This window comes from Armigeres subalbatus, chromosome 3 (assembly GCF_024139115.2).
Source record: "Armigeres subalbatus isolate Guangzhou_Male chromosome 3, GZ_Asu_2, whole genome shotgun sequence".
Classification (NCBI taxonomy): domain Eukaryota; kingdom Metazoa; phylum Arthropoda; class Insecta; order Diptera; family Culicidae; genus Armigeres; species Armigeres subalbatus.
Window position 1 is genome coordinate 366,234,871 of NC_085141.1, and position 144,179 is coordinate 366,379,049.

General features: G+C 39.2%; 3 protein-coding genes and 1 pseudogene across 3 annotated transcripts; 2 read left to right on the forward strand and 2 right to left on the reverse strand.

Moving 5' to 3' along the window:
• Positions 1-837: 837 nt before the first annotated feature.
• LOC134226340 (sorting nexin lst-4) lies at positions 838-49,028 on the reverse strand. Its single transcript, XM_062707056.1, has 2 exons — positions 48,758-49,028; positions 838-3,100 (listed from the first exon to the last, which is right to left on the reverse strand). The coding sequence occupies exon 2, from the start codon at positions 3,097-3,099 to the stop codon at positions 1,342-1,344; it is 1,758 nt and encodes a 585-aa protein (XP_062563040.1). The 5' UTR covers position 3,100; positions 48,758-49,028; the 3' UTR covers positions 838-1,341.
• Positions 49,029-54,609: 5,581 nt separating this feature from the next.
• LOC134223487 (uncharacterized) lies at positions 54,610-55,974 on the forward strand (annotated as a pseudogene).
• A 4,614-nt stretch (positions 55,975-60,588) lies between these two features.
• On the forward strand, positions 60,589-61,791 carry LOC134223488 (uncharacterized). Its single transcript, XM_062702648.1, has 5 exons — positions 60,589-60,679; positions 60,734-60,913; positions 61,181-61,314; positions 61,390-61,556; positions 61,623-61,791. Exons 2-5 carry the CDS (start codon positions 60,748-60,750, stop codon positions 61,675-61,677), a joined length of 522 nt encoding a protein of 173 aa, XP_062558632.1. The 5' UTR covers positions 60,589-60,679; positions 60,734-60,747; the 3' UTR covers positions 61,678-61,791.
• A 9,572-nt stretch (positions 61,792-71,363) lies between these two features.
• Positions 71,364-94,226, reverse strand: LOC134226349 (copper-transporting ATPase 1). Its single transcript, XM_062707069.1, has 4 exons — positions 91,432-94,226; positions 91,217-91,366; positions 72,619-72,848; positions 71,364-71,975 (listed from the first exon to the last, which is right to left on the reverse strand). The coding sequence occupies exons 1-4, from the start codon at positions 94,144-94,146 to the stop codon at positions 71,828-71,830; spliced, it is 3,243 nt and encodes a 1,080-aa protein (XP_062563053.1). The 5' UTR covers positions 94,147-94,226; the 3' UTR covers positions 71,364-71,827.
• Between the last annotated feature and the right edge of the window lie 49,953 nt (positions 94,227-144,179).

Consider the following 144,179-nt stretch of genomic DNA (forward strand, 5'->3'; position numbering starts at 1 on the left):
ACAAGCCGCCATTACCGAGCGTGGAAAGCTGGATACTTCTGCTCTATTAGATACCATAAAGGTTGTAAACCAGGTTAAGTAAACCAAGTTCGGTACTGCTTAAGTATTCCATCAAGCTGGAGCCTCTCAAATTGATATCCGAGCTACCCCAGATGATGTGATGAGCATTAGCATTACTGCCGAAAATGAACGATAACCTTTTTGAAGTGCAATAAATGACAACTTGTTCGAAAGCATCCGTAGGGGTCAATAAACCGAACAGCAACAATGAAACCAAGTCGTTATCGTATCAAGACGAAAACGTCAAAGACGAAACACAAATTACACTGTGAAAAACGCATAAAGCGAATCCATATAGGAGACAATTTAATAATTGAGATTGTACAAAAGTAGCCGGTTATCTCGGAGAAGCAAAAAGTCAACTACACCATAGTCCCGGTTATCGCAGTCAGGGCTCAATATTGTGTGAAGGGTGCCCTAGTGCTTCATAGGCTCCGTTAGCAGTTAGGTTTTTATTAGACCCTCCTAACCATTCATTCGTAGAAAGGGTAAGCATAAAGCTGCATCACACCAATAATTAGAGGATCACCTGTATGGTGGACTTTTACCACTGAAACAAAAAAACATGCGACTTTATTATGATGAGTAGACAACATTTTATGAAGGAAAAAAATGTATTTTTGATGTGAACAACGTTTCTGGTGACTATCCTTGCAAGCTATCTTAGCGCAATTATAACAGACACACTCGAATTCGCCTATTGAATATCACTGAGCCAAAATAAGAGAAATTTGAAGGAAACATGATATTACACTACCGATATTCATACTTCATGAGTAGGGTTTGCGATAAAATTATTTCATTTAAAAAAGACCTTAAAGAAACATGAAGTTCCTTTAATATATACAAAGCGAAGGATATTCGTAATTAGCGCATAGGGTTTTAGATTTCATAGATGAGCTAATGTGAAGTCAATTAATGTAATCAAATTGATACGATCTTGCGTTTACAATTCAAGCAATTTCGCGTACAAAGAGCAGAAAATGGAATGCTTCCGCTCGTCTATGAAATCTGAAGTGACTATAGGATAGATCGGAAATATAGAAGACAAATATGAAAAAGATTTCATTCTTTCCGCCGTGTACTTTTTGTTATTTGTAAAATAAACTAGGACCGAATAAATACAACGAATCATTATTATATGTAATTTGCTTTTCATGTAAGGCAACTCTTTTCTTCTATCAGATTGCTTGATTCACAATATCATAGGTCATAACTAAAGTGAGCTTAACTATGGGCTTAGAGCTAGATAATAGTAAACATATTAAAGAACCCACTCACTTAGAAATGCGACTGCGCTTGTTCCAACCGACGTACAATTTTCTGGTAGAACTCAATCTGCGCACCGATGAAGCTCCGCAGGGTGTCCTTGAGGTGAGTATCCCGTTCCTGACGGAAATGCGCCATCTCGGCAAGCATCGCATACGACATCACGTCCACCCTTCGGTTCACTTCCGCCAGTTGGCTGTTTTCCATCTTCTGTTCGGCCGTCAGCTTCTCGCAATCTTTCCGCTTCTGAACAGCGTTCCGGTATTCGCCCAAGCTGTCCGGGAATGTGTTCAGCAGGCCCCGATAAATGTGCAAACGGTCGGAGAAGGGAATGAAATCGTGCTTAGGCTGGTCGGCGTACATTTGCCCAATACTGATAAAGATTCCGGCCGCATGTCCGACCGAGTTCGACAGGCTGATCTGAGTGACCTGGCGTCGTTCGTCAACTTCGAGGGATCGAGCAAGCTCCGACATGCCCTCACCGAGTCGTTGATAGTCCTGTTTCCATTGACCTTGGAACTTTTTCGTTTCTTCGCTGCAGATCTGGAACAGGCTTTTGACTGCGGAGTTCATCTGAGGTACGAACAAAGTGCACGTGTCTACCTGGGGATCAACTTGCGAATGGAGGAGTGTTTTATCCGGTGGAAAGATGGATGCACAGAAGGTGGTTCCCACCAGGGGATCCTTCTCGGCTGTTCGCTTTCCAGTTTTCCACTTCTTTTCGTCGGTGCAAGTTAAAAAGTGCATCCACACGGCACAGGTGGACAGCACCGGATGACGGCATACCCAATCGACAAATTCTTGCAACTGAACACGACGATGCTCTACGAACTCCTCATCGTATCGCCCGGAGATTTGCTTATCTGGTAGTGGTGGTATCGGAATTAAGCAAAATTTGTCCACTAAGCGCTCGTGAAGCCAATCGAAATGTTTGTAGCGGCGAGACACCGGTATGTTGTTGAATGAAGGCGTCAGTTGATAAGCTATGAAACTTTTAAGGCCATTGAATTTTTTCTCTTTCTTTGGTGAATCAACCGTTACCGTGTACCCATCACGCATCGGCTTCCAAATGATTCCGTTTTCAGTTTGTAGGATTTGCACTCGGTCGCTTTCGGAAACGGCAGGCACAGTCAAACCCATCAAATAAGCGTCACTGTTTTTCGAGAAAATTTTACCCGATGAGGTTGTTCTCCTGGTTCCGCCCACAACCGTCGAAGCCAGCGAAATTCCATCCCCATCGTTGTGATGTGCTCCTGCAGGTGGCGCCGGCAGATTGGCATTTGCATAATAACTACTACTTTGGAAATTCCCATTCTGATTATTGGCAGCGCTCGCCGCAGTTGCTGCCGAACCACCTCCACTGGCTGGACCAATTTCCGAGTACGTATCATTATCGTCGTCCCAATCGTCCTCCCAGTCGTCCTGCTGGTCCCCCCAGTCATCCGAGGTCGGATCGTATCGATGTCCTTGCTGTTGAGCTGACTGCTGCTGCTGTTGTTGCGACATTTGTTGTTGCGGTGGTGGCGGTTGCTGCGTAGCCGCCGGAAGCAAAGGCGGAGGAGGCATTTTCGGTGGTCCAGCAGGATTATTTGGCATGACTTCCACGTAGGCAGCTGGGAATAAACCGCGCTGACCGCGGGAGTTGGTTCCCTCCCACCATCCTTCGCCGACGTCAGTACTTGTGACGGTCAGGATTTCACCGACGGTTATCGTGATTTCCGCCGAGTTGGGCTCCGCCGAGAAATCGTACAGCACCTGTACGCGAGACATTCTGAAATTTGAATGAGAGGGAAACATTATTGTAGGTGAATAATCACGTTCAGCTTTTGGCAAAGTTTGTTATTTTCGAGTTTAGATTAGGGAAACGTGTTAATATTTGATTCTACTAAATAAGTATCAGACACTGCGTCAGGGCTAGTAGTGAGTCGGTCTCAGAAGAATTCAAAATTTTAACGTGGCAATCGACAACAAATTTTCAAAGGTTTTCTGTGCGATTTTTTTATGTATGATAAAATCTTTTCTTGCTTTAAACGAAATTTTCATGGAGCAAAATTTATTAACGATGATAACGATCCCCGATGACCATAAAGACGTAGCCGGCACCGTAATTGACCATTGAAAAGTTTAGATCTCTCGGATTCTGCACATTGAGGTTGCCAAGCGAATTCATATGCTCCATCCATTGGTTCCCTGTGCAATTACGATTGTCAATCACGGAGTAGCAACTACGAAATGTAGGTCATCAAGCATGAAAAAACTTTTTCCCTTATTTGGACCTGGGAAGCTTACTTTGTTGGATACATATCGTGCTTCTTTAAGCAGGAATTTCAGGAATATCAAAGTGGTCCTAAATTATTATAAAATCGAAACTTTAGTAAAATTGATCAACTTGCTGCTGTCTTTCGAATTTATTTATTGATTTATTACCAGACTAAGGCCGGAGTGGCCTGTGCAGTACACAAAAGTCTTCTCCATTCAGCTCGGTCCATGGCTGCACGTCACCAACCACGCAGTCTGCGGCGTCCGCAAATCGTCCTCCACCTGATCGATGCATCTTGCCCGCTGTGCACCTCGTCTTCTTGTTCCCGTCGTATCGTTGTCGAGCACCATCTTCTCCAGATTACTGTCCGACATTCTGGCTAAGTGCCCGGCCCACCGCAGTCTTCCGATTTTCGCGGTGTGAACGATGGATTGTTCTCCCAACAGCTGATGCAACTCGTGGTTCATTCGCCTCCTCCACGTACCGTCCGCTACCTGCACCCCACCATAGATGCTCGGCAGCACTTTCCTTTCCAAAGGTCCCAGTGCGCGGTGGTCCTCCACGAGCATCGTCCAGGTCTCGTGTCCGTAGAAAACTACCGGTCTAATAAGCGTTTTGTAGATTGTCAGTTTGGTACGGCGGCGAACTCTATTCGATCGGAGCGTTTTGCGGAGTCCAAAGTACGTGCGATTTCCTGCCATGATGCGTCTCCGAATTTCTCTGCTGGTATCGTTATCGGAGGTCACCAGTGAGCCCAGGTACACGAATTCTTCAACCACCTCGATTTCGTCACCATCAATACAAACTCGTGGTGGGTGGCTTACGTTGTCCTCTCTTGAGCCTCTCCCTTACATGTACTTCGTCTTCGACGTGATGATGACTAGTCCAATCCATTTAGCTTCGCTTTTCAGTCTGATGTAGGTTTCCTCCATCCTCTCAAAGTTACGTGGCATAATATCAATGTCGTCGGCGAAACCAAATAACTGGACGAACTTCGTGAAAATCCTGCCACTCGTGTCAATCCCTGCCCTTCGTGTTACTCCCTCCAAAGTGATGTTGAATAGCAGACACGAAAGACCATCACCTTGCCGTAACCCTCTGCGCGTTTCGAAGGGACTCGAAACCTTACTGAGTCCCATCGAAGGGAAAGTGGTTACCTCAAATACATTTTTCAAATCAATATCTTCCACATAATGTACATATTCACATATAATTTCACAACATTGTAAATTAATGTCCAAGTCGGGTGGTTTATCCCCGGAATTTAGCCAATTAATTTTGAATAAAATAAATTGTTATTTATAATGGACGGGGCTATGTATGGATCGTGATATGGTACATGGTCTTTGCGATATGAAACCAGGAATGTGTTCCGCTCTATGCGCAAACTCATCCAAGAAGTTCCTGAAATACGGCCTATAAGACCAATAAGACCACTTTTTGACCCCGGAACCACAAACTCGATTTCAGAAGGAAACCGGCATCAAACCCCAGGCTGCTGGTCTAGAGCCAACGGCAGCCTCTGGGGTGGGTGCGAAAGACCTCTACTCACGGCTACTCACACCTTAACGGTTTATGGCCTTCTCGCAGGGTTCGTAATGCTCACTCAATCTCAGGAGCACAGGATGCTCCCTCACCAAAATTTTCGGGGAGAAATCGCTTTTCGGGAAAGAAAAGCAGCCTGGAGAGTGATAACCATTTTTCGCTCACTTCGACTGCCGCCAAACGTTGGTTTGCTCTTTTTCTTTCATATTTGAGACTTTTCGTGGCATCATCAATTTAAATGGTAGTAGCTTATGTGGAACAAATATAACTTAATGCTTTCATACAGATAGCGCGGTGATGTGGCTAGAGTAAGCGCATTCCTACGGCTATTATTGTTACTATTCTGGGATCGAATCCCGGTGCGGCCATACAATTTTGTAATTGTTCTGCGATAATTCTCGCGAGAAGTGAGTGAGATGTAAAAGTGATGAAAAGAAAAAGGATTTTCATCTAATAGGCAAGATTTTCGTTTATCTTCCAAGGCTAATTCTAGAGAAAAGATTGATGGGTGAAAGATGATCCTCAAAATAAACCACGAGAAAAGATTCTCCCTTGGCCTGAAAACACTTGCTTTGGTCTCACTGAATCGAAAAGTTGAAACCCTGCCTTCTCGGTAGAAGTGGGGACTGATGTTAATGGATGGTGAAGACTTCGGTGACGATGAAATGGAGCGTTGGCGGGGCGTCTTCCGCCGAAATTCAATTGCGGGATCTAGGCGTTTTGATTTCGTCTACAATGGCGATGAAGTGGCAAGGAAGTAGTGCGCCGGCGAGGCGCTTCCGTCGTTAGCATTAGCATTAGCATTAGCATTAGCATTGTTACGGTGTAATTCGTAGATTGGACACTAGTGATACTCATGTTTTACTTTTGAGATCCTTATCTAGAATGCTATCAGAAATCAAGAAGGGGAGTGGTCCTTGATTCCAGTTTTAAACAAAAATAACAAAAGCATGAGGATTATTACTCCTGGCCACGCCCATCTTCACCGTAACTAGGGAGAGGAAGGAAGTGTTGATGTAGTACTTACTTAACGAGAGGCCACCGACTTAGCGACACGCTCATAAGTACCACGGAGTTGGATAATGAGGAAGATATTCGTTAGGTCAGGATTTGCCTGTAGCTGGCAATGTAACCGTGGTAGATCTTACCCCGTAACACACCACGTAAAGGTGTCTACCCAGCATTACGGGTAACGCCGGCGAGGCGCTTCCGTCGTGGTACGATTACCGCGTCTAGGCGTTCCGGTTTCGTCGATGGGCTTGACGATTACAAGTGCCTCCGGAGTGGTGATTACCATACGGAGATCTCGATTGGCGGTCGGTGAGGCTTGAGGAATGGAGTTTTCCCGAGAATGTCGGCAGTAGCGAATGAGGAACGGGAGATATTTTCGAAGATGGCGTTACGACGTGGATAGGTGGCGATCGAGTTGGATTCACAGCGGGGTAATGACGGATGGTAGACAGCGGAGGCGGCAATAATAAACTGCGGGCCGATGCTTCGGTCTCTGACTGAACCCACGAGGGAGGGGGATGGATCGAGCTCAAACTCGTGCTTTAAACCGGTCCCGATCTGACGATGCCGGCAACGAACGGACCCAGCAGATTAGCTACTAGCGGCTCCGCTAGCACCTGCACAAACTGGGGTTATCACTTCCCTAACTTTTCGTTCCAGCCAGGAGCCCTCGGACCGCGTAGACTGTGGACCGTGGACCATGGACCGGAGTCTGTTCCAGAATTATCACACTTCTTGGATGTAACCGCCCGAGAAAACAGTTTGAACTCCAATGGCTTGGAGTGAAATCACTTTTCGCAATGGCCACTATACTCTTCGTATGGACGAATCCTGATGTTACCGGTTTGAGGATCTCGACTGTACTGCCGTTCACTCTCCCGATCAGCGAGTCACTTCCCGCCATCCGAACCAACGCCAATTATCACATTCTCTCATTCGCTTTGATTTAGTTTCGTGGATCTCTCGTCTAGTCAACCATCCATTTTTGCTGCTCCAATCTGGTGCGCTTCTTCCAATTTCACAGTAGCCGGGCAACCATTGGAAAATGTTGAAAGCTTCCAATATCTTGGTAGCCAAAAAGCGTCAGAAGGCAGTACCAAGATTGTCATATGCGCACGTATCAAGCAAGGGCTGCCTTTGTGAGTTTAAGAAATATCTGGAAAAACAGGCAGATAAGTGAACGCACCAAAATACGAATTTTCAACTCTAACATGAAATCTGTGCTGTTATACGCTAGCGAAACATGGTGGGTATCAGTGGAGAACACTCAACGGCAACAGATGCCTGCGGTATATAATTCGGGCTTGGTGGCCTCACAACTGGATCTCAAACAACGAGCTCCATCGTCGTTGTCACCAGAGGCCAGGGTTTGCAGAAATCGCTCTCAATAGATAACGAACAACGATAAAAGAGAGGCAAAAACTATTCCGAATCATAACAAGCCATGATAACAAATTTATCAAACTTGTATACAAGCGCGAAAAAAACAGAATCGGATAGGCAGCCCCCACAGAAAAATGGTGATTCTCGCTTTGTTTTTGCTCCTTTCGTGTTGGTTACTGCACAGCTGTATATAACAAGTTGAAATGCATCATCAGAGCCAGTGCTCCCCGCATTTGGAGCTTTTTAAAGAAATTTATCATGGGGTATAGCACCCCGAATCAGTTCTCTATCATGGCAACTTGCGAAAAAAGTCTCTCGCGGGATGCTACATATCGTATATGTATACAGAGATGATAAGTGAGAGACTTGCTCATTCTCTTTAGGATTCAATCCCTGCCAGAGGCCGATAGCAACAGAAATTCGGGATCGGAAGTGGAGCTGGGTCGGCCACACTCTACGTAGGGGCGGAAACGATACAAGCATTAGACTGGAACCCAGCGGGACATCGCAGCAGAGACAGACCCAGAGGTTCATGGCGGCGAAGCCTAAATAAAGAAATAAAATAATTCGACCGAAATCTAACCTGGCAACAGGTTAAAGCGATAGCCAGGCAACGCTCAGGATAGAGATTTTTCAAGTCGACCCTTTGCACCAGCAGAAATGTACAGTACAGGCAGACTACTAGCAGACCCGACGAGCTTCGTTTCGCCTAAAATTGATTTATTCTCTGATTAGCTATGCAGAATTAGCATTAGAATCAGCATTAGTTATGCAGAATTTAAATGTCGGTTTCATTTGTATGGGAGCCCCCCTTTCCAGAATAAGAAGGGGTTTCGAATTTTTACAGGTCCTAAAGTCGAAATGGACCCCAATGCACTAGGAAGGTTAATTTTTAGTATTATTACTTTAGTATTTTACCTCTTATGCACAAGTTCATACCAGTGTAAGGTATCAATAACAGAATGAAGTATTATTGAGCTATTTTCTCCTGCTCAGGTCAGTTTTTCAGATTTTCGCAGCGTTGACATCGCATGACAAAAATTATCAGAACCAGGATGGTGGATCTCAGAAATAGTTATTTTTCCCACGATATCAGCGCTCTGCTAGACCTTTTCAAGCCAAATTATAGTTTTTTATTTAAGTTCAAAAATCTGTTAGACTGTGCCAAGATGCCATTCTGGAAGATAACAATAATTTAAAAATCCATTTATTATATTCGCTCCAAAAATGAACTTTTTGACAGACCGGACTATGGGCTCAAAAAGTATGTATGGTAAAAAGGCACTGTTACCTCTAGGTGGATTAATCAGGGTTTCTATTATTTTGACCCGATTAAATCTTTTTTAGCCTTGTGCCTTGTGTTTTAGGGATTCAGTTTTTAACATAGAGTCGCAGTCGTGTTACTTAAAATAAAGGGCAACCGGGAAATAAAAGTGAAATTACAACACGCGTCAACGTTTGGATGGTTTGATCAATTTCCACAATGAAACTGCAATTGAGAAAAATTAACTTTTAACTACGTTTTTCGCTACAGTTTAGAAAATTGTAGTAGAAAAGTTAAATTCAAAAGAAAGAATTGTCAAATTAAACTAAATTTAACCTTCGAAGGTTCAAACCGTTGTAAATAGCAACAAAACGTCGAAAAAGGACGCTTATACTACATCACTCCGACTGCTTACTAAACTCAGGACTGTGCAAGTCACAGAGGGGTAGAAGACACAATGTGGTTCCAACTAAAATACAAGATTTGCTCACTCAAAACTACCCATGTTTGCAAATAGCTATACTGATTGCTTTTACATTGTGGTGGGTCAGTGCTTGTTGCCTACGGTAGTTATTTTTTCAGCTCTCTTTACTGCCTATGATCGCATATTTGTAACACTCGCATTTTCGTTAATTTTGTAAAAAGCCAGTAAATCGTTCAGACAGCTCAATTTACTGCATCTTATCCCACAATAGTAAAATAGGCTTTACTATCTTGCTTATCTGTGGTAAGCTGGAAATGATTAAGTTTGTGGAGAGGATTGACAAACGATTTACAAAATCAACCAAAATGCAAATGTTACAAATATGCGATCATGGGCAGTTTAGCTCAGTCAAATAAGATTCTAATTTTGCTTAACTGGAGATAGTTGAAAATGTTTAAGGATGGATCAAAGACTGAAATCAAAACTATCCAAAAATGAAATGTAACAAACACACGATCGTGGGTAAAACACTCTTGTATCAGCAGAACTCGCCTTTTCCTTACTGACCCTGTCGCACGTGTAAAAGTACTACCGCTACAAAAGCTACAAACATTCAGTAAAACCACGTGTGGGTTTACAATACAACCGATAAGAATAACTAAACAAGCACCAGCAATGTAGTAGTCAGTAGCCCAACGGGGTCACATTACATACCCAGTAGCTAGAAGCTACTATCTACATACATACTTAGCTAATGACGTTCGCTGGGAGGTGCAATGTTGACAAGGTGGAAAACCTATCCCACCGGGATAGGAATGGATCCAGCTGGGAGATGAATCGAATTTGCGGACACGCAACCCCCCTCAATAATAGTGACGCCAACTGTATCCACGAACTCACGGTCTGATGATGATGATGGTGGACGCTAAACGAATCCGCTTTCCGCCAGTCCATCAATGGGCTAAAATTGCGAACCAAATTGCTTCGGTGTCATTCAGTCAAAACCGAGCAACTGCAAACAGCTAGTGTAAAGCTTTATCGCAGTTTGGGTAGACTGCTGTATACAGTCGCAGTGCACTCTGCTGGGGTGTTAATCTGGCTGGTTGTTGTTCCGTGCTATCAAGAATACGCTATGAAAGCTATGACGATAACACAAGCAAACGACGATGTAGGTGACCCATACCGCCAATTTGCTAAACTTGAGTTAGAAGTTGATATGTTATCTTGCAAATCGTTTAACCTTCTTTAAATTTAATGCGGTGTATTAAAATAATGTCCAGTGTGGAATGAATACAACAGGATCATGAGCAATGCATAAGCTATGGATAATTAAAATTGCCTGTGATTCAACCGGTTATTCTTTGCGGATAAAATGACTATTCGGCGAAAAAAAAAAACTGTGCGCTGCGAAGAGCCATATGAGGATGTAACGTTTTGAATATCCTATAAAAGAATAAAGGATCGCGAACTTTTTTTTCGTAAAGGCCACTGCTGTAAAACAGTCATAGATTGGTAGATAAAGGTACAGCCAGGCTAGAGATAAGAGGGACATTAGATAATATTGAACAAAGAAATAAAAGTACGCACGCCCTGACAAAGTCATCGCTCCTGCTCCGGTAGGATTGCCAAACCGGAGATGGTGAGTTCGATTCTCGGACTGGTCTAGGATGTATCTCAGGAATTGTATTTGATTTTTTAGCATACTGCTTCTATTATTTATTCAATCAGCATTGAATCAGTGTAAAATCCAGTTGCTATAAGTTCACACAAAAAATGAATTTTTATGCAAAAACTGGTGAATCAGAGCTTTGTTGTTAATTTAACAGAAATGGGTCGAGTCCTTCAATGATGCATGTCTCTTTTCCTAATAAATCTATCCTTAAAACTTCTGATTACATACCGTAGTCGAATGATTTTTGGAAAATGCCGATAATGGCGACAGCAAAGACAAACGAAAGCGGAAAAGCCAACTCACGACGAAATATGGACGAGGATATTTTAAGGAAGCAGTGAACGGAATCATAAAACCGTGTTAGCATTGAACGGCTCAAATGGCTCAGCAAGCACAGTTTTGTAAAGCGACGAAATATGAATAGCTTCAATTTGTCTAAAAAGTACATTCCCTTGACAAACGAATTGATGAATGTATTGTACATCCTATATCCTATGGTTGTGAAGTTCAACTTTCATGGTCTTGATGGTTAATAATACTGTTTGTACGATCTGCAACAAAAACCGGTTGTCAAAATTAGCCGGTACTTTGATGATGCTGTCAGATTTTTTTTTTCATTTTGGGTAAATCCATTCAGGTCATCTATTACCAGGGAAAACCTGGAAAACCTGAATTTTTTTCCACCTGGAAAAATCCTGTAATTATCAGGGAATTTCTGACACAATCAGGGAATTTCACAACCCGGTAAGCAATACATAATGAGTGGAACTCTTTCAAAAGATGAAAATGATTCACAACTTTGAAAAAATGTTAAGTGTCAAGTAAAAATATATTGACATTTATGGATTATTGTTTCGATCTATGGGCAAAAAAAGGTTTTGCCATATTCAAAGGAATTCCTGTAGAACTCTAGGAATTTATTCAGGAAATCAATTAGGAATTACTTTGTGAATTCTTTCGAGAATTCTCTCCGAAATTTCTTTTATATAATAAAAATGAGTTGAGATATCCTTGCTAACGATTGAACGGATTAACCCACGGTATACGGTATGCCGTGGGGTTGACCGATTTCCATTTTTTTTTCCAAATCGATTCGTTTTGGGATCCGCAAGATTTGTATATACCGTGGAGGTACCATATACTGCGCATTTAAGAAAATTTCGAAATAAAATCGTTGTTATCGAGAAACCATAATGATTTATGAATACATTAATGTAGTAGTTGTGTAACTATAATCCACAGAAGACTATGAGTCATGAAAATTTTGATTAAATTGGTTAAGAACATATATTATTAACGGATTTGTAAATGGCCATATGGTTCCTAATTCTGCGCACATATTTTGAAATGTTCCATATTCTGCACACAATGTTCCTAATTCTGCGCACAATAATAACAACTCAGTTTGGGTAATTTTTTGTCTCATGAAATGGTTTTGAACATTTATACAAATATTTCATTACTTTTGCACATTTTTAGTACAATGTATGTTTTCTAAAGTCTATCTGACTACAACGTTTTACGGTTCTTGTACGCTAAGTATACGAAAAAACGTCCGTCCGTTCAGAACGAATTTTAATATATGTAAGTCCGGGCGAATTAGACCCAAACCTAATCGACTCAGCTGCAATGAATTGAGATGATGCCTGTGTGTGCGTGTATGTGTGTATGATGTATGTGCACAAAGATCTTATTCATTTTTCAAGTCCATTATCCGATTGCTCGCCATCGCCACAAGTTGCTTTTCACGATCCATTTTCCGTTAGACAACTTTCCAGATCGGTTATTGTGTTCATGTCAATGGTCAAGTCACTGTTTTGCCTTGTTTACTAAAGTTCGGCATTGATGAAATGGCATTTTTTTTATTCCGTCAAATCGGATATTTATATGGAATGGAAATAAATGTAATCCAACGCGACTTATAAGGCCAGTCCATAAGTACATAAATGCTAATATTGCCCAAAGTACTATTTTCTCAAATGTCAGAATACCAGTTCAACCTAGGAAATCTCCGAGTGGGGAATTATGTCGATTTTTCAGGGAAAATTATTCGTGCTAGTCGTGTGATACACATTTTTAGATTAGATACCTCGAAGTTTAAAAAAGGCTCAGTGGAGCTGTGGTAAGGCCAAGTAGCAGATATTTTCGCATTTTTTTTGTTCTTCTGGTTTTATTCCAGCATTTTGAAATATGTTTCCTTGCCAAAACAGTTGCTACGTCCAATTTGGGTTGACAAGCCAGGCTTATTGTTCCTATCCATTCCGCGCGCACAATTAGGAACAGAAAGAAAATTTTGTGCCATATTCTGCGCAACATAAATTGCTTTCTATAAGATAGAGATTACACTCTGAAAGCCGATTTTCATCATATTGAAGCAACAAATAATTTGCTGTTGCACTTCGCTTTAAAAATAATGGGTCCGATTCTTTTTTTGCTGAAATTTTGAGAAAAAATTGTTTACGTGCGTTTTAGCGCTGCTGCTAATGGAGGCCATTTTTCGACATTTTTCGATTTAACCGATTTTGTTTTTCTTCATATTCCCGTTATCAATTCATTGCTTTATTATCTGCCCATGACAACAATAAATTCCGAACTGTTTGATGACATGTAAGTAAATATAATAATAAACAGTAAAGAAATTTAAAAAAAAAATGTGTTAGTGTGCAGAATTAGGAGCCGCGCAGAATAAGGCACGCTCACGGTACAAAAAGTTATATACTTAACGGGAAAATCATAAGAATACAATTTTGGGTCAGCTGTTGAGTGCTGCAAATAATTCATTGTGACATTTCCAACAACCGGGCAAAGCTGGGTTTCTATCGCTAGTATATACTAAAAAGACTTGAGTGAAATTTTACTAGTGTGTGTTTTGTATAAAACCGTATTTTAGCCATAACTTTTGTCCCGTTGTTCGATCTGGCCAATTTTAAATAGGAAACAATGGGACAGGATTCCCCGTTGAATGCAAATTGTTGTAAACAAATCGGATAAGATAAGTATCTAAAAGATGAGTGAGTTTTATTTCACGCACATACATACACACACGCACACATACACATACAGACAAACATCATCTCAATTCGTCAATTCGTCAAGCTGAGTCGATTGATATACAACATTATGGGTCTCCGGGCCTTCTATCACAAAATGAATATATAGCCGTTACACCTTGGTATATGAGAAAGGCAAGAAATACGAAATAAAGGATTTTTCATAGCAGGAACATCCGAAGAAATTTCTGGATAATTTTTCAAGGGAATTTTCGGAGGATTTTCCAAGGAATCACTGAAAGAATTATTAGCGTAATTTTCAAAATTATTCCTGGAGGAATTGCCAAGATTAGTCTCCGAAAGAATTGTTGGAGGATTTTCAAAAGGAATTACAGCAGGGAAACCTGAACGATTTTTTTAAAAATCTAAAGGAATTTTGAAGGATTTTGGTTGAACAGATTTTCGAAGGATTTCAAAATTGATTTTCCAAAGGAATTCCTAAAGTTAATTTCAAAGGAATTTTCAAAGGTATTCTCGAAAAAATCCTAAAATGAAATCCTCAGAGGGATTCTAAAATAAATTTCTGATAGATTTCCAAAGGTTCAAAGGAATTTCTTAAAGTTTTACTGAAATAAATTGTCTAGGAATGTCCGAAGGAGTTTCCGAAGAAGTTACTGGAGGACTTTCCAAAGAAATACAATTTCCTTTTAAAATTCCAGAAATAATTTCCAAATTACCGTGGGGCATCGAAATCCGTACACTTAAGCACCTTAGTATATGAAAAAGTCATTAGAAAATTGGAATCAAATGTTAGTAAAACGTTTGTCATTGACACAGGCGCATGAAGGCTTTTACTTTTGTAGTGTTTTACGCTTACTCATTACAAACTAAGAAAAACATGATAAAATAATGAATTAAATCAACTACACCTGACTCGAAATCCGTCCACCGTGGACGGATTTCAAATCAAAGTATCAAAATCCGTACAGCTATTTCTTAACTTAATATTTAAATTGAAACAGTCTGATTGACTAAACTACCACTGTAAATAGTTCGATATGCACCTTAAGAAGCGATCCCTTCGATTTGTATTCCGCTTATCTTATGTAATGATTTGCAATTAGCAATTAAAACAGTTACTTTTGGTGCAATTATGCTCTACCCGAAAACAAAATGGCGGCACAAACTCCGCGTTTGGTGGGTGGAGATTTGTTTTTGATTTTTGTGGGCCTTCTTTCCAATTCTATGCCCCAAAAGCTTAGTGTCAAGTATCTGAACAGGATAAGATTAATTATTCTTACATTAATTACCTTTAACCTCCTTTAATTTATTGATGGACGGATTTCGGTGCTGTACGGATTTCGGTCCCGCACGGTAGTTCCTGAAGTAATTTATTAAAATTTCTGAAGCAATTCGTATACGAATTTACCAAGGAATCGGAAGGGAATTTCCGTATGAGTTCCTAAAAAAATCCAAAAGAATTCCAACAAAATTTCCGAAAGTATTTCCAGTAGAGGGGTCTAGTACTCATATGCTAGTGGCGCTATAACCATTAAAATTATTTTTCCAAAATATGCGTCTAAAAGCTTAGCATTTAGGCTGTTTATTGTCCATCATGTTGTAGTGCATGTTTACGTTTCATCACCAAGATTGTGTTGACACTACCGGTACTGGTACTTTGGTCCACACAAACTGAATGTTGAGCAATCTTATACTTTTAGATCAACTGTATTTCCGTAAGAATTTCTAAAGGAATTTTCAAAGGAACTCCTGAAGGAGTTTCTAAAGGACTTTCTCAAAACAATTTCGAAGAAATTGCTACAAAGGAATTCTAAAGGTCACTCCTCACGGAATCCAAGTTTCAAAGTGCTCGCGTTTTCGGGGGCACACCACTCGATACGGAGGCAGCGCACAACTGTCATTTTTGTTGATTTAGCTTTGCTGCATCGCAGCATGCGTGAAATAATAAAAATGACAGTTGTGCGTTGCTTCCGTATCGAGTGGTATGCCCCCGAAAACGCGAGCACTTTGAAACTTGAATTCCGTGAGGAGTGATTTTCAGAAGGAATTTTCTTAAAAAGTTCTAAAGGAATTCCCGAAGAAATTCCCAAACAAAATTTCGGAACAATTCCTTAAGAAATTTTCTAAAGTTTCTTTAAAGCAATTACCTAATCAAAATCAAAAAAAAAAATTGCCAAAGAATCCTAAAATAATTTTTTTAAGAAATTTCTAAATGAATTATTGTAAAAATTGTAAAAGAATATCTGAAAAAAAATCCAAAGTATTTTACGGATGTATTTCCAAGGGATTTTCTCAGGAATTTTTTTAAAAAAGCTTCTCTTTTTTTCATTGGCATTACATCCCCCACTTCCGCCTCGCAACTTGATGTTCATTGAGCACTTCCACAATTATTAACTGCGAGGTTTCTAAGCCATGTTACCATTTATGCATTCGTATATCATGAGGTTAACATGATGATACTTTAACTAATTTACTAATTTCCAAATCGAAAATTATCTAGACCGCAAGGCTGGTAGCGACCGACGTCGCTCAAAATAGTGACTTTAGTGACCAAAGATGACGAAAAAAGGGACCAAATAGTGACTTTCAGTTACAGAAAAAGTGACCAAATAGTGACTTTCAGTTTCAGTTGCAAGTTCGATGAGACGAAGTCAAGCGTTTTTGGATCGAAGAAGAATCTTTTTTACAAATTATTTGTGACGGAAAACATCTTTCACTTGCCACTCTTTTCTCTTAGAACGAACTTAGAAGAGAATCAAAAATCGTACACGCTAACTTTTATCTACTCAGTGACTAAGTAAAATTGTATTGCCCTCTATTGCAAATCAAATTTTTAACGTAACTGGAAGTGAGCGAAACATGGTTATTACTTATAAGACCTGTTTTTCTTCCCCGAAAAATGATTTCTCGGCAAAAATCTGCATGAAAGAGAATGAGTTAAAATAAAGATCACTGGATTAGCTGAACACCTACTTAAGAAAGATGCAGAGAACTCTACGATTTGTCATAGGTGCCACGGAAGAAAACATATTTTATTGTCGATGCAGATAAAATCAAGAACATGTATGAACTTATCTCAACTACGTCGCTCGACTGAAACGTCGCTGGTCGCTGGCGACCCTTTCCAGTAAGTGCTCCAGCGACGCAGGCAAATTCAATACGTCGCTACAGCACCAAACTGGAAAGCGCTCGCTGGTTGAGCGACGCGACGGTCCAGCGACGTTCCAGCGATGACCCGCATAGACAATAGTTACTAGATAAAGATTGTCGCTGTCGTCGTTGTCCGGAACATCTTTTGCTGGCGAGGATAGTGGATCTAAATGTCAATGAAGGAAAAATACATACGATTTGACAGTTAAGTACCACACATGTTTCGGACAGCAGAACAAAGGGAACCGAAGGGAATCTTTATCTGGTAACTAAAATATCTTTTCACGGAAGTATTTGGAATCTTTAATGTGAAAGGAACAACAGTACGGATCGTTTTGGTAGAAAACAAATAAAACATTATGAAGATTGTACAACAAGCCTGGGATTGAATTGCTTATAATGCCGGACTTGCTGTGCGCATTCATGAACGATTGGAATTCAACAGCGCATGCAATCTTCAAAATTGGGGATACTTGATCTTCTTTCTATACTCACTAAATATATTTTTTCCAGAGCAAATTTTTCATTACATCTGTCAAATCTACAAAAAAATATCCGCTTGAGATTTTTTTCATATGGATGACGGGATCAAGTCTCCTCATATTGAGGCAGCAACTCAACATCCGAATTTCATGAAATTGGAAATGTTGCCATTTCTATCAGTGAAGATCATTTAGCATATTTTTGGCATTGTGCTGTGAAAAAAATGATAAATGATTTGGTCATTATTGGAAGAAGTTGTTCAAATTTTGCGTGGCCACTAAAAACATCTTTAGGAGGGACAAAACACAGTAAATAATAGAGTAAATAAGATTGTCAATAAAAAAAATAGCTCGCCACATAATGATCATTTGTCTAGACTCTATACTCTAGAGGATCTTAATACGCTATAACAATACTACTTTAGTTTTCGGTAGAACTGGGGAGTATCAACTCTCCCAGGGGTCAAGTCTCTCCACCTTCCCTTACTATGAAGTTTGAGTTTTTATCGGCAAGTCTCCTGCTTGCATGACTGTATACCAATTATAAAATTTGTGACGTAGAATACCTTTAATTAGCTACTGACGAAATGCCAATAAGAGCAGCTAGTGAATGGGTGGCTTCCCCCCGTAAAGCTGGTAGATCACTTTTACGTATTGTTTTATTTACGGTGTAAGATCTACCAAACCGAACCCTAGCTTAAACCATTTTTCAAACTAGAGCAATAAGTTGTGGTATTTCAAGGATTTATCGTATTTAGTCCTCTCTACCAATTGCAGTTTTTAAATTAAAAAAAAACTTTACCCTCAGACTCAAATTCCTCTCGTTTGAGGCTAAATTGTATGCAGCGGAAATAGATTTTCTAGCAATTAGTTATAAAACCAGAGCCCATCGACCTAGGCTGAACTAACTGCTGAGAAAAGTTCAAGTTAAGGTTCTATGAATGTACTAACTCTTCATGAACTGGTAAACAATGGGAACACACGAAAATTCTTGTTACTGAACACAACTTCTCTAGATTGAAATGGTCTTGTAGATAGAGCCAAATCCCGGGGTTGAAGCTCTATCGGTGATATTCTAGAAGCAAGGCAAGGATGTGGCTAGGGCTCCGATGCATGGCCAATTAACAGTACATATTACTGTTCTGTTTTCTCAAGGAAAGATTTGATAAGGGGCGCGCCTTCAATGAGATTGCTCTCTGTGAAGGGTCTAAATAGCGGGACCGTAATTTCATTTCCGCCATGAACAAAGCATCATCAGACGGATACATAAAGCTAAGTTTAAAAAAGCTTAGTTAATAGTTTCAATATAGTTGAAAATAGTGACTTTTGGCGAGAAAAAGTGACTTTAGTGACTTGAGGTCGAAAAAAGAGACTTTTTAGTGACTTGCCCAAAAAAAGTGACCAAGTCACTAAAAAGTGACCCGCTGCCAGGCCTGAGACCGGCACCGGGAATCGAACCCAGCCACCTTCAGCGTGGTGTTGCCCCTAAGGAGCCCCAAAAGGAATTTCCAAAGAAATTCATAAAGGAATTGCCAATGGCATATCTGAAGGAATTTTCTAAAGAATTCCCGGAGAAATTCCGTGAAGTGTGTTTTTAAGCTTTTGTAAAGACATTTCCGATTGATCCCGTAGACCATTATTTCATCTTCTCGGATAGTCTTAGTTCTATCAAGGCACTCCGGTCGATGAAACCTGTTAAGCACGCATCTTACTTTCGTACAAACATAAGAGAGCAGATGCGTGTTTTGGTCGAAAGATCATTCAAGATTACCTTTGTTTAGGTCCCATCTCACTGCTCAATCTACGGCAGCGGTTCTGAACCTTTTTCTTGAGAGGTACCCCTTCGAACTTCCTCTTGAAAAAATAATTCCAAGCCCTTTGAAGGGAAGCTCGTTTCAGCTTTTGAATCCCTTTAAATTATTTTTATGCGCCTCTTGATTGAAGGTTTCAGAGCCTCTTGATTGAAGGTTTCAGAGCCTCTTGTAAATAGGCTTCCGAGCCTTTTGAAGACGATTTTCAAGCCACATAAAAGGAGGCTTCCCTTGTATATTGAAAGGAGGCTTCAGAGTCTCTTGAAAAAAGAATTCTGAGCCTCTTGAAAAAAATCCGAGCTTCTTGAAAGGAAGCTCCCGAGCCTCTTAAAAGGAGGCTTACGAGCTTCTTGAAAGGAGGCAACCTAACCACTTGGGAGGCTTCCGAACCTCTTGAAAAGAGGCTTCCGAGCCTCACGAAAGAAGCCTTCCAAGCCTCTTACAAAGAGGCTTCAGAGCTTCTGAGCCTCTTGAAAGAAGGCTTTTGAGCCGCTAGAGAAGGAGGCTTTTTAGCCTCTTGAAAGAAGGTTTTTGAGCCTCTTGAATGGAAATTTTGAGCCTTTTGAAAAGAGCCTTCCGAGCCTTTTGAAAGGAGCCTTCTGAGCCTCTTGGAAAGAGGCTTTTCAGCCTCTTGAAAGGAGGCTACTGAGCAACGAAGCAAAAGAGCTTTAGTGAAAAAAAAAATCATTTTGTTCATTCGACGTTTTGTTCGTTTGATCTTTTGTTCCGTGCTGATTGATTTGACATTGTGCTGATTGTGGAAGGCAGGATTCAATTGGGATTTATTGAACGCATTGCAAATTATGTACAATTTAAATTCAAAAAAATAAAAATACACAATTATCAAAACTTCATCAATAAGTTTTGATTGGAATTGTTATACGTCTGCCATTACGCATTTTTGTTCAAGGTACCCCCCCAGGCGGCTTTATATAATACGCATCGATTTCACTGATTTTAGATCTTAAAATTTAATTTAATTCATTTTTTTTACGAATCGACGTATGTAAAAATTTCTATTTTTGAAGTCTCACTGTTACATACGTCGCTTTAACGTATGGAAACTAAGAGCGACCTATGTAACAAAAAAAGCAAAACAAAACAAAACTGCAGTTGCGCCAATCGTGCACTATGGAAAACCGACCAATGTACACCGACGTCTGTGCAGCATACCGGTGTATGTATAATTTTATCGTTTTTCACAGAGAATTTGAATGAACTGAGTTATGATGTGAAGCACGCTTATTACGTGTCATGTATTGATGCATGCCAGCGGAAAAAAGTATTGAAAAAAGATTTAGTTTTAAAACAGTTTTAGAAAAAGTTTTGCTAACTTTCTGCAAAGGATTTCTCGAATCCTCATAATTGTTACATGGGTCGTTATGAAAAATTATGCTTGATTTATAGTTTTCTTTGTGCTTCTGACATCAAAATTTAATATTTTGTTTTTTTTTCTTCTTTCTTCAAAGCAAGGATGTTATCGATCATTTAGTAATCTGCGTTCGATCATTTAGTAGTTTGTCAATAACTCATTCCAGAGGTCTAATTTCAAAATGTGTTGTATGGTGGACTTTTAGTGCGAAGGTTTTTCTTCAACTATTCTTAATAGGTCGATGTTCGAATTCCACTTTTAAAGCAGTTATGGTGCTAGTTGCTATACTTATACTAAATGATAACAAAATACGCAATCATTTAGTCTAAGTTACTGCTACTAGCGCTATAGCTCCGTTATTAGTGGAATTCAAACAACGAACTGTTAGGAAGAGTTGTAGATAAACCTTTGCACTACAAGTTCACCATACAACACATTTTGAAATTTAGCCTCTGGAATGAGTTATTGACAAACTACTAAATGATCGAAGTCAGATTACTAAATGATTGATAACATCCTTGCTTCAAAGTTTTTTTTTTGTTTAGTCTCTGCCTTTTTGTTCCGTAGAGCTCCATAGCTCTTGCCATACGGAAGATGCTCCCAGTCGAACCATTCCTCGAGCATGACGACACGCCACATCATCACTGACGCCAAATGCCCGGATGAGAAGCTGAAATTTCCTTATCCCAAATCCTTAAACATTGTAAACTAACCTCGAGTCACCACGAGTACGCTGGCTCCTTCCCCTCTCTTATTAACTGTATAATAAAATGATATTAATTGTATATATCACAAAGAACCATGGCTCCGTAAAGTATTATACACGCTTGAGCCTACCAAATAAACGAACTTGGAAAAAAACAAATTCCGAATGATATCCTGGTGGAAGTTCTGAAAGAATTCCTGAAGAAAATCCCGAAGTAATTCCCGAAGGAATTCCTGAAGAAAATCCCGAAGTAAATTTTCGAAGGGATTCCTGAAAGAATTTTTGATTGAATGGCTGAAGCAATTTCTGGAAGTATTTCTTAAGTACTTTACGAGAAAAAAATATGTGAGTCAGCAATAATTTCTTTGGAAAAACGTTTTTGCAATATTTAATTGTTTAAATTGATTATTTAGAGATAAGTTGGATCGAATACGACGAGCTAACTTTCCAGCAAAATATTCCCACGACTCATAACTCTAAATTGATTAAATCATGGTCCTTAAACAACAATGTAAATATTCGTGAGATATTAATATGTTATTTCTTTAGAAAACTGCTGAGACTTCGTAAATGTTTAAAGCAATTCGAGCAGAACACTCTTGTCAAAATTATTCTGTCCACAAAATCACGGATTTATTGAAGTAATCCAAAATAATGGTTCCTACTTTCATCCCGAAGTACTTCAACATGTATTTAAAGATGTTTTTAGATATTATCAAACTTTGATAAGAAGCTAATGTGTCGCTATTTTTATTTTGCACCTTTTTTCATGAATGTGTTGATCAATGTAGCGCACATTCTGAACAAGAAGTATCATGATCTGGTTAAAATTTTTGAAAATTTTATCAAAAATTTCTATTTTGCTCAGAGTATAACAATTCGGAATTACTTTGTGATTTGGGCGAACATTACTTTGTACAAACATTGTTTGTAAACATTTTTCTACAAAACCAATTCCCTTATACAAAAGTGGAAAACTTATTTTGCCGGATACATACCATGACTTTCGCAAGAAACTCTTGTTTTAGCAGAAATTTTCAATCATCCCGGATTGTTTGAAATTCAAAAACTTGATGAAATAGATTCAACTTGATGTAGTATTATTTTGGGCATAATTAGATGTGTCATTCGACGACTCGTTCCTCATGGTTTTCGATCGGGAAGCGAAGTATGAATATAAAATTGGCCAATGACGATTCTGAACGCTTCCGGGACGCCTCTGGATTACTCCCAGGAGAACTTTTAAAAAGGGTCTTTTCGGATTTAGCGTCAAAACTAGTCATACGACGGATCTTTTTTCATAGTTTTCAATCAGAAAGCGAGGTATGATTATAAAATCTCGCGCTTAGTTTCATAGGGGCGTAACTGTATTAATCGATTTCTCTTAATCGATTTTATATTTTGTTAATAACTCAATTGTTTCAAAAGCTACAACCGTGATTATTGATTCTGGTGCAAGATACAATCATTCTTTATCACACCAAGTCATTAAATCATCGACAAACTAGCGCAATTCGGTACAATAATGAAAATAAAACATCGACGAAGAGAAATCGATCTATACAGTTACGGCCCTATGAAACTAAGCAGAAATGAGAAATGTATAATTGACAACTTTTTCCAAAGATAAAAAATCACGTTAATAAAGTAATTTAAAAAAACCTTGGCCGCTTTCGGGACCTACGGATTGCTCCCGGGGAACCTGTAGAAGAGGACATTTCACATTCTGCGCCAGAATAAGTCATTCGAGGGCTCTGTTCTCAAGGTTTCTCAAGGAATGAATATTAAATGAATATTTGCGATTTAGATCACTTCCGGAACCTATGCATTGCTCCAAGGAAATCTGATGAAGGAGACATTTCAGTTCTAGTGCCAAATCAAGTCACTGGACAGTTCTTTTTTCATCGTTTTCTATCAGGAAGCGCAGTATGAATATAAAATGGACCATTGAAGACTCTGACCACTTCTGGAACCTACCAACTGCCCCAGGGAAACCTATAGAAGGGGGCATTCCAGTTTTTGCGCCGAAACTAATCATTCGACCGTTGTTTTTCATGGTTTTTGATCAGGAAGCGAGGTTTGAATATAAGATGGACTATTGACGATTCTGACCGCTTCCGGGACCTACGGATTGCTCCAGGAGAGCCTGTAGAAGAAGACATTTCAGTTTTAGTGCAAAAAGAAGTCATTCGACGACCAGAAGTCATTCGAAAACCATGAAAAAAGAACCGTCGAATGACTAGATTTGGAGCCAAAACTTAAATGTCCCCTCTACGGGTTCCCCCGGGGACAATCCGTAGGTCCCGGAAGCGGTCAAAGCCGTCAATGGTCCATTTTATACTCTACCTCACTTCCTTATAGAGAACCATGAAAAACGAACCGTCGAATGACTAGTTTTGGCGCTAAAACTGGAATGTCCCCTTCTAGGGTCCGCGACGTTAGGCATAAGGACGTTAGGCATAAGTACGTTAGGCATAATGGACGATAGGCATAATGTACGTTTGGCATAATTCTGCCTTCTTCATATCATAGGCTGTTCTTTGGGTCATTTTATGCCTAACGTACATTATGCCTATCGTCCGTTATGCCTAACGTCCATTATGCCTAACGTACTTATGCCTAACGTCCTTATGCCTAACGTACTTATGCCTAACGGGGTATACCCCCCTTCTACGGGTTCCCCGGGGATAAGCCGTAGGTCCCGGAAGCGGCCAAAGGCGTCAATGTTCCACTTTATATTCATACCTCGCTTCTTGATAGGAAACCATGAATAAAGAACTGTCGAACGACTAGCTTTGGTGCCAACACTGAAATGTCCTTTCTACGAGTTCCTCGGGGACAATCTGTAGGTCTCGGAAGCGGTCAAAGCCGTTAATGGTTCATTTTATACTCATACTTCGCTTCCTGATAGAACACCATGGAAAACAAATCGTCGAATGACTAGCTTTGGCGCCAAAACTGGAATGTCCCCTTCTACGGGTTCCCCGGGGACAAATCCGTAGGTCCCGGAAGTGGTCAAAATCGTCAATGGAACCTATCCCAGTTATTTTGGACATCCCCTGTATGATCAGAGTTACGTGCAATACTTATGCAGCAAAGCAGCAACAAATCTTGAGGGGCTAGTTTGGTCATAGGTGGGCTAAAGTGACCCCCAACTCTTGCCCCTTTTGTGGTTACATCAATTAGGAAAAACCTGGCAAATTCCTTAAATATTTCCTTGGAAATTCCTTCGGAAATTAGGAAATTCCTTGAGTTATTTCTTCGGAAATTCGTTTGCAATTCCTTCGAAATTCCTTTGGTCATTCTTTCCGAGATTCCTTCGAAAATTATTTGTAGAATTCATAAAGGAAATTCCTACTTACCTACAAATTTGTCAACACTATTCCTACAGACATGGAGTTTTTTTTTAAATTTTGCTCAGGAATTCCTTCAGAACTTCAGATATTCCTGCGAACAAGGATGTTAACGATCATTCAGTAATTTGCGTTCGATCATTTAGTAGTTTGTCAATAACACATTCCAGAAGCTGAATTTCAAAATATGTTGTATGGTGGACTTCTAGTGCGAACGTTTTTCTACAATTTTGCCTAATGGTTTGTTGTTTGAATTCCACTAGTATCGGAGTTATAGCTATAGTTTCAGTAACTTAGACTAAATGATAACAAAATTCCAATCATTTAGTTTAAGTTACTGCAACTAGCGCTCTAACTCTGTTATTAGTTGAATTCTAATAACGAACCATTAGGCAAAATTGTAGAGAAACCTTCACACTAGAAGTCCACCATACAACATATTTTGAAATTCAGCTTCTGGAATGTGTTATTAACAAACTACTAAATGATCGAACGCAAATTACTGAATGATCGTTAACATCCTTGCGCTTCGAAAATTCCATTACAACCTCAATAAAAATTCCGTAAGGCTTGTTTTGGGATCGTATTCAGAAATTCATTCTGAAATTCTTTTACAAAATCATCAAGAATTTTTTTCCTATTGGATTTCTTTCGAGAATTCCTTTAGTAATGTCTTTGAAAATTACTTAAGGAGTTCCTTTGGAAATTTAATTAACAATCAAAGTTAATTGCCCGCAAATGGGCCACCCGACAAAGGCATTAATTTACAATGTTCTGAAAAACTCCAATGTGAATAGGTACATTATGTTGAAGATTTTGATTTGAAAAATGTATTGGAAGTAACCACTTTCCTTCGATGGGATTCGAACCCATGAGCCTCAGTACGCTGGACTGGTGCTTTTAACCAAGTAAGCTACCTAGGACTTCTGTCGCATCTTAGCGGCTACCGAATGAGCCCGGGATTCCAAAATCTGACGCATAGTCGAAGAACTCACAATCCATTACCCAAACCAACGCTTCCACATGTGTGTAGTACACATTCACAATAGAGTTTGCGTGAGTATTCATATTGTCTGGTAGCTACACGCATTCTTCACACAAATCGAGTAAAATAACAGAATTCTGTGCATAACACAATGAATAACCTTCAACTGTTTAAACGCCGAATTTGTGGAGACAGCATAGTGCGGAATCTAGCGCTCATGACAAAGTTTTTTGAAATGACCATTCGAGAGCATTGTTTTGTCCATTAAAACAATCCGCACTTTATCTGGGGCAGTCACATCCGTAGTTCTTCGTTCAAAACAATTTCTCCTTCCCATTCAAACTTATCTGCAAAATTCCAATTTTGATAAACTACGACACACAGCATAGCTAAACAACTCGCACGTCGACTTAACTCGAACCTTCATTCAAACAGAGTAATGGTGTTGAAGCGACCCGGTATAGATATTGGAGCTCCAGCCGCCCTCCGGCGGCAACAGCTGCATCATTCAGAAAGCATAAATTAGTTAATGTGGTTTTGTTAGAAAACACTGCACCAGCACCAACTGTTGGAAGTTTATCATCACTCAGCTACCTTCCATCCATTCAACACAGCATAGAACATATAACCGTGTAGCCATTTGCTTGTTCCTCGGCCCAGGCTAAAATTTGATGGATACGTTACGTAGGTTCTGCCGTAGTAGTATGAATAAGCTTCAGTCTGCCTCGAGAAGCATCCGAATAGAGATAGCAACGATGTGACGTTGGTACATGGCAGACCCGGCACTGTTTGTCACCATCATAACCCGTTCCGTGCTCTTATCAACAAATGTTACTAAATTACTACCTCGGGGTGGATTTACTACTCGGCTCGGATCGCTGTCGGTCACTGATGATGTTCTGACTGGTGCATGTCAGGTACCACAACTATAAGCTTTGACGAGATGATAAGCGAAAAGGCGTCAAAACTGTCGTTTTACTGACTGATAGCTTCCATGCAAATCACCACCGAGTCGATGAGTTTGTTAGATCCATGGCTGGATTACGGAGTTCGAAAATTTAGGATAGGTCATTCATGCATGTAAAGTTGATTCAAGCGAACGTGTGGCACATCAACAACCAAACCGTATCCAATTGCTTGGTTGTCACAATCATCACAAATTTATCTCCATGGACATCGTAAATCTAATGAAGTAGCATCATTATTTAAATGCATCGATGAATCCGATAGAGCCAATATGAGATGGAAGCGATGTAAAAAGGATCCCCATCCATCTGATCATGTGCCCATCGTGGAACTCATCTCCCCAAACAAGCCGATACCTATTTAAATTAATGAATCCAATTAGTCAATGTTTATGATGATGGTGATGCGTGGTACCGCCATCACACCACATCATGTTATCGCCCAAAAGTTCCAATTACCGCACAGCCAACCGCATCATGGATGCTGGATTCAACAGAAAAGGAAACGTGCCAGTGCCATCCGTTCCGAGCAAAATGAAGCTCAATTGAAACGCTGATTGATGACGACGGCTCATTTGGAGATAAATAAGCCATATCTCTTATCGGGATATGGCTACTCGACGTCCCGGGGCCAGGTCATTTTTCCAAACCCCATCATGGTGGACAACACTGATGGCTCCGATAGTTCATTATTATCCGATATTATGAAATGTTGCACAATGAATGGCATGCAAGCTGCGACTTAACGCCACTCTGCAACAGAACCGATATCGAATGATGAATCCAATTATCTTATAGTGACTTTAGTCTGGCTGATAGAATGACGGGATATAATTGCACAGTCTGTTCTGGGATTCAATCAAACATGATGTTGAAACAATTCGTTGAAAGTTAGAAGGTGCAAAACTTAATGTTACTCTATTATACAGCTACCATGATCAGAAAAGGGCTAAGTAGAGAGGCAGTAATATATCAGTTATTGAATAACATTCAAGCCTTATTCTTTTTCTTCAATGGTTCAACATTCCAACTAAAACTAGGTCTAGTTTCCATAGACAGGTCCGAGAGTTAAACTCACTATCTTCGGATTGGCAATCCTACGCCTTGGCTCGGAGAACATCAGATTTCATATCCGCCTGACTACAGTAAAGTGACAGCATTTATTACCTCAAATCACAGTAATTCCCTTTCTCATGACAAATCGGAATGAGGTAAAATGATGCACACTGGTATTGGAACTGATAATTATTGTTGCTAATCAAATACAAGCGGTACAACTATGGATATCGCAGCTGATGCTATTCGTACGTAGCTACACTAATCAAATCACGTTTAACATACCGTCATCAGATGCGGCGATTTGTCATCAAGTGAATGGAGATAATTGTTCAAATGAATGTGATTTATCAGGAATCATCATGGGCATCTGAATTTTAGATAGTGACAAATTCTAAATTTAGATATCACATCGATTGTGTTCTGACATTTTGGTGGCGATAACACTCAGTTGTCTATTTATGAAGAAATAAAACTACAATTTGTATTGGAAATATTGGATCGAATTTAAAGCTAAATTCGTATCGGTAAAAAAAATGCTTTAAAAACGTGACATTTTACTTGTCGTGATGACTCGTGCTTAGAATTTAGAATAAAAATCGAACCTTCGTCAAGATCAATGTCCGGGGGTTGACGAGCCGCTTCTCCATGATTTACGGGAGCTGTGAGCCAAAACTGAAAATATTACTCTAGGGAAATTCAAAAGAATTTGTTTTTGAGCTACAGAAAAATGTTGCAGAAATACAGAGTTTTTCTCTTAGAAATTTAAAAGATTTTCCGGGGAGAAGTTCCGAAGAATTTCCCAATGAAATTGAAAAGAATATACTGAGGATCTTGTGTGGTATTTCCTCTACTTGTATAATCTATTTCCATATATTCCTTCGATATAATAATCCAATTTATTTAATTTCGCGTATTTCTTCAAAACAAAACTAATCCAAATTTTTTCTCCTTTCCCACGAATCCTCACTCACTTTTTCCTTCCTCTCAACTCCTCCCGCCAGTGGTCTCCACTCTCTTACGGAAGGTCCATCACACTTGATCCTGGGTGTTAAGCTTCGAAAGTATTTTTCTAATTTTCTATGAATGTTCTAAAATGTTATGAAGATCGAATGAAAATAGCACCTTATGCATCATTCCGATGCAATAACAAATTTAAGTTGTTTTTTATAATTGCTTGTTATGTAAAATGTGTGGCGAAAACATAATGTTATTCAACCTAATTTTACACTATGAGCACGCAATCGCACGCATGCCGGATTGGGCTTCTTGGGCTTTATGCAAATCTGCGCAAATGATATTTTCCTATATATCATTCTTTGAGTAAACATTAGCGTTAAGAAATTCGCACAAACAATGTTTGACTATTGGGCGAGAGTACATCGCACTCCCATACCAAAGATAATATTCTGATGGTAACCACTACCTTAATGCATGGCGTTTTCAGAGTTATTTAGATCTGTCCTGCCTACGTGTTTGCGTATGTTGAGGAAGGGAAGTGATGGTCAGTTGGTCACATACTTATGAAAACAGAGAACTGACGTTCCTCATGAGAGATTTTTTGAGGTTGCCAGTATGAAAATTATAACATGAGGAAACGTTTGATAGAAAGTGCTTACACAGATTGAATAAATTCATTCTTGAAGGAATGGGAATAATAATTGGGTTTGCTTTTTTTATATCATCCTAATTGCTTTGTCAAATTTTGTTCAATTTTGACAGTTTAACCCTCAAACTGCTGGATCGAATCTTGAAAATTTAAAACAGCTCGTTCTTGATAAATTTTCAACTAAAATGCAAACGGTTTCAACTGTGACCAAGGGCCTAATTAGACTAGCGCACTACTAGCGAAGTTAGGTTTAACGTACGGATTGCGAGAAAAATCAAACTTCGATAGTCCCCCATTCCGGTTTTCAACTTGACTAGCGATACCAATCGACTCAGCTCGACGAACTGAGAAAATGTCGGTCTGTCCTTGTGTGCGTATGTGTGCCCAAAAGCTAAGAAAAACATACAACTTTTCCTCAACCGATTTTCTCGCAACAAGTTTCATTCGACAGGAGGCAAAGCCTAGTTCAACCATTGCATTTAAAAGTTATGAAGATGGTACTACGAACCACATTAGCATTATATAAGATTAGTGTCTTGGCTAAATGCAAGAAAGGCACTAGAACTACTCGATGAATTAAATTTTTAAGCAAATATTCAGTACTTTGAAAATCTTAGCATCATTACAAGTGTTTAGTATGAGTATTTAATGGTCCAAGTGAATGAATAACAGGAATAGAAAATATAAGTTAGCTTCCAGATGACCACCGAACAGGTTCCGGAAACCCGGAATTCCTGGTACAAAAGGCCAATATAGAACTACAAGTAAATCAGTTTTCCGATACCCCAAGCTTATTACAATTTTACGAGTAGTCTAGAAAACGCCATAGTTTCATTATAGAGTAGAAAGTCATCGTCAGTTCTACCCTGTAAAGAAACTATGGCTTTTCTAGACTACTCATGAGATTCTGAAAAGTTTGAGGTATCGCAGGATTGGCTTAGTTTGTATTTGGCATCTTGAAACCGGTTGATCTGGACAACTATTCTAATTTAATAACATATGATAGGACATGTTCACTGGGTTCAGGTATGCGTGTGTTTCTGGAGAGTATGTTTGAATGCATTTTTTTTTTTCGTTTAAACATATCCATTTTTTTCTGATCGTCGATCATTCGATAATAATAGTATGGAGCAAATGATGATGATCTCATCATTTGGCCGATTAGGTCATTTGGCAGAAAGAGTCATTTTCCCGCAAATGTCTTGACCGAACGAGTCAAACGGCCGAAAATGTCGTTTACTCGAAAACGTTGTTTGGCCAAAAATTACATTTGACCGAACAGGTCATTTGGCCAAAAAAGTTTTTTGGCCAAGAAGGTTATTTGGTCGAATTGGTCGTTTGGCAGAAAGGGCTTTGTCTCACTTTGTCATTTTGCACTACTCACAATTCACAGTGTGATGTGAGAAGTGATAAATAAAAAGTGAGCAGTGGCGTTTCACTTCTAATTTCTCATAATAAGTAAGTGTAAGTGAGAAGAGAGAAGCGAGAAATGAGAAGAGAAATGAAAAGTGGGATAAGAATGTGAGAAATGATAGGAAGCAAGAAGGAAGAAGGAGACGGAAAATGATGAAGGAAAAACTCAAAGGTGCAGCAAAATCGGGTTGTACGCAAAGGTGACGTAGGACTACGTAGCTATTCGAAATTGATGGTATTTACCATAATAATTTGTGTCGTTTTATTTACATTGAGCAAACTGCTCGGAGGCCAACTGAATCAAGAAGTCGAATAGTTGTTCCCAGTTGGATGGACTTTGATTCTCTAACCGTGGAATTAACATGACTCATCGGCCGCTGAAGCCACTCGACTGGCTTTCAGTCGGGGACATCACAATCCTTACTTTGCCACTTACGCTTACATCGCGGGCGAAAACCAAACGTTGCAAATAAATATATTTGTGTTTGGTTTCACGCCACTTCAGATTCTGCTTATTTCTCCTTTATTTCGGCCATTTTTGAGGATGGTGTCCTCTAAAAAGGTCTTTATACAACAGAAGGTTGATCCGACAATCCGATATGAACTTTCTTCAAAGTGCAAAGCTCAATCGTAACTAGCTAATTTGATAGGGCGGCGGAGGGAGATGATGCAATTAATTTGAACGGATGGAATCACTAACAGTAACCAAGCTACCACGCTAAACCCGATGCCGCCGAAACAATCCATTTTCGCAATTAACTCTTTCTTTCCATAAAACGCTGGTCCTGAAAAGAACCAATTTTCTTTTCCCAATGCGTCTTTCCAATAAGTAACTGCATCCGAACGCTTGTCAGCGCCTTGCGTTGAAATTGTCCGACCGCCACTTGATGATTTTTCGCTAAACGTCCACCATTTGGAATTTTTTTTAAGCATTGCCACGGCTACCCACGCCTTCGTGCTGCTGTGTCCGCTCCGCTGCATCAAATTTTGTCGAACCGCTCATTCCGCTCTTTCCGCGGAATCCCGATCAAAACAGCTCGCGCGCGCCAAACAGCAGCTTTCTTGTATTTAATAAATTAAGCCCGTTAGCCCCTTCCCTTTGTGATCTGATATGGGTATGAATATAAAGTGCACTCATAACGATTAATGAAGGGGCGGGGCTTATGGAATTACTTCATTAGATATAAGAAAGCTGCTTTTCGGCGCGCGCGAGCCATTTCGATCGGGATTCCGCAGATATCGGACCGTTCGGAGGATGACAAATTCTAAGAATCCTATGAAATTTTCTCGCAAGATTCTGAATTTGGTTATGACATGTTATTTATCTTAGATGCGTATTGTTGCGAGAAATAACAGCAGAAATTTGACTCAAGACGAAGTTTCTTCATATTGCCAAACATTAACTCTTGGCATCTGTCTGTCCGAGCGACGTTTACCGATGGGTGGTTGCTGTAGAAAGTTTCCACTGAGGTGGCCACCATTTTATACAAAAGAAGGTTGATCCGACTATCCGAAATAAACTTTCTTCAAAGTGCAAAACTCAATCGTAAATAGCGAATTTTATAGCGCGCCGGAGGGAGATGATGCAGTAAATTTTAATGGACGGAATCACTAACAGCAACCAAGCTACCACGCCAAACCCGATGCCACCGAAACAGTCCATTTTCGCAATTAACTCTTTCTTTTCATAAAAGTTTGGTCCTGAGAAGAATTAATTTTTCTGTTCCCAATTTTCCAACTAACTGACACCACAATTTGTAATACATTTTCAGCATCGGCACTGGCGGTGCGGGATCGCCACAGTGCTATTTTTATGGTCAACCCTTTCTTCATATGAAATGCTGGTTCGTTGAGGTTGAATGATCTGCAGCAACACATCGAGCACCACCACCAATGCGATGGATTTCTTTTGAAAATGTTAAAAGCGCCTCCGTGATGATGTGTCCGCTCCGCTGTGATCGCTTTGATGCGTCTGCTCTGCGTGAAACTTTGTTCAATCTGAGGATTACATCCAAACCCGCAAGTGATTGATTTTTGATGTCTGTGCTAGTGATGCATGTACGTGATTGGTTGGTTGACCTATTTCTAAACTGTTAATCAATTATCGATAATAGTTATAAACCAGTATTTTCAAATAAATACAAAGAAGCGTTGACTCATCCTTGATTGAATGGTCCAAAAAAATTGAAAATCCATCGAGAAATGGCTTAGATATTAAAGTCTATCATGTACCCCAATATAGAAAACATAGACGTAGTCCTACGTCAAAAGGATAAATAAAGAAGAGAGAAGAAGGAAGAAGGAATAGAGAAGAAAGAATAAGCAAAAGGAAGAACTGTCTGCTCACTTCTAATTTAGGCAAATAATCATTCACCTAGAACATCTGCACTGAACTAATCTAAATTGCAAATCACATGCACGAGCTTAAGATACGTGGATGGACATGCTGGATTGTGTTCGGTTTGGTAACAAGCTTAGTTGATTTTCTTTATTCCTTTATTTATTTGATAGGCACTGGATAGGTGTTACTTAACCGCTACTGTTCCGAGATCTTCTGTGATATTCTGCTGTACAGAATCCATTTTTAGATTTCCTTTATCACTATTGTTGTCCATGCCAGTCCGTCTCATCGTGGGTCCACTGTGTCCGTGTGTCCATGTCGTGTATCCAATGATCGTTGCATTGTTCGGTTGCCATTTATCCGGGTAACGTTGGAGGAATGCCTCCGATAAGAACAAGTTGTCAGTCGTCATCAGGCTGCCGTGACGGTAAGGCGCGTACCCCAAACGCCACCGTATGGGCTGCGGATCTGGCGACTGACGAGGGTGGAGGGGCTGGGAATCGAACCCATGACCATCCGCTTGTAATGCGAACGTGTAGCCAACTACGCTACGGGACCCCCTCAAGCTTAGTTGATCTATAGATCTATAGTAGAACAATTTTGAGAACCTAGAACATCTGTTTTGGAGACTTACACTATTATGCTGGATAGCTGTTAGTTTGGTATTAAACGTAGTTAACGTGGTATACCAAATGATCTGAGCTATGGAGCAGCCTAGAACATCTTCTATGAATTCATTTGAGCCATTTGGGCCATTCACATGGTCTTTAGATACAGTCAACTTTTACTCGTTATACTATGTTTGCACTAGGGCCTTGTAACGTGTTATTCGGCTATCTTGATGAGCTTTCTTTTGTCGATAATTTGAATAACATGTTATGCAGGCCGTAGTGCGATCATAGTATTAGGCTAAGCTTGAAGCTTAAGTGAAAGTGAACGAATGAAATCGGTTGACTGAAAGTGATTGAACGACCTTTTTCCATGTTTCTCCGCTGTGGGAAATGGTGAATGCTGACGACTCATGACTCACGAATTATACCAAGTGTACGAAAATGCAGACATCGGCAGGCTGATAAAATACGGCAAATTACAGTGGGCTGTGCAAATAGTATACATGCCGGAAATGACCAGAAAAAAATGATGTTTAGTAGTGAACCTGAAAGAGCACGTCGTCTCAAGGAGAAGACTCCGAACTCGCTGACTGTATGCAATCAAGAAAGATGCGCGTGCAGCCGGTTTACAGCAGTGTTGGGAAATGAGTGAGCATGGTTCGTTCCATCCTCACTCACTCACTCATATGAGTTGAACCAGTTCTACTCACGCGTGAGTACTCACAGGTATGGTGAGCACTCACGCGTGAGTAAACTCACGCCTGAGTGAGTAAAACTACTCATTCGATTTTTTTGGTGAGTAAGTGAGGAAATAGGTGTATTTAAAAATATACTGTAAGGTTAGCAATAATTGAAAATGCGAATTTCCTAAGTCAATTGAAGATCATGAAATATACGTGTACAGGTTTGTGTTTAGGTGCGTGCTTGAGTTTAGTTGCATGTTTATGTTTTGGGTGCGTGTTTGTGTTTAGTTGCGTGTTAGTATTTTGGTGCGTGTTTGTTTTTTGGGTGCGTGTTTCTATTTGGGCGCGTGTTTGTCTTTAGTTGCGTGTTTGTGTTTAGTTGCGTGTTTGTATTTACACCCAGCTAGAGGATGGCAGATTTTAATACAGTTCTGCATAAGAACCTTACAGAAACTGTATAATAATTGGGAATATACAATTTTTGGAAGATTTTAATACAATCGTTGTATTGAAATTATACAGATTTGTATTATTTTAATACAATTTCTGTATAAAAACCTTACAGATTTGTATATGCCACGTTTTTATACAATAATTGTAAGATCTGTTTTTTGGGTGTTTGTGTTTAGTTGTGTGTTTGTGTTTTGGGTGCGTGTTTGTGCTTAGGTGCGTGTTTGTGTTTAGGTGCGTGTTTGTATTTTGGTGCGTGTTTGTTTTTAGGTGCGTGCTTGTCTTTAGTTGCGTGTTTGTATTCAGGTGCGTGTTTGTATTTAGGTGCGTGTTTGTGTTTAGTTGTGTGTTTATGTTTTGGGTGCGTGTTTGTGTTTTGGGTGCGTGTTTGTGTTTTGGGTGCGTGTTTATGTTTGGTGCGTATTTGTATTCAGGTGCGTGTTTGTGTTTAGTTGCGTGTTTGTATTTAGGTGCGTGTTTGTGTTTAGTTGTGTGTTTATGTTTTGGGTGCGTGTTTGTATTTTGGCGCGTGCTTGTATTTAGTTGCGTGTTTGTATTCAGGTGTGTGTTTATGTTTTGGGTGCGTGTTTGTGTTTTGGGTGCGTGTTTGTGTTTAGGTGCGTGCTTATGTTTTGGGTGCGTGTTTGTGTTTAGTTGCGTGTTTGTATTTTGGTGCGTGTTTGTATTTAGGTGCGTGTTTGTGTTTAGTTGCGTGTTCATGTTTTGGGTGCGTGTTTGTGTTCAGTTGCGTGTTTATATTTTGGTGCGTGTTTGTGTTTAGTTGTGTGTTTATGTTTGGGTGCGTGTTTGTGTTTAGTTGCGTGTTTGTATTTTGGTGTGTGTTTGTGTTTGGGGTGCGTAGACTACGAATATAAAAATAGCTAGAAGGGACATGCGTTATAGTCAAAGCTTTCAATATTATTTAAATTTTCTATATTTTCTAAGTTTTGTCAATGTATTTTCGATAAAGATATGTATATGTATTTCGACTCTTAATTGGTCATTTCTACAGTATTTTTCGAATAGTAGAAAATCGTGATTTTTTATTATTACGGTTAGATAATACTTCAAACCACCTTATTTAATGAATAAAATTGTTGTAAACAACAAATAAATGTCTTTATTAAGTAATCGTTTCATTCTTAATACCATGCTTTTATATCAATAACATTCGCATCAATTTATGAATTCATGGAGCGGTAACCCTGTATAATATTTTTTATGTATTCATTCAGGATTGTTACGGGGACCTTGAAATATTTTCCACTCCGCCCAAAACCAGATCCGCGTCATTTACGCGGCCTGAACTTAAATCCGCACGACCCAGAACTGAATTAGTGTCAAATTCATATGAGATGTCATTTTTTATAACTAAAATTGTGACAATTTTCACTTGAAGTGCGTTATATAAAAAACGATTTTTAATACCATCAGATATGTATAGTAGATTAACAATATAGTTCACTTCGTGAATCTCTCCACATTGTGCAACGGACAGCATATTGCGTCTCAAAAGGCCCAAAGCGATAGTCAAGAGGTGCATTAATTGGAAAATTACACAAATTTAACAGTTGTCAACTATTTGAATTACATTTTTCAAAACTTTATTTCCAAACTCAGAGATCAAAACACGATTTCTAGCATATTAGGATTACCACTCCTTGAATTCGTTCCTTGTACCCAAATTAGAAACAAAGAATTTTTGAGATTTTTTTAGAAGTGCTTAAAACGACACAAATTAGCATAGCATATGTGATTGTACAAATCGTGGGTGGCTATACAATGCTCAATTCAAGCTCCATCCGGAATAAGGGCGAATGTCGCAAGAGAAGACTCTCCCCGTCGACCCCTCCCCCTTAAACAAAAGTGACAAGCAGCAGATCTCTCTCTGGTTTATCACTTCAGAACGAAAGAAAACAATGCGAACTTGCATTCTGAGGTGATAAACTGCAAAGAAACTCCCTGCCTGTCACTTTCATTCAAATGAGGGAAGTCGACGAAGAGAACCCTCTCCGCGACACCCGCCCCTTACCAGACAGAGCTTGAATTGAGCAATCTACTGTATATTGTCGCAAATTGGTACTTGGGATATTATCTTTTTCTATGCAGTAGCAGTTGCATACCTGGCCACGTCCTTACAATCACGGAAGGAAGGAAGGAATGTTGGCTCAACATCTACTAGTGAAGATGCAGGGAACCCATACTGCCTTTATAGATGTCTCGGGAAGGAAAGTTTATATTATTGGGAAGGGTAAATAATAGGAAGCTCTATTCGAAAATATAGAGCGTTTGTCTATAATAGAATATGCTGTAAAAGTAATAAAATATATTCATCAATTTACTTACGAACCGTCCTAAGGGAAAAACAAAACAAAACTCAAAATTTCGGCCAATCGCGCGATCGTTCTGCCGTCCGAAACAAGAGCCAACACGCACTGAACTAATTAACTTTATTACCGGCCGCGCAATGCAAAACACGAAATTTCGGCAAATCGCGCGGTCGTTCTGCCGTCCGAAACAAGAGCCAACACGCACTCAAGTGCTTAAAAAAAAAAACGAGACAAATTAACCCAAAATTGTTCGATTTGCAAATGTTATTGATATAAGAGCATGTTATTAATAACGGAACAACTACCTTATTTCGACATGGTCTATTGCATATCACATCATACGTTGAGACACCCCTCGGAATGTCTCTTTAGGGATCGTACACATATTACGTAAGCAATTTTTCTGGGTTTTTCGAACCCCACTCCCCCCATGTAAGATTTTTTTTCATACAAATGATTTTTTATTTATATGAATCGTAAGATATTGACCGACACCCCCTCCCCCCATAAGTGCTTACGTAATATGTGTACGGCCCCTTACTACGTTGCTTACCTTTTGTGACACCATAGCGCCATAATGGACTATATTGGTAATTTAGTATGTAAATTATTTTTATTTTTATTCAATGGATTTCCAACTAAATAGTCGTTTCTAAATTTATCATTGATGTGAAAAGTGATTATTTCGAGCAACTAAATAATTGTGTGACATCGAAAACGATTCAAAATTTTTAATTGAAGCCAAAATCTGCCAGTTTCATTTGCCCTTGAATTTTAACATACATGGGGCAAGTGGGACATATTTGAACAACATTTTCGATAAAGCTATTTTAATTGTTTTTAGATGGCTGTCTAGTGAAAAATAACTTCGTCATTCATATATCATATGAATCTGAATCAGATACAGCTTGATTTCGTTTTTAAAAAATATTGTACAGTTTTTTACCAAATTTGTATTTTACATTCTGAAAATTATCTCCCGCATGAAGAAGAGCAATGGCTATAACTATGCGATATTCTTCTGTTCACAGTGCAAATAATCTATTCATTCTACAATAGGTCCACATAATGCGTCTTGCGTTTTGTTATTTTCAAACTTCGCATCAGATTTTCAGATAAATAAAGTGCTTATCACATAAATTGGCTATTTTGTTCTGTTACAAATTAAAAATTCTGCGCATCGCTGAATAAAAACGTTTCTTCTGAAGTATTGATTTATGTAATAATTTGTGTTCTAAAAAGAGAAATATTTATTCATACGAAAAGTGAATGAAGATTCGCTGATCCTTGCCACCTAAAACATTTGGTACAAAAGTAAGCTAATGAAGAACAAGACAACAGTCAAACAAACAGTAAATCGGCTGTTGTCTTGTTTTCATATCTGCTAAGATGATAATCCCTTTCTTGTTGCAAAAATAAAGTCCGACATGCAACCAATCATCATCAATGATCTGAAAATACTTATACTCAGAAATAATATGATCAGTATATCTACATTCCTCAAATTAGTTTCGTTCGACAGTAGAAAACAGAATAGGTCCCACTTGCCCCGTTTGAAGGGGTAAGTGGATCCTGAAGGTAAATTGATTTCTTGCACTACCAATATTTTTGTAATTGAATAAATGTTGATAGTAATTCCCAATATATTAGCAATTTCTTATTCGTATAATTTGACAAATTCTTTAGTTTTTTTTTCATAAATTCATGCCACAAATTTTAACGTATGTACTTCTTGACAACTACCATAATTGGCCAAAACTTGACATCTACATTGCGGAAGAAACAAAGACTAATCTTATTGGATTACTCATATGAGCAAAAATTCCTCACTCGTGAGTGAGTAAAACCACGTTTGCTCACTTGTGAGTACTCACAGGTCGTGAGTAGCTCACGCGTGAGTACTCACAGAAAAAATGAGCTATGAGTGAGGAATTTTTACTCATATGAGTGAGTTTCTCAACACTGTTTACAGGTAAATAGACTGGCGATTGGTGGCCCAAGAAGGAGCGATCTGGAGTATGACGTTACAATCGGTTGATTTGATTTTAGGATGGTTTAGTTGAAATTCAAATTTCCTTCTAATTTTGTAGTTACATAATTTAAGGTTTAAAGCCTAAATGACTCATTTTTCAGCACAAATTGATATTAACAAAGGCTTTAATAAAACTAAAGAGTAACTACATTTGAGGAGATTTGCAGTAATTATGGTCAAAAGGATATAATGCTCGAGCTGTTTATGCTCGTCTTGCCCCAAGGGGGTGGCCATTTTACCCCATATGGAAAAACATAAAAACACAACACGCATCATAAAAACACCTTTTTTTAAACTAGTTTATAAGATATTAAAACGTCCTCAATCAGTATCAATACTTATGTCAAAGACAGGTCATCATGAAGGTGTTTCATGAACAAATAGCAGAATTCGAAGGAATTTCACTATTTTACAAAGGTTACCGCTTAGGGTAACCATCGTGCCCCACTTTCTCCTATGATGGAAAGGTGTAGTGAGCTAGGGTAGGACGGAGCAAGATCGCCACAAGGGGCAAGATGAGATTGTGCCAATAATCACCGCTAGAATAGCTCTGTCATATTGGTTATAGAGGGTTATAGCATTCGCTAAAACCGAAATGGACGCAAAATGTTTAACATACTCTTATCATGACGCTTCAAGCTTATCCACACTGCAATACTCGCGGCAATCCGTTAACAAATACGAACCTTTGCCATAAGACAACAATTTCCCAAACCCATAATTTCTCATGAGTTCGCACTTGCTCAAAGATATATGTGGCTAGGAAACGCGAGCAAATACATCAATTCCTTTTTTTTCCTACATTGATCTACAATTTGACGAGGCAGACGCCAGTATTGCCGAACAAATGGTATCATCAGTACTTGTACATTGAAAATGAATGTAAATCGAAAGTAATTATGTGCCTCAAATGGCGGGAGCGAAATAGGATGACAGTAGCTGCCATTTTGAAATCCAAGTTATGAGTAGAACTCGAAAATCGATTTCCGACGATCGAATGACGTCTGACATCGATTTTCAAGTTCTACTCAGCAAGCCCGATCAAAAATCTTATATTTCAAAATGGCGTTGGACATCGATTTTAGAATTCTACTCTTTAAGCCCGGTCGATAGACACCCATATTGCAAGGTTTCAGGTCAAACGATTGTTTTATATTGTCGTTATTTAGATTTTCGGCCCAATATATTGAATTTCAAAATGGAGTCGGATATCGATTTTCGAGTTTTACTGATCGAGCCCGATCGTTAGACAACCATATCGCAAGGATTTGCATCAAATAATTGGTCCACATGGCCGCTATTTTAAATTTCGGTCCGCTATATTGGATTTCAAAATGGCGTCAACCAACGATTTTCAATTTCTACTCATCAAGCCTGATTAACAGACACACAATTGCATAGTTTCAGGCCAAAGAGTTGGTCCATAAGGCCGCCATTTTAATTTTTGATCCGCCATCTTGGATTTCAAAATGTCGTTAGACATCGATTTTCGAGATCTACTTATCGAGCCCGATCGATAAACACCCATATTGCATGGTTTAAAGTCAAAAAATTGGTCCATATGGCCGCCGTTTTGAATTTCGGTTCGTCATCTTGGATTTCAAAAAGGCGTCAAACATCGGTTTTCGAGTTCTACTAATCAAGCCCGATCGATAGACGCCCATATTGCATAGTTTCAGATAAAAAAGGTCCATTTTGAAGCCGTCTTGAATTTCTGTCCTCCATATTACTCGTCAAGCCCGATCGCTAGACACCCATATTGTATGGTTTTATGTCAAATAATTGGTTCATATGGCCACCATCTTGAATTTCGGTCCGCCATCTTGGATTTCAAAACGGCTTCAAAACTTGATTTTTGAGTTCTACTCATCAAGCCTGCTTAACAGACATCTATATTGCATAGATTCAGGTCAAATAATTGGTCCATATGGCCGCCATCTTGAATTTCGGTACGCCATCTTGAATTTCTTCGAGTTTTACTCATCAAGCCTGATCGGTAGACACCCATATTGCATGGTTTCAGGTCAAACAATTGGTCCATATTGTCGCCATCTTGAATTTCGGTCCGCCATCTTGGATTTCAAAATGGCGTCTGACATCGATTTTTACGGTCTATACAATAATATATGTAATTATATTTGGGTGGCTTCATATTTTTATATTAATTTTTAATTCCGGGGAACTTATTATAGACTTATAGCACGTTTGATAGGAGACTCAACTGTACTTACGAACTTACTGGCGCACCGCGGTGCACGGTGCGGCTCAGCACGGTGTATTCTACACCGAAACACCGCGGTGTTCAGCTCGATCTCCCCGGTGATTTTTCGACACCGCACGGTGCACGGTGCTGCATGCACCGTACACCGAAAATCACCGGGGAGAATAACATCCCTGTCACCAGCAAAAGATGTTTCGGACAGCGACGACAGCGACAATCTTTATCTGGTAACTAAAATATCTTTTTTCGGGCTCAATCAAGCTGAAAGCCTGAAGCAAGCAAGCCGATACAGTGATGGTGATGACAATCAACAAAATCAAGCAGGAGTATGCTGAGAAGGTAACAGCATCAGTTGCACCACCACAGGAGCGATTTAAAGTAAAAGTAAAGTAAAAGTGAGTAAAAGAGACAACTAGAGTCACCTTAGTAAAGTCTAGCTCCTTGGTAATAAACACCCGTCCGTTTACATACGCATCGTTGCTATGGGGACCCTGAAATGTTTTTTCGCGCCAAATACGTGCGAAATATAAATAATTTATTTGTGTTATCACAATTTACTGAACGTTTACTCTTTCAGTACGTTTCATACTAATTTTTCAACATAATTTTAAGCTAGGGTGGGTGTACCAATTGTCGCCATACATAAGAACAACTATTTAAAAAAAAAATAAGTAAAAGGCATGTCGTGGGTGGACTTTATATATCAAACGAAAGGTTTTACTTTCTGCTCCTTAGAACAGCTGTGAAAACCACAATGAAATTTGTTATAATCATCAAAATTGATTAATCCATAATAGGAACGCATGCACCAGTTGTGGAATTATTCTTAATTTTGGTTCCTTATTTGGCAAATCCTATTGTTTTCTTATGGGACGGGCCAAATAGGGACCACTAGTACGACAACTGGTGCAAAGGACGTCAAAAATTAAACAAAATCAATTTTTACAATTATGCTTTGCTTGTTTTGGAGGAGATCAAAGGTGTTATCGTATCATATGAATATGCTTTATCGATATGAACTTGGTTTGCGGTGATTTGATTGGCCATTTTGTTACAGTTAAGGTACTTTTACCCTAAGAGAGAAGCCCTAGCAGTAAGAGAGTGGAGCTAAAACTCAGCCGAACGAACAAGCTGCTCAATACCATATTGCTGTTCGGTATGAATGTTCGGAAGTTGATCCAATAGGAATTAAAAATCATTGTAATACTTAAACATAATGACTATTATCCATTTATTATTAAAAGTAAATTGTGACTAGCCTAGAAGCATAATTATTTCCTTATTAAAAACCTACAAAAAGAACGGTCGATTTGAATATGTACCTACACTTCACATACACTTAACAACACCCACAAATCTAGATCTGTGAGCTGAAGGGAAATTATAAAAATGCAATAATTGGGAGACAAATGGGATTATGTGAAGGAAAAGGGGAACGAGGGGGTCAGTTAATAGTTCAGATAGAGGTACCAATCCTTTTCCACTTTGATCGCCGAGTCATAGAGACGTCAGAGCTTTCTTGTAAAAGTGCTTCAAGCTGGCAAAGTGTGCTATATATTATAGCGTTTAGTGGAAGAGTCTTTCGACAATTATCACCGAGGAATCAGGACCCATTGGTATTTGATACCAAAACCTATCCCAACACACGTGTGTAGACACGGGTTATAGGGACTTGTTCGGGAAACGCAATAGAAGGACAAGGGATCACGGAAGGACTGAGGATTACTCATAACAGTTTTCCCAACCCGCAAGGATACGTTTTCGTCCTCATCACCATCATCGCTCTACTGCAACGGCGTTGAGAAGCAAGAGAGCTTTCGGCGACAGGCGTCGCCTCCCAAGTAACAATTTCCATGCTTCTTGGATTTATCTAATTCTTATTGTAGACTTATGACAGCAATCACCAAGCTAAATGCTCAGTTTTATTGGCGCTCTTATCGCTATCAATAAACCTCTCAAAAATCTGCTGAAAAAAGCTTCAAACGTCAAATGCCCGTTGACCATATGAACAGATCTATGGTTGTGATAAAGAGCGTAACAAATCTAATTATCAACGCTCGGATAAAGCTCCAATTTTTGGTCATAATGTGGTCAAATGAATTACCCCCATAAGAATGTTTGCATTGCGAAGAGTTTATGACGGTGTTTAAAAAAAGCGAAAATTTTCTGATCAAATTCCATGATGGCCATATTGAAAATGGAAATGCATTTCGAAGTCAGTGAAAAATATCACTGAAATTTATGATTAAACGTAATTTTCACCGCGTATCATGCCTTTTCTGACAACAAATTTTATTTACTAATAATTTCGGTAAAAGTACTAATCAATTTAGCAGACATCTTAGATATTGTGGTAATAAATATTTTGAATTTATTTCCCTGAGGTACGTTATATTGCCGGCGCGTGGTATTCAACCTTATTTTTTCACCAGCTTTGACCATGAAATCGGACGCGCACCTCATTTTTATAGCAGGAAATCGAAAAACAAACCTGAAAGCAAATATTATTTTGTTGTCATCATCATAAGTTCCATCAAAAATCCATTTTGTTATTATTTTTCTGCAAAGTTTTGTTTCTCTTTTTTCAAAGCAACATTTTGACAGCTGCCGCAGCCAAATTCCCTTTTTTGCGGGTGGTTTAAAAAAGGTTTCTAAATGCTCTTATGATAGGTTTATAGTGGTTACCTGGAGAGGGCCACTTGGCAATATCTTACTCTTATAGAGGTCATCCGAAGGTTGCCGTGTATTATTCGGTTTTATTGTTAGATCTTATAAATTGATCTTGAAAACCTTTCCTAGAGCGGAATAAAACTTGAAATGTTACTTGGGCTCTCTCCGGCGAGCAACCTCGTGGCCTCCGAATCCGAAGATTGCAGGAACGGTTTCGCTACGCACGCCGTCGCTTCCCCACCGAGCTACCACCCCATCGTTGATCTTACGAATCTATCGTGCCATCGCACCGTCGCTTCGCCCCGTAGCAGCTCAGATCCCTTCGCCGGCCGGCACAGATATACACACCCACACTCACACAAAAGTTGTAAGTACACACGGAGCTTCGAATAAATATTGTTTAAAGAGAATTCAAGTGTCTTATGCATTCCCGATCGGTATCCGAGCCGACCCTAAAACAGTGTAAAGAGGGCTACAGCTGGTAGCGGAGCTCAAAGGGAGTCCCAGCGAGTAATAATTTGGCATATAAAGCACTAGTGCGACAACTGGTGCTATAGCCACAACTGGTACATCTAGCCTATAACTTTACACATGTTCATGCCAAATTCAAAAAGAACAAATTAAATATCCATTCTGTAGTATTGCATGCATTGAGGCTAAGCAAACAAGAATTAAGCAGTTAAAACTATTTCTATAATCAACGTTTTATAGGACATGATGATTGGAGCTTTGTTGTAACTGTTGATCATAAGACAAACTATAACGAAAAAATTAGGTTCAGTTAAATTTATATAAAAAATATGATTTTTTTAGATTTCTGTAAATCCACAAAGAAAAAAATTAAAATCTAACAGAATTGCTCAAGTTTCGTTGAATACAATCCATAATATTGAGATTGAAGCGGAAACTGCTTGGAAATTCTAAAGATTTTAGTTAGGAAATTGCAGCATAAGTTGCTTCGGAAACATCTGTGGCAAAAAACCTTGTAAAAATTTCTGCGGATGCGGAAAATACTTCAACTCTAGTGAAAATTTAAACGGAAATTCCCACAAGATTATTCGCAGTAATTTCTCCCAGGATTATTTACAGAAAATCATCGGAATTTTGCGGGAATTATTGCAAAAGTTCTCGTGGGAGTTTATGCGGTACTTCATTGGAGGATTTTTTTTAGTAAATTCAGCTCCATTCCTCCAGAATGATTTGCGGGAAATGTTTCGATAATACATGCGGAAATCCATTCATTTATTCTTGTTTCTATCGCTTTGGACATTCCTACATGAACTCTCTCATCGGGATATCGAAACCACTCGGAATCGTACAGTCAACGGTGAGTCGTGTGACTCACGATACTACGAAACTCTGAGCATCGAACGGAAGGAGAAATGCGGTTAGAATGGATGTTCTGATAGCTTCGTGAAAGTATTTAAGTCAATATCCCAAAGCTTCGGTCAGGGATGTGTCCAAAAAAATGAGCCTGTCCTAGTCTTTCGTTCAGAGATGGAAGGGCCGAGAGGAATGTATACGTACAAAGCGCAGACGGCCCCAAATCGTGACGACCGGCAAAAATACGGGGAAAAGTCACGGAAGCGGAAGCTGTTCACTCAGATGCTGACGAAGCATTATTGTATCATCGTGGATGGCGGACTTCCAGGCAGCTTTCGGGGCTATTGTTCACAATTTTTCAAGAAATACATTATTTGGTAAGCAATCTATTCAATTGGCAAAAGGAGTGCGCCTTTCGTGACTACCGGGACTGTAAACGTGGAGATCTACCTCAAGTAGTGTCTACAGAAGCGTCTACTTCCTCTGTTGAAGCAACATATTTTGTCCATCTTCCGTCTTCTGCTTATATGAGTTTCGTGGCTAAATTGCCGATGAGTTTCAATTTATTCTTTTCTCACTACCAGGGTTTCGACTTTTCGTTTCAATGAGACCAAAGCAAGCGTTTTTCGGGCCTAGGGAGAATCTTTTTTCTTTGTTTATGTTGATTCACTCATCAATCTTTCTCCAGAATTAGCCTGGGAAGATAAACGAAAATCTTGTCTATTAGATGAAAATCCTTTTTCGTTTCATCACTTTTACCCTCTCACTCACTTTTCGCGAGAACTATCGCAGGACAATTACAAAATTGTATGGCCGCGCCGGGATTCGAACCCAGAATAGTAACAATAAGAGCTGTGGGGTTACGCTTACTCTAGCCACATCACCACGTTATCTGTATGAAAGCGTAAAGTTATTTGGTCCTCATAAGCTACTACCATTTGCATTTATGGTGCCACGAAAAGACTCGAATATGAAAGAAAAAGAACAAACCAACGTTTGGCGGCAATCGAAGTGAGCGAAAAATGGTTATCACTCTCCAGGCTGTTTTTCTTTCCCGAAAAGCGATTTCTCCCCGAAAATTTTCGTGAGGGAGCATCCTGTGCTCCTGAGATTGAGTGAGCATTACGAACCCTGCTCACTACCCTTATTATCCATAGACCAACGTGACAAGAAATGATTATCGTTTATTTCGTTCTTTTTTTTAGACATTTAAATTACTCAGACAGGATTTTTTGTCATTCGATTTTTGTATAAAACTTTTTTTAGATGCAGAATAAAAATGAGCAAAATTTATCTGTTAGAAATAGTTATAAACTCCATGATTATTATAAAATACTAGTAGAACGTACCCTGCGTTGCTCGTTTTTTTACGTTCGAAATATCATTTGCGTTGGTTGCTAGATCATTTTTGCGTGATCGTATTGGATTTCCTTACAACTCGTCCCAATATTGTATTTTAACAGTTTGCCCACTTTTGACTTTACACTTGATTATTTTTGTTATATAAACACAGCAGAGCCCAAGACGAATCGATTAGTAATAAAATGTTGCAAATAGGTCCACCCGTTCGTGAGTTATATTGCCTCAAAGGAAATGCAAAGTCATTTTTATATATAGAGATTCGAATAAAGAAAAATCGATTTGAATTAGCCTGTATATACTGGAAGTGCAATCTTTTTCTATTTCGATAATGTTTGAAGAAAATTTTCATTAGTTGTATTATATGTACATTATTTTATTGCTTCCACTAAAAGCAGACTTTCACCCTTTCTTTATAGGTAGTCAATTTCTGAATACTCAATGGCACGTTTTCATTTTGATAATTTCTGTAAGCCTTAAGCTTAAGCTAATTATAGTTTGAACATACAAAGAAGATTTTGCTTAAATGAACTGAAGCGAATTATTGTTTGAGACTAGGCTACAGAACAGTAGTACGTGAGATCAGTAGTTCTGTGTTCTTCAACTTTGCGTACAATACCGATAGCATCAAGATTGTGACAAATTCAACTGTGAACCGGTGGAAGAGTACATAATCGATACAAAATTGTTCTAAAAATAGTCGCAAGTAGGATTTGATGATGATGAAAAGAATAAAAAAAATACACTTTGAACCAAATGTACCTCGGCTAGGAGAACACATTTTCAGCGAAGCTTGTATCTTATTATTAATATTAACTGGCAGATTGGATCTTATCTCTTGATGACTTCCAAGATTGACTGCGCCAGTCCATTATCATACCAATCAAGCTTCGTCATACCTCATTGAAAGGCATTGCAAAATAATAACCAGGGGAGTTATGACTCACAGCCAGACATAATTTCATAAAGAGAATCAAACATCTCACCAGAATGTCTTGCAAAAAGCAAAACACGCGGCCCTACACAAACACCTCGTTTTACTGCTCTCAGGCAATAAATCGATACGATAGAAAGAACATTCATATAACCGGTGCGATAGTTGACCAAACTGCATCAGTGTGACAGATTTCCAGACGATCTTTGCTGTAGCAAGAAAAGTTAGGTTGATGCCGTCCGCCGTATGTGCAAAACAAATTTATTAACGACACTAACACGTCCTCGTCAGTCTTTGTGGCGTACATTCATTGCCTCGTGAGACGAGTTTCAGCTTCGGAACAAATTGATTTCAAGCACATAACTATGACCAAAAAACCAAAATGCATCCTAATCTTTAATGTACCTCGCAAGAACTTCAAGAACACTCGCAATCTATAGATTGAGGAACACTGCTCTAAAACAAGAAACTTGGTGGCAGCCAGTCGAATAAAATAACAACAACACGATAGGATACAGCACCAAGGTCACAAACATCGTGCACATCGATCACTACATCAGACAACAGTTAGTTTCTTTGTGTGGCAAGATTTCCAAGATAAAGAACCAAAATGATCCACATCGCCGGATGCACTTCTTCTCCGCGGCGGATCATATTCCGACCGAGAGGCATTTTAATTAAACGGTTTATCCAATTAGCCAACACACGACGACAATAACAAACGACTCCCCCCCTTTGATAGGCGTTTCCCTACGTAAGGAACCTGCTCCACCACACCAGCAGCAACAGGCCCCACAAAACTCATCGTCTGGTTGCAACAGTTCGCCCCAATCCGATACACATTAGGCAACCCGTTTCGACTGATTTTATCTACATTATCGCCGAGCCAAACATTGCGATGACGAAACTCTCCATTTTAACTCTAATCCAAAATGTAGTGGACGGAGGCGACCTGGTATCAACTATAATGACGTCAACTTTTAGCAGGAAAAAAAAACTTACATGTTTTCCCAGAGCTGTCGATTCTTCTCCGCTCGAACACTATCCGGAATCCAACTGGCCACGTTTGTTTGCACCCGGATGGTAATGAAATCTTGTGATGTGTACCGTATATCGCGAATGGAGGTCGTTTCACTGTTTCAAATCCGTCGTTTTCTTTATCGCACTTCTGATGTCTGTAAAAACCAAAAAAAAAAACTGCACCAGCACTGTCGAGTTTTTGACTGACTGACGATTCGTTTCTTCGCAGTGCGTCCGTTCGTCGCGTACTCCGAATCAGGGATGCCAGGGGTTATTTTCAAATGTCTTCAAAGTCGAGTAAAAATGTCTTCAGATGTCTTCAATTTCAAAATTATGATTATCAGTGAAAAAATCTCAAAATCCAATAGGTTTGTAATTTCAATTATCTCCTTGTTTAATGTATCATTTATTTTTTTAACACTTAAATTGTTAGAATTCAAGAGAATATTCTTTTAAATCTTCATGAGTATAAGGGAAATGACTTTCCCTTGGATTTTCTAATGAGTCTTTAAATATAATTCCAACGGATTTTCTAACTGAATTTCCTTGTGGAATTCTTCTGAATTTATTTTTGAAGAATTGCCTGTAGGGATTTGGAAAAATTCACCGTGAAATACCTGAAGAAACTTCCATAATATTTTCTGAAAAAAATTCCGGGAGAATTTCTGGAGAACTTCAGGATAAATTCCTGATGGATTTTTCGGAGACTTTCTAAAGGAATCCCTGAAGGAATTTCCTGAGGAATTGCGGTTGGAACATCCAAAGAATTTTCCGAAGGAACTTTCAGATAAATTTCTGAAAGAACTTCCGGATGAAATCTCGCTTAACTTTTCAAAAGGACCAAATAACATTTTTTTCATGAATTAATTTGAATACAGCAATCAATAGCTTTCATGTTGTTCTGTTAATTGCGCTATTCAAATTAATTCATGAAAAAAATGTTACTTAGGTCCTTTTGAAAAGTTAAGCGAGAAATGCTAATGGAACTTCCGGAGGAATTACAGGTGAAATTCCGGAAGGATTTTTTGGAAGAATCACTGAAGGATTTTTCTGAAGAATTCCTGAAGGATTTTCCTGAGGACTTCCTGAAGGATTTTCCTGAGCAATAACTGAAAGGGTTTCTGAAGAAATGTCTGCAGAAACTTCCGGAGAAATTTCTGGACGAACTTATGGAGGAGCTGCTAGAGGTACTTCCAAAGGAAACTCTGGAGAAATTTTCTAAAAAATCTCTGAAGGAATTACTGTACGAATTCCTGGAGGAATTTCATGGGAAATTTCAGAAAGTGTAAGTGTTTTTACGTTTGAAATTTCAAATCCGAGACATTAGTCTATTATGCATAATTTTAGAAATATTTATATGATCTACATATAGAAGCACAGAGAACAGACATGGAGGCTCGAACAAAATTTCTTGCAAAACATGTGTAAACAAACACACCGAACTTCAACGCCATCGACGTCGACATTGCAACTCACAATCTCATTTTGACAACACGATGCCGCTGGTATGCTCTTACATGCATAACAACCCGAGTAGACGAAAATATCTCATTAAGATCAAATGTTGATAAGATAGCAAAATGAGATATTGACATGATTGATATAAGAGATAAAAGATCTGACGACAATATCAATATTTTGCACTAAAATATCATGAGGAGATCAAGTTGTGCTATTTGTAAGAAGTAATCAATATCATGTGCCATTAGTTTGTTCTTATCCATAACATATCTTGATGTTCAAATGATATTTCGGTGCAAATTTTTGATATTGTTGCCAGTTCTTTTATCTCTTATATCAATCAAAACCATATCATGTTTAGATATTCTGTTCATGGTTTCTGCCCGGGAACACTAGCGTACAGCGGCATTTTTTGATGACGCTAGCGCTGATTATGCACGGGATAACGGAGACATTCCAAAGTTATTTCAAAATGAACAGTAAAAAGTTATCACAACATGGTGCAGCTTCAACGTTCGTTCTCTGTGAAAGAAGTCATAAAATTTATAAGTTAGTCATCAAATTATATTTTCTATTCGCTGGCTAATTGATTGTCTTCAAGTATCTTTAAATAAGAAGGTAAGTCTTCAAATATTTTAAAAAGTCTTCAAAATGTCTTCATTAAATAATAGTCTTCACAGAAATTCAAATGTCTTCAAATTGAAGACATGTCTTCAAATCTGGCATCCCTGCTCCGAATGATGAATCACCGCACGATCGAAAATGATGATGACAGAGATGATGACAGTCGTGACACGCGATGATGACGATCAGAACGTCAGAATAATAGCGTTACATCTGAAAAAGACCTATAGCTTCTACTCTGCAGGGGGGTGCTGCGGATAAAGCAGCATTTCTGCTCTCAAGCGAGTGGCGGGATATTTTGAAATTAATCCTATACGAAAGATTATTTTGCAGTTACTTGGCTGTCAAACATTTCCCGCTCTTCGAATTTCTCTTTCCATGCAGCACCAGACCACACAAATGCACGAGACTCTACATGACTTTACGATGGTTTACATACATTCCTTCTCCAATCTCCAAATCTCGTAACGAGTGCTTTTTAGTTGCATTCCTAATAATTTTACACTCGAAATATAATGTACACGGATAAAAATAAATAATCTAAATAGATTAAACTTTAATCTAAAACCATATTCACCCAGGTAACCATTAAGCACTTTAATAAGCCTTATATAAACCATATAACAACATTTCAGTGCCTATAAGCTGTATATACGATTTTCAAGTGCTAATCAGCCGTATAAGCTTCGAGCATCAAAAGAAGCCGTATATCAGTATATAACGCTTTGATATAAGCCCTGTGGATTCAAGCCGAATAAGGGAATTATTATTGCCAATTTAGAGCTACTATCTATGACGTTTTGGTAGAATCAATAACAATCACACCTAGAATTTTATAACCTGTCTCTTTTACTCGCATTAGAAACATTTTTTCTGAAGATCAGTCGTGTATGCCTTTCAATATTGTTACAATGATAAATAATAATCTGCAGCCAAGTCTGCATCATGGAAAATGGCAGGAAATGTTTCATGAGCTGTGGGTTTCTCAAATACAAACAAATCCGTCTATAATTAATTACTGAATGTATTATTTTCTTCCGTCATTTTCCATGCTTTCTCGCCCTTGATGCAAAGGCAGATGAAATCCTTCTACTTTTTTACCCCTTCCAAACATTACATCCATGCAGATCCGTATTGGATCAGATGGTAAAGTAAGCGATCAACCTAAACAACAAGCATCATTCACAACTCCAAGCGTTCAAGCCCGGAGTTAAATTAAATTAGCAAAAAAATTGAATCCCCAATAGGAATAAAAGAGAAAGATCGCATTAGAATGTAAACAAGTATTTTCTATTTCATTTTTTTTCGTTCCGTTCCAACTCGTCTAAAAATTTTGACATTTTGGCATAGGCGTGGAAAAATAGGTAGGGGCAAGCACTATATCAGCCAAATAATTCGCCAAAAGCGGCTTTTGAGCAGCACTAAAGAATATTTTAAGTCTTATTAGCTCTGTTGACAGGGTTTTATTGCGACTATAGAGCCGAAATAAAGTCGAGTTTAACGGCTTAATGGTTACTTGGGGCAGTCTATCCACTCATTCTAATGAATATTTTTAGGGTAAGCCTTTCAATGCTTAAACAGCGTTTAATACTTTGGAATGAATAATCCGTTTTTATTATTCACGAAGCTTATTTTTTGACAGGTTGTTTTTCCCAAATAGAAAAGAAAACAAAAGCAAAACAATCAAGCGGGACTGGTAAAGAAAAAATATTAACTTTGCGAAATTCATTATCACACATTTATTTGATTATTTTAAGTAAAAGCACATTGAGTTTCCGATGAGTGATATTCTTCAAGAGGTTCAGGCAAGACTTTGATTCATTTTCTACCGATTTGCCTCCCCAAGCCAAAGTGTATTTGTTTTGTTGAAAATTGCGAAACCAGAGAAGGGTAGAAAGCACGAGCGTGCGGCAGCTTCAAATTGCCACTATCCGACCAATTCACTATGCTAATCTGCGGTGATACGATTTTTCAGTTGAGAGTTTTTCGCTTGACCTTCCGCTTCCGCCGAGGCTTCCGCTTTCTTCTGGTTCGAGCCGATTCTGAAATGATACCTGGAATTGGCCGTGGCATTTGCTGCATCTGTAGAAAAATTATTGAAATAGAATAAATTGCTTTTAATATAGATAAAATCTATTAATAAAACTCACATTTTGGCCTGGAATTTTTATCGACATTTTGGAACAACCACTTGCTCAATGCGTTTCCATCTATTTTGATCGAAAAAAGCACAAGTGCAAAATTGACGTTCAGAAGTAAGCCTATAAATGATTATTTTATCAACAATCTTAGCCAGCCTAAAAACTAATATTGCAGTGCTTGTTTTTTAATCTTTGGAACACATATAAAATAAATAAGCAAGATAAATATTAAAAAATAATCAAAATAGGTTACTCAACTTTCTCCGTGTAAATATATTTGTTACGAAGAATACAAAACGCAAACAAAATTTATTTTTATTTTTTCCCCAAATAACAGCAACAGCAATGAAAGTGCGGAAACAAGGCAAGGATCTTCCGCATGCGTTACGCTAATGCGATGAATAAACAAAATATGTAAATTCAAAAGGCATGTCGGTTAGCTCTCTCACTCTTTCATCGACCAACAATTTCAACGCCGATTTGGTGAACCGGCGATTTCAAACCGTCGGGTCCAGTCTTGAATTCAACGTACAATATTAAAAATAATACAAATTTGAATAAAATCACTTCATGCTAATAGTAAACAAATCTTTCCGCAATATGAGGTCGTCAGTTGCATTCTAGCAAAAAATCCACTTGAGGCCCTTTCAAAACATTTTAACAACAGCCACTACACCTGATGGTATAATTGCAGTATTTCCATTATCAGGCGACAGGTAGTGTTGCTGCGTGTTTGTATCAATGTAATATTGCATATACACTAGTGACATCTGCTGTTCGATATCGTAAGCTTTCAATGTTCCTTCCACACACACGAGGTGGAGAACAGTCTTGAAGAAATTGAAAGTAAACAGCTAGAATTTAGTATGGATGTACAATGAAACCTCTTTTATTGTTTAGAACTGCAAAACAAGTCGTGGGTCAAAAAATCTTTAAAAATATTTGTTGCTTTTTTAGCTAGCTTTCATATATTGATGCGATGCGTAGTTGATGAGAACGGATGATTTGTCCGTACAAGGTAATTTATTTTACTTTAAATGTTGTGGCGCCATCTCGTTGAAACAGCACCTTTGTCTTTGCCCTATAAGGCAAAGACAAAGGTGCTGTTTGACACAACAAATTTCAAATCAACATTCATCATCAACTATCAAAAAGCAACAAATAGACATTACATTCTAAACAATAAAGAATCAAAATTCAATTTGCTGAACAACTGAACGATAGATTTGAAATGACACCAGAAAATTTAGTTTAGTTATTGCGGATTTTTCCCTTCAATAGACTCACAGTCAAAAAATTTTGTCACATCAAAATATTCTCCCACTGCATTATTTTCACGTACATTGTGTAACAGATTTTTGATTTTTTTCTCTGATAGCTGATTTCATTCAAAAAATATTACCTTTCCATCAATAAAAATGATAATATTAACAGAAATGTTGCGTTATCTGTTGGTCGTTAAGGTTTACTATGCCATTGAACATAATTTTTATTTTTTGATCGGTAGATAAATAAAATTAGTTCAAAAATGTTGTCATCCAGTGTAAGCTCATTCATAAAGCTTTTTGACAGATCTGTTGTTTATGTTTGTACTGCATTTGAAGTTCTCCAGTTCGGTTAGCTGCTTGTTTCGCATTTCTCTGAATTGGTAAGTAATATTTTCGAGAGCTCTGAATGTTAAATTTACTTAAAAATAGAACAAATATTTTAGGAAAGAACATGGCAAGCAACTCTCCATTTAAAGATTTTCACCAATCAACTGAAGCAGTAGAAGAATGCCTAATCGACTACGATTTGGAGGAGTTGGAAGAGTTGGAGGATTCAGGAGAGCACGATTGGCAGCAGCAAACGCTTCGAGTGAAAGCTAACAGGGCAACTGATAAACACCACGATTTGTTTTTCTGTACATTTCTTGTGTACAAACGACAATTTAAAGGACAGTCGTCAGGAACATACGTCGCCCATTGGGAAATTTCGGCAGGAAGCAAAAGAGAATTTATACGCAATATTTGGCTTCTTTCGGAGGAATACTTGGCTCGTGAGGTGGTGTTCGTGACAATTGCTGATGGAACCTCTTGTCCGTCGTGGAGTTCAAGCGAAAAACCTGTCGAGGATGAGTTTCACAAGTTTGCACTTTTCCAATCCGGTCGTCGAAATTACACTTTGGATAAATTGAACGAAGAAAAGAGCAACATACTACAGAGTTGGAGGGGCAAGGATATTTCCCTGTTTCTTCATGTTTATTCACTTTCAATTAGCAGTCGATCAGTGTGGAACTCTGTCAAGGACGTCTTGATTGATCCAGCAGAAAAGGATCGATCTGATGCTGCTATGACTCATGTAGTATTTGGACTTGAAGATGAATTGAGAGCGTCTCACTGCAACAATATGGATGGACATGGTCATTTTGGGCCAATACTGTTTTGAATGCTCCCGCCCATTTGAAGGAGACCATGAAGGATCATCCTCCGCAGCACTTGGCTCATTTGTTTCGTGCCAAAGAAGGAATGCGTGTGGAAGCAATGCGTCGGGAATTGCACGTAGCGCACAGCGTCAATAATAGTTTTCTTGAGGAAATTGCTGGTATACGTCAAGTGTATAATGTCCTGGAAGCCGGATTTCAAAGCGTTGGCGCCACTATGGAAATGTTAAAGCAGCGTATAGAGGCATTAGAAATCCGCGATAAGCTGAGTGAATCTCTTATCAGTGCCATGGAAACTTCTGTGAACGTACAAGAAGATCAACAGGGTAAAACGTTGAGCTTGGAGATAACTGACGTTGATGATACTGATCATATGTGAATAACGATTGAAATTGGATTTGAAACATTTTTTATTTTCTTCTTTTCAACGGTTTGTACAGCAATAGAATCTTAAGCTGAATTTAGAATTCGTTCAACTGGTATCTCGTACAGTGAGATCAACTAATCCCTCTGGGGCAGCGTATGTTGGGTCGAACTTTCCCCCGGGTATTTAACCACATTTTCTGAATAAATTGGTCATGTGGAATTTAGCAAATGAGTTCATTATTTCTGCAATAAACATTTTAGTATCCTTGTTACTGTTTTCTTGGTAAAAGTGTTGCATTCTTCGTTTCGCGAGACCGAAAACAATTTCGATTGGATTATAAAAAGGTGCATGTGTCGGCAAGAAAATTATGAATACCCCTATTGATCTGAAATATGACACAATTTTCATGTCACAATGGATGCGCGCGCCATCCATAACCCATATAGAGTGATAACCTGGGTATGTTTCGACGAGCTTACTTTGCAATGCAAACTGTTTGCAATGTTGGAAAAAAGTTAGTCTGGTGAAAGTGCCTTCTGTGTAGGAACATTCCAGCATACCGTGTTGTCCTATCATGCAAAGGCAAGACACCCTTGCCTTTCGAACGAATTCTCCCTTACAAACAAGTCTTTTACCTTTAGCTACATATCCTCGAGAACGGAGCATACCCCGGTTATCAAACGATATCTCATCTAAAAACACCAGGTTGAACAAATCCCAATTCAGATTATTCAATTCGAAGCTAAATCTATAAATGTCCTCATGCCGTATTTGGATAGCTCTTCGTTCAAGGCTCTTCCAAGTAAAACCTTCGCTGTGGAGAATTCTGCATATACTTGAAGCTGAAATAGTCATTTTGAAAGTTTTCGTGAAAGTCACTCTAGCTTCATCTAAAAATAACAAGGGACGTCGTTTGTACAAGTCAACTAGCCACTGACGGTGCCCATAAGTGAACTTCTTCACGATAGCTGCGTGCTGCTTCCGATAGAGAACCCCGCTTTTTTCGTAGTTTTGGATCCAATTGGAGATTGTAGTTTTGTGCTTGCCGTAGATTACCGATAACTTCGCTCGAGTCATCCCGAGGAAATAGTACCCGTATAAGACATGATACATAGTATTATCGGATGCTCTTCGCCGTTTAACTTCAGCAATGATATCTGCCATTTTGAGTCTAGTTGTTTGACCATAGATATTCAGAATAAAGTATGTTAAGAACTTTTGAACTGATTGGAAATTATTTCAAAAGATTATTGGTATTACCTGGTTTTTTGAATGAATTTAAGAATTTCTCCCAGACGTAAACACTAGATCACAGACAAACATACGTAACACTTCTCATTTCAACATCGTTCACGTGTTCAACGATTGATTTGAAATACATCTGTGCTTCGCGATTGTGCTAAGAGAGGCGCTAGTGTTCATTTGCTTTAACATTTGATTAGTGTATATGCTGCTGAATGTTTTCTGTGTTGATGACGATGATGATGATGATTGATATAGATGTATGCGTTAGAAGCAAACGTCAAATGGGAAATGATCATGGCCAACCCAACAAACAACGACAAGCTACAAATAAGCATCTAAGCCGAATTATTGTTTGTTTGTAATCTTCATAGCTGAATAAAATGGATGCTGAATAATTTGCTAGACCGATTTCATCTCAGTCAGCATTTGATCCAACTAATATTCGACTTGGCCTATTTATTTGTTTTCCACCTTTATTTGAGGTCGAACTAACGTTTTAGTTTTATCGCATTTCAGCATATTGGGGAAGTTCATCAATGTGCTGAACTAATGATTTTCAAAATTCTCTGTTCGACTATGATGTGATGCTCTAAAAGGGTGGTCGAATTGAGTTTGAATAGTAGATTAATAAGCAAGCATAAGACATCCTTCTTAACCGTTGTCCTTCTTAACCATTGGATTTCACCTTTACCGGATCTATCGCACAGTGGAAAAAAACATGATAATAGTTTATGCTTTTTCCGTTTGAAAGAAAATCGTGATGGCTTGAATTGATGATATTTAGATAGAAAAATAATAATTTATTTTCAAGACATTGTTGGCTTCATTGACAAGAACACTCAGGCTTTTTATATTCGTGGGGCGATGCGTAATTGTTTCGTGATACATAAATGCTGTCCAATGAGCAGCTCGAAGTAGCTCGAAGTTGTTCCTGTCACGCTCATGCCCGTTTGTTGACAAAAAAGAACGAGCAGGACGCAGCAGGGCTGCTCATTGGACAGCACTATAATTAATTCCTGATCTAGAATAAAGCTGTTGGAGATTATAACGAACAAAATTGCTGGTGCAATGAAGAAAATTCATGCAGTTGTTGTAAAGTTGAAAAGGAAACAAACACAAACAAATTCATTAAAAAAAATCGACCATATTGCATGTCTGTTACAGATTTCCAATATACTAGTTGTTTTTTCATGTGTAAATAAATGTCGATGTTTGTAGTTATTTACTCGCTGCATGTGTGGTATTGATGGTAGAATAATATCGCAACCGGTTATTCAGAGTATCCGAGAAAGGTCGAACATAAATTCATTAAATTTTCATAAACCCCATCATTGGAGACGAATTTTATTTTATCGTTTTGACATTATTTTCTTATATTTTTTCCCAGTGTAGAATGGTTATGACTGGCTGAACAATGGTTGAAATAAAAATCTTGTACAGTTATTAACAAACTGTAGTTTGACAGATTGACTTGTTGATTAAGAGTCCAATTATGATTCATATTCAGCCAAATGATTATTTATGTTTTGCATTGAGTAAGCCCTCACTTACAAATCAAGGATGGCGCGGATGGCAACGTTACCGGCGGATGATCAAATTTCAGCAGTTCGAGACCCGATTTAGGAAAATTTTAAAATGATTATATGAAAATAGCAATTGCAATACGTTTAATAGAGATCTTGATCATGTTACTCTCAATGCGTTATTATTTTCGAAGAATTTACATGTAGCCGGATTAAGGCTAAGTAAAATGCTTATTAAAGGTTTAACGAATCAAATAATAAAGTTGTTTTTCAAAATGTGATGTTGTAGCTGTATAACTTCTCCAAAATTGTGTGAACAAAGCCTGAACAGAAGTTGCGATAAGAAATAGTACAGACATAATTCAACACAGTGCTGAACTGATTCATCACACTGATGTTAGTTAAACTAGTGAATGTTTGTTGGGAACTGTGTTTCTCTCGATTCTGATAACAGATGGCAGCAGTGTTTTCTGAAAAGCGAATGGCGATAATTTTTCGAACAGTTTGTATGAAGCGTTACGTCTGTTTGTCTGTGACTAGATATTTCTTTGAATGTTTTTGTTTATCTTTCGTATCGATAGAGGTTTCAATTTTTCTAGGATACCATGTGGAAACAACCTGTTGTATGTAAAATTTAATTGTACACACAAAAAAATGTTGCGGTCGAAACTACCATTCCGAGGGTTAATTTAAGGTGATTATACAATAATGCCAGAAATCGGCCATTTTGTAAACCACGTGCTTTTCCAATATTTTTTCAAGGACACGAGATGAAAGAACCATAACGCGTATGGGGCTGAAATAATTGTAGATTGTTTGCTTAGTTATGCTGAACAATCATAATTTTAGTTTCGGCACTGTACGAAAACTATTACGCCAGATTTGGGCTTTTGGAAATGTATGTAAATAAACGTGTGGTGAATTTGAAATTCACCACGGGCTTCATTCTATAATCACCTTAAGAATACGCACCGACGATTTTCAGCAGACAACAAACCCGTTTGATTTTACCATGCGCGCAGTAAAAATCAACTGTGGTCCTGGTGGAATGTTGTTGCATGAACTGAATCAGTGGTGAATTTGTCCGAATGCGTGGTTAATTTAACTGAAAATTTGTGGTTGTTTTAAAAACATGGCGTAGTCTACAAAATAGTAACCGTTACCATGGAATTTTTTTCTGTGTATGTACAATTGAATTGATTTATTATGCAAAAATAACCAGACATATTATGCTATTTGCTGAGCTTTATCAAATATTTACCTTTATGTAAAGATTCCGTAATTTCATTTTTTTGTGTTGATACACATAATAGCAATCTATAGTCAAATTTCAAATATAGGATGTTATCAATATTTCGACCATATCATATGAGCGAGAAAATATTTTGACGTTTCTGAACATTTGTCGGTAAAGGTGCCGTCAGACGTTGCAAGCAAATCACTCGCAACGAGCATTTTGCTCGCTGAAAGTGACAACTGTCAAAAATTTGCCTGTCTGACTACACATTGCATGCAAACAAATAACAACTCTTAAGCAAACGCTCGCTTTCAATGTGTGACTGCTAAGCGTTAAAAATTTTCAACTCGCTGAAACGAAATTGCGCTTGCTAGTGCAGCACTAGCAAATTTTTCGCTCGCAAAAGTGAAAACGTTTTCAGGTGGCAGTGTTGCATTGCAAAAATAGGAATGAAATTAGATTTTGTGGCCGAAAAACACGTTTTTCGTTTTTGTTTATATTTGCATGAGAGTAAATCTGTCATTTGCTTTTAAAGTAAAAACTGCTACGTGTGACTGCAATTGCGAGTGCTGTCAGAAATCATTCGCTCGCACGAGTGATTTGCTTGCAACGTCTGACGGAGCCTTAAGTCTATCAATAAATGAAATTTGCAATAACTAAAATATCTTTTGTTTCACCCTCCTGAAAAATATTAGTGACACCTTAAACAAAATTCAACTGTGGCATATGTCATCGCGTTTTGTGACGTTTTGATCAAAGATGATGATGATGATAACGATTTGATGATTATGCACTCCTCGCCGAGTCGCGCTCTGTTCGCTGTTGTTATTATCAGTAGCGTTGTTATTAGTGCTGTATTTTTGTATTTTAAAATTATTAAATTGGTAAATTGTATTATTTTTTCATATAATTCATATCTATTGAACCCTTTTGTGCAGCAATAGTGAAAAAAATGATGTGTGATGTATTGCTGATCAATGGCAACTGTAGTGGGAGCAGCCGCAAACGGATGCGGTCCGAGGACGGTTCGGATGGATCCTTTGCCTTGCAACGAAAGATGTTCATTGACCAAATTCAGGTCGACCGTTGCGATGAGCGAAAGATGCGGCAAATCGAAGGTTGGTTCAATTTGGAAAAACGAATTTTGAGACCAATTTGTTATTATTTTTCTTTAAATTGGGACGATAACCGGTTAGTTTACACTTATTTTTGGGTCAAGGAAGTTTTAGAAAGTTGAAACAACCTGTTATTAAGTTTATCAATTCAAGTGAGTCGACATGGTGTGTACAGAGGTTAAAATCGCGTTTAAGTCAAGCGGTTTGTCCAATTTACTTGAAGCATCTAAACATTCTTGAATTATTAATATTCGGGTAATATTTTTACAGAAAAGACCGTCAACATGCTGTTCCTGGGTGCAAAAACATCATCCCGCCAACAGCGGCCAGGTGTTTGCCAAAGTGAGTGTCTCAGACACGTGCGTCTCCTTGGTGCCGGCGAGTATGACTTCGATATAGCCAATGTAAGTTGTCGGTAATTGGTTAAGAGTTGATAAGAAAAAAGAACTCCAATATTCATTGGATGAATGTATTTGAAGTGTCCACAATGGATGGGGAAGAAAGCGGACCGCAAGTGTCGCATCTGCGATCGTCACTCGGTTGTCCACGCGGATTGCACCAACTGCAATCTGGAGCTGTGTGAGTTCTGCGGAATCAGCTGCCACTACTGCCCCGAGAAGATCTGTATGAATTGTGTCAACATATTGTACGTACGGCGAATTGAATATTGAAATTGGATGTGATGTGACTAACAAGTTCCTCTCTATTATAGCAATTGTCAAAACTCGGATGTTCCCTGCTGCGAGCGGTGCAAAATTTTCAATTGATGTGAAGCTTTGTGATATCGATGGTACTATTCTTAAGAATTATTTTTATGTGTTAGGTGTCAGTGGTCTGCAATATTAAGTCTGAAATAAAGTTTTGAGTAGTTGTAGCAAAAACATTGTTAACAAATTGTGAAAAAAACGATTACATTTTATTTTCGTGATCTCTAAGAGAAACACCCGGAAGTGTAGCAACGTAGAATTTGAAGCTAGTTTAAAGTAGGGGGCTGGGGGTAATATGGACATGCTAAAGAATCGCGTCATTTTCACAAGGAAAACGTTGTAATATTGGGGAACTAAACCACTTACGTAAATCTTAAATAGATGTAGTACGATTTCAAGGCGACATACGACTGTATAGACCGCGTAGAGCAATGGAAAATTATGGACGAGAACCTGGGAAGATTACCAGACTGATCAAAGCAACGGTGGATGGTGTGCAAAACTGTGTGTAGATTTCAGGCGAACACTCCAGTTCGTTCGAATCGCGCCGAGGACTAAGACAAGGTGATGGACTTTCGTGCCTGTTGTTCAACATTGCGCTAGAAGGTGTCATGCGGAGAGCCAGGTGTAACAGCCGGGGTTCAATTTTCAACAGATCCAGTCAATTTATTTGTTTCGTGAATGACATGGACATTGTTGGCCGAACATTTGCAAAGGTGGCAGAACTGTACACCCGTCTGAAACGTGAAGCAACAAAAGTTGGACTGGTGATGAATACATCGAAGACAAAGTACATGCTTGTGTGCGGAACCGATCGCGACAGGGCCCGCCTGGGAAGCAGTGTTAGATAGACGGGGATACCTTCGAGGTGATCGAGGAATTCGTCTACCTTCGATCCTTGCTAACGGCTGATAACAATGTTAGTCGTGAAATACGAAGGCGCATCATCTATGGAAGTCGGGCCTACTACGGGCTCAAGAAGAAACTGCGGTCAAAAACGATTCGCCACCGCACCAAATGTGTTACGTACAAGACGCTGATAAGACCGGTAGTCCTCTACGGACACGAAACATGAACAATGCTTGAGTAGGACTTGCAAGCACTCGGAGTATTCGAGAGATGGGTGCTTAGGACCATCTTTGACGGCGTGCAAGAAGATGGTTGGTGGCGGCGAAGAATGAACCACGAGCTCGCCCAGCTCTACGGCGAACCCAGCATCCAGAAGGTAGCTAAAGCCGGAAAGCTATGATGGGCAGGACATGCTGCAAGGATGCCGGACAACAACCCTGCAAAGATGGTGTTTGCTTCCGATCCGACAGGTACGAGGCGGCATGGAGCACAGCGAGCAAGGTGGGCAGACCAGGTGCAAAACGACTTGGCGAGCGTGGAGCGCATTCGACGATGGAGACGAGGCCTCGAACCATGTATTATGGCGTCAAATTGTTGATTCAGTATCATCTGTTTAGATGTAAACTAAATAAATGAAAAGAAAATGAACGGTAGTGGTGTTTCCATCGCTTTTCGCTACAACATCAACTGTCGCCTGCTACCAAGCTTCCAGCTGGGCATCGCTGAGGGAGCGTCCACAAATTACGTAACGCTTAGAGGGGGGAGGGGGGGGTTGGCCGAAGTGTGACGACCCATACATAATTTTTAGATGCTTCATACAAAAGTGTGAGGGGGGGGGGTTGAAAATGACCAATGTTTGCGTTATGGAATTAATGGATCTTCCCTGAGGCCATTGGTGTGGAAGTTACTACCTCTGTCGGCACAATCACGCTCATCGCGGCGTACTGCCCAATTCAAGCTAAAACTGGCGACGGATCATCGGCCGCCCTTCGGAGGGACATCATCAAGCTTACGCGGAGACAAGATCAGTTCATCATTGAAGGCGAACAGAATGCCAAGCACCAAGCTTGGGGCAACAGTCGCTACAACATGGAGGAAGGTCACTATGCGATCCTGAGCCCGGATTCCCCCACTCGGCTGAGTCGGTCCGGCGCCCATTCCACAATCGACCTATACCACACAAACATGAACGACCACATCTCCCAGCCGGTCATCTACCAGGAGCTCAGCCCTACCATCGTGTCGACTGGAGCCGGATCCAAAGGTGTGTGGAAGAAAACATCAACTACCAGCGACATTCGGCCACACCGGAAGGAATCGACGACCAGTTCCACTCCATCCAGGAGGGGATCTCCCAGGCCCGTTAGCGTTGCTTACTCACCAAACTCACCAACATTGATTTACTCACCAAAGATTTGATCCGTCTGCATAACCAAAATTATCCAGGCCAGAATGGTGGACCTCAGAAATAGTTATTTTTCTAATAAGATCCGCGCTCTTCCAAACTGCGCTAAGCCGTTCTGGAAGCTAGCAGAAACTCTAAAATCTAAGCCTCGACCCATTCCAACTTTGATCCCATTAGACAGTAATGGCTCTAAGGATCGCTTAGTAACTCCTGCAGATAAAGTTTCTTTAATTTTAATTGGTCGTCACTTCGTCAGCTCACACAATTTTGGACAGAACATCGTCAGTCCACACGAAGCAGCCGTTAACGAGCATGCTAACAACATCCATCTTATTCCCAACGACTTGTCGGAGAAGTTGGAGATCTCAGCTGGTGCATTGACGGCCTATATCAAATCATCGAAAAACATGAAGGCCCCAGGCTTCGACAGCATTCTGAATCTTGAGCTCCGTTCTTTGAGCACCTCTCGCTGATCTTTAATCAGTGTCTCCGTGTCAGCTACATTCCATCGTCCTGGAAGTCAGCGAAAGTCATCCCCATCCGTAAGCCTGGGAAGGATCCTTCCTTCCCCAAAAGTTATCGTCCCATCAGCCTTCTCTCAGGGTTATCCAAACTATTCGAAAAAGCTATTCATCACCGGTTACTTGAGTCTGCCGAAAATCTCAACATCTTGCTCGAGGAACATTTTGGCGGTCGATCAACCGTTCACCAACTGGCTCGAGTTACCAAGGTCCTCAGACGGAACAAGTTTGTCTCAAAAACCTCCGTCATCCCAAGCAGGAGAAATTGCCTGAATGATACCTTATTCTGTTATGAACCAGCCTTTTTTTGGTTTAAAATTTAGTTTATTGTCCTTTAAGTTAGTATTTACAATATTGTTTGGAGTTCAAAAATCCAATTCAAGGTGAAAAACTAAATCATTAACATCAATTATGTTGTTAGAGTTATTAACAAAGTGGATGTAGTTTATGAAATATTTCAGTATTTTCACACGAGTTGTTATTGTTATGCCTGGTAGTACAGGTTTAGCCAGATCGTCAAACGTCTCTATCCCATTAATTCCAAAAGCTTCTGCTGGAGACCCGTCCATGCCGGTCCGACACTAGCGCAGGAAGAAAATTTGTGTTGGAGTGTTTTAGCTGTTTGGGTGCCGCAGTATTGGCAGTTCTCATCCTCCACGCGTTGCATTACGTGCAGCAGTCTACGGTGCTCTGTTTTACCATTCACCAGCAAGAAAAGTTGAGTTCGCTGCGCAGACAACAGCTCTTTCATTCCGATGTCATTCCGACCACGCGCGTGGTCAGTCGACTGCTGGACTGTTTCGTTCCACCTTTGGCAGCTCCGCTTGCTAAAAGAAGTGCTGGTGGATTTGATCGGCGGAGGGGTTTTGTCGGATATGGATGGGAATTTGGGAGATATTTGAAAGAATTGGTTTTATGTAACGATGGTCCATGGGAATTACGGGGCGGGGATTTGCATGAACTAGAAAGGATTTGTAGTAGGGAATGGAATCGATCTCCATGATGTGCCTGTTGGTGGCCAAACTGGTGGCAACACCGACGAAAGGTACCACAGTTTTGATGTACCAAACTTGTTAAGCATTATTACCCTTTGATGCAGATTTAGTGTACGGAGCGATTGCAACCACAACTGTTGAGCGAACTTTCCCACCTTTGAAAGTCAAGAGCGTTTTAACGAACGTATAATATCCAGACAAGGCCAGCAGAGCCTTTCTCACCAGCGCATCCCAGTTGAGCTTGGTCATTAGTCTGATTGAATTTGTGAAGACAACACCCAGAATTTTGACCACATTGGCTGTTTGCAGCCACTGGGTGTTAATTTGATTGCCTTCACAGAGCCCCACATTTACCGCAACGGTTTTTCGCAAATTCAAATTTGCGCCGGCGGCAAGCCCAAATCGCCGGAATATTTCTTTCATCGGCTCTATGTGCCACGGTGACGTCACTATCACGCTGATGTCGTCGGCGTAGGCAACAAGCAGATCCTCTCCACACACTTCAAGCTCTATCTGGTAAAAGGGCGAATGTCGCAAGAGAGGATTCTCTTCGTCGACTTCCCCTCTTTTAAATAAAAGTGACAAGCAGAGGATTTCATCGCGGTTTATCACCTCAGAATGCAAGTTTTCATTGTTTTCTTTCGTTCTGAGGGGAAAAATCGCAACGAAATCATCTGCTTGTCACTTTAATTTAAAAGAGGGGAAGTCGGCGAAGAGAATTCTCTCTTGCGACATTCGCCCTTATTCCAGATAGAGCTTGACTTGCTCGAGCCTGCGAACCAACGGGTGAAGATATATGACGAAGAGATGCATGGAAAGTGGGTCCCCTTGCCGCACCGAACGAGCGATATCGATCGGACGAGAGAGGCGCCCATTGATGAATAGCCGTGATGTTGACTGACTGGCAATGCGCCCGAGAAGAGCGATGAGCTCCTGGTTGAAACCGAGCGCTCGCATGGTGTCGAAGAGGAATGAATGGCGTACCCGATCGAAAGCGTTCTCGAGATCGAGATCCGGCGCGAGGGTGGTGGCGGAGATTGGCAATCCGATCTTTCAGAGCAAGAGTGTGTCCGTCGCTCAGTACATGGTGGGCTTGCATCACACTATCTAGCCGGTTTTTGAGGATGCGGGAGAGAAGTTTGTAGTCGGTGTTGAGCAACGATATAGACCGATAGGCGCGGCCGTGTTATCTCCACCCTTCTTTCGCACTAAACGAAGGCATGTGGGAAGTTGCCGGTGAGTGCTTTATTGAGAAGCAGGTTCAACTCACGGTGGATTACGTTACACATGCGGAGATAAAACTCACGCGGAATCCCGTCGGTATTATAAATTCAGTAGAAAACCGAATTATAGCCGCTATCTAAATTGGATTTATCTCACAATCCATACGTTAAACCTAATTTCGGAAGTGGTGCGCTGTATAGCACATCACCAAATGAAAACAGCGCACCACTTCCGAAGTTAGGTTTAACGTATGGATTGTGAGAAAAATCCAACTTTGTTAGCGGCTATAACTCGGCTTTGCACTGAATTGATAATACCGGGAGATCGTTTTGGCGCACTCGCTCTGATCGCAGATAATATTTTTGCCGTCGTGATCTCTTCGGTGCATCTTTCGTTCAATGGGTCGTCCGGTGGGATGACTCGTTCGCAAACAAACCCGTCCTCGTTGTTTTCTGTTGCTTCTTCCGAGTAGATATTTGAAAAAAAGGCAAACAGATTTGTTTCGATTGCTTGTGGCTCGTCCACCAAATCGTTTTCAGCCGTTTGCAGCTGCGTGATGGTTGTTTTTTTTCGTCGTCTTTCCCCCAGCTGAAAGATCGACATGGGCTCTCCCGCCAGATGCGTTTCGTTAATGCGCATAAACGCACGGAAGTTTCGTTGCAGCGCCAATATTTCACCTTTTAGACGGTTTATGGTGGTCAACATTTCGGGATGTCGATAGTATCCGTCGTACGCTAGCCGTAGTTGCGCATAGAGACGCTAGTGCGCGTCGTGGAATTCCTCGAAAATGGCTCGAGTTTTCCCCTTGAAAAAAAGTTTCGATTTTGGGCTTAGCGTACGACAGCCACCATTCCAATCACGACCCAAAGTTTCTGCGCTGCCGAGTCCAATGTTGCCACTTATAATGAAACTCGGCAACGTGTTCTTCTGTTAGAAGATGAGGCCGCAGGGCTACATAAATCCGCTCAAGCCGAGATTGCGCGTTCGGACTGACGTACATGACTCAGGGTCACGTGGGCAGAGTTTTTTCCCACACGTCATGCAGCTGCAGCTGTTGGACGGCTGTTTTGAGAGACGGGCTTGTGTTTGGGCTAGACGAGTCGCATGCACGTAGAACACAATTGAAGTCGCCAGCGAGGATGATGTTTGCAGTGCGGTGACGGAGATAGTATGCCAGCGTGCCATTGAAAAAAGTTTCTCTGGCCGCTCGCTGCGCAGTGCCGGAGGGAGCGTAAGTGTTGCACTTCGTCGTATCGTGGACTCTCAGCGCGATCAATCTGCCATAAAGACTCTTTTCGATGTGAGTTACCGTGATGTGCTCCTTCACCGCAACAGCTGTACCTCTTCTCGTGTGGTCCACATTCGCGAAAACGACAAAGCCAGGCAAGGATAGCTGTTCGTTCTCGACTTCCTGCAGACATACGATATCGAGGCTTTGGCTGTTGATGAAGCTTCGGAGCGCGTGGATTTTCGTGGGGTTCGTGATGGTTCCGATGTTTATCGATGCGAGGTTGTAGGATGTGAGAGCCATTTATGGTTTTTTGCCTTCATCCCGCTCGTCGTCATCGGCTTCGCATCGTTGCTTCTTGCCGGGCGGGCGATCTCGGCTTCGGCTACTTCTTGCCGAAGTTGACGATTCATCCGTCTCATTGCCGGCTGTTCGGCTATGTGATGGAAATGCGCTAATAGGCTTTCTAAAGACGTCGACTAATACAACTTCGGCACTCTGTGCATGTGTTTGTAGCGATGACGACGATGAGCTGCATGCGTGTTGTGCTAGCGATAGCGGGCTAGGGGACACCGTTCGAACGGTGCTTGCAGCTGGCTGCCTCGCTGGCTGATTTATTATGCCAGACGATTCGGTCTGACTCGCCGGCTTCGGAAGCACGGGGAAGGCCTCCAGCGATGTTGGTGGTGGAGCGACAGATCGCTGGCCTGCCGGTTTGATGATCGGGGTTTTCGCATCACTCGTCTTCTTTGGTAGTTTGGTAGCACGTTCGCGTAGCTTTTCTGCACCAGCAGTTTCTTGTTTTGCACATAAGATATGCCAGTATGGGTCTGTTCCTTTCAGTGTTTGCATGAGGCGATCTGCCCCTTGTTGATTGCTGTCCATCGATCGTGACCTACGAATCGATGTTTCGTTGGATCACCATACGCGCCGACCAAATCCCGAGCGTAATCCCACCTAAGAGCATCATTACTGGGCGCGAGTTATTTTAGTTTAGTCACTCTTTTTCGTATCGGTCACTATTTTCGGTTATCATTTTGGTGGCTGCATTCCGTACCGGTGATGTTTGACAGTTGATAAAATAGCAGCACTCTTACCGCGCTACCAAATTTGGTCACCTGTCAGTTGCGCTACTGTTATAGCAGCGCGTTTAGTAGCCTGTAAAGTGTCAAGTGATGATACTGCGCTGCCAAACGGCTTATACTCACCACCGGTAATATTGCTGTAAGTTTATAACTTCCTCGCTTCCAGAGTCCAGCAGGCACCGGACGGTAACTTCCTCCTACAGGGAAGTGATATGCAATAACGACCGAACTCGTTAAGTTTTGGACTTGAACTGAATTTTATTTTACAATATGTACAATAAAGTTTAGGTAAATGATTTCAGAGTTGTGGTGCCGTGTGCACCAATCCATGCTTGGTTCCTCCTGGGCTGCACCGGAATCACCGGAACCGCTGATTCAGCGGGCATCGGGTGATGCCCGTTCAAACGCTGAGGTTGTTTAGCCTTGTCGACGTCTCCAGTGATTTGAGCCGTCTCGCATCTCGCATTTCCACACAATGAAGGCTAATACAATTGCTATTACAAAAAATATGTCGACCGAGTACCCGGTCGCTTCGTGCGTGGAGATGTTGTTCTCCATTTCCACTTCTGGGTTGTTGTCTGAGAACGGCCACATTGTTACTTAGTTGTTGGTTAACGATAACTGATACCACCCAAGTGGCGGTACGATCGAAGTTGACTCTTTTCGAACTCAATATTGCTGGGCGCACATTTGTTGCTGACTATGCGCTTATATCGGGGTGGTGCAATCGTACTCGCATGATTTCTGCTGATCGATTTCCTCTGGATGTTATGGTTTGGGTCTCTCAAATGTCGCACAATTTTTGCTGATACTTTGCTGGCAGTTTGGTTCTTCGATGAATGACTGCCTTGTGTTAATTTGACTTATAGGGCTGCGATCCAATTTGACTCGGTGCACTTCAATTTTGAATTAACCTTCTAGGGTTAAGATCCAATCTGACTTGGTGCACTTCCACTTGCTCTAACTCGAAACCATCATTCCACGTCAGTTCGCACAGCGAGATCACTTCCCCGAACGCTCTGAGGAACTCGACGATCTTTTCTTCGGGTACATTCTCCGGCAAATCGTGCACCTTCACTTCGACACTTCCATCTTCCTTGGTTATACGGAGCTTGTGCTTCTTCCCCGCAACGTCCACTTCATGTTTTTCGTCATGATCGTCCACTATTTTTTGTGCGAGCGTCAGGTCTTTGACCTGGAGGAGTGTAACGATCGTCTTCTTTCTTCAGCCCTAAAACTGTGCGGCAGAAGCCATGCACCTTCTCGAAAGACGGCTTCACAGGGAAACGCGAGTAGTCTATTCGAAAAGAATTTTCTCGCCTCATCGCGGAGCACTAGAATCGCGCGACGAGGCACGGATTGGTAAAAATAATAAACCACTGATGAATCGCTTGAATTTCGGAGAGCGGAATCGGAACAACACGTCTACTCGTCTCAGAAGCTGAGCAATAACTGCCTTGCATAAGAGGTAAAATACCAAAAATTAATATGCACAATACTTCAGGCATAACATACTCTGTTATTACAATACCAAACGCATCACAAATTATCATTCGTTTGGCATTGATATACCTAAGTATGTTATGCCTAAAGTATTCTGCATATACTTTTTTGGTATTATACCTCTTATGCAAGGCTAGTTCATAACAGAGTATGGTATCGAGGTAGTCGCTCCTGCTCGGGATGGCCTTACTCGATGTCGAGAAAGCGTTTCTCAATGTATGGCATGATGGCCTGGTGTACAAATTACAACGTTACAATCTTCCCAGCTACCTGGTGAAAATCATCAACAATTATCTGTCGGCAAGGACATTCCGGGACTTAACGTGCTTAAACAGCGGAGCGAGTTCCAATCTAGGTTATCAAATTTTTAATGTAAATATTAGTGTACTATACATAGTAGTTACGTTATCAAATTTTATAACACACTAGCGCCTCCTAAAGACCGTCATGTTAAATCAAAATTAAAAATTAAAAAATTGTTCATTAAGCGGGCCGAACGATCACTTATATGTAAAAAATAAAAATTGTAGAACAAAGTATCATCGTGTTAGCCTCATGATAACGAATGCAAAAATGGTAACTTAGAAACCTCACAGTTAATAACTGTGGAAGTGCTTAAATAATACTAAGCTGCGAAACGGCTCTGTGGGGATGTAATGCCAATAAGAAGAAGAAGTAGGACAATTTGACGCTAGTTTGTTTTTTTTTTTATCAATAGTGGAATGGGACAGTTATGCAAAGAACGGCAGTATGACTGCTTTTCAGTTCTTGTAGAATGAAATACATAATGTTATGCTGAAAGTCACGAGAATATTTTACAAACTTTTGCATTTTTATGGGCCATACTCTACATCGAGAAAATAAAAAAGTACATGACACCTTCATAGACATAAACCACATACTAATGGACATTTCTTTCCGCTATAAAAAATGAAATTATAATAGAAATATATTTATTTATAAAGCTCTGTTCATCCGTTTCGCTAACTTTGTACACATCTACACAACATATATATTATGTTCTCCTTAATAAGGGTATGGTACTCCTCAACTGGCTGGATTTGTGCGTCAATGATAAGTACGTTGCAATACAAACGTAATGAGTATAATTAAAATGGTTTATATATAATATAGTGTCGTATGAAAAAAAAAAACAAAAACAATGCAAGGCATATCACAAAATCACTTATTAAAGTAAAAGCAGATACTTTAAATGAGAAGCCGCGGTTACCGCGAATTCAGCATTATGGCTGTTCCTCGGTCGATGCTGAACCGAGAAAATGCTGAAGTTGAACAATTAAGATGATAACGCGTTTAAATATTTATCGGATGGGTCACGTTCTAGATGAAACACAGTACACACATGTGTGAAGCCGATGAGCAGCGGTCTGGGGTGTTTACTACAATTTCTGCAGTTCGGTTGCGTCTTTGTAGACGCCACTGTTGATAGATTTGACAATACCGACGCTGTAATCGTTATCGTCTATCATCTGGCTCGAGGCCAACAGCCGATCGTCATTGGAATCCTTCGGCGATCGCATGAACAGTCTGGGTAACGAGTAACGAAAGTAGTTATGATTAGTATTGAAACTTGACGGAAACAACTGTACAACTAAAGCCGCTTGAAATACCTTTTTATTGCATGTTAAAGTTGAAACTAATATAAACGACTAAATACACAGATTTACCATGCTAATTTTCACAACCTGAAAGCATCAGTTAGGTGCAGATGAGCTGGCAGTGCTTCTATAGAAAATGTATGGTGAACGGGATGTGTATTAAAAATTATGGCAAAACAAATATTAACCTACTAGTGGTGACTATTTATTAGTAAAAACTTTTTTGACCTGCATAAGAGCATAACATTTTTTTTCTTCTAACAGTGGAAATTTGGTCATCTTATATAACTAGTGGTTAGTGAACACATGCTTTTCGATAACTTAAGGTAACTCTTCCCGTTAAAATTCATGTGTTTCTTAATCTAACTGGATTAATAGATGCTTGTTTAGTTATTCCTTGGGTTAGTGACTTGGTTTTCAAGCATTGGAAGGCACTCTGAAGAAACTGAAAAAATAAAATCAAAATAACGTAAGCATAATGAATAAAACCAAAAGCAACAACAACGACTACAGCCATCACAACATACAATAAACCGCTAGCTTAACAAACAGATCACCAGCGATAAGCTTACTTGGCTAAAGTGGAGCTGGTTGAGCGGCCAAAGTTAGGCCGCGGGATGTCGTCGAGGCCACGGTGCACGGACACGGTGTCCGGATCGAGCATGGCGCCGGCTTCCACCAGGGCGATGTATTCCGGCGTCTGGAGGGCGGCTTTCGTCGGTTTCTTGTACAGCTTCAGCATCAGCGAGGAGCAGACCACCGAGACGGAACTAAGGGCCATCGCCGCCGATGCCATCCAGGGCTGGTAATGGACGGAAACATAACATCGTTTAATTAGGCCACGTTCTAGGTTTTATTTAGCTTCATTTTATTGGTTTAAGGCTCAAGACTCCATCACAATGTTTTGAAAATTAATGACTGTATCGCTTGTCTTTGTCTGTAATAGTGAGGCAATTGGCACGAAAAAGTGCAGCAGCGATAAATAAATTTGGGTAAAAATGTGGTGTTAAAAATACGCCAGATGATACAATGTTGCTAGACTTGACAAAATGTTCATTTTATATCATAAAACATGTTCACGGTGTATCAAATATATGGGTTTTTACTGGTTAAAATTTTTGTGTACACCACTTGGAATGTAACAGAAGCATACATAACATGTTTAAATATTTATTCTTGGTTTATTTGTTCAATCCGACAAACAGCTATGATTTTTTCCAATAAATAAATCTGGCAACGGTGAAGAGATGATTATTTTCTTGTGTATGCACACCTTTGTTTGTGTGTTGGCGTGGACGTGGCTGGCGTATACGTTGTATTGTGCGGATAGAATGAAGTTGCATCGCGTAGATTTTGTTCTCACCATTTCACTTATTGCGCTAGTGAATTTGATTCTTCCGCATTTTATTGCATTCACAATACGGTCGTTAAATTTGTCTCTCACTTCGATTTTTGGAAAGCAGTTTTCGACAGTTTTTGGACGTGAAGTCAATTAATCGGTAGTCAAGGTTGAATAAAAAGGTGAAACTCAGTTAGTGAATATGTTTTAGGAGTGATTAAATCAAGGAAACTGTGGGAAAAGATCAAGTAAAAAATCAAGTGCATGTGTATGTGTTTGCTCCGAACGTTCGGAGTTAGTATGCGTTAGATAAAAATGCGAATGTCGGTCTAGGAAAAAAGCAGTTTTCAGCGTTTTTCCAGCAATTCCTCAGTAATTATTAGTTTGGATAAGTCAACAATTAATATGAAAATGTAATGAATATGTAATGATTGAGGTAAGTTGGCAAATAGCCCCAAAATATTGAATTTAGTTCAAAACTTTACTAGTATTAGTGCGGATTCGAATAAAATCATCGTCATCATCGGATTGATTACGGTTTATAGAGCCTTAATCACCGTTACTCAGTATGGAGTCGTTTTGTTGATTTTTCTCGGTGAACTCTTTGTTCACTCTTTGTTCACCGAGAAAAATCAACAAAACGACTCCATATTTATTTAGCTTCATAAGAATGGATTGATGATGTTCAACCTCTGTGGTTAATTTTTTTCTTCAGATCTCACGTTTTAAAGATGTGTAATCAGACTGTTTCGTATATCGGCTGTGTTTATATGTACTAAAATTTTATCAATTTGATGGGGAAAGTTGAAAAATTGTTCAAATGCAACGGTTTCATGATGTCTGAAGCATGCCATCAACAAGCTCGAACTGAAATCGATCTAGAGTGCAACGCGGCGTTGTATTTATTCGGTGCGCTCCGATCCGTTGCTGTAGTGTAGGGCACCAGACCGCCATACGCTGCCAACGTCAATCAGAGAGCAGTAGAGTGCCTTCAAGCAATGTCTTCTTCTTTTTCTTCTTCATTGGCCTCGCAGCTTCCACAGTTATTAACTGCGAGGTTTCTAAGCCAAGTTACCATTTTTGCATTCGTATATCATGAGGCTAACACGATGATACTTTTATGCCCAGGGATGTCGAGACCATTTCCAATTCGAAAATTGCCTAAACCGGAATCGAACCCTCAGCATGGTCTTGCTTTGTAGCTGCGCATCTTACCGCACGGCTAAGGAGGGCCAAGCAATGTACGTCGGTGAAATTTTTCGCCACCCTGAACCCAAAGTCAAGCGATATGGCCGCTTTATCGCCGACAAAGGATATGTGCTGGGTAAGTGTAAGTTGCGAATCCAGAAGAACTCCCATATCTTGCACGCAATGCACTCGTGTCGTGTCAAGAAGAGAGTAACCGGAGGAATTGGCAATCGGCTATTGAGCAGATGCGAAGAAATATCTTCAGATCGTCCGAGCTGAACATCGCTGAAGTAAAGCAGGAGAATGGCCCCAAGTGGCTGTGGTATACCAGACAAAACGCGGAAACTATCTGAGCGACAATCGCCCAAAGCAACCATCAGCTGGCGTTTGGTCAAATATGATCGAAACCAATCGAAGAGATTTCCACCGACTCCAAGTCTGTCAAGATTACCGATTGCAATTTCGTGGTTCAGCTTATCGAATGCTGCAAAAAGATCCGTGTAGATCACATTCGTTTGAGTGCGAGCAATCATGCTATCCGTGACGTACGACGTTAGGCACAACAAGTTAGTGGTTGTTGAACGGGTCCATGACAACCAGCTCAAAAAGCTTCGCTATTGCACTAAGCGATGTGATACCCCAGTAGTTGTTCACATCACGCTTGTTCCCCTTTTTGTAGACCGGAAATATATCAACAGTCTTCCAGCAAGATAGGAATGTGCCGCAGGATAGAGAGAGTTGGAATAACAGGAGAAGGGGTTCAAGTAAACAGGTGATATTCTTTTTGAGAATCATCGATGGAACTCCGGACCAGGACCAGGCTTAGATGAAGTTTTAAGAGACATCGTTCTTGACATGACATCGACATTCACCTCGATATCACCAAGCGATTAATTTGCTAATGGGACGATGCTGACAGCGGTGGTCACGACATCTTCAAACACACTGGCGAATTTAGCTAAGAACAGGTTGCATATACCTTGTTGGGTGCTTGCAGATTCACTATTGAATACCATAGACCAGCGGTTCTCAACCTGGGGTACATGTACCCCTGGGGATATCTTCGCTGACCTCAGGGGGTACCTCGGACAAAAATGCATTATGGCGGATGTATCACAATTCTTATAAACTAATTGTGTAATTTTTTATTCGAAAACTTTGTATTGTACATAATATGCATTATGATCAGTAAATAAAAACCTATTAAATCCTGCTACTAGAACCAGCACAGTGTATGAAGAGCTGTGGGACAGAGAGTGAGTTATTAAAATCTAGAACCTAAAGGTTCGGAGGCCTCTATTTGAGAGGCATAACGCCTTTTTTCGGGGGCTCTCCTTAGCCGTGCGGTAAGACGCGCGGCTACAAAGCAAGACCATGCTGAGGGTGGCTAGGTTCGATTCCTGGTGCCGGTTTAGGCAATTTTCGGATTGGAAATTGTCTCGACTTCCCTGGGCATAAAAGTATCATAGTGTTAGCCTCATGATATAGGAATGCAAAAATGGTAACTTGGCTTTTTCCGAAGAGCTACATAGCTCCGTTGCAAGAGGCTTGGAAATCTCCTTTCAAGAGGCTCGGAAGCCTCCTTTCAAGAGGCTCGGAAGCCTCCTTTCAAGAGGCTCGGAAGGCTCCTTTCAAGAGGCTCGGAAGCCTCCTTTCAAGAGGCTCGGAAGCCTCCTTTCAAGAGGCTCGGAAGCCTCCTTTCAAGAGGCTCGGAAGCCTCCTTTCAAGAGGCTCGGAAGCCTCCTTTCAAGAGGCTCGGAAGCCTCCTTTCAAGAGGCTCAGAAGCCTCCTTTCAAGAGGCTCAGAAGCCTCCTTTCAAGAGGCTCAGAAGCCTCCTTTCAAGAGGCTCAGAAGCCTCCTTTCAAGAGGCCTGGAAGCCTCCTCTCAAGAGGCTCGGAAGCCTCCTTTCAAGAGGCTCGGAAGCCTCCTTTCAAGAGGCTCGGAAGCCTCCTTTCAAGAGGCTCGGAAGCCTCCTTTCAAGAGGCTCGGAAGCCTCCTTTCAAGAGGCTCGGAAGCCTCCTTTCAAGAGGCTCAAGCCTCCTTTCAAGAGGCTCAGAAGCCTCCTTTCAAGAGGCTCGGAAGCCTCCTTTCAAGAGGCTCGGAAGTCTTCTTTCAAGAGGCTCGGAAGCTCGGAAGCATCCTTTCAAGAGGCTGGGAAGCCTCCTTTCAAGAGGCTGGGAAGCTTCCTTTCAAGAGGCTGGGAAGCCTCCTTTCAAGAGGCTGGGAAGCCTCCTTTCAAGAGGCTCGGAAGCCTCCTTTCAAGAGGCTCGGAAGCCTCCTTTCAAGAGGCTCGGAATCTTCCTTTCAAGGCTCGGAAGCCTCCTTTCAAGAGGCTCGGGAGTCTCCTTTTAAGAGCCTTGGAAACCTATTTTCAAAAGGCTTGGAGGCAACTTTCAAGAGGCTCGGAAGCCTCCTTTCAAGAGGCTCGGAAGCCTCCTTTCAAGAGGCTCGGCATCCTCCTTTCAAGAGGCTCGGAAGCCTCCTTTCAAGAGGCTTGGAAGCCTCCTTTCAAGAGGCTCGGAAGCCTCCTTTCAAGAGGCTCGGAAGCCTCCTTTCAAGAGGCTCGGCATCTTCCTTTCAAGGCTCGGAAGCCTCCTTTCAAGAGGCTCGGCATCTTCCTTTCAAGGCTCGGAAGCCTCCTTTCAAGAGGCTCGGGAGTCTCCTTTCAAGAGCCTTGGAAACCTATTTTCAAAAGGCTTGGAGGCAACTTTCAAGAGGCTCGGAAGCTTACTTTCAATAGCAAAAATTTCAGATAATTTTTTGGAGTGCCATATATCCCATTAGTTTTCAGGTCCTTTTTTCATACTTATGCGTCATGCTTATTTTCATTTACAGCGGAAAAATAGGGGGTACCTCAATGAATGTAAAAGCTCGCAGGGGTACCTCTCAACAAAAAGGTTAAGAACCGCGGGATGGAAATCCAGTCTCTTTGCGGTGTTCATTGACGTAGTTCCAAAAGAATTTTGGGTGAAATCTTAGTCGTCGCTGTATCCCTCTTTGGTAGCGTAGGAAATAATACCGACTAACCCGCTTATACTCGTGGTTGAGTCTGACAAGGTGATATTTGAGTGGCAACATACGGTGCTTCATGTAACTTCTGACTGCAACTTTCTTACACCTTTTCAGCGACCGGAGAGCATTCGTCATCCACTGGATCGCCTGTCGATGATGTACATCATGATGTGAGAAAAAGTTTCTGCAACAGAATTAATGTCCACTGAATGTGTTCCCAATCCATATTTGATAGCACTTCGGAAATACTGCGATGGTCCGCCTTGTGGAACTCGTACGACACTACTGCTGGGGTGTTGAAGAAATCCCCCATAGCATTATCTTCGACGGTAATCACTAGAGGTCGGTGCTGAGGAAAATCCTTCCCTACACTGAACCCAAAGCTCATCCTCACTTTGACTGAATTGTAATTCCAGCTGTCTATAAACTATCTCCTCCCATTATCATATGAGAGAGCAGAGCGACCGCCGCATGCATTAATATTCGTATGAAAATCATCTGAAAGAAAGCTGATTTTCAGTCAAACATGGAAAGATCAACCAGTTAAATTTTGGTCAACGCTCTGATACTGTAGCATCACCCGATTAGCGAATGATATTTGTTTTGGTCTCGCCCTATAACAAAGGTCATACGGTTTTCGAATGTTTTCTTTTATTGCTGCTGACTGATTTGGTAAATGGTTGCCATTTTTGAAGAAATGAGTTTGTCTCAGGAGATCGCAGTTTATTGTGAACTCGATTGTGAAGTGGCCATGTCGTGTCCGCGAGCAAGCTGTTTGTACCGAAGAATTTAAATAATGGTTGGCGCTTCTAGTTTCTCAGTTACTTTTAGAGGGTAAGTTACATATATTAACGTATTCATTTCTGCTTATTCATGAATTTATTATTTTCGCATAATTCGCAGCTATCCGCATTTACCCATTGTCGATGTTGACGAGCTACGAGATTTCGTGAAATTATTTGTGCGAGGATGCTGCGGAACCGAATAAGTGGATTCTGGTCGCAAACCATTTTAAAACGGTGGCCTCGCTGGTGGCTAGACACAATGTTTCTGCGTGCCTCAGTGTGTGTGTTAGATTTGGATTTATTCACTAAAATAATAAAATGATTTAAAACTTGTTGATAATTATTATTTCTTTCCCCTTTATGTTAATAATTTCTCTGAAAAACATAATCGAAACTAATGAATTCATTACCTCGCCTATTACATTCAAACATCAAATAAAAATCATTCTGTTCCTGAATTAAAATCAACGGAAAATCATGTATTCATCAGTCACCATTTATCTGCATATCATCTGGCAACCATTCTCTATATGTAATGGAAATGGGATGACCGTCATTCGCAGTGCTTTGCCAGCAGGAGGGGAAATCGAATGAGTATCATCCAGAAATCGAATTATTTTCGTTAAGGGGCGGGAGCAAATCAACTGTCAGTCGATATGAGGAGGAGGTATTGGTTCAGTGTAAGAGTGCATGAGCGAAACATATGGAAGGTGCCGTGGTACGAATATTCAAGAAGCAGAGGTCCAGAGAGCGATTATTCCCGTTAACCTTGCCGTTGACTTAAGATAGTGTAGCATACTGTGTCAACATAAAATTCAGTAAACATGTCATCTGTAAAACATCATCATAAAATAGAACACTTTATAACATCTTGCTAAAAACATGAAACATTCCCATAGCTTTTCAATCAACAGAATTCTCAGACCTTCTCACGGTCATAAAATCTTACTTGACATTTCATAACGACAAAAAGCAAACCAAATGCAAACACTTGAAAATTAATTATTGCTAACCTCTTCCAAATTTCTACCGAGACGATGACCCATGTCATCGACACCATACTTAAACCTAAACGTTCACCCTAGACAATCGATTACTGCGTTAGTGTAATTCGATCTCTTAGCCTACGACCAAGCGCATCGTTCCCACGATGCAAGTGACGAACGGTCGTTCATACACATACTTGTAACACAGAGCTAATCAACTCTGATTGGTTAAGGCTCTATAAACCGTAATCAATCCGATGATGACGATGATTTTATTCGAATCCGCACTAATACTAGTAAAGTTTTGAACTAAATTCAATATTTTGGGGCTATTTGCCAACTTACCTCAATCATTACATATTCATTACATTTTCATATTAATTGTTGACTTATCCAAACTAATAATTACTGAGGAATTGCTGAAAAAACGCTGAAAACTGCTTTTTTCCTAGACCGACATTCGCATTTTTATCTAACGCATACTAACTCCGAACGTTCGGAGCAAACACATACACATGCACTTGATTTTTCACTTGATCTTTTCCCACTGTTTCCTTGATTTAATCACTCCTAAAACATATTCACTAACTGAGTTTCACCTTTTTATTCAATCTTGACTACCGATTAATTGACTTCACGTCCAAAAACTGTCGAAAACTGCTTTCCAAAAATCGAAGTGAGAGACAAATTTGACGACCGTATTGTGAATGCAATAAAATGCGGAAGAATCAAATTCACTAGCGCAATAAGTGAAATGGTGAGAACAAAATCTACGCGATGCAACTTCATTCTATCCGCACAATACAACGTATACGCCAGCCACGTCCACGCCAACACACAAACAAAGGTGTGCATATACACGAAAATAATCATCTCTTCACCGTTGCCAGATTTATTTATTGGAAAAAATCATAGCTGTTTGTCGGATTGAACAAATAAACCAAGAATAAATATTTAAACATGTTATGTATGCTTCTGTTACATTCCAAGTGGTGTATACAAAAATTTTAACCAGTAAAAACCCATATATTTGATACACCGTGAACATGTGTTATGATATAAAATAAACATTTCGTCAAGTCTGGCAACATTATGCATCAGCTGGCATATTTTTAACACCCCATTTCCACCCACCCCATACAAAATTTATTTATCGCTGCTGCACTTTTTCGTGCCAATTGCCTCACTATTACAGACAAAGACAAGCGATACAGTCATTAATTTTCAAAACATTGTGATGGAGTCTTGAGCCTTAATTCTACACACCGAAGGTTAACTCCAAGTACCGCCCTCTTTTCAATACAATCATTATAATTTTTCGGAAAAAACCTGTAACCAAAATGTAGAAAATAAAGAGATTCTAAAAACGACTATCGAACCGTGCACATCGTTTGTGAAAGAATTCCGCGACAAAGTAAACGATAGGAAGAACAGTAAATGGCGACCAGTTGACAGCTAAGCCTTTCGACTTAGAACCGCGACGTTAAGTGATCAATGAGAAAAAGTGAAATTCACATTGTAATCGCGCCGCACATAAACAGTGCTCTATGAGAAAAGTGAAACTAACATAGCGATCGCGCCGCACATAAACGGTGACCAATGATAAAAGTGACACGAAGAAAAAATATTCAAATTCCGTGCCCGGATGTTTAATGCAGTGTGGTTAATGCAAACACTCTCTGTACAGTGTTTATGGTCACATCGACGAAATGTTCGTCATAAAGGCACTTTACATGAATCATAATGAACAGTGACAGTGCACAGAGTTAAAATCTATAATAATATTTATGACTCGAGATATAGATTTTCGTGAAGATGGGGAAGCCGAACTCAAAACAAGTTCAAAATAGTGGAGATCCGCAAGTGAACATATTGAATAAATTGGACATTCACGATTCATTACACGAATCGCATGAAATAAAGTTGTTATTAATTTTGTTGGTGGTGTGTGTACAGCTAGTTATTACAATTTACCAGCTATTCAAGCGCCATTCGCGCGCGCAAACGCTGAAATTAGCTAAGTCAATTGCGAATTTACAGACAGTATAAAGTGGACTCGTATGCCATGTAAAAATCGCACAGTGAAGTGAATGAGCGGAAAGCGGAAAAAAAAATCACCGAAGAACGTAAGACAAAGGACGACGAGAAAACGAACCCGGACCAAAAACATCAACAGGAAGACCCAGAGGAAGGCGTCACATTGGCATATGGCAAGCGGAGCAGCAATCCGGTGAGCAAGTTCCAATTGGAAATTCAATTTGCCTTTTATTATATTATATCATTGGTGTTTATAAAATTATAAAAATTGTAAAATTTGTCGATCATTTATTTATATTACTGGTGTTTGAAAATTCTTGAAAATGTCAATAATTTAATTATATCATCGGTGTTTGAAAATTATTGAAATTATCATTTTCTTTATACATATATTGTCAATGTTAAAACAAAATTTATTCGAGATGGACAGTGATTGGCAGGATTTTTTAAAGTTATTGAGTGACATAGGTCAGGGTAAAGGAATCGGTGTTTTTGCGCCTAGTAAAACAAAGAATGAGGATCCAAAAACTTGGGAGGAAATGATAGAACGAATTAACGAATAAGCCAATTACTTGGCAACAGAATAAAAAAAAAAAATGAATGAATATTTAATTTTTTAATAATATAATTGAAATTTAAGATAAATGAGTGGAGAAATCGAAACCGAAATAGGAAATTTGATAGGAAAATTGCATAATATAAAAAGTAATTTGAAAAAGGCACCTTTCAGAAAGTACCTCAGATGTACTATTACAGAAAAAATTAAGTCAACAAAAATTATATATAACAGAATTATTCAAAAACTTCAAGACCACGAACTTATTCTTGATAATAAACATTTCGATTTTTTTATTAAAGCAGCTCGTCTGGAATACGACGAAATTATCTGTTTACTACAGGTAAAATTAAAAAGTTATTTGAAACCGTTATCTTTGAAATCAGTAGTTTATGTCATTATTTTCAGTAACAGATTGTCTAAAAATTCTACCAAAATAAATATGGCGTTAGACATAAAAACTGCCTCGGAACTAGCGTCCCTGATTCCAACATATGATGGAAATCCAGGAGGTATGAAATCATTTACTGATGCAATAAGTTTAATTGAAACTATTGTATCGGCAGATCAACAAATTGCTGCCATTCAGCTCATTTTAACTAAGCTGACTGGTAAAGCTAGGATTTATTCATAGTGGTTCCAGCAAACTATCAGGAAATTAGAAGTAAAATTACTGCTAATTGCACAGATAAAAGCAGTTCAGATTTAGCTCTAGCAAATCTGAAAAATGTTAAACCTAGAAAAGGACAAGAAACATCAGGATTTACTAGGAAATAGACATACTTACGGATAAACTTAAACATGCTTACATTCGGGAAGAAGTTCCGAATGAAGTAGCAACAAAATTAGCAAATAAGGCTGCGATACAAACTTTGATAACTGCATCGCATAAACAAGAAACAAAATGCTTCTCAAGGTGGGAAAATTCGATACCCTTTCGGAAGCATTGAATATTGTTGTTGAAAATGAGAATTTCAACAATGAATCATCCGCATCAATGATGCAGATGAGGACATTTTTCCTCAAACCAAACCAAATTATCAATCAAATTATCCAAATCGCAACCACGGCAACAGCACTAGAGGAAATTTCAGAAATTTCTCTCGTCAAAATCCACGTCAAACCAGGTCAAATTATACTCAACAAGCAGTAAACAGATATCCGAGATACAACTACCCGAACAATAACCTACAACGTCTAAGGCAACAAAATTGGATCCATCCAGGAAACAGAAGAATTTATCATATGAACGAGTCACATGGTTCTAGTTCATTGCCTTCAAATCAGTCTGCACCGAACGGTACATCGTCCCAACCAGTAGGTCCAGTAGGTTTTATGCACAGTAATATGATGCCACCGCAACGGCAACAACAACAGCAAACACAACATGCACCATGCAATTTTTTAGGGACACCATTCCAACAGTCCCCGTACTCACAATGAACCTGAACGCTTCAAATTTCATAGCGGTCAATGTTCAAATGACAAATGCTAGAAATACGTTCATTATAGATTGCGGAGCGGACATTTCTATTTTTAAAATTAGTAAACTGAATCCCAATTATTTAATAAATCTAACGGACAAAATCAAACTAACAGGTATCACCGACGATAAAATTGAAACCATCGCGTCGGCGAAAACTGAACTATATTTTGAAGGAGGATTGTGCATCAAGCATAAATTCCACCTAGTAAATAATGAATTCCCTATTATGACTGACGGCATTTTAGGCCGCGATTTCTTAAGTTCCCATAAATGCATAATTGATTATGAATCTTGGCTACTTAAGTTTAGTGTAAATAACGAAGAGATAACAATACCGATCCATGACAACTTGAACAATGGTTTCATTTTACCAAAAAGAAGTGAAGTTGTTAGACGAATTGTAAATATTCCATGTACATACGATATGGTTGTACATTCACAGGAAATATTGCCAGGCGTTTTCTGTGGAAATACCATTATATCACCTAATAATCCTTATGTTAAATTTATAAATACTACAGAGAACCCTGTACATATAATGTATTCACAATTTCACCCCGTTATAGAACCGCTAAATAATTTCTATATAATGAAAATTGCTAGTAGCAAAAATAAAGAAAATCGTCAATACGATATTCTTAATCAAATTAACTTCGATGGCATATCACCAGATGCTATGAAAGGTTTGAAGAACTTGATTGCAAAATATCAAGATATTTTTAGTTTACCTGATGATACTTTAACATGTAACAATTTTTATACTCAACAAATTCCTCTTCAAAACAACAGTCCTATTTATATTCCAAACTATAAAAACTTACATGCTCAAACAGATGAAATTCAGAGACAGGTCGATAAATTACTGAATGACAATATTATCGAACATTCAGTATCCCCATATAATTCTCCAATATTATTGGTACCAAAGAAATCTGATACCAATGACAAGAAATGGCGTTTAGTTGTGGATTTCAGGCAACTAAACAAGAAAATTCTTGCTGATAAATTCCCTCTCCCCAGGATTGATACTATCTTAGATCAATTGGGAAGAGCTAAATATTTTTCCACATTAGATTTGATGTCCGGATTTCATCAAATTTCATTAGACAAGAATTCGAGAAATTTTACTGCATTCTCAACACAGTCTGGACATTATCATTTTACGCGTCTACCATTTGGATTGAATATAAGTCCAAATAGTTTCCAGCGTATGATGACAATTGCCATGGCTGGATTGACCCCCGAATTAGCTTTTATCTATATTGATGACATCATTGTGATTGGTTGTTCAGTCAATCATCATCTAATGAATCTTGCAAAAGTCTTCGACAGATTGAGATTTTATAATCTGAAACTCAATCTAAGTAAGTGCAAATTTTTTCAACCTGAAGTTACCTATCTAGGTCATAAGATAACCGATAAAGGTATACTACCTGATCCTTCTAAATTTGACACAATTAAAAATTATCCAGTTCCATCTAATGCTGATGAAACTAGACGATTTGTGGCTTTTTGCAATTATTACAGGAAATTTGTTCCAAATTTCGCAAAAATTGCAAGTCCTTTAAATAATTTACTCAAGAAAAATTCAAAATTTACTTGGACAGATGAATGTCAACATTCATTCAACATGTTACGTAATTATTTAATGTCACCAATGATTCTTCAATATCCCGATTTCAGTAGAGAGTTTATTTTAACGACAGACGCTTCAGATATTGCTTGTGGAGCAGTTTTGTCCCAAAAATTTGACAATAGCGACTTACCGATAGCATTTGCAAGCAAAACTTTTACAAAAGGCGAAAAGAATAAACCCGTAATTCTCAAGGAGCTGACAGCAATACATTGGGCTGTTAACTACTTTAAACCTTATTTATATGGTAAAAAGTTCATTGTAAGAACAGACCACAGACCTTTAGTATTTTTGTTTGGAATGAAGAATCCAAACTCGAAACTAACAAATATGCGTTTAGACTTGGAAGAATTTGACTTTGTTGTGGAATACATACAAGGCAAAGAAAATGTAATCGCAGACGCCTTGTCACGTATTGTTACAACGTCCGATGAATTGAAAAATATCAACATTCTGAAAATCAACACAAGAGCAATGACCCGAAAGCAAAATAAAATGTTAAGACCAGCTGAAACGACAAAAGTTGCTGTAAGTAAAGAGCCTGATCATCTCTCTACATACGTAACCGAAAAACCGAGCATTACTAATAAATTGAATAAGTTAGCAATTAGATATGATAATAATGTTCTTGAAATGATAATTTTATCAAAGAACAGTAAAAAATGTATTGCATCAGTGCAACAACAGTTTATAGCAAACGGAATTCAAACTTTAGAGTTTGCTCTTCTGAAGTTAGAAAAAATATTATTCTCTATGAAAATTGAACAAATAGCATTGTCTTCGGATAGTGAACTATTCAAACTATGGCCAATAAATATATTCAAAAGAATTATGAATGAAAAAGTTAGACACGTGCAAATTGTAATTTTTACTCCACCAAAATTTATATCGGATGGAAAGATGATTAACGAACTAATGAGAAGCAATCATGAAACCCTTCTAGGAGGACATATAGGACAACATAAACTATACCTTAAGATAAGAGAAAAATACAAATGGAAAGACATGAAAGGTTGTATAGCACAATTTGTTAAAAATGTGAACTATGCAAAAGAAATAAAATTATTAAGCATACTAAAGAAAAGTTGGTTCTTACCACAACCCCTTCTAAACCTTTTGAAGTAATTTCAATTGATACAGTTGGACCCCTTCCATTATCCAGCAATAATAACAGATATATCGTAACAATCCAATGTGATTTAACGAAGTATGTAGTTCTAATACCTACACATAGTAAAGAAGCTAATGTTATTGCAAAAGCATTAGTCGAAAATTTCATTCTAACATATGGAAATTTCCTTGAATTAAGGTCAGATCAAGGAACAGAATATAAAAATCAAACATTGGAGCAGATATGCAAAATTTTAGAAATAAAACAAAACTACTCAACAGCTTATCATCCACAAACCATAGGATCACTAGAGAGAAATCACAGATGTTTGAATGAATATCTGAGATCTTTCACTAATGAACATCATACGGATTGGGATAATTGGTTAAAATTTTACAGTTTTTCTTATAACACTACCCCACATTCTGATCATCAATTTACACCATTCGAATTAGTCTTTGGCAAAAAAGCACAGTTACCCAACGAAATATACGAAAAAGGAATAGAACCATTATACAACTATGATGACTATTATCATGAACTTAAATACAAAATTACAAAATCGAATGAAATTGCCAGAAGAAATCTAATTGGACAAAAATGGACACGAACGAATCAAGCAAATCAAAACGTTAATCCAATTGACTTAAGTATTGGAGACCTTGTGTACTTAACAGTAGAAAACAGGAAGAAACTCGATTCTTTTTACTCAGGTCCTTACAGAGTTATCAAAATAGATGATCCAAATTGTAAAATAAGACATCATTTAACAGCAAGTAATGATCTTATTACAGTCCATAAAAATAGACTCATTAAAGCATAAAAAAAAAAAAAGAAACATTTGATACAATTTTACTTACAATTTTGTACTTATACATTTATAAAAAAAAAACAATACCAACATAGAACTAATTTAGACTCAAGTACCGAGCCTAACTCCCATAAAAAAAAATAATAATGAAAAAAAAAAAATCAAATGGGATAGGTGAAAATTCTTAGTCTTGCACTAAGAAGTGCGAAATTCGGTTAGGATCAAAAATTAGATTTTTTTTTCTATGCTCTTAAAAATTTTGTGAACGGTATTTGGAGAATAACTATTACGGAATGATTTTATTCCATTACATCATTCTCCCAAAGGGGGAAGGTGTAGCATACTGTGTCAACATAAAATTCAGTAAACATGTCATCTGTAAAACATCATCATAAAATAGAACACTTTATAACATCTTGCTAAAAACATGAAACATTCCCATAGCTTTTCAATCAACAGAATTCTCAGACCTTCTCACGGTCATAAAATCTTACTTGACATTTCATAACGACAAAAAGCAAACCAAATGCAAACACTTGAAAATTAATTATTGCTAACCTCTTCCAAATTGATGACCCATGTCATCGACACCATACTTAAACCTAAACGTTCACCCTAGACAATCGATTACTGCGTTAGTGTAATTCGATCTCTTAGCCTACGACCAAGCGCATCGTTCCCACGATGCAAGTGACGAACGGTCGTTCATACACATACTTGTAACACAGAGCTAATCAACTCTGATTGGTTAATTCTACACACCGAAGGTTAACTCCAAGTACCGCCCTCTTTTCAATACAATCATTATAATTTTTCGGAAAAAACCTGTAACCAAAATGTAGAAAATAAAGAGATTCTAAAAACGACTATCGAACCGTGCACATCGTTTGTGAAAGAATTCCGCGACAAAGTAAACGATAGGAAGAACAGTAAAATAGCGTTGCGATACTGTAGTTATCCAGAAGCTTGAATGGCCCAAAATCACTACCTCATCACAAGGCGCGGCCATATCTGAAGCAGAAGACACAGATCGGCAGTGTGTGTTAATGAGATCCAAGTCGCGAGTCCGATCCGGAGGGATGTACACAGCACATAGGAATAGTTGCCTGTCACCAAGCTGAATAACACCCATACTTGCTCACCGGTGTTCCAAGAATCGTCCTCGACCATTTTTGCTAACGCTGTATCTACAGCTAACATCAGGACCAGGACGACTAAGTTGATCACAGGCAACAGAAGGCGAGACTAGAGGAGTAGAGGGATTCCATAATAATTCCCACAATGCGTCCCGATTGCGAAGAAAACGAAGGATTGACAGTTGTAGCCTCGGATGTCAACAAATTTCTGTCGGAGCTGCTTCACTACCGGGTCTGCCGCTTGTAGGTACAGTAGAGTTCGAAGTTGCCCTGGATCGCGGGAGCGGATCAGGCATAGAAATATTGTCACGGATTGCATACTTGCCTGAGAAAGGTGGTTGAGAGACCCAGGAAACAGGAAACAATACGATTGTGTAGACAGGAAGCAGCTAGTGGGATTGGATCAAGTGGTTCGTGGTCTCTCATTGGTGGGATTGGATCAATTCACAGTGCGATATTAGAGGTAACAGGTTGCGCCGGGAGGCTGCTAGCGTTTAGCACGTCAAATCTATTCCGGACGCAGGAGTTGAAAACGGCGATGCTCAAATTTCGTCGGAGATCATGATCGTAGGAGTGTCCAGAAGCGGTAGCCACAAGTTTTTTGAGGAACGATCCTCGAACTCCCGGAACAGAATTTCCTTAGGCCATATCGTATGTAACGTCATTTCGCGGAACTAAGGATCGATTCCGATTTTGTACGAGATAGTGGTCATACAACTCGTGTCAGCTCCTAGTCGTACCAGCGGGGCGGCAAATGGCTTGTTGAGCTTTTAGACGTCGTCGCCAAAGTCATATCGTGTGTAAAAAGTTATACAAATAATGGCATCCTCCTAGTTAACTGGTCTCGAGCAGAGCTCACAGGCAGACGTCAACATATTCTGCGAATTATTTTTCCCATCTCGTTTAGCAACTGCACGGTTTAATCGTGCACGGAAGAAAAAAAGTACCCAAAATTGAGTATTTTTAAACTTACTTTTGAGTTATTTTTTCTCTTCTCTTTCATCCACTCTTTCTTTTGTTGTCAAAAACAAAAGAGCCAAACAATCCAACGACGCCAGTTCAATACGGGAAGCCAATTTTGAGTTTTATTACCTGAGGTCGAAATTGAGTGAATTAAACTTAAATTTGGGTCAATAAATTTTCCGTTGGGTACTTTTTTAACATGGGAGTAAAGGCAAACTACTTCGACCCTACTTACTCAATTTTGGCTTCCCGTACGGATGTTCGAGGTTGGGTGAATTAAACTCACTATTGGGTAGTTTATTTCTTCCGTGTGTGTGACAGAAAAGAAGTACGGTCGCCTAGAGATGTCGCAAATTAATCGATTACTTCTATTAATCGATTTATCGTTGTGATAATCGATTAATTTTGAATCGATTATTACCCAACGATTAATCGATTCAATAATCGAGATGGATCGTGAGTAATCGATTAGTTACTAATCGATTAATCAGAATTTTACGACATCATAAGGATGTCGAAAATTGATTGATTATTTCGATTAATCGATTCATCGTTGTGATAATCGATTAATTTTGAATCGATTACTATACAATGATTAATCGATTCAATAATCGACAAGAATCAAGAGTAATCGATTAGTAACTAATCGATTAATCGGGATTTTACGACATCTCTACGGTCGCCCAAAAAATGCACAACGTTCAGCGAGGCTGAACGGTGCACTAACAACGCGATATTATTCTCAACATTATCCACCGCTACTTCGACCGATACACGAAAACTTCCACTGTACAGGGCTCAAAAAGTTAATCAATCACACCCAGATACAAAAACCGACTATAAAAAATCAACACAACACAGGTAAAATGTGACTTGTATCCGAGCCGAAAAGGTAAACAGTTCGACAAAAATCGATACACATGTAGAGATGGCAAAAATTAATCGATTACTTCTATTAATCGATTCATCGTTGTGATAATCGATTAATTTTGAATCGATTACTACCCAACGATTAATCGATTCAATAATCGATAGGAATCGAGAGTAATCGATTAGTTACTAATCGATTAATCAGGATTTTACGACATCATAAGGATGTCGCTAATTAATTAATTACTTCGATGAATCGATTAATCGTTGTGATAATCGATTAATTTTGAATCGATTAATATACAACGATTAATCGATTCAATAATCGACAAGAATCAAGAGTAATCGATTAGTTACTAATCGATTAATCGTGATTTTACGACATCTCTATACACATGTGTAGATTTCAATAATGATGACGACTGTCCTACTTCAAAGTAGAATTTTATTCGTCCAAGCAATTCCACCAGTACCACCAAGCTACCGACAGACCCAATGGCTATTCTAGCCATTATTCTGCCCACTCCAGACTTGGGTGCAGGTCCAATCGTTATTCCGACCATCTACCAATTCACTCCAGAGTTGAATTTCATTGAAAGTCCTGTAGTTCCTTCAAACCACCGACCAAGGTAGGTTTTTTTATTCGTCTAGATCCGATAGAGCTTCAAGCATCAACCAGCACACATTGTATTGGTCAAGCTAGATCCACTAGTGCGTGAATACTGAATTCACAACAAGGAAGTTCGAATTTTTTGTCGAGAATCCACGCACTATGGTAAGGCCACCTGTACCAGGGCTCACATTTTAGACCACCGAGTTGCATTTTGTCATTTTTATCATATACAACTAATTAAATCAAGATATATTTTGCTTTTATCCTTTAAAGGCATTTTATTTGCATAGGTTTAATGAATTGAAAAATGTCTAGAAATTTGATGGCTTTTAGTAATCCTTACTTCCTGCCTACCTAGGAAGGTTTATAGATGCTTGAAGAATTCATTAAAAAAAATTACATCACGCAATTTGTTGATTTCAAATCTCCATGCTTTGAACGTGCTATTTTTTTTAACATCTGCAAGAAAATAAGCTACGCCAAGGGCGCCGGGAGGCCACGCTACGGCTCACTTTTATTTTTATAGTGGAAGTAAAATGAAGAATATTCGGTAGATTTTATTATTTTATGGTTTAAAAGGATGGGAAATAATAGCAACTAAAGAACTAACTTTTTGCTTTATAAAACAATCACACTTGACTTACCTCTAAAATAAATCCAAACGGTGTGAAAATACCCGCCGCCAGTGGAATACCCAACAGATTGTACATGCTCGCGAACAGGAAGTTGAGATGTATCTTTCGAACAGTCTTACGAGATAAATCTAGACAAGCAACCACATCCAGTAGGTCGTTCTAAAATAGAAAAAAAACATTATATTCAATCAGATGCTTACAGTTTTATAAAAAACGATGCTCACCCTCATCAACACGACATCAGCTGCTTCGGCAGCCACGTCCGTCCCGGAGGCAATCGAAATTCCTACGTCGGCCTGCGCCAGTGCCGGACTATCGTTCACACCATCCCCAACCATTGCCACGCGCATTCGATTTTCCTGTATCCGCTGGATCTTGGCCACCTTGTGCGAAGGAAGCACCTCGGCAAACACCCGATTGATTCCGACCTGACGGGCTATGTTACCGGCAGTGTTTTTGTTGTCGCCCGTCAGCAGAATCACCTCAATGCCCATCTTCTTCAACGTATAAACGGCAAGGTGTGCCTCCGGTTTGACCATGTCTGATACGGAAATCATGCATATCAGCTGATTGTTGATCGCACACAAGATCGCCGTATTGCCCATCTGCTCCTCGTCGGTCATCTTGATGTTGATCTCCGGAGGGACGATGATCGCGTTTCGGTTCATCCACTCTCGGTTCCCTATCAGAACGTTGTACTCGTTGACGCGCGAGAAAGCTTCTACACTGGTGTCTGCCTCGATGGTTTCCAGCTGAAGCAGCTGCTGTAGCTCCATCGTATTTTTCTGTGATGGGCTCAACGAAGGAATCAGCTCCTCCACAGCCGCTCCGCTCACAAAAGTAACAGAATTTGAGTCGTTTTTGTAAGAGTTCAAATAGTTTTTCATTTTCTCCGATCTCAAGCCTTCGTTTAAGGTTCCGTTGACATTGGAAATTACACACCGAATACCGCATCCAGGAACGGCAGAAAAATTCGAACATTTACTGAAACTCTTAATCTCCAATGCTTCTTTAACAAACTTCACAACAGCTGTGGCGATTGGATGTTCACTGTTCACTTCCGCAGATCCGATGATGCTCAAGGCCCGAGCCAAAGAACATACGTTTGGCTTGACGAACAAGCATACCCTTGAGGTCATTGGCATTCCGTACGTGATAGTACCGGTTTTGTCGAACACCACCGTCTTCACCTTGTGAGCATTCTCCAGCGGACCAGCGCCTTTTACCAAGATTCCATGAAGTGCGCCGACTCCAGTGGACACCATGACGGCAGTTGGCGTAGCTAATCCCAGTGCACAAGGACACGCAATTGCCAACACGCTCAGTGCACATCGAAAAGCATAGCTGAAAATGATTTCTTCTCGATTTAAACCCTCCTTGGCGGCGTCCGACATCGGGATGTGACTAATATCCACGTATCCACTAATAACCCATCCGATCAAAGTGACGACCGAGACTGCCACAACAAATGGGACGAAGTATCCAGCGATCTTGTCCGCCAGCTGCTGGATCGGAGCTTTAGAGGTTTGGGCTTCCTCGACCAGCTTCACAATCTGAGCCAACGTGGTATTCTCCCCGGTGTGCGTTGCCATGACCAGCAAAAGTCCATTCTGATTGATCGAGCCACCGATGACGACGGAATTTTTCTTCTTCGGAACTGGCATAGACTCTCCGGTGATCAAACTCTCGTCGCACGTAGAATTTCCGCACAGAACTTTACCATCGACGGGAACTTTGCTCCCCGGGACGACTTTGAGTATATCCCCTCGTTGCACCAGATCTACCGAGATTACTTTCTCCGATAGAACGGCTAAGTCATCGCCCAACGTTACCAATACTGCTTCGGTAGCTTTGAGCGACAGCAATTTCGATAGCGCTTCGGATGTTTTTCCCTTGGCTATGTGCTCAAGCCAGCGACCAAGTGAGATGAATATGAACAGCATCGGTGGTGTGTCAAAGAAAGTCAACGGCGAGGTCTTCATCTCCATAGCCATGGCAGCGATCAATACTCCAATCGAGTAAATGTAGCTGACGGTGGTTGCCATTGTTATCAGGACATCCATATTACTGGCTCCGTGCTTGACGGCTCGATAAGCTTGGATGTAGAAATGCCATCCTCCGAAGAACTGAACCGGCGTTGATAGGATGAACATGATCAGATTTTCCATGGAAAGACCCGGAAGCACGCAGCACATATCCTCGTGAGATTTGGTTTCCATCAGGATCATGAAGTAGATCATGGCGATCATGCAAGGACCTCCGAAAGCAAGTGAGATGAGGAATGCGTTACGCCACTTTCGGATTTCCTCCTTGTGCTCAAGATAGCTGTGGGCCATTTTGTCCTTGTTGGACAATACTGACGCCTGGAAGCCGAGGTTTTCGATTGCTTCACAAATCGATCTCGGTCCCGTCTTTTCGTTGTTGAATCTAAATTTGCCCCTCTTTAGAGCCAATGCTACGGACGCGGAGAGAACTCCGGGGATGTTAAGAACGCTTTTTTCAATCTTGTTGACGCAGGAGCCGCACGTCATTCCCAAGATTTCGATTTCCACCTCGGCTTCCCCCGTTCCTGGTTCGTCAATTACTTCTGTCGGGAAACCGAGGTCCGTTATGGATTTGGCAATGTCCTCTGGGCAGGTTAAACCATAATCGTACTTAACTTCCGCTTTGGCAGCCAGCAGTGCGATCAGAATCGACTCGACACCGTAGATTTTCTTGCAGTGTTTTTCGATGGCCGACACACAACTGGCGCACGTCATTCCTTGTATGTGCAGGAAGCATCGTTTGAAGATATCCTTCATTTGGACCTGCCTGACGGTCTCGTTCGAAGGAGTAAGGACATCGTCGATTGAAATTATCTTCTCCGAGCGAGGCTCTCGTTTTCTATCAGTCTTTTGAGTTTCCTTGTCTTCCTCGGCTACTTTCGCTTCGAAGCCCATATCGTCAATTTGGTCTGCAATCTGCTGCGGACTGGTCACTTTTGAGTCATACTCCACTATATCCTACTCACGATCGAGTAGGACTTGGCTCGACACAATTCCTGGTTTGTCTTTTATGTTACTTTCGATATTTCTGACGCACGAATTACAGGTCATTCCTTCTATACTTATTCGAGCTGACGAGACATCGCTGGTTCCGTCTTTGGTCACCTTCCGATCGTCGCTGTAGACACACTCGAAGCCCATGTCGTCGATATCGGCTGCAATCTGAGCCGGGTCCGTCACGGTGGGATCGTAATCTATGTAGCCGGCATTTTCGGCCAAAATTACACTAATTTTGATAATACCTGACTTACTGCCGATGTTGCCTTCGATGTTCTTCACACATGACTGGCAGGTCATGCCAATGATCGGTAACCGTACGGACGCCACCTGCTGCTCCAACAGTCCAGTCGATTCACCATAGTCGTCCATATTTTCTCTGCAAGCAAACGGATAGTAGATGGTTAGAAGGTTAGACTGTTACATCGTTTGTTGATTTAATCGAATGATAAAAGAACAACTTTTTCAGATCGTATTACGTGACGGCAGTTGAAGTATCGTTCGTTTAGAAATACATATAATAAGTAAGTGTAGGATTCTTGCTTTATATTTTTCTTTTGCATTCCGAACGTGTCTTATCTAAGTATAAACAACCGATAATGAAATCCACTGTGCGGAGGTATATGAATAGCTGTTGTCATACGAAGTAGGTAATAAACGGAATATGGGACACCTAATGAATCGAATAACCTGAGATAACACTTTTTCGAAGCTGCTGTGTCTGGCACACGATACTGAATCAATTAAGGAAAACTTGCTTTGCACAGAAAGAAAATTGCAAAGAAATTTGTTTTGTAAATAAATTAATATAATCACATATTTTGTCTTTGTCAAACATCTTTAGAAGGTAGATGAAGTTCACCTTAGAAGCCGAACCATATCATTACAAATAGCAAACTCATCATTTTTGTGTTCCATCACAAGGCTGAAAAAATGTCACTTTGTTAAAATTAGTGTAAAATCCTTCGATATCACTATGCACAGTCATTCACAAATTCTTCAATGATTGTTGAATAAACATCAATTTAATTAGCACTGATTTTGTTTCCAATCCATATTAAACTTTGCTCGTGTGCTCCGCATGGCACTATTTCAGATACTGGAATGGAAAACGCACTCAGCCGGAAATCTTTACCAGCAATACACAAGCATGTAGGTTGAGATAAGGATAAGACTCACTCGAGAAACCTATTGGAAACCGATAGAATATCGCGCAGGTATGTGAGATATAGACTTCCCATGATCGCATATCAGTCCCACCTTTGCTGGGTTTCCTATTCGTATGGAACTATTTGGTGCGTACGCGATCATAGACAGTAGAGCGCATTTTGAATTTGACTCTTTATCAGTTTGAATCAATTCAAGGATTGACGCGGCGCGATTGGTCTACAAATAGAACAAACTAATGGAAGGTCTTTAGTGGAATCAAATCAAAAACTATTAGTTGTGATCGAAATACACGTATTTATGTGATAAAGTAATCACAATAGCCCAGTCTCACTATTTGTATGCCTTTCTTGTACACTAAGTACATGTAAAGGCTATACAATAATCATCAGTAAAAATTTCTACAAGTTTTCTTGTGTTATCTGTGCATAGATGCTGAAACATGTCCGACGTCCGTTTCTTGCTACAAGTAGGTAAATGCACCTGAAACCAGGGTTGCCACTACTTTTTAAGAAAAGTCTGGCATGATGCATTCTAAAAATCTGGCAAAATCTGGCGAAGAAATTTGTCTTTATATTGTTTTTTTTTTAAATTGAGTGATTCTAACTAAAAATATGATCTAAATGTGTTTACACATATAAAAAATTTCACTGTTTGACCATTTGTTTGCTTTTGCTCTGTGCTTATCAAAAATTATTCTTCTAAAAGAAGTTCTGCTTCCGCCTAATATATTCCTCGAAGCAATTTTATATTCGTTAGACGATATTATTGAAGCTTTTAACATTTCAAATATTTCAGGAAATTCAGATTAAATTGAATGAAATCTAAGCTCTGAATGTTTTTAAAAATTATAAATAATATATAAATAATTATTGGAGTAACTTAAGTCTAGTCCAGTTACTTGACTTAATTCGAGTCAGGGTTCGTTTGAAATTTGAATTTCTAAGTAACTCTAAATGACGTTGAAAGCATTTTCAATTTATTTGATTGATAAACTTGCTCGAATTAAAAAATATTCAGATTAAAAATGGTAAGCCCACAGATATTCTAAAAATAGTTTTGATAAACATAGTTAATAATTAAGTTTTTGTAACAACAAAATTAGAGTCCTCATAATTTTTATGAATCGTCCATAACAGAGGATTTTGATCTTCTGGAGCGATATAAATCTATGCCAAGGGGTAAAGACAGTCATTTGTTGCTTGTAATGAAAAGATTTTAACAAAATTGTGCTCCTCTAAGATGAATATCAAGAATTTACCACTTTTACGGAGGTTCTGGATCTTCATCATCATCTCCACTCAGATCCATGAGAATGGGCCTCATCAATCATTCGTTATTCAGAGACGGATGAGTTTTACAAACTGTCTACGTTTACGGATGCTATGAATATCCCGAAGGACCTCCGGTGGCCACTCAGGTCTATCAAAATAAGTTTAATGATGTTTCGGATCTTCCAGAAGGACACCCCATTGTTGAATAACCAACCCGAGCAACACAAATGTTTCTGCAACCTATATATAACTGAATTTGGTTACATTTGAGTTGCAGCAACCACATCAGTCCGACTTGTGCTGCTAGGGAAGAAATGTGATAAGCCATGAAAATAGACTATGTCTACATATTATTGGGATTATTATTACAGAACGATGTAAGCATTTTCAGAACTCCAAACGTAAGAAATTACGCCTGAAATTGGCCCTTTAATGTTTGATTCTTTCAAACCGATCTCTCGGAATAAGCATGGCTAAACTGCAGTCCGGAACAACATCCGCGGAATCTTCACACCTTCTCTTTAGTTATAAAATATTGAAAATAATTTAAAATTGAGTTTTTGGAAGCGTTGCGGTCATTTTTGACTTGTCAAGTACATTGTAGTAGAACTGTTTTCGCTGTAGCTTCCCGAACAGCACACTTGTATTAAATGATTTACTGCGACTCATATGCTACCTATTCTGGTCACAAAAATCTGTCTGAAATTTAAAAAGTCTGGCATTGTGGATGGTTTCTCTTTTTCTCTTTTTGGTATCAAAAAGTCTGGCAGCGCCAGATATATCTGGCATAATGGCAACCCTGCCTGAAACACGCTGATGGTGTTGGGAAACTTTTAACAGGTTTTTCCTAATCGATGAGCTGGATTTCGCCCTGCAAAAGGCACAGGAAAAATCAACGGGCCTCGATGCTCAAAAATCTCCCACCTACACGGTTAGAAAAAAGTACCTAATTTTAGGTACTTTTTTTCTCTTGCATTTCCCTCACTCTTCCTTTTGTTTTCATAAAATGAAGAGCAAAACCACTCAACAAGGGCATTAAAGTGTGGGAACCCAACGTTGAGTAATCTCATGTTTACAAAAGTTGAGTGAAATTTACCTAACTTTTGGTTAGTTTCTATTTAAAATTAAGTATATTTTACTTAATATTAAGTGAATTTTATTTAATTTCGAAAAAAATTACTTAATTTTGGGTTCCCACACTGAACCCCCGATTTGAGTGAAAAGTACCTAATATTAAGTACTTTTTTTCTAACCGTGTAACACATATCTCGTTTTATTAGGGTATCCAATCATGGTTTGAACCAAATGGCGGGTTTCAGATGAGCCGTCCGAACAAAGTTGATTTATTTCATTAAAGGGACATGTTAGAGCTACGATTTCTAGTTTATATGGAAGCTTAGTTCATTATCTTTCTAAAAACATCCTGGGTGCACATATTTATGCGTAGTTTCATTGAGAAAACTTAATAATTACATAACTTTGATTCGTACCATGGTTTGAACTACACTGTTCATGGTTTGAACTAAATTCGTACCATGGTTTGAACTACGGCAGCAGCCAGCAGCTGCTAAATATAATACTAATCACATGCATGAAACGCTGAGGAAATGTATAGAAAAGCAAATTTGTTTTACTATTCATCTTCTCGCTTTAGATTAGTAACTCGAAACGTGTGAAAATCGACTAAATTATCGATATGAAAATTGCGATTTTTTCATATTGGAAATGTAAACAAAATGCTCCAGCTAGGCGCATGCAGCGCTCCTAGCGGACAGCAGCAGAACATGACTGCATTTACAAGTTCAAACCATGATACGAATTTAGTTCAAACCATGATCAGTTTTTACCTTGTATAAATGTTACTATTTTAACTATTTAAAACTGTTTCTCAATTGTATGATGGTGTCAATCGATTACAGATAAAAATAGCGTTCTATTGATATATTGATCTCACTCCTGTGTCATAAAATGCGTCCTTTACGAGCTTTTTGAAATTATGCCACTGGTGGGGGGGATTTAGCGCAAATTCAGGACGTTTTTAAATCGCTTTATTTTATTACTTAAACAATATGTACGAATGTTTAAATAAACTCTATCACTTCCAGACTACCTAAATATGCCATTCATACTGTTTTAGGTTCATTTCCTGCCAATGAGATGGTAATTTCTACTGATTTCAAAATGGTTCAAACCATGATACGCTTTTCACTAGTTCAAACCATGATTGGATACCCTACATACGCACCATGTAAATAAAAAATTATTTACATGAAACAAATTTTACATGGGGGAGGAGGGGTCGAAAAACACGGAAAATTTGTTTACATAATATAGAGAATGGACTACCGCAACAGTCCCAGCAAGTTGGAAACATAATGAAAACGGACGGAATTACGGTCACTCACGGTTTCTCGTAACGATTCGGTCTTCCAAAGGTGATTAACGCTGATTGTTACCGGGAAGCACCCCAGAAGCATCAGGATAAAACTGCAGGTAGCGGTTTGAGCGGTAATAAGATGGGCCCAAAATGTAAGATTCGATATCATTGCTGGAAAATGCTTAAAATCGACTGCTCAAAAGCCCAAACATCGACTGGTCCATAAAGGCACAACTTCCACGCGATTTTCGCTAAAGCGATTTTCACAGAACGGATAAGGACCGAGTATTAAAACAACACAATCCGATAGTCAAACGGCTCAAAAGCCCATGCAAATCCACAAAAGACTTGCCGTCGACTGGCCAAAAAACCCGATGATCCAGGCCACTTAGGAGCTCCAATTAGTAAATCGGATCACATTTAAGGTACACCGGGGCAAGTTGAAATGCGGGGTTAGTTGAACCGAAAGCTGTTACTTAGATCGGAAATGACTAAATGTCCTGATAATTTTTTTCGACAAACTACAACCCTAAACGTACCTTCTGACTGTTATTCTTGGAAGATTGCAGCTGCAATCCCTGCCATTGAATATTTTTGCTCTTTGCATAATCTGAACCAACTTTTTGACGTGCCAATGAAACAGGTCTCAAAATGATGTTCGGAAGAGTTTTTTCATTAAATTTTCACGTTAGGTAATCATTCAATGTTGAATGAGCATAAGGATTATGAAAAATCGATGGCAGACCCGCTTTATTTTTTTTTGTTTTGGTCGTTTGAAATTGCTCCGCCTTTCAACCCAGCGGAGCAAATAGAAATACTTGCTGCTAAAAAAAGCGCCGAAACTGCATCCATATTACATCAAAACAATTGAAAAATATTTGAATCTAGTGATTCATTCGTAGTTCAAATCCGCAAAAAATTAAACTGATCGGTATAAAAATTTTGCTTTTGAAACTTAACTGTTTTAAAAAATAAACCTATAATAGCTGCTGGGAAGATTGATGTTTCAGATTCATAAAGAAAGCCCCGAACAATTTGAATATTTGCTGATTTTTCTCTTACTATTATAAAAATCGATAGTTCTAGACCACTATTTGAAAAGGGTGTAACAACCAAAATTTATTCTTTCTTGTTCTTTGACTATATGTAGACGCCCCGGTAACCATTAGCACTATATTTCGCCTTTTTGGCTATATAGGGTTAAGGGTTTCGACTTTTCGTTTCAATGAGACCAAAGCAAGCGTTTTCCGGACTAAGGGAGAGGCTTTTTTCATTGTTTATGTTGAGGATCATCTTTCACCCATCAATCTTTTCTCTAGCAGTAGCATTGGAAGATAAACGAAAATCTTGCCTGTTAGATGAAAATCCTTTTTCGTTTCATCACTTTTATCTATCGCTCACTTTTTACGAGAATTATCGCAGAACAATTACATCCCGGCATTACAATTACAATAATAACAATAATAACCGTATGGGTGCGCTTACTCTATCCTCACCACCAGGCTATATGTATGAAAGCATTGAGTTATTTGTTCCATATAAACTACTACTCTGGGGCCCTCTTTAGCCGTGCGGTAAGATGCGCGGCTACAAAGCAAAACCATGCTGAGGGTGGCTGGGTTCGATTCCCGGTGCCGATCTTAGGTAATTTTCGGATTGGAAATTTTCTCGACTACCCTGGGCATAAAAGTATCATCATGATATACAAATGCAAAAATGGTAGCTTGGCTTAGAAACCTCGCAGTTAATAACTGTGGAAGTGCTTACTGAACACTAAGCTGCGAGGCGGCTCTGTCCCAGTGTGGGGATGTAATGCCAATAAGAAGAAGAAGAAGCTACTACTATTTGCATTAATGATACCACGAAAAGGCTCGAATATGAAAGAAAAAGAGCAAACCAACGTTTGGCGGCAATCCATGTGAGCGAAAAATGGTTATTACTCTCCAGGCTGTTTTTCTTTCCCGAAAAGCGTTTTCTCCCCGAAAATGTTCGTGGGGGAGCATCCTGTACTCCTAAAGATTAAGTGAGCATTACGAACGCTGATAGGGCTATACAGAGCCAGTATAAAGTTTGGTAGTTCTGTGATAGCGTTATAGTCAAAGATGAGCCAACCTAGGGCTACAAATCTCTTTAAATAATATAATAATAACAATAACCTTTATGTTTTCCATTGCTTGATTCCTATCTCTAATTTTTTCATCGATCTATTTTCTGTTTTTGAGACTTATTATACCTTGACCAGTGAATTATCATCAATTTGATTATTTTTTACTGTTGCTAAGAATCCTGATCTTATGATGGCATCATATTGCTGGTTTACGAACAAATAGTGTTCATTAATCTAAAGTACTTCTCCTGTACAGCGTTACCATGTGATAAAATCAAGATGTTAACAACGAATGACCAGAGATGTGTGTCTGGAATCGAACTCGACTACGGTCGACAAGTCTCCGAACAAAACTCGAATCGCTTTCAGAAGAATATTGACCAAGAATTTTCTCAGGAATCCACAAGCTGCAACGAAAGCTAATTAGCTTCTTCCAAGACTCTCGGAGATATGCTTGGTTTCAGAAATCTTCCAAAACGTAGGCATGTTCGTTCCCATTACCGAGAAGAGCTCTAGACTCGACATTAAAGAAATCTGATTTCAATATCATTTTCATTATACTTCTGACAAAGCCTCAAAGTTCCTCAAATAGTTTCAAACGGTACGTGGAAAAGCCTATGCGTTTAAAATAGTAAACGATCTTTTTCATTCCGAGAAATTCCGGAGTTTTTCCCGCACTTCCCGCGTGAATTTTCATTTCCCACATTTCTCGATTTCCCGACCCACTGGCCATCCTGAAGGTGTCATTTCCTCGTTCTGTTGGAGCACACACATTGAATTAATTTTACCGAAAGAAAAATTCCAGGCGAATTTAAACGAAATCCGAAGAATTTGTTTCAACTAACGTTTCGAAATATTCAAAAACATCTTGCAACTTCTTTCGCTGAGAAAAAAAAACTCTGAAAAACAAAGAAAAATTTTGTAGGAATTTATCAAGAACCTGAATTCATTTTGAAACATCTCTCAATAATATTTTCTTATAGTCATTTGGTAATTTTCTGAAAAAATAAAATCTCAACAATAAAATCTAAAGTCTTATATATTTCGACAGATAAATTTCAGGATCTTAGGTTCCATTCACAAATGACATAACGCTTTAGGAGTTTCACACTTAATTTAATCTAACGAGCTCGGTAAATGAATTACCGATTTCTCAACAGCTGAGCTCTCGGCAGTCTGCTCAGTAAAAAGTTGAATCCTTTACCGAGTACTCGGCTTGTACTTTCGTGCCTTTAATGTTAAAAAATACCGAATTGATCTGTAACAGCTACTGAGCGCTTGGTAAACAAAAATGCGAATCAACTTGTAAATAGAATACCGACCACTGTTATGAATATTACCGAACAAAATGTAATTCAGCATTTGTTTTTCATATTGATGAAATAAAAAGAAAAAAAAATTTTTGATCGATATACATATGTTGATTTATTTATTGAAAAATGGTGATTTCTCCAGGAATTTCACCAACCGACTCGGTGAAAATTGTTCTTAAGCAAAGCCACATGCTCCGCGAAAAATTTTCACCGGTTTTTTGCTTCATGTATTTTAAATCGTACGGGTTCTACGGTTCCCGAGGTGTGCGGCCACCTCAAAGTATTTCGTCGGGTACTGCGGTGCTCAGGTGGATCCATTACGAGGAAATTGATAAGGCGTTCGCTTACGCACAAAACGGAAATGTAAATCTGATGTACACTGAACTCGGTAAAAGTATAACCGTACGTTCAACAAAGTTCATTTTGTTTCACCGAGTTCTCGGTATATTTTTTGAGGTCGGTTACCTATTTTAACGATTTTCTGTAATTTTAATGCATTGCTGGGAGCTCGGTATTTTTTTACAAGACTTTGTAAATTTCCCAAAATTAACTGACTTCTCGGTTGAAATTTATGTTTACCGGGTAAAATCTGCAAAAAACATTACCAAGTTGAAGTTTGTAACGTTTTACGTTCTTGCGATCAATTTTGATTAAGTCAAAATAAGAATTAATGACGTTTTTCTCTTTTTATGTAAAATCATAAATTAAAATTATTTGGAATTAATAAAGTAATGAAATATTACATTACGTAAATAATTTGCAAACCGGAGGAAAAGAAATTTGAACTTTTATTTGTATATCGATTACGAGGTTTGTGTCTTGACTAAATTATTATCCAAATTGAAATTGACCATGTACTGTTGTAGTGTTCTCATGTGCTCATTTTTATCGACTCACCGAAAGCGCGCACTCTTTGTCGCCACTCGATCATTTCGCTAAATGGCTAAATGAACGACTGGTGATTAGAAGTGTTTGCGAGTAGATTACGAAGTTTTTTAGTTTTTGAAGTTAAGTTAAGCTAGTTTTGACTAAGATGTAAAATGTGATTGGAGTGAATTGTTCTGTGTCTATTTTAATCAAATTTCTAAATTAACAGTTATTGAGTGAAACGTACAAAAAGGTAAAACAAATTATAACGTTAAATGTAGAGTTGTTTTAATGAAACGAATTCGCGTTGGACTTTTCCAGCGCATTGCGCTTTTTGGTACGGGCTGGATTTTGTGTATTCGACCGGAGTCGGGTACGAGAATACGTGTGGCGTCTACAGGGCCCGCCATTTCGTCCAACGGACATCGAGAGCCCGAGAGTGCGTTAAGGCCCGCCTGTAAAGATAGTCAAGCGGTGGAGGAGTGAAGTCGCTCGTCAAAAAGCAAAAACTCGGCGGTTTTCAATCAACCGTCGAAGGTAAGATCCCCATGCCAATTCCGTGGATCATTCCCGAGAGTGCGGTCCCCGTACGTCGTCAATAATCGTACGCAGAACCGAACCCGAACCGACGGTTAGTAGTTTTTCTTTTAGTCCTCGCTCGGTGAACCGGAAAAGTACGCGAAGCTACTAGCTTGATAGAACGGTTATTCCGGACCTTCCGTCCAGCCGCTACTCCCTCCGCATCTTTAGTTTCGGCCATATCACTCGAGCTCAACCTCCATTGCTGCGCGCCAATCTGCAAAGCCAATCAGCCGCCATCGCCACAACCTGGTCGGAGGACATCGTCGCCTTCTTCTCGGCGGAGTAATTTCAACGCATCAGTGCATCGAGAAGCAAAAACCTGCGCAGGTATGTGAGCTTGTTGTTTCATGGCCATGATTTAGATTTTTTCTATTCCGTACCGTAAAAATAGTCCAACCCGAATGAGAGAATAAATGTTGTGTAGTAATTTGAAGTTAGCTTGAGTTTTTAATTTATATTGCGTTTCACGGGGCTGGGAAAATTCACTCCCATTGCACTGGTCGAGGTTACAGTTTCTCGAGTTCTCTTCGTAGATTGCTTTTCGTTTACAGTACAGCGGGTTGAACAAGTTCAGGTAGGTGGGGAAAAGTAGAGTATTCTAGGCGTAAGTAATTTTGGAACCAGCGACCGTTCGATAGTCCCGAGAGGTAAAGGGTCTGTAAAAGTCGGGTCATTAAAGAACACGACCGGTAGTCTCTCTTCGAGAAGCTTCTTACTACTGTATTACTATCCAGGATTTTGAAATTTTGTAAATATTTTTCCCAGAATTCTCTACAACATTTCGGTAAAGGTCATATTACCATAAAAGTTCTCACATTCTTATCAGAAGCTAAAAGTTTTTGTAATTTTCGTTTACAAAAAAAATCTCTCATTTTTAGAAGATCTTTTGCGGTTTGTTTATATATGACTCTACAAAAAAAATCCACAAAACCCAATGGAAAAACGTCCTCAAATCCCATTCTATTTATGCTTTGATGCTGTGGACAAAATTTTATCGGAGTCGAGTCAAGTACGAGACACTGAAGACGGGCTCACAGTTGAAGTCGAAATACATATCTGTAAAGATAACAAAACGTAGGGGAATTAAATGGAAAGTACTAAACTCGTCTCAGACAGTTGAGGACATTCCACTAAAAGAGCTCAAATAATTTTTCTGATAAAATAGCATCCTAACAACAAATTTTGTTATAATAGTAAAATTAGTTATTAATATTTTTAAGTAAAATATTATTTAAGTATTTATTAGTAAAATTAATATTTTTAAGTTATTGTGAAAGAGTAAAACAACAAACGAAGAACACATTATGCAATCCTAACAAAGTTTGATATTCATTTATCATTGCATTTTCAACATATCAATAATAATTGATGATTTGTATATTCCCTTTTCTGCAAATATTTTGCTATTGGTTTGTTCTTATAATGACAAAATGGGTTATTTTTTAGCTATTCGCTCTAACAAGTTCTGTTATTTGGGCAACTATATCAAACAAACTACTAACAGATTTTGTCATTCTGTTATTCATATATAATTGGTAAAATTTGTTATTGTTTTGCTATTTTCGTCTACCCGGGTAATGTTTCTGAGATCGCGTCGAAGTTTATCTTATCGGAAGGCAACGGAAGCTTTTGAAAACTAGCAGATACATCTGATAAATAAATGCCGCTATGGATCCCATTTTTTGGGTGCTGGCTGCAATGGTTTCGATAGCACGTAAAATTTGGTGCCAAGGATGTTAACGATCATTCAGTAATTTGCGTTCGATCATTTAGTAGTTTGTCAATAACACATTCCAGAGGCCAAACTTCAAAATATGTTTTACGATGGACTTCTGGTGCGAATGTTTTTCTACAGCTCTGCCTGTTGGTTCGTTGTTTGAATTCCACTAACGGAGTTATAGCTATAGTTTCAGTAACTTAGACTAAATGATATCAAAATATCAATCATTTAGTTTTAGTTACTGCAACTAGCGCTCTAACTCCGTTATTAGTTGAATTCTAATAACGAACCATTAGGCAAAGTTGTAGAAAAACCTTCGCACCAGAAGTCCACCATACAACATGATTTGAAATTCAGCTTCTGGAATGTGTTATTGATAAACTACTAAATGATCGAACGCAAATTACTGAATGATCGTTAACATCCTTGTTTGGTGCTTTAAAAATACAACGAAACGCAGATTGACCAAGAAGCTTTCACATAATTTACTTTCTTGGCAAGGAATACGAATTCAGCTTGTGTCTATAAGCTATAGAAAATTTCAATATATGCTAACAAATACAGCTATTAATACCACGCCATATATTTTTTACATGTCTTAATATGACAAAATTTGGCTAATTCAATTTTGTTTATTTAAAAATGTATCTAATCTGCACAGCTTGAATTGAAAATTATTCTAATCTTTTTAGAGCAATATCTTTACTATCATAATCATAAGACTAGTAAACTTTTCCAATTAATTTACAATAAGGTACAATCGAATGATGGTATTAAAAGGAATAGAACTTACTCATCTTCTGACTAATTGCAGAGCTTATTAACTAGAAGTAGAAGTAACCATTAAGAAATGCAGGATATTGAATAAAAGAGGTGAGATTAGGTAATTAATATTCACTGCTCACTTTAGCCAAATTTATTCTTATTATAGCACAGACTCTGTTCAAGAAAGTGACGGGTTTAACAGAGGGTTCCTTAATATCTCCATCAAAAGTTGTATACATGCAAGAGTAAATGCAATCAAAGTTATTCCGTGCCAAACTTAAGCCGCGAACCGCATTTTAGTGCCAGATTAAACTCTGCACTCTAGGCAGATGTGTTCAATGAGAAAAACGAGACATCTGCTTGATTATCTTATTCTCGGTTGAGCCACAGGCTCAGCGCGAAATCTTTAGAATCTTCCGAAATTCCAAGGTCGTTCCGTATTTATCACAGAGATTGTAAACAAGGTCATAAGAACATTTATTGTTTTCACATGTCAAGTGTGATTCTACTTGACGTCACTTCCGATGCGCTTAACTGCACGAAATCACGCGCTGACGATTCCTCACACTTTTTCCATTAGTAAACATTTATTTTGCATAAAGATTTTGGCGGCTCGTGTAATTGAATTTCTAATCTTATTAAGCTCAGTTGAACGCCGGTAGTTTAAACTAGATTGGCAGACATTTCTATGGTAAGGTCAAGGAAAAGTTCCACCATCACTATGTTTTCGCAACAGCAATAAATCTTCTCAAACAGCGGTGATAATGCACTGCTTGGAAAATCGTGACAATATAATGAATATAGATCAGAACACGAACCGAATCATCCAAAGCAAGTCGATTTATCACGCATCCTTTCTAAAAATGTAATGAGTACAAACACACTGTATCTTATCTCAAACATATCGCTTACTCAGCGTGGCTACTTGTACGGATAATATCACAAGTCACTCGCGACGGCGGCATTATTCAAGCACCGGTCAATATTAAAAACTTCAATGATGCAACAGAGGAAAATTTAACAGCCAATCACGATTTTCCCCCATTTGCCGACCTCTTTCGGTTCGCTTTTTCATTCATACACGGCTCACTTCATTCAGTAGGCCACACAAAACAATCACCTGTGTGGAAAGTTGCACTCAGTCTTCGAAGTCGGCACCGAAAATGCTTATTTTGACCAACTTTACGGCTTAAACAAAGCCTTGCTTTACAAACAGTCTCACACGGCGTATATCCTACCTAAAGTTGTTCCACATGTTGCTTATGTCGCTGGTTGTTATTTCCCGCTTCGCTTCGAATGGATTGGGCTAGTCTCCCACAAAGCTGACTTTTTGAACGTTGTTGCACACGGCGCGGAATGGTCACACGGCTTTCATTTTACTTCATTTTATCCCCACCGAACCACTTTCAAGTTCATTGGTTTGCAATTTTTCGATTCCACCGTAGAACACACAGTTTGTTTAACAAATTTGAGCCGTTTTGTTGACACGATGATTCATAGCACGAATAGATAGGGGTTGAGGTCAATCGGTAGGAAAACTCAAATTTCGCAACAAAGTTCTTTCAAACGATCTTGTTTCACGCAACGATATATCCGGCGAGGTCGCGATCGCCGTCTGTTCGGAACTGCTTGCACCCGTACACTGTTCGACGTGAACGGTATATGCGCCGTTCATTTGAATGGTATTCGTTGTTTTTTTTTTACCACGGATTATGGGCACAAGTTGCATTGAGAAATAAAGTTTGCCTGGCACTGAACTGCGCTTGTTGGTTCAGCCAGCTGGTTCAAAGAGTAGTAAGCCTACCAGAAGCAAACGTTCCTAACTGGTTTGTGGTACGCTTAGCTTCGCGAGTACGCGTATGAGCACCCAATACTAAAAAACAAAAGCGCGGACATTCGGTGAGTGTTTGTGCTTCCCCTCCACAATCGAATCGCAACAACAGCTCTCATTATGAGCACACGAATGTTCGCGAATCGACTCACATGGTGGAGATGGTTGCAGATACTTATTTGCGCGAGGTTTTCCCATCGGTGAGCATTGTGAGGACGTCATTGCTGCGAAAGCTGCGGCTGCTCACACGGTTTAAGTCTAGGTAACCAATAAGCTCTCTCAGAATGCAGTCATTATTGTGGACATAGGCGGTTGATAAGGTAGTGGCTTTGTAGTTATCTCTGCGCGATTTATGATTGTCTGCCATCAGTTATTTGTTTTACACATTGAAACTTGGTCGGGGTTCAGCTAAAACACACCAAGCGTCAATGAAAAATCACCCAATTTTTTCGTCAAAATTTTCGAGTCGTCGATCCAATAGCTCACAAATCGTACTGGAGATCCCTCAAGCTCTTAACTGAGGATATCCTACAACAAATGTACGCATGAATTATTATAAATATATTTTGGTTTTCTTTCTACGAACAAAATATCGCAAGTCAGTCAAAAAGGCGCCTGGTGCGGTTTTGTAGAACCACGACCACTTGATATGCATCCCATGTAGCCCTGCTATATCACGCTTAGTCGACGACAAAGAAGCTGCAAATATTTCGTTTCAATTATAGAGTCTCAGCCAGACACAGCTTCATATCTTACCCAAAGCAAGGATCTTTTCACGATACATATTTACATTTGCTAAAAAGGGTTGGTCCTCCCTCTCTTCGAGTTTACTAATAATTGTAATTGTAGTACTTTTCATGAGTCTTATTCAATGTTGTTTTATAAGGTTTACAAAATTTTGGAATTAGCAAACACGAAATCAATTGAACGCTGATATTTTGCAATACAGTAGTTTCGATACAAACCTTTGGAATCGGCCAGAAAAAAAGGTACTGCGGATAAATTTTGCCTATCTAAAAGCCTTGACAATGATTATAAAAGGCGCATTTTATTGCCAAGCACAATATGATTGTTCACGAAGTCATCATGATCGTACGTCGCTGTTTCGTTCAGTGATTTAATCGGAACGAATTTATTCTAATTCTCATTTATTCTAATATTCAGATTCTCCTACATCGAACCGACATTTGACAAACCGACAATTTGAAACGAATGACATTTCAATGCAAAGAAAAGTCGAGTCGTGGAACTAATTAATGATCCGAGAAGTAGAGGTGTGCGCGTGGCGTTACGCTGCCGCCGTTATTTTTGCAACGGCGCGACGCTGTTCAAAATGTTTCACGATGATCTATAATTTGTCACGCCGGCGCCGGAGAATCTTTTCTTATGGTAATCATCAAAGCTTTTTCTGAAAAAAGTTTTCGAGTTTCCGAGGAAATTTCGAAGCATTTCCCGAGGAAATTCCGGAGTTTTTTTTCCTAAAAATTTCCAAACAGTTTAACGAGAATATTTCAAAGCGTTTCCCGTTTGAAATTTAGAAGCATTTTAGAAGAATATTTTTTAAGTGTATTTTGAAGAAATTCCGAAGAGTTTCTCGAGGAAAATACAAATAGTTTTCTAGAAATGTTCAAAGATTTTTCCGAAAAAAAATCCGTGCCGTTTTCCGAGAAAATTCCAAAGATTTCTCCAAATAATATCCGAATAGTTGCCCGAGAAAATTCGGAAGCGTGTCCCGTAGAGTTTTCCGACAAATTTCCGAATGGAATTTTCGAAGCGTTCGCGAAGAATTTCAAAGAATTTTCCGAAAAAATTCCGAAGAATTTTTAAAATACCGAGGAAATTTTTGAGCGTTTCCCGAGAAACTTACGAATAGTTTTCCGATGAAATTTCGAAGCGTTTTTTGCAGAAATTCCAAAGAGTTTCCTGAGGAATTTTGAAGAGTTTTTGGAGTAAATTTTGATATTTTTTTTCGCATCGCAAATTCCAAAGATTTTTTATTCTTTATTATAGAGGTTTTCAGCCTTTGACTGGTTCACCTCTTTTTAAAAGAAAGAAGATAAGGAAGGAGCCAGAGCGACTCAACCTTTGCTATTAGATTATTAGAGTTGGAGTTGTTCTTTTTGTTCGATGCTTGGTGTATGGTTGATATGATTTGATCTGTCGCGGTTTTGTTTATCACAGTTCATTTGCCGTGGTCAAGTCTAATAAGAATCGTGCTTATTATTTCCAGTCCAATTTGATGTCCTTTAGTCGTTTGTGTGAGTCAAGTAGCTAACACGCAGAAGAATCTTGTAAGATTAAAACAACTATTTCGATTGTTGCACCAAACTACGTGCATATTGTTTGAATCTTCAACATTGTTGTTTCAACGATTATTTATTGCTTCCTTCAATTGAACATTATTGTTGTTTCAATCCTGCATCGCATGATTGCAACAATAATAATATCGTTGTTCTTACAACCATTTCGTAATATGAAAAAACTGTAGAAACTGATCAACATAAATCATCCTGCCTACAAGAAGAGGAGGAGCAGAGGTAAGGTGGATGACTCTTACTCCCCTTGTAACTAGTTCGATTCTGCTTCTGTCACATTTTCTTATTTTGTTGATGTCATCGTAGTGTCGATAAAGTAGTTTCGTAGCATTTTCGAAAGTAAAAACAACCATAAATATTGTTGTTTTCTAATGTAATATTTGACAGTGACAGCTGAGAAGCATGGTTGAAACAAATATATTCGATAGTTGAATCAACTATCGCGTATGGTTGTATCAACCAAAAATATTGTTATTCAGAAATCAATGCAAAAATATTGTTGATTTGAAGCAGAATCAGGTTGATTCTACCACATTTTTTTCTCCGTGAATCCGAAGGTGATCTGTTCTTGTTAGATGTCCTTATAGATTCCGGCATCTTTCAAGAAACAAGTCTCGCGCTTAGTTTAATAGGGGCGTAACTGTATTGATCGGTTTCTTTTCGTCGATGTTTTCTTTTTTGTTTTTTTTATTGTAGCGGATTGCGCTAGTTTGTCGATGATTTAATGGTATGATGCGATAAAGGATGAATGTATCTTGCACCAGAATAGATAATCACGGTTGTAGCTTTTGAAGCAACTGAGTTATTAACAAAATATAAAACCGATTAAGAGAAATCGATCAATACAGTTACGCCCCTATGAAATTAGGCGCGAGAAATGGTTGCTGTTTCGCATGCCGGATCATTTGATAATGCATCCCTGATGCTACCAATATGGTACAGTGTTCTGGAAGCAATGTAGAGGAGGCACTCGCTTAGAACATGTTCGCTACTGTTGCGTACATAACAGGTGTCGCACATCCGGTGGAATAGATCTTGAGAAGTCCTTGCATGGTTTTGAGTGGCCCGTTCGGAGTCGGAATTCCAAAGATGTTTTTGAAGACATTTCGGAGAATTTTTCAAGGAATAAACAAATAGTTGCCCGTGGAAATTTCGAAGCGTTTCTCCAGGAAATTCCGAAGAGTTTTCCAATTAAAATCCGAAGTATTTCCAAAGAGTTTCCCAAGAAAATTCCGAATTTTGGGAATTTAAAACAATTTTGCTTTCATATCACAAAGGAAACTTTCGTGAAAATGGAGAAAAACTTTCCAGTGAAGCACAAAGGAATTTTTCGGAGTTCGAAGGAATTATTCTTGGAAATTCAAAGGAAAACTTTTGGGAAATTTCATTGATACTTGTAATAATTGGATAAGTATGCCCTGAGCTATGCTGAGCCAATGGCCTCAGGGTCGGCACGCTCACCTCAAGCTACTCGCGGCCAGGGAGCTCTCGCAATCAAAATGCAGGGAAAACCACAGAACTTCACTTTGCGACACTTTATTGATCTTTGTCTTCACTTTCTTAAGCCTAGCTAACCTGTCTTTGGGGCCCCTCTTCCTGGCAGCACTCCACCACTTCACTTCTTTCCTTCCTCTTCTCCAGTCCTTCCTTTCCTCTCGCCCTTCCTCGTCATCAAACTTTCTTTGGCTTTCTAGGCTTCCTTCGCCCTTGGACGGTGCGCCCAGCGACGGTGGCGGGATCTTCTCCTCGTGACTTCCTACTTCCTCTCTACCTTCTTTCTTCGGTCACCTACGCGTCGGTAGCTGGTTACTTTGCTCACTGCGGACCCGGTAGTAACGTCTGAGTGGCTTTGAGATACTTCTCGCTTCTCACTGCGTTCCAAAACGACCAATAAGATGGCCGAACTGCTATCGGCGGAACAATGCCGAATCAGGCCGACATTGGAACTTGGATTCTGACCCTCTAGTGTTGGGTTGGAGGACTATGGTGAGTGGTTGGCTGCGGTCTAATAGGGAGGTAGAGGCTAATCACGCACTGCTCTACTGCAGTCGCTACTATACTGTGAAAACCTACACATAAATACGAGTTTTACCTGCCATTCACAAACAATTCACGCTTAACACACTACAATTCTACGAATTTCTCGGCAACACTCATCACATAACATAACCAACACTTACATATTCACTTTATTTTTTTAGAAACAATTAGAAATACTTCCAGCAGATTTTCCTGAAGTCAAAGGAATACCCAGAAAACATTGAAAAAATCAGGGGAGCTTGCTGTGAAAGTTTTAAGGATTTTTGCGTGGAAATTCAGAGGAATTCCCCGTTAAAATTCTGGAATTCTTCCTTTAGGATTCAGGTGAATGACTGGTAAGGACTGTATCGAAAATAAGTTATCCATTTTCAAAGTGTTACTACTCAAAAGCTCATGAAGGTATTGTTTTTTTAATCCTCCGTTCGATGTATTTATATGTTAATTTTCAAACCAGATTTTTTTGTTTGTTGAAAATTTATTGTTTCCGATGTATATTAAAATTCGAGTTTTGGACACATGACTCCGTAAGAAGGGCATCGAGATGGATAATTTGACCAAGTGTTTCGCTATCCACCCAAAGGTAAAGATTCATGGTCAACAAGCTTGCTGAATACTACACGTTCGCTAACCTGTTGCGTTTGACATATTTCCTATGAGAAAACATGTACGAGGCTCTTTAGTCTTAACCTATTAACATCCTGTTTCATTGTTTCCTATTAGAAATGGGCTCAGAAGTTATGACTAAAGTACATTTTTTATGTAGAAAATGCGTTTCAAAAACTCATTCATTTTACGGGAATTTATCCTCAACCGATTCATTGCAACAAGTTGCATATGACGATGCTGCTCCCACGGCATACAAAAAACATGGCATGCTCTTCACGTATGTAAACATTCAGTTTGAATGTAAACATGTGACGTCACTGCTATCTTCACACAGGCTGGACCGAGACGATGCTCTACGGTCGCAGCATGCTTACTTTTGTACTCCAACATGTGGCGATAAAATATGCGTCACATTCGGAGTGTCATTTTTCTAACGAGCCTACCTTGTTTTCTGTATACCATGCTGCCCCTTTGTTTTGTATTGAAAATGACCATAAAAGTTATAACCACAATATTAGGTATTAAAAACTCATTTTCCGAGAACGATCAAATAGAGATCTGAGTAGGCGAAGCCACGTTGTCGATAGCAGTTCTATTCTGCTGTCACGTATGTTTCCATGAACATTAAAAAAGGCGAATTCGTAACTAGTAACATTTTCTGCTCCTTTGGTACAGAAATATTAAATCAAAGGAATGACTTAAATGTTCATAGAAGTGAGCCTTTTTTCAAATGCGTTTATTTATCTTATTTTTTGCGAATAGTATTATTCATAACTCTTGATAAATTAGAATTCCGTGGACTTAATTATAGCCTTGGAATATTATTCGATGGGATGGTTGAATCTTTAAATCCTTTTTAGGACTGATTGTGCATACATCGGTGTAAGCTATTCATAGTCGACTTTCTAGAAACAAATTAGTGTGTGAGTTTTTGTGAGGATTTTGTGAGGATTGCGAGTGATTTGACTATGCGTCCAATTTGGGAATCTCGAGCTCATTCCGCTAGGTTGCGAAGGCCGACGGAGGTCATTCGTAGCTTAGTTGATTAAAGCACCAGTCTAGCGTACTGTAGGGTCCTGGGTTCGAGTCCCATCGAAGGGAAAGTGGTTACCTCCAATACATTTTTCAAATGAACGACCTTGCCGAGCGCTCCTCTTCGGCAGGCTTAGTCATCAACGTCAACCAAACCAAATCGTTGGATGTAAACACTGTGACCCCTTCTAGTTTCACAGTAGCCAGGCAACCAGTGGAGAATGTTCTTCTTCTTCTTCTTTGTTGGCATTACATCCCCACACTGGGACAGAGCCGCCTCGCAGCTTAGTGTTCATTAAGCACTTCCACAGTTATTACCTGCGAGGTTTCTAAGCCAATTTACCATTTCTGCATTCGTATATCATGAGGCTAACACGATGATACTTTTATGCCCAGAGAAGTCGAGACAATTTCCAATCCGAAAATTGTCTAGACCGGCACCGGGAATCGAACCCAGCCACCCTCAGCATGGTCTTGCTTTGTAGCCGCGCATCTTACCGCACGGCTAAGGAGGGCCCCAGTGGAGAATGTTGAAAGCTTCCAATTTCTTGTTAGCCAAATGGCGTCAGACGGCGGTACCAAAATCGACATAGGCGCACGGATCAAGAAAGCAAGGGCTGCCTTTGCGAGTTTAAGAAATATCTGAAAAAAAAAACAGACAGATAAGTCAACGCACCAAAATACGAATTTAAAACTCTAACGTGAAATCTGTGCTGTTATACACTAGCGAAACATGGTGTGTATCAGTGGAGAACACTCAACGGCTGCAGGTGTTCATCAACAGATGCCTGCGGAATATAATTCGGGCCTGGTGGCCTCACAACTGGATCTCAAACAACGAGCTCCATCGTCGATGCCACCAGAGGCCGATAGCAACAGGGGCTGGGTCGGTCATACTCTACGTAGGTGCGGAAACGAAATCTGTAAACAAGCATTAGACTGGAACCCAACGGGACATCGCAGCAGAGGCAGCCCCGAGGCTCTTGGCGGCGAAGCCTCAATAAAGAAATAAAAGAAGTCGACCGAAATCTAACCTGGCAACAGGTTAAAGCGATAGCTGGGCAACGCTCAGGATGGAGATCTTTCAAGTCGGCCCTTTGCACCACCGAAGGTGTACAGGATTCATAAGTAAGTAAGTAATTCGGCGTACAAAATTATGTCCCGTATTCTGTTCAACAAATTGAGACATCTTGAAGAGTCCTTCGTCGGCGAATACCAAGCAGGTTTTCGTGAGGGCCGATCTACGACGAATCAAATGTTTACTCTGAGCCAAACCTTTGATAAATTCCGGGAGTACAACTTGCAGACACATCATCTGTTTATTGATTTAAAGGCGGCGTACGATTCAGTGAAACGGAATAAATTATGGCAAATTATGCTTGAACATGATTTTCCGGCAAAACTGATACGGCTGATTCGTATAACGTTAAACGGATCGAAATCAAGTGTAAGGGTTGCGGATGAAATATCTACGTCATTTGTTACCTTAGATGGATTAAAGCAGGGTGATGCACTCTCGAATCTACTGTTCAATATAGCGCTCAAGGGAGCGATTAGGAGAGCTGGTGTTCTAAGAAGCGGTACCATTATCACAAGATCGCATATGCTCCTGTGATTTGGGGACGATATCGATATTATCGGGATTGATCGCCATGCGGTGGAAGAGGCTTTTGTGCCTTTTAAGAAGGAGACAGCGATGATTAGACTCACGATCAATACCAGCAAAACGAAGTACATGGTCGCTGGCAATCAACGTGAGTTCATTAGTGGTGCCCGGGCAGAAGCCATGAACAGAATAACAAAACATGATATGGATTTGATTGATATAAGAGATAAAAGAACAGGCAATAATATCAAAAATTTGCACCGAAATATCATTTAAATATCAATATATGATATGGATAAGAACAAACTAATGGCACATGATATTGATCACTTATTACAAATAGCATAACTTGATCTTCCCATGATATTTTAGTGCAGGGCTGCCCAACGTACGGCCCGCGGGCCGGATGCGACCCTTGGCTCCATTTTTTGTGGCCCGCGGCGTGTAAGAAAAAATACCTCATAAACTGCCCGAAATCTTTTCCATCTGGCTCGAGAAGCTCCTGTTCATTATTTATCAATAAATACTAGGTTATTACTATTTAAAAGAATTAAGAAGGGGAAGCACGGAGTCGAATAATTTAGCACGGGTCAATTTTGCTGTTGATGAAATTTTGGCAACATTCTCTTCTGCCGGCCAAATTCATAGCTTATCTATTTTTTTTGCTATTTTTGCTTTTTTGAGGCTTATCATTTTCGTAAGGTATTATGGCTTACCTTACTTTTTTTGCCATTTTTTCGCTTATCCATCTAGTCAGTTAGTGATTTTTCTTACCTATAAAGAAGCAACGACTGCGCCATTGTCGTAGCCTTACAAATCCTCGCTCTTCAATCAGCGGAAAATTTGTCTTCAACTCCGAAAATTGGAAAGCGTGCTTACGCTCCAAGAAAGGAACACTGAATGATCATCGTTTATTTATCCATCAATGTAACCAAAAATACGAATGCTTTTTTCCGACTAACTTTATTCCCCACACGGATGAAACCTTTCCAGGGCGGAGAACTTGTTAGGGAATACATATCGGCTGTTGTTAACATGCCTTTTTCAGTTTCAGTTTCAGTTAACAGCCTTTTTCAGTAGTATTAGTTTACGTCGTAAACGTTGGAAACTACATTGCGTGAAAAGCCCCCTGCTTCTGAATCGGGACGGGAAATAACACGGGCGTTGTGTCAATTAAAAATTAAAGCAATTTGTTGATCAGCCACAAAAGTCAATTTGTGATAGGGGAAGTGCACCGGTTTTGGCCAACTTAGTGCCTATTTTGGCCAACCCTGAAAAATACATATTTTTCCCAAATAATCGATCAGTTAAAAGCAGCGTTGAATCGTGAGGAATATATCTATTGTTGGAACTAATAAAACCCTCCCGAATTGCTTTATTTTTGGAGTTATTCGCAAAATTGGACAAATTAGGAACATGGCCAAAACCGGTACAGTTCCCCTATTTACCAATAAGTTTTTACCAAAAAAAGATCTATGTGCGAAAACGGTCAATATTCGTGATGTAGCGACGCTCGTTAATAAAAAAAAATCAACTTTACCTACGCGAGGAAACTTAACCACCACTAATTTCAAATTATGTTGGTAGAAATGGAAGCAGAATACGGAGATTTTCTGAGTTAATGCGACGTTCGTAGGCTTACCCGTGGTTCCTTGCTTGAGAGATTTTATTCTCTTCGAAAGGAAATCACATTATTTGTACAAGATAAAGCAAAACCAATGCCCAAGCTGCTTGATCCTGAATGGATGAGCCTTCACAGAAGATGTCATCAAACATCTCAATAACTTAAACATAAAGCTTCAAATTAGGGATCAAGACGTCGAACTTTTATTATCCAAAATGCAAACTAATGAAACATAATTGAAACAATTTGGCACAATTGCTTTTCGGAAACTGATACATTTATCAGATTCTGGTAGAAAACAGTCGAAGCCTTTCAACAGATATTTTCAAGCTCTTTCGGTAATTTTTGAGAACACAGTTCCTCAATACCGTTTACTGATGTAAATAATGTACTTGGAATGTTTCAAATGGAGATAATTGACCACCAATGCAGCAACGTACTCGAATCCAAATTTCAGAAAGACACATCTTTCGTAAGACATTTTCTCTCTTCAGAAGTACACAACTGTTTATCAAGAATGAAAGCAGTAAAAAGTAATAGTTTGCTCGCAAAGTTCGATCACTGATTGTGAAATCAATATGCGTCGAGTATTGGGAAGAAGCCAACAATTCCATGTCCTGTTACGTAAAAACAAAAACAAAATAAGCACATGAGAAGGTCGTTCAAACGCAATTAAATCGTGTTTAGTTTTTCTTTCAAACAATTTTATCCATTCTGTAAAACTTAATGCCATGGCACCAAAATGCATTTAAAAAAAAAGGTATTTTACTTTGGTTATTTAAAAAGACAGGGCCACTGTCTTCGACCAGAGGTCGCACAGACTGAACACTTAGAGTAAAATCAGCAGTGATTCAAATCGTTCGGGGCTGTCAGTTTGAATATGAATCTGAATCATGCACTTTCCCAGCAGTGGCTCAAGATTCATTTTTTATAACAGTCGAGATTCAAAAGCTTAAAACTGTTATACCGCTCAGTTCTATTTTCTGCAGATTTGAACCACGAATGATTCACGAGATTCAAATATTTTTCAATTGTTTCGGTGTATGAATGCGTCATTTTATGTACGGATCAATCCACTTTGCATTTACCGCGCCTTCCTCAACAGCAACATAATCATTTCATTTAATGGAAAAACAATCAAACATGAATAGAACACTGCTGGGGAAGCCTGTGAGTTTGTTCTATTTTGGCTCATATTCAAACTAGAATAGTATTCGAAAATTTGCAACCAAACTGAATCACTACTGATTTCACTCTTAACATCTAGCATGAGACAACGGACAGGACATTTACACAAACACCCAGTGGAGCAGTGTAAAACTTTTTCGCTTTACGAAAAGTTTTCTCCTTACCGGGCGGGAATCGAACCCCGCTCTATAGTACATGCGGCTAGACGATTGACGTCGCTAATCGCACGGCCAAGAAGCCCACAGGTTATTTTGAAAATGTATAAAAAATATGTACCGAATATTTTCTGGCCCGCCAGCAAGTGACCATTTTGAAAATCGGCCCGTGGCTTGAAAAGGTTGGGCAGGCCTGTTTTAGTGCAACATTTTGATATTATCGTCTGATATTTTATCTCCCTTATCAATCATGTCCATATCTCATTTTGCTATCTTATCGGCATTTGATATTATTGAGCTATTTTCGCCTACTCGGAAATGGTGCTGGATGCTGAAAAATTTGAAGTGGTAGACGAATTTGTGTATCTTGGAACATTAGTGACGTGCGATAATGATGTTACCCGCGAGGTGAAAAGGCGTATTTCCGCTGCAAATAGGGCTTATTACGGATTTCGTAACCAGCTTAAGTTCCGTAGTCTGCAAACCAAAACAAAACTCGCGCTGTATACTACTCTGATTCTTCCGGTGGCTTTATACGGCCATGAAACATGGACGTTAAAGGAGGCTGATCGGAGGGCTTTCGGAGTGTTTGAGCGTAAGGTGCTGCGGACAATACTCGGCGGTAAAGAGGAGAACGGTATCAGGCAGCGTCGCATGAATCACGAATTGTACCAGGTGTATAAAGGGTTGGATATTATTAAGCTTATACAACACGGCAGACTACGGTGGGCTGGTCACGTTGTTCGTATGCCGGAAGAACGTCAAGCGAAGATAATATTTAGTAGAGAACCCGGAAGAGGCCGCAGGCTTCGTGGAAGGCCGCGTACGCGATGGCTTTTTGCAGTTGAAGAGGACCTGAGGGCGCTCAATGTTCAGGGCGACTGGAAGCGATTGGCCAAGGATCGAGTCCAGTGGAGAAGGATACTCCATTCGGCGTAGGTTCATCGAAGAGCTGTAGCCCATCAAGTATTAAGTATAAGATCAATATCATGTGCCATTAGTTTGTTCTCATCCATAGCATATCTTGATATTTGAATGATATTTCGGTGCAAATTTTTGATATTGTTGCCTGTTCTTTTATCTCTTATATCAATCAAGTCCACATCATGTTTTGTTATTCTGTTCATGGCTTCTGCCCGGGATGTCCTGAATAGCGCCAAGGCCTTAAGAGCGAAATAATTTTAAGAGCGCCAAGGTCGTAATAGCGCCTAAGCCAAGGTTGTAAGAGCGACAAGCTCTTAAAGGCGCCAAGGTCTTAAGGTGATTATAGAATGAAGCCCGTGGTGAATTTCAAATTCACCACACGTTTATTTACATACATCTCCAAAAGCCCAAATCTGGCGTAATAGTTTTCGTACAGTGCGAAGTTCAAATTATGATTGTTCAGCATAACTAAGCAAACGATCTACCATTATTTCAGCTCCATACGCATTATGGTTCTTTCATCTCGTGCTCTTGAAAAAAAAATTGGAAAAGCACGTGGTTTACAAAATGGCCGATTTCTGGCTTTATTGTATAATCACCTTAAGAGCGCCAAGGTCTTAAGAGCGCCAAGGTCTTAAGAGCGCTAAGGTCGTACGAGCGCCAAGGTAATAAAAGCGCCAAGGTCTTAAGAGCGCCAAGGTCTTAAGAACGGTCTTCAAAGCGCTAAGGTCATAACAGCGCCAAGGTCTAAGAGCGCCTAAGACTTGATTTTGATTTACCGTGCCATAATCCTGAAAACATTGCATATATAAAATACATTTGGAAAAAAATCCGCGGGCCGAATTCCCGAGGTGGAAAATTCTCCAAGGGTTCACCAGCTGCTAAGTGTCCTGTTCGTTGATCGATCGTTGTCTCATCCTAGGTGTTAATTGTTCAGTATGTACGACCTCTGGCCGAGGACGTTGTTTTTGTCTTTTGTAAATAATAAATCGTCTTCAGATGCTATTTAAATTCCATTGGTGCTGATGCCGGTGCATTCTCTCTTGATCTTAACACTGGTTTCAGAAGTAACAAACAAATAAATAAATACAGATCTTAGAAAAACTATCAGTCGTCCTTGCTCCAGTCACTGTCAAGTTCGAGATTACGAAAATGCGTAAATTGAATAAAAAGGAAAATAATCACATCTGTTTGATAAAGGGGGAAAATAGATGTGCTTGATAAAGTAAATGTCCTTACAGACCAATACAGAGGCGCTTAAGCGAGAAAATTCTTATGAAGATGCTCCTTCAGAACAGTTCAGAACGAAAAGGTTTTTTTTAAACAATATGGGAGTCAATAATGTTTCTACCCGAAAACAACCTGCACCGGATCGAGAATCGAACTCGCCATCTCTGGAATTGCAAGCCTTTGCTCGCAAAGCTAACTGGAGGCAACAATCACTAATTTCACGAGTTTCCGAAACAATTTTTAACAAACCCATGGAATTTTTCTTATTTTAATATTTATTTTTAAACTCTTGGGAACCTTTAGCAAATAATTTTAATAAATATTTGAAACAGCCTAACATACAACATTACAACTTATTTTCTTCAGTTATGACTGTCGTATAAAAGCGATCATGCTTTTGATGCAATAAGCGAGAAAAAGCCTTTTATATGTAGTCAGTCTGATTAAATGACATAGATGATAGATCATCGTATCAGCCAAATGTCCTAATCATTTATGCACGTTCAAATTTTCTTGAACCGACAGAACAAAACAAATGTGATACTATTACACTCATGTAGCCTCACAATTTTGCTCAATGAGCTGGAAGTAGGGCTCTACGTCATATCAAGATCCGATTAATAGGCTTGGTCGGTGCCGGTGTATTATGCGAGTAGCATTCTACATTAATCAGAAATACGTGCTCGTGGAACCGAACCTGCCGAGTCAAGGTGAACCGGTAGTTGTTCATTCTCCATTGATATATAGGATATACACACTTAACTCATTTCACAGTATTCGGTAAATTTCACCGAAATCTCAACAGCAGAACTGATCGGTAATTTATTTTACAGATTTTTTGTAATTTTTTCCATTGCTCAACTGTCAAAATCACCGAAAATCAGTTAAATTATTTACCGAACAGTTCTGCTGTTGAGAATTCGGTAAAATTTTACCGAATTCGGCGATTTATTTTAAGTGTGTAGGATAGCACGCACTGTCTGCGAAATGTCGTTGGCTTGAGCCTGTTAGACCACTAGAAAACCGCTCCATGTGCGGCTCGATCTGTCTAAACCAACCAACCACATTAGAAAGGCTGAAGGTTACGTAAACTGACAAGCCTATAGCTCGGTATCAATCAAAAAATTTGCACTACAAATGTAGACGTCATCATATCGTTCGGTGCCAATAACCTGGGTAATGTTCGATTAATGTGTAAAGTTCTTTGACTGAAATCGTTTACCTGCCGTTATCACTATCATCCAGTAGCGCATATTGATAGCCGTGGTTACTGTTGTTGTTGCTGACGGTGCTACGTCCAGTGGGTCTATCCCCTCTCGAGAAACCATTCTGGATACCTGCTTTACCACGTAAGAAATTCATCTCGCTTAAGGCTTTTTTCCACTTTCTGCCATAAATTACTTCTCTCGGACACAATCAGGAACTGAACTAACGGTTACACTTTCATTTTCATTGGCACAATTGTAGGGATGTGACAATATCAATTCGTTCGACAACGGAAAACCCAGGTTGGTCACACCAAAGACCCATTTTCAATTATTTCTGCTCATTATCTACGGCAGCTTACGACGTCGATGACGAAGGCAAAACATGACGGCAATTATAATGCAAATTCACACGATTATAAAATCACACTGCCCGACGTCGCGAACCAGTAAACGGCGAATAGCTATTCCTCGATGAGATGAGATCACAAATAAACAGCCTGCAGACTAGCGTACAACACAACGAGTAACTTCGACGATCAATCGAGAACTGAATTGAGCCAACGCGATGAGTAGCCCCATCAACCAAAGCTCTGCTCTATCAGATGGTTTAAAAGCCCTCCTAAATCTCTCATGCTCTCACCAATTGATATGAACCTGCCGTAGAGGAACTTGCGGCCGCTTCGGTTGAGCTTGGATGAAGATGCAGAGAAATGTGTGGAATCGCGGAATTAATATACGAAACGAGAGATAGTGGAAAAGTTGTAAATTTAAAATAATGCTCCACGAGTATACACTTCACTATCCGCAGATAAACAAGTTCAAGACCTAAGCACCGGACAGCACTTTCTCGGAAGGTGGAAACAAAAATCAACCCGGCGACTGAAAAGAAAGGATTAAATCTGGCAGAGCTACAGCATGGTCTGTAAAAATGAGTGAAAAGTGCAAATCGAATCGAAAAGCGCACCGCATGTGGCCAGCCTTGGATTATTTTACTTACCGATCACTGTGTATTACTGTGTATAGAGTTTCCATTTCCCGGCCATTTTCGTTGTCCCGGGATTCGGGATGAACTTGTTCGTATATCCCGGGAAATCCCGGGATCCCGGGATTTTTCGATATTTCCTTAGAAAACTTATTTTTTGATTTAAAAACGATTTTATTCAATGTTCAGGGGTAAAGTTCATATTTGAGAAAGGCCAGATAATACAGATTTCAAATTGGAACTCAATTCAATTCTAATTTGAATCGATTCTCTCGAAAAAAAAACGACTTCAAGAAGCAAATAATATTCACGTTTTTCTCGGATATTTTCCCTTTTGGAATATATGATCGCCAAGTCCGAAAAAAAGGGTTCGCTGGCGGTTGAAGTCGGCTTGACTATTCGCATTGTTTTGAATATGCATTGGGTTTGGGACAATTGCTGGGATTGCATTCAATACCCTAGTGACGAAAGATGGAAGATGCGTAGTAGAATCGTAGTGGGCCCATAATCTATTGGATATATGGGAACCCCCTCACAAATAAAACTAGAGAAATACTAGAGTATCCTCCAACCCATGGCAAGCTACTTATTGATACTTTTGCCAAGAGCTCTTTCAACCTTGAACATATCACTTCCTAATCTTGATGTTAATCGTTAATTTATCGTTATTAATTGTTAATTGTGTTCAACGTAATCGCTTGCTGCGATGAAGATGAATCAACTCAATTATTATCGGAGTTCGATAATTTAACGTAAGTTAACTTGATAATTTAACAATAATGGGGTTAATAGATTACGTGATTAAAGTTGGTATACAATTTTGACAGAAGCCGAGAATTGGACAAATTGATTGCAGCCTGTTGACCAAAGTTGATTTTGATCGAAGCGATACACCAAAAAAATAGGTAGAGGGGTCGGAACATTTGTACTTGCGCATGTGCTGGAAAGTTTGTTGTAAGAACGTCGATTGGAAGGACATGAATTGGATCAAGAATTGTTTTGGAGGCAAGAAGCTCAGGAAGACTGACTCAATGTTGGGCGGCGCGAGGAGATTAGCAAGACGAATATCAGCTAGTGTACACAACCTCGCTGTAGACGGGAGATGGGTAGAAAGCAGGCGCCAAATAGATGCAGCTGATCTTGTACTGTAGATACTTGTCGTGATAGAGAGCTGTATTGAGTGGTATAGGGGAATCTAATATTTTTTGTGAAGGTATGGTAATAACTAACTCCGATATTTTCATGTCTGTTCCTCTCTTACTAATTTAATAATATGATGATATCGATCGTGCATCTCAAAGAACCTTGGCTCCGTATACATGCCTGAGCCTACCAAATAAACGAACTTGGAAAAAAAAATCATGTCTATGGGAGGTATGAAAATATGGTATGAGTTTATCACCAAGTTATCAAGTTGGGTTTCGTGTTCAAAACAAATAACTTTTGTAAAAAAAAAATTACACTGTTTGCGAACCGGAAATGAAACAGTATTTTTTGTCCCGGGACTTTCGGGATTTCAAAAATAATATCCCGGGAATCGGGAAATCCCGAATTTTCCTAAATCCCGGGATTTTTTGTCCCGGGATGGAAACTCTAACTGTGTATTAAAAACGACTCCTGGCACGCCGGAGAAGACGAGGATAGGATAGTTAGATCAACTGTCGTAGTTACAAGAAACAGCAGACCGTACATATGTCTGCATATCCATGATTTCTTCAGGGTACGATGTTGTATTAGGACCTACAAAAAAATCATGTAGTGATATTTTTGGCAGATATCATACTTTTTGGAATTATGAGGTTATCAACCAAATCTGAGAATTAATGTATATTTTAACACTAGCAGAACTTCGTTTCGCCTAAAATTAATAATTTCTCTGATTAGTTCTCGAGTTATGCATAGTTAGCATTCTCTGAAGACATCCTAGTTTTTCTAAGAATCTTGAAACTCTCATCATGACTTTGAGACTATTTTTTTTCGATTAAGGTGCTTAATTTTGAGAAATCGTACGTTAGATGCCTTTCGTCATACTGATTTCAGAAAGTTAACTCCTAGTGTGCCGTTGTAAGCACGCTCAAAGCAGGCGATTCATTGTTTGATATCGTCGTCGGGGGTGACAATGGGTCTGGGAGGTCAGCTCCCTCACCGACAGTCTGGAGGTCGGATAACAAAATCGTTCAAAAATGTTTTGATTCAGTTTAATTCCAAATTTTCGACCACTATTCCAGTTTGAGTTTGGAGCAAAATAGAACAAACACGCTGGGGTCTCCAGTAGTCTTGCGAGCAAAGGCGTAGGATTGCCAATCCTGAGATGGCGTCCGAGTTCGATTCTCGGTCCGGTCTAGGATGTTTTCGGGTTGGAAACATTCTCGACACCCTGGGCACAGTGTACTTGCCACACAAGATACAATTATGTTGCTGTCAAGAAAGGCGGCATAATTGCAAAGTAAAAAGTGATTCATACACCAAAACAATTGAAAAATATTTGAATCTTGTGATTCATTCGTGGTTCATATTAGAACTGTGCGGCGCCGCTGACGAATTTGTCACGCCACCGCCGCCGTGAAAAATGAATCGGCGCGTTACCGTATGAAAAATTACCACTTCGCCGAATATTTTTTACCACGCCGATGTCATTTTTACTGTTTAGTCTTGATCTATATAGGTCCTTTACATATTTTCATCCAAGTTCATATGACAATTATCTTCTTTACAATTATGCGACATTTATTCTCTTTTCCAATAAAGTACAGTGGGTCCAAAAAGTAGACGAATACTGTAGACGAAATAGCTGTATGTTTTCGAATAGCTGTATGTTTTCTAGAAAATGTCAAAGATAGAATCTTGTAAGCTCAAAAAAATAAACTATCGATTACATTGTGTAGTAAATTAATCAATATTCATCCTTATTGTTAAAAATCAAACAGAAAAATAAAACAATAACAAAAACATAGGTAACAAATCATAACAATTCATTAAATACGGGCTCAAAAAGTATTCGTCTAGTCAGGTTTAGCACAGTAGTTGTAGAATGGAATTCAATATTTCGTTGGATTCCCCTGTGTATCTATGACGGGCTATAGTTCTTGTGGCATGGAACTGACCAAATTAGCCGTAATGGGGGACGGAATATTCTTCCATTTTTTTAACACCAATTTCAATTCGGTGTTGTTCGAAATATGACTTTCACGAATTTCACGAAAAGTTTGTCGTCCAGAACCTTCCAATGGAGTTAAATTGGATTTATATCTGGGATCTGTGGAGGTGTTTTGAGTTGATTTGGGTTTTATAGAGTAGCTACAGCTTAGTACTTTGGGCTGTGTGCTTGAGGTAATTATCACCCCGTAAGATGTATGTTTCCTGTAAGCCCAATTCCTCAGCACTGGCGTTCAAATTTTCTTTTAAAATGCGGATGAACATTTTGTGATACATAATTCCTTCAATAATGGGAAATTTTCCCACACCGGTTGCGCTCAAGCACCTCAGAGACCATGACGGAGCCCCTACCATGCTTTACTGCTCAAAAGAGATTCTGTGGCTGTATCTCAATATTCCTTTTCCGCCATATCATACATCGGCCATTTGATCCAAATATGCTGTACTTGCTTTCGTCAGATAGCATGACTTGATTCCGAAAGTCATCCTTCTTCCAGCGATATTTTTAGCGGAAATCGAGCTGTTTTTGATAATTTCATGGCTCACTTGAATTTTCTTCCGTGATACTCGCCCATTATACCCATACTTTTCACAAGTATTGCTGCTCGTATTGGTTCATATCTGAGCACTTCTTCTCTCCAACTCACTTACCTATATGGGTGAACTCGTTTTTAAGGTTTTTTTTTATTTTCCGCTCAATAAATCGCTCATCGTTATTAGTTTAGCATCGCTGACGACCACTCTGTTATTTGTTTTGATAGATTTTTGTGGTGCTGATGCGATCAATCACCAATTAAATGGTTGAATTCTTGCTACCATTGGTCTACCCACATTTCTTGCAAAGTCATAAGTCAACTTGCACTAATTATGCAGGCGTAGAATAAGTTTTTTTTTTCATTTGGACTCATCTTTTTACTTTTCCCACCCATGGTGCTTCTATTTCCCGCGCCAAGTTCAAACAAAACAAAAACATTATTTGATCTGTCATTGAATGTTGACAAAAATGTTGCTAGACATCACTAGAGTGTGCTAGTGTAACTACATGCGAACAAAACTATTATATTCGTGTTTCATTCGATTATTTTCTGAATAGACGAATACATTTTGAGCGAGCGAAAGTGACGAAATTTAAATATTCTCTACATACCAGAAAAAGTAATTGAAATTTCTATTTGTTTTTCGATAATAATCATGGGTTGTTAAAATTTCTACCAAATTTAGAAGAAAGTTTTTTGATTTCACTTCGATCATTTCACTAGACGAATACTTTTTGGACCCACTGTATCCCAACAAAATTGAAAGTTTTTTCTCATTCAGCCTGAATTGTTTGTTCGGGAGCTACTAGATCCCTTGTTGTACACCGTTTGCTCGGTCAAACAATAGGTATGCACCTGACTTTTAATTATTCAGAAAATAAAGTAGATGTTCGATGAAGATGTGCATAAAGCAGGCGCCCGTTAGTTGTACATAATTGTTGTTCTTTGTGAGGGGGTTCCCTCGTCTGCCCAACATATTGCCCATAGAACTTCTTCGGTAGTACGTACTAGAATATTTTAGTATGAAAAAATATTTCAGAACTTCATTTAAAAATTGTTCGGAAACTCGACAATATTTTATTGCAGCGGTTCTCAACCTTTTTATTGAGAGGTACCCCTTCGAACTTTTGTATAAATCGAGGTACCCCCTCTTGAAAGAAGGTATCCAAGCCTCCTGAAAGTATAATTCCGAGCCCTTTAATGGGAGGCTTCCAAGCCTATTGAATGGAGCTTCTGAATCTCTTGAAAGTGAGATTCCTCATCTCTTGATAAGAGGCTTCTGAGCCTCTTGTTGACAGACTTTCGATCCTCTTGATTGACGTCTTTCGAGCCATTTAAATTAAGGCTTTCTTTGCATCTCGAAAGGATGCTTCTGAGCCTTTTGGAAGTATGAAGAAATCTGAGCTTCTTGAAGGGAGGCTTCCGATGGTCTTAAAAGGAGGCTTCTGATTCACTTGAAGGTAGGCTTTCGAGCCTCTGAAAAGGAGTCTTTCGAGCTTCTTGAAAGAAGGCTTCTGGTTCTCTTAAAAGGAGGCCTCCGAGCCTCTTGAAAGGAGCTTATAGTCTTGTCGCCGAGTGTATTTTGGGTAGTTTGTGTGTCGCTTTAACTGGCTACCCACTATGCGTTTGTTTTTGTTTTAATGGCAACATGCACCATTTTTTCGTGGTATTTGAGAGGCTTTTGTAAGCTACCTTACCGGGATCGCGTTAACTACATCGCGCTGGTAGGACTGCCACCTTAGGTATAGCTGACGCGATACAGCATTTCGTTGATCAGCCGCTGGGTACCAGGCAGACGCTGTTTGAGCCGCACCTCCTGGTGAACAGACGCTCGAGGCGTACCTTCTCACTCTAGCTGATGTCATAAGGACAACAGTGCCCAGGCTGCACTACCAGCTAAGTACACAACCCTTAGCTGGCGGTCATTCGTCATCGGACGACCAGTGGAAGCGTGAGATAGGAACTTGGCAATATGCACCACCACTGTGGATTTGTAAATATTTTTATTCGTTTGTTTTTCAATTAAAGTTTGTTTAGATTTTGTTGTTTAGCGTTTTGTTTTGTTGCTTATAAATTATAGTGTCCGTTAAGTTAGATTTTAAAATAAAGTTAGCTCCAGAGCTCCTCCCGTAGGATAAAAAGCGACATCAACACAAGCAGTATAACAGTCGAGCACCGGCAAGAGCGATGGCGATTATTTGTTTTGGTCTGGTCGATGACGTGAAAGAGGAGAAAGTTAGGAACCGTGTACCAGATCGGACACGTTGTTTTTGATCCGCTGCGATTCCGGAGAAGTAAGTGCCGTTTTTGGGCGTGCGATATTCCCATGGACGTGTGTTCAGCTGGAGGGCAAATTCCCAGCTTCGTCGGGTGGACAGTTCCGTGGTTCCCGGGGAAAAAGTGCCGGTTCGTGTACTAGTGCAGTGCAGTGCAAGGGTGTTGGATCGCCGCCATAGTAGGAAGCTAATCGCCAATGAGAAATTCGCTTCCCGGCGGCTCAGTAAAGCATCCATAAACACTAGCCGTTCTCGCTACGGACGTTCAGCCGAATGAGTATATCTTACGTCCGTAGCTAATTGCCAAGGAGAACGAAGACAGACGCGTAAAAAGGGGCTTACCGTCTGTAGTAGTGTACCGTGGTCACTACTGCCCCATAAAACATTTGACAGATGGGAAATTTCCTGATACACCGGCGAAGTCGGGTGCCGACGAAACCAACTGATGTTATCACCGATTAAATCGGGTGTCGACGAAAACAACTGTTTTTAACACTGACGAAATCGGGTGTCAACCAAGGTGTCGACGAAACCAACTGTTTTTATCACCGACATAATCGGGTGTTGTGAAAATCAACCGACCAAATCAATGGTATGGACAATATATTTAGTCGGGTGGCTCTTAGACATTATTTAGATCTATGTATCAATCGATGGATCAAGTAGTGTTTATATCGATTTATATAGCCGATTTAATCGGGATAATGGTTGATAGATTACATTTGCGGTTTGTTTTGTTTACTTTTGAAACAGTAGTGATTGTTGCACAACATTAAATTAGAAAAATTAGTTAAATTGTGATTTTGTATCACGTAAGTTGTAAAACTTAGTTCAGTACAATAGTAAGTATGTGTGAGCATGTAAATATGTATGTGCACAAAAAGTATCGCTTCGGCAATTATGTTTAAGTAGCAAAAAGTTCCGTCTGGAAATCTTGTTTCCTAAAATTGGTCGGAACGGACTATGGACTCAGAGGTAATGGCCAAAATACATATTATATTATTTTAGTGTAAAATTTTGTATAATAAACCAGTTCTTCACTTCAACTTTTTATACAAAAAAGCGATAAAAAGTCTCGCACATTGTTGGTAATTTATCATTAACTGATTTGCTCACAACAGGTTGTATTCGATTAGGAATTCTCTCCCATAGTTTCCTGCGGTAAATTGGCCGCATCAGACAATGATCTCTGAAACTATGGCCAAAATATAATTTTTGATTCAACAAACACGCAAAAAAGTCTTTGCCAGATTATGGAGGAAAAGAAAATTTTTCGAAGCCATCCTATCTTCAGCCAGGAATCTATTTGTTATCTGTTGCTAGTCATGGCCAGTTTAATGTTTTTCTTCAAAAATATTAATGTGCATTGTCGTGTATATTTGTGTTTGATGTGTGTATTGATAATGAATTATTGGCAGTGGCTGATTTTCTACTCGCCGCTGTCACATCCAGGCGCTATAGTATATGCGCAAAATAGCCAGCAAGAGTTAACCGCCAGAAATTTGTATGGCGAAAGTCATCTAACGCGGGTTTTCTCATAATAAGAAACTTTTCATGGAAAACTATTTGGTACCGATTATGTAGGAAGGTGTCCGCTACCATGCCTACCAAATATTTTTTTGTTGAAAGTGCTTAATTTTGTAAAATCGAGCCTTAGATGCCTTTCGCCATACTGATTTCAGAAAGTTAACACCTAGTGTGCCGCTGTAAGCACGCTCAAAGCAGGCGATTCATTTTGCCTTTATTTTCCGTCGTCCTGTATCCGCACGAGTGACAACCATCAACGCCAGGAAAATTATCATCACCCCTGGAGCCTACATAACGTATCAACACATGGACCGGAGTCCGGAACCTATGGATCTTCGTCCTTTCCGAAGGAAGGCATGACCAAATATTTACCGCATTAATGTCAACGGCGCTGATTAGAATCCAGGTATACTTGGGATTAAGGCAGACTTTGCAGTACCATTCAACCTCCGGCGCTGTCAACTAAAATAGATTTACCTACCTGGTACCTGGATACCTGGTTGGCTACAGCGTCGATACAAAATCGATTTATTTAATAAAAATAAATTACTCTATTTCATCAGGTTAGATTTGTTTTCCGTTTTAAATATCCGATTCATTGCTTATTTTAGTAGATAAAAATAAAAGATATTTTAGTTACTAGATAAAGATTGTCGCTTCGGTTCCCTTTGTTCTGCTGTCCAAACATGTGTGGTACATACCTGTCAAATCGTATGGATTTTCCTTCTTTGACATTTAGCTCCCCTATCCTCGCCAGCAAAAGATGTTCCGGACAGCGACGACAGCGACAATCTTTATCTAGTAACTAAAATATCTTTTATAAAAATCAACCGATTTCATCGGGAATCGTCTACTATTTATTGGAATATAATAACTAATCGAGCAATTTACTTGCTTTCAATCATCCGATTTCGTCGGCTATGTTTTATTTTTTGATTGAATCAGTTGATTAATCAACCGATTTCGTCGGTTATATTTTATTATTTAATTGAATCAGTTGATTAATCATGCGATTCATTAGATTTTTATCAGTCGATTTCGTCGGTTTAATTGCTTTTTTGTGCTAGGCTACGTTAGCCGATTAATCTGCTTACTAAGTTGTTTCAAATATGTTAATTTGGTTGGCCGATTTAATGTATTGTTTAATCGCTAAACGCCCCTGTTAAGCTCCCATAAGCGTCTGTGCAACAAACAACCGATTAGTCGGCTGCAAAGTAGGCCGATCCAACCGACGAAAACCGACCAAATCGGGGGAAAAGTAGGTGGGATGTTTTATGGGGTGGGACTGCTTACGGGGAGTAGGTAGGTCCGGTGTATTTACACACCAGTGTTGCTAGGGGGGGTCCGACAAAGGAGCTTGCTCTTCCCCCTAGCTAATAGTTAAGGACGGCTGCCGTGGCAGTCTGTAAAGCCCGAGAGTGAGAGAGTGGAAGGAGAAGAAGAAGAAGAAGAATAAGAAGGAACAGAGGAGAAGAAGAAGAAGAAGAAGAAAGGGCGGTAGAAGAAAGCGAGAGACCAGATAGCCAGCCGCTGCCGTGCTACCGTCGACGAAGGGGCCCCAACGAGAGAATTTAGAATTTAGCTTTTAAACTTTTTGTCCATCCGAAATCCGAAGTGAAGTGCGAGTACCCTGCTCTAGGCCGCCCTGCCGGGGTGAATTGTATGAAAGCTCAGGGCTTTCAGTATACAAGTGGTGCCATCCCGTTGCAGGATGAGTTGATCACCTTACTGAATGACGACTGTCTGTGTTGTAAGATGGCAGCATGAAGTATCTCCTGCAGGGTACCCGTGAATACACTTGCTGTTATTCGAGCGGCATAGGCAGGTGAGTGTTGGAGCACATGTGGTGCCAATATGTCTTGTGGTGGGGAATATGGAGAATACCAGGAGAGTTGAGGCGCATACGTGCACTTGTGTACGTCATGTAGGGGGCGCAATGCCCAATAGTCATCCCCCGAAGTATTGCTTAATTGCGGGTCGGGGGAATGACTGGAGCAGAAGGAGTTGGTTTTAGTGAGTCGGGAGTGGTGATCCCATCCCTAGGTGTCTGGTTGCAGATTTCCTCTACCGTCGCTAAAAAAAGTAGCCATTCAGACTAAAAGCTATGTACAGTGCAGAGTAGAGATACAAGACGACATATACTGCCTGTAATTTCATATCTGTTCACCATGAGTAGGAAATTGAGCAAAGATGGGACAAATATGCGATTACAGGCAGTATACATCATTATTTTTTGGGCCCTCCTTAGTCGTGCGGTAAGACGCCCGGCTACAAAGCAAGACCATGCTGAGGGTGGCTGGGTTCGATTCCCGGTGCCGGTCTAGGCAATTTTCGGATTGGAAATTGTCTCGACTTCCCTGGGTATAAAGTATCATCGTGCTAGCCTCATGATATACGAATGCAAAAATGGTAACTTGGCTTAGAAACCTCGCAGTTAATAACTGTGGAAGTACTCAATGAACACTAAGCTTTGAGGCGGCTCTGTCTCCCAGTGTGGGGATGTAATGCCAATCAGAAGAAGAAGAACATCATTATTTGTCTTATAGTCTGAATAGCCCATTAGCAATATTCAAATGTATAAAGCCGTTTGGCATAATGGTCGTTTGGCATAAAGCAAAGAAAAGAAAATGATTTTATTTTCAATAATCATATTATTTGCGCAAGTTAAAGTTGGACTTCAACAAAGACTTTTGCATTGCACCGAGCAAACGCGTGCTTTAAAAGAAAGCATATCATCTATTTTGCATTATATTGCTGAAATTTAAAAAAAAACCTGAAGGAGTTGATTTTTTTTTGAGTATGTGTTATATTTAATTAATTATGCCCAACAACCATTATGCCAAACGGCTATAATGCCAAATTACTAGTATGCCTAATTATTTTATGCCAAACGGCGTACACCCGTGTGACTCATTGTTTTTGTTCACCCCATAAAGTGTGATTTGATATTTTATTTATTTACTTGCCGATATTTTATTTTATTTACTTGCCGATGATGATTCAATATTAGCGTTGTATGGGGCAAGATAGGTCACCTAAGGCGAATCCTGAATGCCTCAAAACATAAACTTTTTTAATTCAACTTTTCAACGTGGATTTATAAACATAGCTCATAATTTGTAAGTCAGAGAGATGAAATAACAAAAATTCCACTTTTCATATCATTTTGATTCATTAAAGTAGTGGTCTATTTCTCGTCAATCAAAAAATGCCGGGGTAAGATGGGTGAAACAGCGAGGCAAGATGGGTCACTTTTCAATTCTGCAATTAATGTTGTGTTTATTCACAATAATCAATCACACACAAAGAGATAGGTTTATTGCCAGTGATTTTATTGAATAAAGGATTTTTAACCCTTTCTATCCCATGGTAGCTGTAAAGCTCTATCAAATTTTGCACCTTCCAACTTTCATAGAATTGTACAAAAATATTTAGCACATTTTTATGGTCACATTGCCCTCATTAGTCTGAGGGTAGTGGATTCGAGTCCCGTCGAAGGGAAAGTGGTTACCTCCAGTACATTTTTCAAACCAAAATCTTTCACATAATGTATACCCCTCTCCTATTGTCTATGCGAGTCATCGCTAGAACGTCGCTGGACCGTCGCGTCGCTCAACCAGCGAGCGCTTTTCAGTTTGGCGCTGCAGCGACGCATTGAATTTGCCTACGTCACTGGAGCACTTACTGGAAAGGGTCGCCAGCGACCAGCGACGTTTCAGTCGAGCGACGTAGTTGAGACAAGTTCATACATGTTCTTGATTTTATCTGCATCGACAATATTAGATATATTACCTTGCCGTAGTGAGTGGGCTTACGCCATTAGCACTGATATGGCAACCAAAGACATATCCTGTCGTGGTGGTATCACATGTTGACTATTTTTGTTTAATTCCGCGTCATAATCTGGCATTGACGCACTGATCTTACGGATGTGATCTAACGGACGTCGAGTCTTGGAACCTTGAATGGTAGTGCAGTCAGGCAGACCTCATCCCTCAGCGATAATGGAGGTAGATCTTTTCTTTTCTGCAATACTTTCCTGAAGCGTTCCTCGATTATTATGAGTCGTAGCCACGCCAAATTCTAGCTAGATAGGTACTTATTTTTATTAAGTGTGATCAAGTTTATCGATGGTAATAGGGAATTGACTGTTGGATTCACTGAGTAGTTTTATCAAAACTAGGAACGTGGCGCATTTTTTATTTTGTTATGGCTCACATTAAAGAACCATTATTAAAAATACCTCAAATTTTAACGATGGTATGCAAACAATCTTATAATAATGGCTTCATTCTCGATAATTTTTACTAATAGAAAGGGAATAGGCGTGATGAAGCCTTACTTTGCTACCGAAAAGTTACCCTATAGCTCTGACCACGACCCACACAATTATAGTTATGCTTGCTTTTAAGGCTTTAGGACAATTAGACAACTTAGGGACCATTTCTTCATCTTCGCTTAACGCTTTAACTAGGTTTTTCGTCTAAGCAAAGCTGACCTTTAGTGATAAACAAATGGAGACAATTTACTGACAGCTATACGCAACATAATCTACAACTAGTATAGATTTAAACTGAATAACGTAGGAAACATGTAATAACTAAGACAGACAAAATGATAGGAGAATTAAACATTGTAAGACGATATGACACCGTACTAAACATTTGACATAATTATGACTGAGGATACGAAAAGATTGACAATAGAAACATAGACGTGGAGATCAATCATAAGACTTACTAAGCGAAGCCCGTAATCAAATTGAAGCTCATGAACTGCCAAATTTTGTTTGGCGGTAATTCCGATGCTGTCGAGGACTATGGAAGCCAACAATGATAGTATTCGGCGTTTTCTCGAAATGAAGTTCCAACCAGAATATGTAGTAGTTAAAACTGTGAGTAGAGAATTTTTGATGATTGCTTGGTGAACGGTTCTAAACTGCGGTCCGCTTTGGCCTTCTAATGCAGTTTTAGAGGCTTTCACTAAATAATATTCAAAATCTAATGCAACATTATAGTTTAAATACGTTTTCATAAGAGTTTTCTACTTCATCATCGTTATAATTATATTTAGACTGACACTTGCGATCGATGATTAACAAATTATTTTTTTAACGTACTTTTCAAGCTTCTGTTGATTGATGGGAACGGGTCCACGACGTTAGGCATAATGGACGTTTGGCATAATTCTGCCTTCTTTATGTCATGGGCTGTTCTTTGAGTCATTTTATGCCTAACGTCCATTATGCCTAACGTACATTATGCCTAGCGTCCGTTATGCCTAACGTCCATTATGCCTAACGGGGTATACCCGATTCCCAAGCAGCACAACTTGTTTCACTACTGAACATTTCACTGTGTTGCAACTATTCGGAAATAAACAATCTTTGCGTATGTGCCATCAAATATAACTCTCTAGTAATCTAAAAATCGCAAGCCTACGGAAACATCCTTCGATTGCAGCAAAATTGCAATAATGTTGCAAAATACTACAGTGCAAATGAAATAAAATGAAAATATAAAACTGGATTCGATTTATGGATCTTGTGATTGATAGTTCTTCACTTCACCATTCAACACTTCAACATTCTTCACAGCACCATTCAACACTTCGAAGGGACTGCATGTTGACTCATCATAAAACCATACGATTATGAAGTTTTGTACTCGGGTTTTCTGTTACTGGATTGCACCATCACCAGAAAAATTGTGAGTTTTCAAAACGTTGAGCGATGCTAAATTAAACATGAAGACACACTCAACTTATCTGCAACTTAATTTAAACAAATAAATAAATTTCGAAAGACGCATGGAAGATACATTGTAAAAAATATGCAACTTGATGATTTTGTTTCGTGTATGCAACATAAAGTGCAGTATTCTTTGGTTGTTTGTTTCCAAATGTCAAACACGTATTGCATTGCAATGTTAATGAAACATTGATCACAACTCGAAGGTTTTTGTCATCTCGATGCAACTTTTTCGTGGTTTAATGTTTTTCCAATGCCTTTAATGAAACTGAATAGAAACAAGGTGCTTTTTGGAAGATGTTGCGTGTGCTACTTGGGTGGGAACATGCTCCAAACTTTACTGATTTGATTTACAACTAAAGGTAAAACATATATGTAATCATATACAGGGGATGGACAAAATAAGTAGGATAGGCAAATTTTTGGTAAAATTAGATGTGTTGTAACTATGTCAGTCATCATCCGATTTCGACAATATAGGCATGCCTTAACTATAAAAAAGGGGACATTTTAGGTTCAGCACCAAAATCAGTAATTCGACGGCTTTTTTTCCATGGTTTTCGATCAGGAAGCGAAGTATGAATATAAAATGGTCCTTTGATGGCTCTGGCCGCTTCCTGGACCTACGGATTGGCCCGAGGAACCTGTGGAAGGGGACATTTTAGGTTCAGCACCAAAACCAGTCATTCGACGGCTTTTTTTCATGGTTTTTGATCAGGAAGCGAAATATGAATATAAAATGGTCCATTGACAGCTCTGACCGCTTCCTGGACCTACGTAAACAGACTTCTTCTGCTGATTTCAGGGTGTCGACTCAAATTTGAGAATAAAATTCCCTGACTTTCCAGACCATTCCTCGAAAAATCCCAGGTATGAAAAATGTTTTTTTCAATTTCTAGAAGCGTATGAAACTCTATGCATAAGTGAATCCTTGAAGTCCATTTAAGTTCCTGAGCTACTGGAGACCCAAGTAAATGCGCAGAACTCGTGAAAGATTTTCATAATTCACTTCTTTCCAAAGTTGGCTCTAATTAATTTTATAAGTTTTTTGGTACCTTCATCCACCATTGGGAATTCTTACGGACTCCTTGGTGTCGTAATAGACCTCCAACACTACTAACGGGCTTCTTCAAATCGATGAAGTTTTTATCATCTTTCAGGAAATTTGTGTGAAATCTTGTATCTTTTGACATGACTTTTGAACTCTTTCCAAACAATCGTAGAAGCTTCTAGCTTCTGCCGTTAAAAAATCTTACGGAAAAAGTATTTTCGTTAACATCGAGAAACCTCCATTTGCTCTTAAGTATACTTAGAGAATAAGAATTCTTATCCACTTTCTGTGGAGTTTAAGGACTTCTAAAAATAGTTACGAACTGCTTGCAATCTTCCAGATAATCAAGAATGCAATCCCTACAAGCTATGCATCACTTGGAGTGAGCCCATCAAAACATTCTAATCACTGCAATACTTTAAATAATTTGGTCTTACACTCAGGCCGTTTTATTTTTGTCGATTGTGTCCTTCGGTTTAAATAAAACATTGTCCCATGAAAAAATATCCCAAAAAATTAGGTCGTGTTTGTGAAGAAATGGCATAACTAGTCTCAAATGCTAAGGGGAGCTACACCTACTCAATTTATTTTATCGATTTTTTGTCGTTTTTCAAAAATGGTCTTGGAGTTCCAGCATTGTTTTGTTTATAGAAAGTTCAACTACTATCAACTAGATGTCAGACAACTGCAACAAGCAATGAAACTACAATAGGAATATCAAATAGAGTTTTTTTTAAGAACTCGTGGAAATATATTTGAAGATTCCTTAGCATATGTTTTATATCAATCCCTTTACGAAGACATTTAGTTCAAATTTGAGTAAATACCATAAAATCTACCAAGTTTTTGCAGCGAAGCTTTTGTAAAAAATCTACTGAACATGCATCGAGGAGCTCCAGGATAAAAACTCCCGAGACAGCTTTTTTAAACCCTTTTAGATTTTTTTTATGTTTCAGTGAGAATTCTAAAGTAATTTCTGGACAATATTCTCAAAGATCAACCAGAATATTTACTGATAAAATTGTTTTATTAACATCAAAAGCCGCGAATGTAAAACTGAAACATCACCATTGACACCAACATTATCCTCCTCTTGCGTCCGAGCATGATTATGGAGTATCGAGTAACGTTTAATTGAGACCATCGACATCAACATACATGAGGTAGACCATATGATGCTATTTTTTTTTTTAATCAATTTTATTTGCTAATTATCTAATACATGCATTCATCTCTTAGACTAGGTGTTTCGTGTTTTCTGAACACTATCATCCTTATTTGTTATGTTACATGTTTAGTTATTATTATTACATTTCAATCGCCTCTGACAGTTATGATTTTCCTCTGGTTGAATTGAACCATGTAGGAATTACAATGTTTTCAACTTAAACGAAAGTTAACCTAATTTATACTAAGGGTACAAGGAGCTTATCGTTGCAATAGAAGATTGCAACAATTTTTGTCTTAAATTGGAAATTATTTTATTGGACATTTGTTGCAATGTCTTAATATTAGAAATTCTATGAAGTTCATTGGCACTTTACCGCGGAGGCAACTTCAGAATCTTTTTCAAAATTTTATTTTGAATCCTATGAAGTGCCTTCTTTCTGGTATTGCAGCAACTAGTCCATATTGGCACAGCATACAACATGGCAGGTCTAAAAATTTGTTTGTAAATCAAAAATTTGTTCTTAAGACAAAGTTTTGATTTTCTGTTTATAAGTGGATATAGACACTTAATATATTTGTTACATTTGGCTTGAAGGCCTTCAATGTGATTTTTAAAAGTTAATTTTTGATCTAGCAGAAGTCCTAAATATTTAGCTTCGCTAGACCAATTAATTGGAACCCCATTCATAGTGACAATATGTCTGCTAGAAGGTTTCAAATAAGAAGCTCTCGGCTTATGTTGAAAAATTATAAGCTGAGTTTTGGAAGCATTCGGGGAAATTTTCCATTTTTGCAAGTAAGTGGAGAAAATATCCAAACTTTTTTGCAATCTACTACAAATGACACGAAGGCTACGCCCTTTGACTGAGAGACCTGTGTCACCTGCGAACAAAAATTTTTGACACCCTGGTGGTAAATCAGGTAAGTCAGAAGTAAAAATGTTATACAAAATGGGCCCCAGTATGCTGCCTTGGGGAACACCAGCTCTTACAGGTAATCTATCAGATTTAGAATTCTGATAGTTTACCTGCAGTGAGCGATCTGATAAATAATTTTGGATCAGTTCAATAATGTTCAAAGGAAAATTAAAATTCATCAATTTTACAATCAAACCTTCATGCCAAACACTGTCAAATGCTTTCTCTATATCAAGAAGAGCAACTCCAGTCGAATATCCTTCAGATTTGTTGAGCCGAATTAAATTCGTTACTCTTAATAACTGATGAGTGGTTGAATGCCCATGGCGAAAACCAAATTGCTCATCAGCAAAAATATAATTGTCATTAATATGAACCATCATTCTATTTTAAATAATCTTTTCAAACAGTTTGCTTATTGAAGAAAGTAAACTGATTGGGCGATAACTAGAAGCCTCAGCTGGATTTTTGTTCGACTTCAAGATTGGAAAAACTATGGCGTTTTTCCATTTATCTGGGAAGTTTGCCAATGGAAAACATTTGTTAAATAAATTAACCAAAAATGATAAAGAGCTCTCAGGAAGTTTTTTGATAAGTATGTAGAAAATACCATCATCACCCGGGGCTTTCATATTTTTAAATTTTCTAGTAATAGATCTCATTTCATCCAAATTAGTTCCCAACGAAGGGTCAAAAACATTCTCTTGATTGAGAATGTCTTCGAAGCTCCGTGTAACCTGATCCTCAATTGGACTAGTGAGACCTAGACTAAAATTATGGACACTCTCGAACTGCTGAGCAAGTTTTTTAGCCTTTTCGCCATTTGTTAATAAAATTTTATTTCCCTCTTTAAGCGCTGGAATTTTGAGGCTTTTGAGGTTTTTTAAGAATTTTTGTTAATTTCCAAAAGGGTTTCGAACTGGGATCCAACTTCGAGACATTATTCTCAAAGTTGGTATTTCTCAGAATAGCGAAACGTTTTTTAATTTCATTTTGCAAATCTCGCCAAATAACTTTCAACGCGGGATCGCGAGTTCTTTGGTATTGCCTTCGCCTCACATTTTTAAGACGGATCAGTAGCTGAAGATCGTCGTCAATAATAATGGAGTTGAATTTAATTTCACATTTCGGAATTACAATGCCTCTGGCTTCGACAATTAAATTTGTCAAAGATACGAGAGCATTATCAATATTACTTTTGGTATCGAGAGGAATATCAATATCAAAATTCCTATCGATATACGTTTTATATAAATCCCAATCAGCTCTATGATAATTAAAAGTAGAGCTGATTGGATTATAAATGGCTTCTTGTGAGATTTCAAACGTCACAGGAAGGTGATCAGAGTCAAAGTCAGCATGAGTTACCAATACCAAATTGTAGAAGGATTTCGACTGGAAGAAAAACAAATAGGGCCATTGGGATATTGAATAGTATAATATCCCGCAGAACAATCTTCAAATAAAATTTTGCCGTTGGAATTGCTTTGAGCATTATTCCATGAACGGTGTATGACATTGAAGGCACCAATTACGAAGAATTTTGATTTGTTGCGAGTCAGAGTTTGAAGATCAGCTTTCAACAAATTCTTTTGCTGCCCATTGCATTGAAAAGGCAAATAGGCTGCAATGAAGGAGAATTGACCAAAATTTGTTTCAACAGAAACTTCCAAGGTTTCAAAAACTTTGGTTTCAAACGAAGAAAATAATTTATGTTTGATACGTCTATTAATGACGATGGCGACCCCACCACAGGCGCTGTCAAGACGATCATTTCTGTAGATAAAATAATTTGGATCTCTTTTAATGGAGAGTCCGGGCTTTAAATAAGTTTCTGTTATAATGGCAATATGCACATTATGAACTGTTAGGAAGTTGAATAATTCATCTTCCTTACCCTTTAGAGAGCGGGCATTCCAATTTAGAACTTTCACACAATTATTTGGATCCATTGAAACGGAGTTCGATAACAATTTTTTGTGTGTACTTTATACCAACCTGAACAGCATCAGGAATGGTATTTGCTTTGAACATTGCATCAATCATGTGATGCAATTGTTCAGTTAAAAAATCAAAATCGGAAGCAGTCGATAATTTTCCGTTGGGACATGGGTATAAACCTCATTTTGAGAAGAGAAATTTTGTCTACCAGCAGCGATGTTTGCATACGTAGGTACATTGGAAAAATTGGAATTTACCTAAGTGCTTGCTACCCGTTGACGAGCGGAAAAAATTTGTTTGTGAATTGTGGTGGGTATGAGTTTCTCGACTGGTAACTGGTTTCGAAATTTGAGCGATTGAAAAATTTCTACCCGTCGAATCTGGGATCCGATTGGAATTTCCCGTCATCAATTTTGCACGGGAATTCAAAACTTTTTTGCGTGAAGGGCATTCCCAGAAATTGGATTTATGATTACCCCCACAATTTGTACATTTAAACTTATTGGAATCTTCTCTCACAGGACTTGCGTCCTTGGCGTGAGAGGTTCCACCACAAATCATGCATTTAGCATCCATGTGACAATGTTTGGTTCCGTGACCCCACTTTTGGCACTTACGGCACTGAGTGGGGTTTTGGAAATTTCCCCCAGGCCTGCGGAAATGTTCCCATGTAACACGGACATGCCCCTTTGGGAAGTACCAGAGTGGGATTTCTTTTTCATCTTAAGTACTTGGACTGGTGAAAATCCAAGTAATTGAGAAATTTCAATTTTAATCTCATCCAGTGATTTATCATCACTGGGGAGACCTTTCAAGACGACTTTGAACAATCGCTCAGTTTTGTCGTCGTATGTGAAGAATTTATGGCGCTTCTCAGTTAAATACTGAAGAAGACGTTTGCGATCGTCAAAGGATCCCGGCAAAACGCGGCAGTCACCCTTCTTAGCAATCTGAAATGAAACCTTGATCCTCTGAAGGTTACTCAAAATCTCATTCCGGAAGCCAGAAAACTCGGCAACAGATACCACAATTGGCAGAATCCTTTGCTTTTTCGCATGAATCGAATCACCTGGGCTAGAGGTATATTCGATTTGCACAATTTAATCATTAATCAAATCGAACTGATTGCTCAGTTCGATTGGAGAAGAATTATTTCCGATATTAGAGTTAGAAGGAATATCTGAATTCTCCAGCTTCCTTCTATTTTTTCCGCGCTTTGGCAGGACGGTCTTGAAACCTTGTTTCTTTGAAGGAAGTGGAGAATTCAGAGACTCTTCCTTTTGTTTTTATTAATGCTCATGGCTGAGCGTGGAGACATGACCTTCTAAGAGGTTTTTTCCCAGAACGGTGTCCCTGCAGGATTACCACGGGAGTAACGGGATCAGTGGGTACAAATAGCGCTAAGAAGCACCGTTGAAATTAAAATAGCTTCGGGTAGTATTAAAAACTTCCTTCCGCAAAGAGAGAAAGAATCGCACAGCACGAAAGCACGATGCGGTCAGGACAATGCAACGATCATTGGATACACGACATGGACAAAAAGAACACAATGGACTCACGACGAGATGGACCAGCAACGACAACAACAATAATGGAAAAATCTTAAAATAGTTTCTGTGTGGATTCTGGCTGCAGAATACCACAATAGATCTCGGCAAAGTAGCGGTTAAGTAACATAGAGTGCCTACCAAATAAATAAAGGAATAAAAAAAAGCCATCCGTGTATTGCTTTCTTAAAGACAAAAATTATACACGTTATGATACTTTGACTATATTACTAAAAATGTTTAAATTTCACATTCCTCGAAGAGATTACACATTTTATAGAAACTGTATTTCGCATAAGAAACTATGCTGAAAAATATTTTACCTTGTTATACTCTCCCAAATGAAATTTTATCATCAAATCGAGTGAAAATAAAGTAGAACCAAATTATCCCTCCTACAAAGTCATAATCTCCACATTCAAATCTACATGGTGCTCAAAAACGACCCTGACCCATCTAACCCCGTGACCCATCTAGCCCCACCTTACCCTACCCTGCAAACGTTTTAATATATAATAAATGCAACTGCTACGTAATCACTTCAAAAATAATTGGAGCCAACTTTTTCAGAATAAGTATTTTGTCATAAATAAAAACATATCATATAGGTACATATTCCTCAAATATCTTGATGTTTTATTAATATTATAGTATAGTCACTCATTTAGTATTTTCATGAGTGAAAGCCATTTTTTCCCGATTTTTTTTTAAATATTCTTACACTTTAGTTTCTGCATTTTTAAATTTAAGGGGTTTTGCATCTATTCGCCCCATTTAACGGTGCAGACATTTAAGTACACGTCGTATCTGGGAGTCGTTCACCTCATGAACCATCGATCGAATGCAGTCGGCCGTGGTACCAAGTTAACCCTAAGGTGCATCGATTAGGTTGGGTGGTAGCAGTTATGAAACGAATAAAAATCGATAATAAGCTGAAGGACTGAATACCGACAGCCTATCATGTATCATCCAGGTAACCAGCAAAAAAAAAACTCTTATTTATTTTTAACTCCAGTTATCAACCAGTTTTGAATGGTTAATACTTCAACAGGTTCGGACAATTCTATTGGAATACTCATTGAACTGATTACAGTACAAAAATGCTTATCTTCACTGTTGATGACAAGGTATAGCAATTTAACAAAGAG

Excerpts from the sequence above, each read along its gene's own strand:
- LOC134226340 (XM_062707056.1), bottom strand. The coding sequence starts at position 3,099 with ATGTCTCGCGTACAGGTGCTGTACGATTTCTCGGCGGAGCCCAACTCG.
- LOC134223488 (XM_062702648.1), top strand. The coding sequence starts at position 60,748 with ATGATGTGTGATGTATTGCTGATCAATGGCAACTGTAGTGGGAGCAGC. Across the intron at positions 60,914-61,180 it reads AAAGATGCGGCAAATCGAAG|AAAAGACCGTCAACATGCTG; the intron begins GTTGGTTCAATT and ends ATATTTTTACAG. Across the intron at positions 61,315-61,389 it reads ATGACTTCGATATAGCCAAT|TGTCCACAATGGATGGGGAA; the intron begins GTAAGTTGTCGG and ends ATGTATTTGAAG.
- LOC134226349 (XM_062707069.1), bottom strand. The coding sequence starts at position 94,146 with ATGGGCTTCGAAGCGAAAGTAGCCGAGGAAGACAAGGAAACTCAAAAG. Across the intron at positions 72,849-91,216 it reads CGTTTGGATTTATTTTAGAG|CCCTGGATGGCATCGGCGGC; the intron begins GTAAGTCAAGTG and ends GTCCATTACCAG. Across the intron at positions 71,976-72,618 it reads ACCAGCTCCACTTTAGCCAA|ACTGTTCATGCGATCGCCGA; the intron begins GTAAGCTTATCG and ends CTCGTTACCCAG.